Below are 129,393 nucleotides of genomic sequence, written 5' to 3'. Positions count from 1 at the left end.
GTTTATGATGCATTCTATTTTTATTAGATTTCTTGCTGAATGTTGCAAATTTTTGACCTTTTCTATGGTCAAAATTTCCAGCTATTTTTGTATTTACGCCAATTAGGTGGTAGATTTCCTCTACCAGGATAAAATATTCACAGGACTTTAGTGCATCTAGATATATATAATTAGCTATGTGATATGACCAAGACATTAATCGAACATCTCAGTTATTTTAATTCGTGTGTGTTTTATTGTAAAATATTAAGAATGTTGAATATTCATCTTTCAAAAAATGTAATTGGTGTAAAGTTATATTGAACGATTATTGAAGCCACAGCTTCACCGCATTATCCGGATGTAGTGGCATGGAGCAGATTTCCTGTAAGATAATGCAGTCAAGTGCCCAGGGGTACGTAAGTGTGCTCATCAAACCGCTGGCCCTTCCAGTTAAGATGGACACAGCCACCACTAATGATACATTGGGTATGTATAGGCGATGATACACCGGGTATGTGTACCGCTCTCTGTGCGTAGGATTGCACTATTAGCACAGGAAGGACGAGGGCGCCAAAGATTCATTATTCCGGTACGAGAGAGACACGCGTGACATGGAATAGCATAACACAGGTGAAGCAGAGACAGAATCTGAGTAACATTTTGCATCATTTCATTTTGTGCCTTTGTATACACCGGTCAAAGGTGGCTGTACTCCATATTTGAATTTGATGATAAGAACCCATCTAGTCTGTCCATTTTTCCTGATGTAAAATGCAGACCTTAATCAGTCGTTGGTCTCATCTTCAATTTAGGATAGCTTATGCCCCCCCATGCATGTTTCAATCCCCTCGCTGTATTACCCTCCAGCACTATTCCACTATTCACTATTCACTTGTCTGCCACCTTACATTCCGTCTAAACCTCTGACCCTCCAGTTTTAGATTACATCCTCTAATTCTAACAATCCTCCTCCTTTGAAATAAACTTCCCTCCTGTACTTCCCTCTCTCTTCTTCCTTCCAACCTTCCTCGGTTCCTCTTGACAATTGTTATCCTGCAAACCATTTACTGTTTCACACATATTACACATATACTTTTCTTTATACTAACCATTGTATCAATGCTACCTTCTGGAAATAGATAATGCCATATTGGTCCATATAACATAAGGATGAGGTTGTAAGGTTGAAATCAAATAGAATATGGGTTACAACTTTAATTTATATGACTTAAAAGACCCATACAAGGGGTGAAATAAACTCAAACTAAAAATAGTAATATTAGTAATAATATATATGTATATAATATATGCACTTGCACTTTATCGGTAACACAATATAAACTAATAGTCCTAATCTGGGCCCTGTAAATTTAAATGGTTAACTACCCCGTCCCAATGCGTCCTATACCCCACTGAGCAATAGAGGAATACGCATATTATATCTAAGGGTCTCACAATCAACAGATCACATTGTAATAGAGCTGCGAGGGGAATGGACTGACCAACCGGACCAGCCAAGAACTACAAAATTCCCTGCATGCGTTTCACTGGCGTACAAGCCGGCTTTCTCAGGGGGATTAAACGTTCAGCGGGATGTAGGACGCATGGAAAGGGGTAGTTAACCCTTTAGATTTACAGGGGCCAGACTAGGACTATTGTTTTATATTGTTTTAGCACTTTAGCAAGTGCACATATTATTACTATTTTTACTCATACACTATTTTTAATTTGAGTTAATTTTATCCATTCTATGGGTGGTTTTAGCCATATGCATTATATTTTAACCAGTTAGGGTTACTATTCTATTTGAGTTTTTATCTGTAGGGATACTCACTTGTTAGACTGAATAGGACATACTAAGACAAATTTTTTCAGATAGATGATCTTTTCAGCTTCCCAGTAGTACTATACCTTTTGAGGGTCCAAGTGATTCTTTATGACATTGCTAATGAAGTCTGCACACCATAAACGTTCATTAGTCAGAGTGTCTGACTGGGTGATTAAGACTGTGTCGTTCTATTGTTTACCACAGGCGATATGATAGGAAGTCAGGGTGTTTGTTTTATGGACTAGGCCAAGATAATAGAGCTCGAACACACACAGACGGGTAATACACATCTGCATAAAACATCATATTATGTAATAACTAAAACTGCTTTAAACAAGAAACCAGCACAATACTTTTGATCTATTTTTAATATGATATATATATATATCTCCTTTTATGTTTATGCTTTTATTTATCCTTTAAGACAGAAGTAAAAGCACTGCATGTGCAAAGTCCTGGAGGAAATCTAATCTGTATTCAAACTCTGCTGAATGCGGTGACAATAATACGTTGCATTTACAGATTTACATAAACCTGCGCTTGCAGGCTGTGAAATTGCAGTGGGGGGAATTGTAGCCGCATGATCCAGAACAAGACAGAAAAGGGAGCAATTTGAACTGGAGAACAGTCCTCCCACTCCTTTCCATAATAACACTTCTTTTGTAGTTAAAAATTCTAAAAAGCCATTTTGGTTACAGGGATTTATATTTGCAGTAAATTGTAGCATCCTTTATGGGATTAATATGAGAATTCTTCACAGATTAAATTGTACCTGCGTTGAGTTAAATTTACTTACGTTCTAATTTCTCCCCTTTTTATTGTAAATCACAGGAGAGTATAATTATTTAGTGATGTAGGGAGAAACACAATGGAAGATCATAAATGCTTTTCTAATGAGTAAAGCAGGTGTTTGTAGAAGAGTTGCAGTTGATTAGAATGAGCCAACCCCACGGAGCTTCACTTCTTGGCTTGGGCCTGTATACTGCAAGCTTAAATCAGTGAGATTTACTGGGCTTGGTCCTGTATAATGCATAATTCAACATGTATGGAGAATTTAAACAGATCTCACTGATGTACGTATACATCATACAGGCCCAGCCAAGCTGTTCTTGCAGCAGCAACTCACTGTGATTGTACCTTCATAATGTATAGTGAAGTCAAGGAGTTGAAACATAACTATCTCTAGTTGTAGTGAATAAACCAAAGGAAACTGCACCTCTCCTACAACCCACTTTGAATAAACCTCTTATAAGGGACTTGCACAAAATTTCTTCTCCTCTCACCATATTCATTTTAAATTGGATTGACCAATACAGGTGTGTGTTTCGCGGTGTATTTAAAAAAAACGTGATTTATATATTTTACAATTATATAAAACAACATTGGTTATTAGCAAAACGAAGATGAGCCGACTGCCATAGTCTCAATACTCACATACTGTAAACCACTACCTGCCTTATGCTCAGGGCATCTCATAATCACAACACTTAATGTGTACTTTAATGTACAGTAAGATCCCAAGACAAGTTCGTGGAGATCCATCTTCATTATTCTATACTAAAGAGCGCAGCTTTCAGGACAACCTCTCCCCATTCCTCCATTCGGGGGTGAGTGTGTGCCCTAAAGCTCCTACCTTTTGCAGAAGTGCACTGGGAGGCCTTGTTTGCTCAGAAGTGGCTGAAGAAAGAAGACATCACTAGAAGTGGATGAGCAGAGCTGCAGAAAAAGAGACAGGAAAAACCAGCAAGCACCAACTTCACCCGCTTGGGCTGCGCTCCTGGCCCCATGCTCCTCTGTCATTCAGAGTGCCTGGGCACGGTGAATATCTAAATTACCTGTGGATCATTTTAGCTGTTAGTTTCGAAAATATTTGGTGCTGATTTAGATGTTTACTGTACATATCCTATTATACAAAAAATAAAGTCTTGATAAGAAAAGAACTGAAGGGGGTGAAAGGGGAATTAAGATGATGGCTGTGCTGTTGTGTTACTATTTGTGTGATTTTTGTGTCGATGGGATGCAGACGTAAGACTGCTGATGGCTCAGTACAGCATTCCAGCACAGGCCACATCTGAAAGCAATTTCCCTCCGAGCTCAGACAGAAACAAAAGTTTATGACAGGTTTCCTTTTTCAGGAGGAGCACACAGCATTCTGTGAAATATTTTGTAGCAAACTATTCAAAATTATGTTAGCCAGGCAAATATATATATATATATATATATATATATATATATATATATATATATAACAATACATTGTACAGTTCTTCATACTAAATAAACCTGTATATTCTATAGTGTTGATGTTTACAATTTAAAAAAAAATATATATATTTATTTCTATAAATAGTACTTAACGCAGACTTTTAAAGGAGGCATGGCACACACGGAAACTATGAAGCACTATGCCACCTCTGCACAGCCCTCCATAGTGTTAATGGGCCGCTTGGGAAGATCAGGTATCTCCCAATTGAGTGGTGGTGTGGCCTGTGATATTGCAGAGGGGCGGCCACCTTCCTGGACTTGCTGCTGTAGGCCTAGCCCAAAATTCTTAAAATAGGGCCAGTCTGGCGTGGACCGACACACTCACAGAGACAGGAGCGCAGTAGGAGCATGCATCGTGCTGCTAGGAAGGAAAGTGTGATACGTGTGAGGGGTTGAGGTGTGATGGGATTGATGATAAAGTGATGATACTCTTGTTTGAGTGTGTATGCATGTGTAAGTTTGTGAGTGTGCAAGAGTGTCTTTCTTTTATGGTAAGTGTGTGTGTTCTAGAGCAGAAGGTGCTAGGCCTCCCTATCTGCAGAGACGTTCTAACCCACTTCTTGCCTCCTAGACACATTTTTTTCATATCACAGCCAAGAGTCGTTCATTGTGTCATGGCTGTTGCTGCATGGACACACTGTGTTACATACACACTATACTTAGGATGTAGTTACATGCTTTCTAGTTGTGGGTTTTTGTGGGTTTATGTAAGGGGAGGAGGAAACATTTATAGACCACGGTACCCATCCACAAACTTGATTTACAACTCTATGTCCTTGCAGTGTTTCAGATACCAAAATTAACTAAAGGAAGATTACCATGTGTTTCAGTTGTTATTGTTGTTTATCTCTTTTTTATGTGTATTATTCTTTATTATCTGTCATTGCTTACATTGGCACCCCCAAGATGTATAGCATCATTATGGGTACTAGGCAAACCCTATGACTACTGTGACTCACTAGACTCATTCCCAAAATAAGTCATCTGCTATGAGGTAAACAGTCTTACACGTTTCTTTTCGAAGTTATGAATATCAGACTTCCAGTGTATATCTCTTTAGATTTTCAATCCATTCTGCAGTATTCAAGCTGTAACCAACATTAAAATACTAATATGACAGACAGTAATGCAAATCAGATATGGCTTTGTGTTGCAAACATAGACTGGGGAGTCTTAACCTCAATAAACAGCTTACATCTTGATGCTGGTTTATTGGGTCAGAATATTTGGCCAGTCTGCACATGGGTCCAATAATGATATTGAGAAATCAATGTTGTTTTTTGATGGTTCCCAGATCACACCCAAATACCCTTCATAGTGCCCAAAAATATGGGGCCTTTATATGATGTCTACAGTAATGGTATCTACGTTAAGATGAGTGCTCGCTGAGTTCTGTGCTTAGATTGTGTGTGCAACGGGAGACCAGGGTTGTGAGAATACATGCGCTATTCAGCTGCATAGTGGCCTGCATGTTCTCCAATAGTCCTGGAGTATGATAAGGAAAAGAGAAGTATGCTCAGCTTTTGGTGGGGATATACACAGAAATTCACTTTAAACCCCAGTGCAAGAAAGCTCACGCATGGGATGTCAGACTATGTATCAACTCCTATTAAAATATATATTATAATTTTTAAGTCAGTAAATCCTAAAAACATATGCTTTTAACTTCTTGAAGAGCAATCCAATGTCACTATAAAACCAATGACATATATGGTACGTCATGGGTTAATATCTTGATAACAGTTCTTGAAATCTCCAGTATTGTATAATGAAAATAGAGTGACGAGGTGTCCCATATTTCAGGGTACAGTTTCCTATTGTCTCTCGGTGTCTCTGGGATTGTCTCCTAAAACTAAAGGTAAATTATATTTTTACAAGCATTTTTTTTTTTTGCTGTAAATGCAATAGCCAAAGGTATAAAATTGCGTACAGGCCAATTTATTTAATTTAATACAACCCAAATTAATAAAAAATACTAAAAATAACAGAATGTTGTAGGTTTCGTGTCTCTGCTGCAGATTAGGTGACAAGATGGGCATTATGTATGCATATATGCAGATATTAGTATATGGAAAGCGTGAATAGAGTTTTGTTTTACATATGATTTTTATTCAGTGGCTGGAGATTTACCCTTAAGAGAAGCCCACAAAAGATCAAAACCCAAACGGTAGTAAAGCAACGTACATCAACATGTCCAGCATTTGGTCATCCAACATAGAGCGGCCTATTCATTTACCTGCTTCATCCTCTGTGTGTAATTACAAGCTGGTCATTGGGGGAAAAAGCCTCAACTCTAAAGGGGGATAATCATCTGTAACCAGAGTCTGTTCTATTTTCATGTAATTATATGAAAAACAGAGCATACCCAGCCACAGGGTTTTTTTTTAGCATTCTTTCTTTGGCCAGAGCTACCTCATCATTAAAGAACAGATGTGACCTCCTCATTGCCTGCATGGCTGTTCCAAATGGTCATGGTATATGAGTGAAATTAACGGTGTACTGAGCCGGTTCCATAGTAACGAGACCGGCGGACTACATACAGTGCTGAGAGATTATTTCACATGCAATGTCAAGTGGTGTGTCATCGGATCTGTATGGCACGGTCCTCGAAAAGACGTAAATAGGGCGTTTATGAAAAGGCTCTCTGTTACATATGGAAAAGACGATGAACATAAGAAGCTTTATTATGTTGATCCAATATGAATTCTTGCTTGTTGAGATTTAGCTATAATTGACACGGTTAAGCTGTGATGTTGACCTCAGCACATTTCTTAATTTTTCAAACCATAGGCTTTTAGTTTAACTTTCAATTGATTCTCCAAATAAATCAACAATAGAAAATAGTTGATAGACACTTAAAGCACAGTAACACCATTCAGTGACCTGGTATTTAAATCATGGTTTATTTTTATAGATTATCGAGTGTTAGGGTTCTGGGAGCCGGGTAGGGTCACGTTGTCTCCTGGTCTCTTATCTGTCCCCTGTGTTACTCCATGTTGTATGACATGATAATATTTTAAGATAAATGCTACTAGAATGATCTTCTTGTGAAAGCCCAAATGAAAGTTTAACGAAACAAGACTACTGTGAGATCCAGTGAAAAGTATCACATTCATAATGGTGGATGTCCTTATCATTTTAATGCTTGATAATCTAGACTTGCCTTAAATTACCTTCAATCCATTATATGATATTTAGAATCCTTGGTAATATTCCAATCTTTTGTAATAAAATACTTTTATTGGCTCTACGCATATGCCAAACCAAGCTATAACTAAGCTTTGTTCTGTAAATTACCAATACATATATAAATATATGTTATAAATATATAAATAATCACATTTATGGGCCCATTGTAATAATGGTTACTGAAGTACACAAAACAAGGTCCAGCTTGGTTAAGCAACATCAGTGGACTGCTTTGGTGGAAATGACCTCATGGTCTATGCATTTTGAGGCAGAACTAAAGGTTGTTTTCCTGAGCAGAATTTACACAGTTTTTATTTCTATTAAGATGATTCTTTACAGTTAATTTTAAACCATTTTCTAGAGGTTTTCTCTTCTTCTCCGCCCTCATGTTTCTGCTGACTGCATGATCTAACTAATGGTTTCAAATAATAGTTTCTAAATATTTTCAAACTGCTCTGCACGGTTCTTTTCGACACCCACCTATTTTGATGCTGCTTACACTTCTTTAGAATCCACAGGCTTTCCGTGTTATATATACACAACACAGTTCCATCCAACCTCTTTATGTTTTAATTATTATGAACATTGTTCTTATACTCTAGAGCTAGCCCCCCCTCAAGAAATGTTCCTAGGGTAACTTTTTGTGGATAAAATGAGAACGGCTATACTATTATCATTCTAATTTTTAGAACTTTATCCATCTCTTACTACCTGTCCCAACTATTTAGCATTTTGTGGTTTTCACTACCATTCTTATCTAGAGAGCCTGGATGCAGATAAGGCTCTCATTCTGCCACATGCCAGATTTTTTTTACTTCTATTGGTAAAATTGAGGGAGGATATACTTTCTGAAATCTAGAAAGTTCGCCACTTGTTATCTAAGGTGGTTCAGCTTATCTCGAACAATATAACAACTGCACTGCAACAAAGAGTTGTGTCCTAATGTCTAATATGGTGAACACCTAGAGACACCTAGCAGAAAGTAACTTTTGGTTTAAGCTCAGTGAAAGTACATGGCTTTATAAAACTGATATTGGATGAACTTCAGGGCTTCAGTCATCCAGAACCCAGATCCAGTTACAGGAGGCAACCAGACAAGAGATGGGAACATAAAAAAATCAAAATGAGAGCGGCAGGTGGTCAAAAAAAATAAATAAAAATAAGCAGAAGTCAATACCAAAGTATAAAACACAGCAGCTGAAAAACAAAGGCGTTGATTTACAACTTGTCAAACTGCAGAAAATGTCAAAGAAAAAAGCAGAACAATAGATTTCATGACGTTTTCAGCCAAGAGTTGCCCAAAACAAGCAGTTCCAAGGACATAACTATTCTAACTAAACCCGTCCAAGCCTGACACAAGATTACTTCTCTGTCTAGTGCTCTGAGCAGATTATACAAATGTTATGGTAATGTACAGACTTACAATGTCACGTGAGTATCTGCTCGGTCTAATTCTCTGTAGGCAACCCACATTACACAGCATATGAAGACATATGTATTTCTGAATATAATTGTAGTACTCCAAACTTTATTTATGACGTTAAACGTCAGTGATCACCTCATGGATGTGTTTCACATGGTGAGCTGCTAAGTCCAGCTAATAAACGGCACCTTTGTCTCTCTTTTCTACTTTTTGATAACTGACAATACAAATACATTCACCGTGCAGAGCTCTGTATCACGTTCATTACAGAAGTGTGGAGAACTTGATAGAATGGAGAATGCGGGGAGACTGTATCTTCTGTGTCATGGCATCCCTGGCTTACAGTTGGCTTCCCGCATTTAATATGTCCTGAAAACTGGTAGACATGCGGATTGAATACAGAGCTTAACCAGTTGTACTGTTGGTCAATACCCTGGAACATAGCCTACTAAATTAGATATTTAATTCTAACCCTTTATACTAAACCTTGTACAACCATTGGCACCTCACACATGCTAACACTGTGCTGCCACTCACCTATTATATCAAAAGGATCTGTATGCAAATGAAGGGTTAACATGAAGTTATTACAAGGTACTAAATTGTAATTATTAATTAGTAACCTCACCTTTTAAGATAAACGCTGAAAATAAGGCCTGCTATTTTAGTAACATAGTGAGTGAGTTCATATATGCACAAAATGAGTAAGGCGGTCACCCAATGCAGAGCTTTAGAGCCCAAGGTGACCATGGAGTTAAGCGATGAGATGGATGAGAAGCTGTAAATGAAACTTTGCATAGGTTCCTCATCCCTACGCAGACGGTTAACATAGTTATGTGTTAGCACAACCTACATAAAAATGATTACACTTTGTTATGGATCTAGTAGTGTGTTACCAGCTTCCCTATCCGAGAACGGTTAACAGCAGCGGGCTCTTCCTTGCACAGAATGAGTTAAAATAGTGACACACTCTACGGATACAGCCAGGCTTTCCTGATGACTCTCACAGCTGCAGTGAATGGATCACAGATTTTACAGACATCTGGAGTTCCAGATTTCCAAAGCAAAATAACACATTTGCTGCTTTGCCTCTCAATCTGAACGCTAGAGGCTGAGACCAAACCCAACGCAGCGCCTACGGCTCTGGTCAATGTAAAGAGAGAATTTCTTTTGAAAATATAAACCTTCTATTTGCATGGAGATTTGGGTAGTGTATTCATAGCACCTATACGTAGAGTGTTTGCATTTGGAAGGTTACATCTGTTAATAGCACGGTAGACGCACAGTGATTTCTTGTACATGCGGTGAAATTATAATGTGATGTCTGATGTGAGGCCTGTGAGCGAAACCACCTTCTGTCATGAACCTGTTATGGGCAAAGTGTAAAATGCCGATTTTGTCAGAGATAGGACTGTATGGAGTGATCCCCACGTGTTTGGAGTAACTTTATACTCTGCCGAGTAGAGCGGCATCCACGTATGTTATGTAATAACAGATGTCTTGTAATAACCTTCTGCCCCAGGGGCCACAATATGATAGAACAGCTTAAATAGTGTAAAGTATAAAGAGGACAAATTAGAAAACACCCAAAAAACATCTGAAATACAATAAGAGTCAGTAATGTCTCCTTTTTTAAAAGACCAGCAGTGTAAAACTTTGCTTGTTCCATTGGCCCTACCTTCCAGCCAGCACCTGAGTTCATGAGTAAACCTAGCGCTATCTCATCGTGCTACTGGCACAATAATTGACAAACTGGCACAATATTTACTTTGATATTACCTTATACGTACATTTACATATATATATATATGTTGTATAGCTTTTATTCTGTTTGCTAACCCTGATATCTGTAGAAGATGTATTACATGGCGTGTGTAGTCATTTTGCTGGTTTCCCTCTCTCTCGCCGGCACCAGATCTGTAAAATGAATGTTCTCTCTCTTCGACTGGCCGCATGTGTACTTCTTTGAGTGCCAGAGAACGTCTGAAGCCAGCTTGCTTCCGTATTTCTGAATCATTTCTCAAACAGCCTGGGTCTAGCTGAATTGTGGTTTTCCTCTTAGGGAAGAGCTAAAAACACTGAAACACTAAGTCTGGTGTTCACATGCTGACAGCTGAGAAGGGAGAGCAGTTTTTAAGCACTTCGCCACCATTAAACTATCTGTAAGTATTCCAATATATAACATGTACTTTGGATATACCGTATATTTCATATATATATATATACTATACCTATATATGTATCTTAGCAATGACTATGAAAGCACATATATGTGAGTATAGGCTGGCTGAGCATCGCAGGAAAGTAGATCCACATGCCCAGGAGTGTCAAGGGCTGCCTATTTTTATGTATACGTTAAGGGCTCATTATACTCCCCAGTGATCGCTGACATGTTATTTAATGCCCTTTCCATCCGCATACATTTAAAACTGGCCAGTTATGTTAAAATGTACAGTCAACTTCCCTCTGAACTAAATATAACGAAAAATAGCATCTTATTTAAATGCTAGTTAATTATCTGTACTCCATCAGCACAAGGCGTGTCGGATTATACTTATACTTAATTATGATTAGTACTATGATTAGTAATTTATTGCGATATGTTTACTAAAAGTAACTGGAAGCATCCCTGCATTTTAACCCTTTAAGTGTTGAAGGGCAAGCAAGGGTCACTGTCAGAAATGATTATCCAGATGTTGTGGTCTTTGGATTTGGAACATTTGGCAAACATATGGTTATGTTATGTATAAACTTTACTTGTTAACAGTTTAATATATATATATATATATATATATACAGATATATATATATATATATATATATCTGTATATATATATATATATATATATTATGATATAGCCTTTCAAAGTGATAAAAATGGCGTTTTTCAAATTAGTTATTACGTATTGTTTCATTTTTGTTACTGGTATGGTTTTTGAAACCAATTTAAGGTGGTTTCACTGATTAACTAGAAATGGAAATTCCAGTAAAATATGAAAAACATCTAGCATGTTACATTGTGCAATAAATGTAACATTATTGGAGATTATGTGGTATCCAAGACATTTAAGGAAGGCAAACAATATATTTTACTAGGACTGTCATAGTATATGACATAGTATATATAGTATATAAGGTTTGAGGCTCTGTCATAAAGACGTTTCCAATGTAAACAAGCAAGAGCTTTGTAGGGATAATTATGAAATTATGGATCAAAATATGAAAACAGTATGGTGGATGATTTATCTAAAACCATGCCCACAATATTAGTATAAAGAGATACCCTACATTTTATTTCTGATCCTAAATAATTGCATTTCACACTAAAATTATAATTCAAATCGAGATATTGTACCACAATCATAGTTGCTCAAAGTATAATTTACAGTGAAAAAAAAATCCAGAAGATGTCTATATGATCTGTCGTGCACAAACATATAAAACAGAAAAAATTATACGGAGTATTATTGATCAGTTAGCAGGTATTAGTTATAGGCTTATGGATTTAACACAAATCATGATGCAACAAGTAAAACATATAACATTGCCTAAACATCCTAGATTCATCAAAATGATAGCACTTTATATAAACAACATGTTTTAATAAAGTATCAATTACTTGTATTTTACACAATTTCTAGTAGTAGTATCCAATATTTTCACCCTTGGCACCAAACCAGTTAACTTTTTCCAATCCACTCAGCAACAGCAAAACAATCTCAGCTTGGAACTGCAAACTGACAAAAGGCAGAACATTTCACAGGGTAAAATCTTATGAATTATATACATTATAAGGTGCAGTTCTCATAAGCTGTTATATGCAGAATGCTTAAAATATTTAAAAATAAAATTATATTTACCACCTCTTGTTGTTGGCGTCCAACTGGTCTCTGTTGATGGGCAATTATAAATCGAGTTTCAGTGGACAAAACCCAGTTAATTGGAAATCATTTTCTTTAAGTTAAGCAACTGTCATTATACTGTAAATATGAAGAGTACTAAAAATATGAGAGTTGAGTTAAATAATAAAATTGATAATCAGAAAAATGATCAATGATTATCATAGAGAGTGATCCTGAAAAGAAGAGAGCAATGGTACACATGGTACAAAAAGATACAATAAAAATATTCTATGTATATATAGATATATAATAGAAGTAAGGCGGTCACCCAATGCAGAGCTTTAGAGCCCAAGGTGACCACGGAGTTAAGCGGTAAGATGGATGAGAAGCTGTATATGAAAATTTGCATAGGTTCCTCACCCCTACGCAGACGGTTAACATAGTTATGTGTTAGCACAACCTACATAAAAATGATTACTCTTTGTTATGGATCTAGTAGTGTGTTACCAGCTTCCCTATCTGAGAGCGGTTAACGGCAGCGGGCTCTTCCCTGCACAGAATGAGTTCATCCCAAAAGTGTTTCATAGAGTTGAGGTCAGGGCTCTGTGCAGGACAGGAAAGTTCTCCCACACCAAACTCATCCAACCATGTCTTTATGGCCCTTGCTTGGTGCGCTGGGGCACAGTCATGCTGGAATAGAAAAGGGCCTTCCCCAAACTGTTCCCACAAAGCTGGAAGCATAGCATTGTCCAAAATGTCTTGGTATGCTGAAGGGGACATTGAGATGTTCCAATAAATGTCCTTTTTATCCAAACCTGAAGACAGACATTGTTGTCAGTCATGTGATAATGTGGTTGACCTTTTCTGCACAATAACCACTGATTCTTTATGGCAATATTAATGAAGTCTTTTCCTCCACAGTCTCTCACTAGTCAGAGTGTCCACCTAGGAGATTAACAATGAGCAATTATAGTGTCCATCACAGGCTGTGTGATAAGGCATAATGGCTAATATGCAGCTGCCTGAAAATGTTAATAATAATAATAATAATATACAAGCAGTTCTGAAAACGTATTTTAATATGATACCATTGATATCAAATGTGCAGGTTCCCCTTTCAGCACGTAACATTCCCAGATTACATTTTAACTTGTGCATTTTATGGAATTTTTTGGGTGTTCAGAAGATACAGGCAATGGCGTACTGCTAAATATTTCATTGTGCTTTGCTTGTCCCTCACTCTAATACAGTGCAATGATCCAGACAGAAAAATACATATTACATTTGAGAAAAACATATATTAACACAAAATTATTGTGAATAAACTTGCCCATTATGAAAGAAACCCCAAAACTTAAGTAATTTAGGCTCATCAGTCAATTTCATTTTTCCAACTGCCGGTTGCCTTTATGACTTACATCAGGCAAGTTCAGAGGAAATAAGATGTATATGTTTCAGCAATGTGAGTGAAAATGCTATAAATTGGATTATATTCCCTTATAGCCAAATTTATTGGAAGACAGGATCATGAACACATAATCATTTTACTTTTTAGTGTAAAGGCTGTAAAGTGCTTACAGTAATACAGCATACCTACAGTATACAGCTATGGATATAACAGTGGAACATGAAACAATATTTGCCAAGGACACACAGTGACAAGTATTTTAACCCCATAATTACCAATGACGTTCCAGACACATCATGGAAAAATGGTCAGTTAACGATCAATAACGTTAATCCCTGGCACATCATGGGATTAAACAAGTTTGGAAAGCAGTGTTGCTGTAATGCTGTTCAGCAACACCGAAGTTTACTGCAGGGCTCCGTGAGGTCCCTCCCCGTCGTGTGTACGTTCCCCATATACAATATAGCGGTGGACGCCTGATTTAAAAGAGCTTAGGAGGCAATCAACAATCACCTTCTAAGCTTAAACAGTGTCACTGAAATGCGTCGATAGCAAGGCATTCAGCGACACCAAATACCCATCTTGAAAATAAGTTAAATTGTTCAGAAAATAGGCTTGTTACTTGTGTTTTTAATGTTTGGTTTCTGTTTTTAACAGGGAATGAAGAGCTCATCCCGTACTTTGAGTACAATATCTAAACAAGGGAGCCATGGAACAGCCAAAGCCATTCCCACCACCAGCTTTGGAATGAAGACCTCCAGGTCCACCAGTTCACTTGCTTTTGAGTCCCGGCTCAGCAAGGTATGAAAAAGTCATATAGCTTTATTCACATCATTATTTAATCTGCCAGAAAAAAAAAATGCCAGAAATGACCAGGAACCTACAGTAAGAGAAAGGCCACATAAAAAATGTAAATTACAGCTACAGCATTTTCTTGCTTACTACCCGAAAGCTGTAGACACTTGATAAACACTACTATATTATAAATGCTTCCTAGAATAGATGGTGTTACTAAGCTACCAGATCCAGCTATTGTATGGCACCCCGCTGATTTATGAGGCTTCATCAACACGAGGGACAGAGATATCATGCATTAACACGGAAACCATCCCTATAATGATTTGTTTTTTAATGTTTGTATTTATAAATCTTTCTTAGTTTGTAAGCTGGAACTCTTTTTAGGGTCCTAGTAATCTAGAGATGCCTCGGCTGGAAAAAGAGTTACTGCTTCACATAACCAAATTCTCTTCTAGGGCTATATGTTGATATAATAGTGACACTTATAACTTATATAAACTGTTATCTTTCATAAACTGATTAAAAATCACCAATAGATCCTACACAGCTGTGCAACTGCACACCGATGTCATGTCATACCACACTGTATTAGAAGCAGAGTATCTACTGTGAAAAAATGCTTTGTGTCATGGAGGCAACTATTATTATTATTTATTGATTTATATAGCGCCATCATATTCTACACGATACTCCAGTGGGTAAACATGACAGAACAATTAGTTATCACTGTTTATTTATGAACACTGGGTTGTGCAAGTGGGTTGTGCAGAAAATAATATTTGGATCCACGGGCACACAGCAGGATCCACACAGCATTGTCTGTACCAGTGGCTCTCAACTCATGGGTCTCCACCCAAAAGTGGGTCGCGACCCTGTCTTAAGTGGGTCGCGGAGGGTCAGGGCCGGACTGGAGGCATACCGGGAAAATTTCACTTTCCTGGGGCTGCCTTACACATTCTAGCGGCAATCTGCGAGCATCAGGCTGTCAGGACCGCAGCCGCAACAATCAGGGCCATCAGGCAGCCTCCGGTCCGGCATGTACTTTAGTATTACCCCCCGACCGCAAAGCAAGTTGCTTGATTGGTTTGCAGTCGCTGTCTGTTCCTAGTGGGAGCTGAATAAAGTTTTTCTCTGATTGCTCCTCCCCTCTTCCTGCTGCAGCCCGCGAGCAGCCTTTCCACTCCCTCATCTTTTCTGAGGTTATTTTTGGGTCGCGACTTAATGACCAAAGACAAATGTGGTTCCTGAGGATACAAGGGTTGAGAACCACTGGTCGATACCATCTTTCTGCTTTCTAATGTAACAAACCAAGAGGTGTACTAGTTTGGCCATTGACCAGAGGCCCTAAGTTTTAGTATGTCTGAGCTAGCAGTTGAGCTTTGGCTTCAGTTAAGGGGCGGGCTCAAGAACTATTCTGTGACTCCACCCCCTTGAGCGTCACATCTTAAAAGGGGCGGGGTGAAGAGCCTCACTGAGGCACTGCCACTCGGCAGCACGGTCTGTGCAAGTCGGCCGCCTAAGACCTAAAAAAATGAAAGCGGCCGGCGTGCACACACGGCGGTCTTACCACCTCACCCCGCGGCCGTACTACGTGAACATTGGGCCGTGGGCCGGCAGACCAACGTTCACGTGGTGCGGCCAAGTGATGAGGTGCTAAGACGGCAGCTTTAATTTTATTAGGTGGCTGGCTTGCGCACACCGTGCTGCACCGTGAGCAGGGCCACACATTAAAGTCCGGCGGGCCGCATTTGGCCCGCGGGCTGCACGTTGGACATCCCTGGTGTAAGGGAGCGAGGAACAATGTAAGAAAAGGAGAAGGCAAGAGAGTTAGGGAGTGACTATATTTGTATGTGTGTATGCATATATGAATGAGTGTCTATGTGTAAGTGTGTATGTGTGTGTTAGCATGCATGTGTGTGTTAGAGGGAGTGTGTGTTAGCATGTGTGTGTGTTAGAGTATGTGTTAGTGTAAGTGTTTGTGTATGTTTGTATGAGAGTGTACGTCTGTTAGCATGTATATGTATTGTGACATTCATGTAGGATTGGTGGTGGAAGGGAGGTATGTTTCTCCTAGGTTCCTTTCCTATGTGAAGTAACACCAGAGTCTTCCACCTGCTAGGTGATTAATTTAGGTGAATGAGAGGGCGGATATAAAAGGGGAGCCAGGAGGGCAGATAGCTCTCTCTGGCTGAGGACACAGAAAGCCTGTCTGTGGGAGAGACATTTGAGTAAAGTGAGTAAAGGTTGCTGGACATATATGTTAAGTTGGCAGAGAGAAGCTCTCCAGCTGGTAGTGAGGGACATCCCTTGTATAGTAAGTGCCGGACAGGCAAGGTATTTCTTTTGTTGCTGTGTTGTTATATTTCGTTTGTCTTTGCAACCTTTCTTATAAACCTGACCCTGTGTCAGATTGCACGAATTTACTGCTGTTTGCCTGGTTTGAATGAAGACGGGCACTTGTCCCTTGACCTCAGCGAGGGGCGATCCCTGACCTATCTCGCAGTATGTATGTGTGGTAACGGGAGTGTGTGTCTAAATAGTTGTGCCAGTGTGTATGTTAGTTACTGGGTGGGGGGGCAAGGGGCCTCCCCTTAACCATACACACACTTATCTAGTGGTGTATTTATCTCTGACCTAGGGCAACACACTAGCGCCCCCATGGGCCTACCTCCACGGTCACCATCCTTCCTTCTGTTCACCAGAATATGATGCACAGCTCTGGGTGCGGTTTACTATAGTGGCTGTGCCAGCTGTTTCAACATAGTGTAAATGGGCTATCTAGGGAGATCATAGATCTCTATTAGAACTAGCCCAATGAGTAGCATCGCACCAGAAATCCTGATTATCCAGTAGAGAGATCTGTCATCAGTTTTGTGGCATGGGTCTGTATAAAGAAGAACCAAGTGTTTGGCAAAATACAATCCCAGGATCCTGGTTTTAATGAACTACCGTGTAACAGACCCAATGTGGTAAATAAAGTTATTTGCTTTATTCGTGGTTTAACATAAAAGGAAAGAGGCAAACAATGTACTCATGGAGGGCGGCGTCCCTTTAAATTTTTGATGTGAACAGACTGAGAACAGAGATGTTGGTTATGCTCATATGTTCATATAGAAAAAAAAAGAATAGAAAAATGATTTTCCCTGAAATGAAAAATACATAAACTGAACAGATGGACAAAATCAGGAAGGAAGACCCAGAGAACTGTAGGAACAGGTTCAAATATAGAAATGTATTTTCAGATCAGGAATTTAGATTAGTGTAAGGAGAATAAAGATATGATCATCAGGAGAACGCTATATTTATCTAAATAAAGACGATTATCAATTTGTTTAACGTGACCGCTTTAGGCTGTGAAGAAAGCTTTAACATATTGCATACGGTACTAGTGGAATCCAGACCACTGATAATATTATTTCCACTACCCTGTTATTAAGCACTTTGAATGAAATGCTAACCAAGCAATGATTTAACCACTTACTATATATTGAGAGAATAATCCTAGGGGTCGATTTAGGACCTGGCCAGATTTTAGCATGAAATCATAATATAATGGCATCTTTGGAGATAGTATGGCTTTAAATTGTGCATCTAAAAATTTGGAGACTCGATGTCAAGTTTAAAATATAAATAGCATATTCACAATCACATTTAGAAATACTTGTATAGAAATACAATCTTGCTTTTTCTAAGAAACACCATATAACTTCAGGACAAGTAATCAAAATCTGTTACTACCCCTGTAAAGAGATATTGTCACCATCTTAGGCTTTGCTCAGAGACGCTGTTAGTTAAACCTGTGATTTATACATTTAATCATGAAAACTGATGAGAGAACTATTAATGTCAGATCTAACCATAACTTTAAACACAATATGCTAAAAATAAATGATTAGATTATCTATGTTTAGGAAGGCGACCACGATTAGACATTCAGTTTCATGCTTACTGGTAGGTACATGAAGTGGAATGTTACGATACAGTATATTTATTTAGAAAGGGATATTTAAATTCTTTAAAAAAATTGTGTCGATATGTTTACAAAAATTAAGAAAATGATTGGCCTCTGCAAGCAATGAACAATGTCTCTGTTTCTGCACATTGGTAAGGGTTGGATCAGCTATATTTTTTTACTATATGCATTTCTGTCACAGCTGAAAAGAGCAAGCAGTGATGACATGCTCACAAAGCCAAGTGGTTGCAGTGCCGTCACCACCTCCAGGCTAAAGAAAACCATCACTACAGGAGCCATTTCTGAGCTTTCCGAGACCAGGTTAAGGAGCAGTGCAGGTAAGGATGCTATAGGCTGTGGAATGCTCAGCATGTGAATACACTTTTTTATGATGCTTTTTCACCACTATTTCTGTAATCTTTCTCGGTTGGCCCATTGGTTCCTTCTCTCTCCGTTGGTTTCCTTCACAACCCTCATGGATGACTTCACAAAGCCCAAAGTTGTAGCATTGCTTATTGTGGGTGCAGCAAGATAGTGCTTATGGATAATTACTACACGTCTCTTCCAAGTTTCCAGGATATTACCAAAGTAGTGTTCAGCAAACTAACCATAGTTTAAACAAAAAATGGACATGATTGCCTGTTTACCACATAGCAGAACGCTTTTTTAATGCCTATTGAACTGTGAGCTGTTGAGCTGTGTTAACAATTGCAAACTAAATGTTCTGGGTTTAAAACATCTATTATTTATTGCTTGCTTCTGAAAACAGGAGAAAATCAAAACAATCCTAAGGTTCCATCCAAAAGGCTTTCCATCTCTCACAGGTACTCACTTGACCTTAGCCAAAAGGCCGAGAAGCGATTGGTTAGACTAGAGATATATTTTTATCGAAGGTCTGAGATGTGGTGCATCAAGGTGCTTGAGTAAGAGCCACAGAGGTAGCAGGACCCCAAAATCTTCTGAAGAGGGACGTCCTCAAAGGCATATGTCTCCTCTTTCTTGCCTCCCAGACATTAGCCTGAGCGAGGGCGAGATTTACTTGATCCTTCTCAAGTTACTATGACGTGGACTACTGAAGTCTTCAAGGAGAGACAGGAACCACTCGGCATTACTATCTCTCCCACCAAAAACAAGCCGAATCTTTTAGGGATCTGGCTACACTGTGGCATTTTCAGTGCGTCATCTCCATGAATGTGTCCAAATCTTTGTAGCCCTTACGCTGGTGCAGTACTCATATTGTGTTTCAAAAAAGAAACTCCACACAAAAACTAAATGCAAAATTCTGATTAATCGTATGTACAAAAAAGGAAATGCTGTAGCCTAAAATATGGAGAACAATTTAGTAAGTGAATGCAGATAACATGGATCTCTATACATTGTGGGTTGAAACATGGTGATTTACCTTTCCATATTTACATGATGGTACCTTAAACACCTGTTTATGCTTTATAGTTAAGTCGATATAATGGTTTGAATCAATGTCAAACTGCTTAACTTGGTTTTTAATACCGTATTGGCTCGGATATAGGCCGCCCCCGTATATAGGCCGCACCCTAAAAGTTTGGTGCTTTTTAAAGAAAAAGTTTTTTTTCTTTAAAAAAGCACCAAAAAACATGCTGCCACTCTGTCCTCCCCCCCCCGAGATATGCTACCACTGTCCTTCCCCCGAGATATGCTGCCACTCTGCCCCCCCCAACCTATGCTGCCACTCTGTCCCCCCCCCGAGATATGCTGCCACTCTGTCCCCCCCCCCCCCCGACTTACCAGAGCAGACTCCCGGGTGTCTTGCGGAGCCGGAGGGGGACATCTATGCACATCGTGTATACAACTCCCGGTGCCAGCACTCAGCGGAAGTGCCGGCACCGGAAGTTGTATACGCGTATTGCGTAGATGTCTTCCGCCGGCCCTGCAAGACACCCGGGAGTCTGCTCTGGTAAGTCGGGGGGGGGGATGTAAAATGCATCATGCGGACGTTCACCGGCAGCGGCGCATCGCCGCTGCCGGTGAACGTCCACGCGATGCGCTTAGACAACCTCCCGTGCCGGCACTCCCCCCGTGGGAAGTGCTGGCAGGGGAGGCTGTCTGAGCGTATCAGACAGTAGGATACAGGTCCCCTGCACCGCTGCGGGGGATCTGTATCCTGACCCCGCTGCCTGCCCGGCGCCCGGGACTGCATGTCCCCGGCGTCGGGCGCTAGACCCCGAATATAGGCCGCACCCCCACTTTAAAGACTTAAAGTGGGGGAAAAAAGTGCGGCCTATATTCGGGCCAATACGGTAATAGTGCTTTATGCCAAACAGTGACCCATGGCCATTTAATTGTGACACATTTAATGAGAGCTTTCAGAAATGCATCTGTACAGCATAGAGCGCACTGTTCAATGAACTGATCATACTTATTGTCGCAATCCATTAATGCAGCAAGATTGCCATCTAGAGGTACTAAAGATCTCACCACTTGCTAAAAGGAATCCTCTACAAAGTATGTTATACAAGATGGCTGCTATGAATATGACTCTAATGAAACAAATGCAGTGTATAGTTGCCTTAAAATGCTTGCTTTTTAAAACTTTCCTGATAAAGGAGGCATCTGGTCTCCCTACAGAAGGTGAATATAACCCTCCTCCCAAAAAGTCTGCAATGATAACCCTTTAGTAAATGTATAAAAACATAATACAGTATGTTGCTTATTCTGTTTTCCTCTTTTTAACAAGCTATATTTTTTTCTTTACTATCCCTTTAAAAGTACGGTAATTACAAGTTTAGAAGTCATTACAAGTTTAGAATGGTGTCCTTGCCTAGAGGAAGACTTTATCTCTTCCGGTGAATACCAGTGTGGAATGCCTGCCCTAATCAGAACCCCTGATGTCACAAGTGTGGCCTTTGGACAGACAGCTTGCTGGTGCTAAAGGGAATGGCGCATTGTTAGATGTGGAAAATGACTTTGCGTGACAGCCTTTGGCCATTAATAACTCAGTCGGCATTATTCAACGCTGATGTAACAATTATCAAGCGAGTCAGTGTGACACTAAACAGAAAGATGACACTAAACAGATAATGTCCGCGCTGGCAGATCTCCAGCTCTGCTTGTACCACAGTTCCAATCACCCAGCCACACAGGCTCAGCCTGAAATAGTCATTGGGCTCTAGGCTACAGGGGCTCACCTGGATCTATCCAAAACTAAACGTAACGCATATTAGTTTTTTTACATATTTATCTTTGGGTTAAGCTTATCTGAAAACAGATCTTTTAAGAATTCACATTAATAATCGAACTTGTTTTGTGCTCTTGAGTAAGGATCTATACAATATATATGCATTTTGTCCAGCAGAGGGCAATGCAAAGTGACTGATGTCTACCATAGGGGGGTAATGTGTGGTTTGTTGTCTAGTGTTGCCCACTGTATCCAAAACCATTTTTCAATGCAACAACATTACATCTGCCTTATACTAATAAATCCACAGTCACATGTTACCTTTTTTGTTTTGGATGTGTTGGTTTCTGCAATTAATATTTTATACATAGAATGATGTTTTTCACATTGGCTGTTGAGAGCAAAGCTTTTTAGATTCTCAATAAATATTTATTCCTCCACTTTATGTCCACTCGTTTTCAATAAACGTTTAATTATTTCTTTCTAGACGCTTTCTGTCATGTGACCCAGCAATGTTACTCTTTGGTTGTATGTCCCATTCCCTAAATATTCGTTGCCCAGATGAACTGCCAGTTCTATCCTGCTGTCTAGAGAAGAGCTGAATAGGGCACAGAGGTATTGTTAGTGTACACATTTTATTAAGAGTCACTTTTAGGACTCGGTATTGAAGAGCTACATTGGGACCCATATACTGGACTTAGATTTATGCATCAGGGAAGAATCTACTAATGGATTTAAAAGTGCCTTTTTATATTTGTTTACTTATATTGTTTGGGGGGTATCATAGATTTCTGAAATAGTTGTTTGTTAGTTGCTACGAATGATTTCATCGTGATGTTTCTTTGAAGTTGCACATATGCAGGCGTTTGTAGTACATTTGGACCCATTGGGTTAGTCATCCAGCACAGTGCTATTTCAGTTGCTTAAAAGAAACATTATGTGTTTTATTCAACTTCAAAGTCCGTATTTTCAGTCCTGAGAGGTGAATCTGTGAAGGGTTAATTTACAAAATGCAATTAAGAAAGATAATAGCACACATAAGGAAAGCACACATAAGGAAAGTGGGGTCTCCTGCTAGTTGCTGTATAAAAAAGAATCGGACATGTTATTATGTAAATGTTGGTACAGGAGCTTAATGGTCTATGGGTGACAGACAAGGAGTGTGGGGTATGGTAAAGGAAGGATACCAGGCAGAGAGGGTGTGATTTATCACTGATGGTAATGGGAGAATGAAGTTATAGAACGAGTCCATGTTAGATCTTGAGAATGGGATGGAGGAGTAAAGGAGAGTTAAGAGTGATAAGGAGAGTAAGGGGGGCACTAGTTAGGGGTGCAGGGTTAAATCTGAATATGTGTCATTTTGTTTTAATTACTGGCTCTGGTGGTCCCGTCCCTGTAGATCTGCCTGTGGTACAGACTACTAGGTAGCTAGGTAGGCAAGTTCCCTGATCTCTAATGTACTTTAATGGAAAATTAACCTGGGCAGGTTTTCTAATGTAAATATTTTGCTAGCATACGGAATTTATGCCGTGTTATCGTTCTTGGATTAATAAACAGTAAGTCCTCGTGTTGAGCCCAACCACCACTTTAAAATAATATTAAATAGTCTATAAAAGTCTCCCCAAGTTCATGTAGGTTTCACCCTGAACACTTTAAGTATTCTTAATTGGTACAAATTAGACAAGTATGGTACTCTTAAACATGGATAAACTTGAGAGAAGCCTAGGAAAAACATGTGTGAATATGGTAAAAAACCAAAAACCCCCCAAACTTTTATAAGTAACATACATTTGTGCGCATAGATTAAAGGCAGGTAGCATTCGCACAAAACACCTGATGGGATTTCATTTGAAACATGAGATTTCTGGGGACATTGATAAATAATTTAGATAGATAAATTTAGCCGTATTATCATCGTGTAAACATTGTTTGCATTTAAAAAAATCTATATACTTTTCTCTTAAGAAACTTCCCCTGCTATTTTTATGATTAAAAACCTGCCAATGAGTCACTCTGCCCCATATTGGAAATGTAGGTATATCGTAGCACATAAATACTTTGCGTAGCCGGTCTGATTTTCTTCTAAGTAGCAGTAGGCTATAGTTCATACACAGAAAGTTCCAATAACTGACTAAATTGCTGCCATCGTGGCAGGTTACAAAGGTTTCTAGAAGAGAAGCTGTTCATATCCAAGCAAGAAGCCTTATACTCATCTGACATTGCAGGGCAATAAAAATTCCACACTGGGCTATGAACATACCAACCAACTGATTCATCCATACAAATGTGCAGAGCTCACTCCTCGCCCCGAAAAATGTCACCGGTGAGTTTTTTTTCCCCATATCATATGCACATCAAGGAGACAACCCACCGGACCTGTATTTGTATCTATATTAGCCAGATTTAATGTGTGATATTTAAAGAAGTCCTGAAGAATTGTATTTTCTTTTAAGGGATCGGTGGAGCAAGCTGTATTTTTTACAGGCTATATATACAGTATACTGTATGTTGCCAACCGATACATGTAAAGTGTCACCCTGCAGTATGTGGGATGTATAAAATTACAAGGGAGGGCCTGCCTCTTTTTGTCTCAGGTTGCAAACGCCAGTCAATATATCAGCTTACCCCCCTCCCCACTCCATGTGATAAACATTTCGTGTCTGACTTTGGTTTGAATCCTGTTTGCACACAGTGCCAGCTAGTGGTCTACTAGTTTGGGGTCAGATAATGTAGTGTTATTTGACTCTACTGAGCATCCACCTCCCGGAACGGACTGGGTCAGTGTGGTCATAATGGGCTTGCCCTGATTGACGAATTCAGGACAGCCAGGGGGCAATTAACCCACCTCAAAGTTATACGGTAATGCAGGACAGCGACGTGTGAAATGTATTTGTACCTCGGACAAGTGGCTAATGTGATGACCCCAGGAAACTTCCTCCAGAAAGATAGCTTCTGTATATGTGGACCATGCATCTACAAACATGTCTACACGTGCCCAATGGATTTAACCCACATAACTGGATTGAGAATTTGGCCCCATGATGACCTGTCTGTGCTGTTGGCTGCTAGATAAGTGAACACGCTTTCGAAAGGGGGCAGGGAGGCTGGGGCCATACATTTTTATTAGTAAGGATCATTCATATAAAAGACATTGACACGACTCATTTCAACAAATGCGTGCTTCTGCCTTTACCGCTTTTAAATGACCGTACATTCTTGGCCATAGTCCACAAATTACTTGGCCACACAATGGAGCAACATGGAAAACATGAATTGAAAGGGTCCTCTGGGATTGTACTAGCAACGTTCTGAATGTCAGAAACAACACACTCCTCATGTGTTCTGAGAGTAATCTCTGTGGGTTATTTGGTTGACATTTGCAAGATAATAAAGGCTCATTGATGGACTTGCATAGATAAGCAGCGAGTTTGTGACCTAGAATTGCTACAGTTTTGCCTTCTTAAATATGTCCCAATATAGCTTTGTTTGAACTAATAATACGAATAACATAGATTTAGTTGCATCTTATCTGCAATAGTAATAAAGAAAATTAATATATTTCCTTTATTTACAAAGTTAGCTGCATACTACATTGCCAAACAAACAAGTTTGAGATGCTCACCAAGAACAGACAGCCGTTTCATAGCCAACCCCGCAGTGAGCATCTCAAATTTTGTGCCATAACAGAGGGATAATCTCCATCAACATGTCAGTCTGATTCTGCCACAAGGGCAGTCCAGAACTAAAATTGGAGGCAAATTCCCCTGCATGAGGAAACCAACAACCCCAGATGTACGTTTCTCCGCCAGTCAGGTCCAGTTGGTAAACCCTAAGAGATCCCCAAAGGCTGAAATGCCACACAAAAGGAGTTTGAGATAGTTTTGTATGGCATTACGCAGGGCATCATAATAACTACTGGAATAACTGCTGAAATGCAAAATGCGCCACTGTTAAAAATCACAGCTTTGAAGGTCCTGAATGAACACAAACAACCTCCAGTTCATTGCTGTCTAAAGAAGAGCTCCTGTCAACCTTCCCAAATGTTTGACATATATTTGGTCTATGTAGGATTGTCAGGAGCATGCTGATGACCCATAGCTCGGAGATCTACTATTTAAAAAAAAATAAAAAAATAAACAAATGCCATTTTAAGGGATGTGAAGCTGGTTGGAGAAGCCGCCACTCGTGCTGCATTAATGGGGGCAGGTCATCGTATAGGAGATTAGATTTAATGGGCATATATGTTTTTTAATTGATGGATGAAATTGATGGGGTGTTTTAAAGTACATTAATGGGTAGCAGCTCCCAAAGTCCTCTTAATTAATTGTAACGGCCCATTTACTCTATGGAGGTATGTACCTAGTCAGCACAGCCTCTGTGGTATTTCTTCCTTTGTGTATCCTTCTGAGGTGGAACACCAGGGTATGTGTTCATGGGGGTCGACTCAGAGGACACTGCATGAGAAAGAGACCCTGCTCGAGGTATGAGGTCCTTCCCTAGGTTAGGCTTAGGGCAGTGCACCACATAACCATGCCGCTGATCACAATCAGCAACCGCAGACACATTGCTTCTCAGGGCTGTGTTCTCCACAATGCTTGCTTGTTCTACTGGGCAATATATTAGCGATTAAGGGGGTGTCTTAAAGTTAGCTCAGCAGGGTGCCGCATCAGGGATAGGTGCTGCCCTTGGTCAGACCCAAGGCAGCATCTCAAGTATATTGATCAATCACCCTGCCCCAGGCATTCATAAAACTGTGTACCATGGGGGCAACATAAAACCCTTTTCAAATATTTCCATCGCTGTACCTGATCAGCCATACAGTACATTTTAACATATCGAAACACAAATATGTTCTCTAAGCAGCATAGTAGGTTGCTAACAGACACAACGGTATAGTACAGAGACAGATCAGGACCATATGCTGCCCGGTGCAGATTTGTTTGCAGAAGAGGGGTCTCCTGGGCTAATATAGCAATATCCGTTTTTCACTTATTACGTACAATGAATGAATCTGAGTGAATGCGGTCAGAGGTATAATGTTTATGAACAGAAAGAGTTGCAGAAAAATCCAGAGACACTAGCAGACACATGAGAGATGGAGGTTTTAAAGCAACAGTGTATGGGGTCTATGAAAAAACATCAAAACAAAGTCAGAGTTAGTTTGAGTAAATGAACTGTAAGTATACCCATATGTGTTTTCCCATTAACCCAGAAAAAATGAGTTACATGAAGGAGTAGCAATTTCCATTTTCTTTTTAATTCCCTGCTCTCTAACTATAGAAAAACATTCTACTTTTTCAGAATGCTCAAGAAATCAATTTGCTCTTGCAGTTTTGTACAGTATTAGTTTGCAGAGTTGTGAAAACGCTTGCACGTGTATTTTAGCTATTTTAGAGTATTTTAGAGTGTACTTCTTTGTCATACATTATCCTATTGCCATACATTAGCTAGCTTCTCCAAGCATTGCTCAGAAAGAACTAAAAAGCACAAAAAGGATTCACTTCTCCTATTTCTCTTTAAAAAACCACAAACTAAATAAACGCCTGAAATTTCAAATATCTTTAGAGATAATGAACTTGCTGTTTCCTTGAAAGCTGAGGCAGCCACCAGGGGTCAAGCAGCCAGATTTGCTGTCAAACTTGTCAAACAATGAGCAGCAGTCTCTAACACACTTACCATGGGCATCTGCATATTTTTCAGGTAAACAGGGGGTAGTAAAACCAAGATTAACATCTTAAGATTCATGTCTTTCACTATTTGAACCAATCCTGTGCCGTATATCATTTCCTTTATTCCCTTTAATTACTTACCATCTGGTGTCTTCAAATGTCCTTGATTTCTTCCTCGTGTCTTCAGATTCTCCTGTGTGGTCATTGGCCAAATTCTGCGTGTAGGACAGCAAGTTGTGCTTATATCCAGACTGTGATGCCCACTACAACAATATTCCCCATTTTAAAAAGTTGTCTCATCTTTTCTGTACCAGTGGAACAGGAATGTTTAGAGTATTACCTCTCATTCAGATTGCCACCTACAAAAACTGTAGGTACTCTCCATCAGAACCAAAAGTAAGCCCCCAAAACATAAACACTAAATGCCACCTCCAGCAAGTCGCATTGAGCAGCTCCCTTCTCTGTGTATCCAGTTTTGGATCTAAATGGCTTTGCTATAGAACAAGTCGCTGTGCGCGTGCAAAATCAGTACTCAGTACTGTGAAATTATGCATCAAGTAAATATAGGTCATCAGTTTTGCCCAAAAACCTCCCAGTGATTGAAATCAAACACATTGTACAGGCTGTATCATTGTTGTAAGCTTCGGTGGTCCCACTTGTGTACCAAGAAGCTCAGGACATGCAGGGATCTACATTACACCCTGTCTGACCCACATATATAAATATATATATATATATATATATATAGTTAACTCACACAAATAATTCAGTAGCATTTTGTTTCATTTTTGCTATTTGGTCTGCAAAAGTTTCCCAGAAAAAACAAAAACCCCTGACACATAACAAATGTATATACTTTTATCTACAGCTGACAGATTTAATTACTGCAGACATTTTCTTTACTATTATTTTAAACTTGAATAAACAAACAGAAATCAGTCAACTGCTGTATAAACATCCGCATGGAAGGCAAGCCTATGTCAAAGTCTATGATATATATATATATATATATATATATATATAGATAGATACATATATATATATATATATATATATAGATACACACACACATATATATATATATATATATGTACAATATCAACTACAATAGTCATTTGCAACATTAACACCGTCTACACAGTATTTCTGATCCCTTTGATGCTTTTTTAATGGACAAAATTGCTTTTCTTTCAAAAACAAGGACATATATATATATACAGCCTATAACAGAAAGTTCAGTACACTAAATAAACCTATGCAATGCTGCAAGTTATTGTTGTTATTATTTATTGTTTTATATAGCACCATCAAATGCCGTAGCGCTGTACAATGGGTGTATTGACATTCTATGGTGGCAGCTATTGTCAAGGTAGAGAAACATGAAAATACGCTAGGACATTGTGGACATTCTGACACGTTTTGCTACACACCTCAGCCTCCATGAGACAGAATGTGCCTGTGACTTTGAAACCAATAATTTCCTGGACAATTGTGCAAACCTAAAGCAAGCATTGTAGTTGTATTACTTTAAAATAAATCTATATATAATGCTAACAGTGCCCCTTAAACTCAAGCTCCTGCGGCGTAGATGTCAACGTCAGTGTTATTCCCTTTAACTTCGGGATTGAGTGGAAACCATTTTTTTCCTCAAGCGTGACAGTTGTTTTCTGTGTAGGGGAAACAATTCTTCACATCTTTTATTTCCCTGTCAACTCATTGTGACAGAATCTTGGGGCAAAAGAGGCAACTATAAGCCCCTAGAGGTGATTGCGCTGTGGGCAGCTGCCCTTGTGCCCTACGCAAAAGACTCCTCTGTGTGAATCAAAATACTTGCTTTCTTCCCCACCATTTGTTGCTGAATTCACAGTCATCTATCCCCAGTTAATGGTCTTTTTGTCTCCATTTGTCAAGTAACAATTTATAGTAACATTTCCCACTGTTCTGTTTGTTATTTCTGACCCTCTCCCACATAACAGAACATTCCACCCGTCTCTTGTTAAAATACCCAAAATATCCTAGATAATCTTTGGCTTAGAAAATTTTCGTCAGTAATGTGTTGAATTAAACAAGTATTACCTAAAAAGGTAACAATATGACTATGGGCACGAAAGATCTGCTTTGGTGCATTTTTCTCATTATTGCAGTTGCCTGTGTATAGTCTGTCTGCCCCTCCAGCTGCTTGCGTGTTCTATTGCTATTGAGCGAACATGTGAAAACCATATGTGTTCTTTTTTAACCATTACAGGGTTAAATGTGTGCTGATGTTTATCATCCTCAATTATAACATAAAGGTTTTCAAGCAAAAGCAAATGATTACTTTTGCTTTCTCTAAATCACTAGGGAAGATGCAGAAAGTTTTGATAAAGCTCTTCCGGGAGCTTAATGCCTGACTTTTCTTTCTATTTTCTAAGCCAGGATAATCCTCCAACTACAACGGTATTTCTAGGATTTGAAAGACCTGAAAGTATATTCAGTGTGACCTTTCAATATTTATTATCATATTACAAATCAAAGTGATATGCACTGAGCGCTGATAAGTGGCCTAGAAGTAATTACTGCTTGAAAGTAAATTAATATCAATATTTAAAAATCATGCCCCACTTCTCTGTGAAATATGAGAACAACGTGTAGATACACTCCTGTTCATGAGGACAGTCTGAGCAGATGCCTGCTTCCACCCAGTGTGCCATTAATGGGATGAATGCAAGCCGGAGCCGGTCTGGACCCAGAACTAGCCAGAGCGCTCCTCCTGCAGTAGGTCTTTGCAGTGTTCTTCTGGATACATTAGTCTACTATTGCCAGATGGTAAACGTGAAGACGTCAAATAAAAAGCTCAAAATGTTCTATTCTATTTTAACATAGACAAAAATAAACCAGATATGCCACACGCCCTACAGAATACGGTGAATACCATTATACCTTGGTGTCTTTGATGATACTGTTGATGGAATGTTTCCTCATTTGTGAACGCAAAGAAGAGATTTCAAATATTGGAAGAGGCAGGTCATAGGTTCTCTCACCAACATTTATTATACAAGCATATTCTCTTTTATACCGGTAATAGTCGTTTAGAGGCTAATATAATCTAATTACTGTATTTGCTCGTTTATAAGACGACCCCCCAAAATGTGAATATTCATTTAGGAAAAAAGGAAAGCCTGAATATAAGACTACCCTATAGAAAAAACATTTTACTAGTAAATATTAATAAAGTAAACATTTTTTTTTTAGTTTTTAAAAACTATGATTGAGAAAAATGCATTTCTTGTTTTTATTTCCTTTTATTTACCAACCTGCCCCCCATTTATTCACATCTGTCCCTCAGATATGCCTTATACCCCCTATATGCCACTCTGCCCCAGATATGCCTTATACCCCTCTATTTGCCACTCTGCCTCCCTGATATGCTTTATACCCCCAATTTGCCACTCTGCCTCCCTGATATGCCTTATATACCCCTATTTGCCACTCTGCCTCCCTCGACTTGTCCCCTGTGTTTCAGACTCCCTGATGTCTAGTGGTGGCAGCCGGTGAATCTCTGTGCGAAACACGCAGACAACCTCTGCTTCTGCCCGGCACTTCAGTCGGGTCTTCTATGACTGAGCACCGGGGGATCTGGCTGCAGGGGATCTGGATCTTAGTATTGTAGCCCGACCTCTGTTTGTGGTCCGATTATAAGACAACCTCGAATATAAGATGAAGGGTATTTTTTCGAGCATTTGCTCTGTAAACAACCTCATCTTGTATTTGAGCAAATACAGTATTACAATAGTTATATTTAAGAGGTAGATATTTTCTCGTGCAATCTTCTAGAGGAGTTTTGGGTTCGTTTGGAGGGATTTAAATAAATTGTTCACGCAACATTACACAGGTCAGTGAGGCATATGAGTTGATAATTTTTTTCTATTTATGTAAGAGAATCTTCTGTAGACACTTAGCTCACAAGACAAATGTTTGAAACAGATGGAAATACTTAAGTATCTTTGCAAAAATATTTCTCGTGGTACGTACTGTTTTCATAAGGTTTTAAGATCCATTGGAGTCTGTTAATTAAAGTAAAATGTCTATGACCACTTTAATGTCTTTACAGATAAATAATTTAAAGAGCCACTAAACCTTAAAAATAACTTTCGTCTCTGTGATAAAAGCAAAAGTTATTTTTATTACCTGTCCAAATCACAGCTAATAGGCTAAAGATGTGCTGATGCTCCTTCACTTGCCTGTTTCGGCTCAGAAACTCCAGAGAAGGCAAGAGTGAGTCTAGACTCTAGGTTTTTGGGAGCCCTAAGTGGAAACATTTAGGGTTGCCATATCCTAAGTAAAATTAATGTAAATTGATAATTAGACATAAAGTGGCAATATTTATGATAACAAATGCGATAATGAACAAAATTCATCATATCTTAAATTTAAGAGGAATCTGCACCTCACTTCTTCACCATCCACTGAAGGGGCCTCTTAAACCAATGGGGGCATTAAGTAGCTGCTTATTCTACTTATATCTACTACCCCTAAGAAGGCATCTAAGCTAAAATCCCTCTAGATTAAAAGTGAGGTGCCCTAAAGTACAAGTTGCTGTCTCCAAATTGTGGGGACTTTTAAAGAAATCAATGCAATTGTTGCAATGGAATAGTGACACTTTAAGTGCCAGAAAAAATTTAAATGATTGATAATAAAGCCGTTTATCTATTTTATGAAGTAAATTAGTAACTTGTTGACGATGGACATTTCATGGAGTGTCTGGCAAATACTATGGCACATGACACAAATATGAGCCAACAATAATTTATTTCTTTAAATGAACCAAATATCCAGTTAGCCCTTTGACTCTAAGATGGCAAAGATAAATATCTCCTACCAACACCGACAATTAAAAATGTGCCAGGTACATCAAATATCAGGAGGTCTAAGCCTCCCCTGTACAAGACAAAAGCAAGCATGGAACCCTTGAAAGCTGTCCCATCTGACACATCTGAAAAGTATGTTTTAGAAGAAAATGTTGATTTGGCAAGTTTGTCCTACAAATTGCCCTTTTATATATTGAGATATTATCACCAGGTTGTATATGTACGTGTGTGTATACATACAATATATCTTGCCTGTTCTAGTGTTTAGAACACTAGAACGCTAGTGTTCTAGTGTTCTAAACACTAGAACAGGCAAGATATATTGTATGTTCTAGTGTTTAGACTTACTCAGCCAAGGTCACCCTCAAGACGTAAGTCCACCTACATTGCCATACAAATATTTGTTGTTGCAAATGAAAGGCAAACTTAAAGAGTCCAGTCCCATGACTTTTAATGTATATAGCTGGGGTTTTTATTTGTTCTTTCATGGTCTAATACTTAGTGATGTAAGAGAATCCTTGTATGCAGCCATTGTTTGAATTGCCATTCATTTGGAAAACAGGTATATTCTATGACATATCGTAGCTCTCAGCTCTTATCTGGATATTATATAGTTTAAAAAGTAGGTTTAATTTTTTATATAAATTTGTGCATAGCGTACACTAAGGGACTCACTAATATATGTGTATGTTTTTCTTATAGTGTTTTTATTCGTAAGTAATAAAATGCACACAGCTTCCTTCACTCACAATAATGTTATCTTAAAAATCATTCACCACAGCCTTAATGGTATTAAAGGATATTTTAGATATTTAAAAATTAATCCAATTCAACTTTTCTCTTTGTTGTGACCATCCCAGAAGAATATACATTATGATTGCTAACAACTCCAGAACTTTTTTCACCTATTTGAACACACAACAGGGGCGTCACACAAGGATCTATGCACTTAACTCCCCCCACAAGGTTTTCCACGCAGAACATGTGTTCGACCAAACATGTCTCCTGTCATGTGAAATACGTACTGACAGTCAGCTCAAGAGGTGTATCGGTGACCACTAACCCCCCTTGTGCATAAAGTACTTTAAAATACATTGTTTCATGGAGAAACTGTCAGGGATATTAAAGAATCAGAAGACGTAATAGTAGCCACGAGAGATAAGTAAGCAGCCAGGTGCTATGTGTATAGGACAAACTTAAGCTCTAAATGGATGTACCACATACCAAAGTGAAGAGTGCACAAATGCCATCGGGATTATTACCATATTTGCTCAATTATAAGAGGACCCCCTAAAATGTAAATATTAGTTTAGAAAAAAAGAAAAAGCCTGAATATAAGACTACCCTGTAGTATTAATTCATATGTAAACTATTTTTTTATTTTAAATAAAAACTATGATTGAGAAAAATGCATTTTTTGTTTTTATTTCCTTTTATTATTTCCCAACCTGCCCCCCAGTTATGCACAGCTGCCCCCAGGCTTGGCACTCTGCCCCCAGATATGCTTTATAACCCCCCTACATGCCACTCTGCCCCCAGATATGCCTTATACCCCCTTATATGCCACTCTGCCCCCAGATATGCCTTATACACCCTATATGCTACTTTGCCCCCTATATGCCACTCTGCCCCCAGATTTGCCCTATACCCCCCTATTTACCATTCTGCCCCCCAGATATGACTTATTCCCCCTATTTGCCAATCTGCCCCCCCAATATGCCTTATACCCCCCTATAGGCCCCCCGACTTACCTGCAGGGGATCTATTCATGTTCATTTATATATATATATATTTGATCACTATTCTTTTTTTATGTGATATAGTAATTTTCTTGAACAGTTATCACAGATTCATTTAGAATATGTAAAAATAATACTAATAATACCCTTTCCTCTCACAGAGGATCAGCTTTATGACAGCTCCTTCTTTGCCCAATTTTGGTTACTGAACTATAGTTTTGGAAGCTTATACTTTTGCTTTCACATGCTTCTATAACCGCTTTAGTTTTAATGGAAACTGCCATGAATGTATATATGTGACATCAGATTCTACATTTTTTGACAATGACATAAAAAAATATGTGAACATAAAAATTTACTTTAGTTACAAAAACAAAATGTGTGTCTTAACACTCAAACTGAAGTCATTTTACATTCCCTGAGGTACCGAGACCTTTCTCGTGCCAAGTTGTCTGTGTACATTACATTCCTCATACCCAGAACTGTGTCATTTGTTATACAACTAAATACTTAAGCATGTAATAGATAATTGAAACATTATAATGCTGATAGGGCCACTAATGACTTAATTATCGTCATGCACGCTCGGCATGGTTCACCAAAATATTGCTGGTTTATTTTCTGTTGGTGTTATAGATTAGTATACAGCTAGTGGCCCTGGGTGGTCTACTAAACACTACAGGGGATGTACACTATTTTGTGTGTAGTAATATTACATAGGGAGCAGTGAAAATCATCAGCAAAAGTTATCACCAGTCAAAAAACATTCATACCGATGAAGGTCCGTAGGCCAACAATGGATGAGAACCATTACGTATGAGGAGCGTTTATTGGAGGCAAGCCTGTAAAAACAGAATGTAGATAACAGTAAATATGCTTTTACGTTAACTTTCCATAATAGAGTATGCTCAAAACTAAATATAAATACATTATCCATATATATATATATATATATTCTCATTGCCCAAGAACATTGTGAAACAGTATCTTTACATGTATGACAGAAATAACATTGCTGTTATTTTTGGAAGGTTCCATGTAGACTCTACAGTGATTGGTGGCAAGCCGGTGACTCAGGGCAGGCCTAGGGTCCAGCTCTTCAAGCTAGAAGCACTCAAAGACTCAAACTCAGAAATGGTAGTGACAGTTTGGCTTTGGCTTGTACTTTTTACCTCCTAATGTGCTAGGTATAGTCAGTCCAAGACAGGTGATGCACTTTAATCTGTGTGGAATCCATGTCTACTCTTGTTCTTAATGTGAAAAGAGTGCCACAGTTGACGGTCCCATCAAAATTGCTTTTCTATGGACAAAATGGCGCTATGAGGTGAATCTAGTCAGCGTAACTCACAATTTCCCTTGTAATCTCTCACACACAGGGCCATGTGTATACTTAGCATCAGTCTGTGTTTGCCACAACAGCACAAAGCAGCCAAATGTGTTTTCTCTGACAAAATGAAATGTGTTAAAATATGAACACATATGCAAAATAACCCCCTAACTGTGTATCAGACACCAACATATGTCATAATTAACACAGGTGCACGTTTGTACATTTTGTAACTTTTATTAGGTAGACAAATTAATAAATGAGTCTTCCAGATGTATCGTCATGATATCGTATGTAACCGTGTGAATAAACATACAGTTGTATATCGTGGCCAGAGCTAGACTAATTGCATGATTGATAGTGTGGGTTCCATTGTCCAAGATATGAGCTTTATGACCTGAGCTTGTGTATCTTAATATAAACACGGGACAATAAGGAGGATGTATTTGATATATGCCGCCAGCTATTTTTAATGTATGAGGAGAGAATGTTCTAACCTGCCATTGCCAATTCAAATGCTCTGCCATGGGCACCTACATAAATCAGGTTTGGGTCTTTCCTATTTCACTAAAATACAAAATTAAAGTGAGATAAGATGTTTTGTTAGGCACTCTACTGTTAGGTAGAGGAAAGAATAGGGTTTGGGTCCTAAAGTCCTCTGACTAGGTGACTATGTTCCTGAATATTTTCTCTCTCTCTCTCTCTTTCACTCTCTCTCTCTCTCTCTCTCTCTCTCTCTCTCACTCTCCCTCTCTCTCTCTCTCTCTCTCTCTCTTTCGCTTTCTCTCTCTCTATAATTATATATATATACAGTATATATATATATTAAGTAACCCTGCGCACAACTTACACAAGTACAGTTAGATAAAACATCAAGATATAATGCACCACTGATATATTAATTTAAAAGGCAGCAATTCTTGGGAAAAATGTATTGGTATGCTTTTCTCTTTTCCTGCATATATACATATATATTTACATAATGTTATGGAATATGTTGGTGACTTGGTTAGGTTTCTAAGATAAAATGTGTGCTCTAACACGTTACATTCCAATTCTGCTGCTGTCCCAAATGCTACAATATTATAATTTATTTTGTTTAAGAGCCAAGGTATAATGCAGCCTTGTACGATGGGACAAAACATTTTCTTCTTCTGTGAAATCCCCACTAGAACTACATTTGCAGCTGACGCTAGCTGAACATTTTGTGCTATTTTACTATAAGCACCAATATTTACAAAGGCGGATATATCTTGCGGATACTCAAAGGGGCTGCTTATCTGTCGCAGGGTTTAATATTCATACATTATGCATGTCTGGGTGTTGTACAGAAACCTGTACTGGAAGAGTGCAACCCTCGAAGTAGAATAGTTAGCAGAAGTCTTGTCTGAGACATATATGTTACTGTATTTCCAGTTCTTACTAACTAAATGCGGTTACATTTAAAATCTGATTCTGATTCTGCTTATAAATTAATATAACATTATTGTTTTTTTTTCTATTTGACTTGCATTAAGTTGTAGGAACTAAATATGGGGCTAACGGCTTATAGAATAAAGTAATAATAGGAGGTGTAAGCATCTAATTGATCCTTATTCCAAGAGATCCATCCACGCAGGCACCAAATTGCATTCGTTTGGATGAGTTTAATCTTTACAGTACACACAATGCTTTGCGGTCATTGCACAGTGATCCCTACAAGCCCGGAGATCCCGAGGGTGTTTAATATTTTAGGTACCGCTGCCTCTACATCATACTTCATTAAGCAAGGCAGTCCGAAAGCATACTGTAATGCCACATATTTCAAGATTATTGCTGGGGACATTCTGACGACTACAGATGAAATCACCGATGCCTTACCCTGTGCTAGAACAACAGGACGGTTCATTTTATGCATTAACACTGTTACTGTTTGCGATCAAAGGGTTCTAATTACAATACAGTATGTATTTAAAAGGTTAAACATTAGGTCATGCCATGTGGAACACTGGGGCTATAGTGCTGCCTGCTTTAACCCTTTACTGGATTGTGCTTTGTGTGAATATGTTTTAAGAGATGTCAATGTACAATAGTTTGCACTCCCTGCACTTTTTATACCCATGGAGTTTAGGGTGACTGCATCGGCCATTTTTTCCTCAGGACACATATACAGTACATTTCACATGTATGTGACATGTATAACCTTACAGAAGAGAATCAATAACTCAGTTAATCGTTTCACAAATTACATGGCGGCAGTGTCCATGTGCTGGTTATCAATATATAAGAAAAAAAATGTTCTGGGATATGTGGCCAATGCTTCAAAGCCATTTTAATGTTCACATGTCAGGATCAGGGAATTAATTATATATAACTATAGTTTTTTTTTTATCTCTCTCATATATATATATATATATATATCATATTATGTATTATTAAGTTGAAACAAAGTAGCTATTTGTGACAAAAGTGAAATACTGTTATTTGACTATAAATGAACTCAACGGTGCAAACTCCGGCTGTGAAGGCAGATCTGCACATACGCAAGCATGCTGTACAGGTCAGTGTGCATGCTTGGTGTGTCCTGTATGTGCTTTAAGGGCGCACTTGTAGTTCCATGTCTGTTCAGCATACATGTGCAATTGACTAGCGCGCTCTCAACTGATCTCTTGGCAGTTGCATGCTGACTTTAAGTACGTGTGTCTCAGTATTCATTTTTGCAAGTTGGGAGGCAAACAGATCCTTTATGACATATATCCCCACAATTGTGTTTTGAGAGTACCAGCAGCACTAAGACAGAGGGGTAGATCTAGGGGTCATGTTGAATTATGTACCTTTACGTTCATTACGTTAATGGATCTGAGATACCTTCTATTTAATGGAGCAGCACGGCTGTGCTATTGAATGGCTGCCCCTCTGCCAGCAGTTTCTTGGTCTGCGAATGGCCGTCATTCATTAAAAATTTAGCAAATATTCTCAGTGGGTTTTATGGGCATACAGTAGGTCTTTCCATAAATCAAATAAAGTGGTTGCTGGCAAAGGTTACAGTGAATTGTAAAAAAAATAAGCAGAAGAAATGGCATCTCATGTAGATATTCTAAAAGAGATGTGAAGTTTTAAGCAATTCATTCTTAACTTAGAAGTTAAACATCTTAAAACCCTTAGGAGACTGTTACAATTCTACCCATAGCAAAGATCACAAAACTCCTTACTTTTACACAGAGACAGCTGTTCATTGTTAGAGTAACCAACAATTCCCATATTTTTTATTGAACTAAAGAGATGGATAACATTGTTTCAAATATATATATACACACTACCATTGAAAAGTGGAGTCACTTGTTTTTCCTCCTTGTTTTTGAAAGAAAAGCTAATTTTGTCCATTAAAGTAACATGAAATAATGTGTAGACTATTGTAGCTGTAAATTTTTTCATGGACTATCTTCATAGGCGTACAAAGGCCATTCATCACTCCCATCACTCCTGTGTTCCAATGGCACGTTGTGTTCCCTAATTCAAGTTTACGTTTAAAACACTCATTATTATTATTGACCATTAAAAAAAAAACCTTTTACAATCATGTTACAGCTGGAAACGTCCTTGTTTTCCGTGAAAACTGCTAAGTGACCCCAAACTTTAGAGTGTATATATCTATATAATGGAAATGGAGTTTCAAGCACGTGTCATACTTTTAGAAATAGTTATTTTCTCCCTAGATTGTGTTTCTTTATCATGATAAACTGCAATTACCCTGCAATATGTTGTGTACTGCCATCTACATGGGCTTCATGGGCAATGTGCATGTTTGAACAACCAGGTTGTACTTCACTAATTTAGGGCCTTTTGAGAACATGTAGTTTTTGATAGTTTTATTATTGTGTTGGGCATGAATGGGGAAATAATGGGGTAACATTTATATTTGTACTATTATGTCATGTCCTGTGATGCATGGTGTAGTTTAAACTAGGCATAGCTCAAAAAAAAAAACTTCCCATGTAAACTGTAACTTGTCTATAATGTTGTATGCCTAACTATACCTGTAGCAACATGTTTCCCTGGTACTCAAATGGTTAAGGTAATGGAGAAAAAAGTGACGTCAGTGGAGGAAAAGGAAGAGATTTGGGTCCCACAGAGGGGCTATCACATTCATTCTTAACAGAATCTTTGGAGATTATAATATGCTTTAGTTATTCATTCAGTCATCTGCAAGTCACTAATTCATAAAGTTTCATTAACTAATGTGATGTCTGGAAAAGGGGATTTCTGTCTCTGTAAGCAGCGATCCCCTGCAGTAAATTCCCATTCCCTGCCCTGTTACCTGCAGTACCACTGAGTCGCCTCTAGGTGGCCCACATCACATGTCGAGTCACCTCTATTCTTTCCCAATACGGAAAGCCAGCCGGCTAATTAACTGCATAGCCCAGCCTTTCTGTGCACAGTATTGTAATTAGGTAGGAGGGATGTCCACACAGCTGCCCTGACACAAGCACCAGGCTCACTTCCCAGTGTTGCAAACCAGAAAGGCTCTGACTCTTCAAGGAGTCAGTGCAGATCCAGGCACTGTCAAGCAGGGTCTTATTGGGGAGGAGTAAAGTGACTTGGATTAGTACAATGAGAAGATCTTGGAGTTACAGGTCCTAGGATTATCAGTGCTCCTGAAAGATGGGTAACCTGTCTGCCAGACCTGAGGAGCAGGAGGAAGGTCAGTGAAGCCCATTACTGACACATGTAAAGCAATTTTGATACATGAATTGGGAATTTGCATATATATATATTCATGTGTAATGCAGCAAAAAAGTGAAACGTTCTGGGTTGAGTAAAGCATTGTCCCCTCTGGTACATGAAGGGTTAAATAATGCTCTGTTCTTTTCTGCCTGTATAAAAGGTCTTGTACTCTGCACAATGGAGCTGGTATGCAGCAGGCTATCACAGTATATTCCAATACTGCAGCTGGGAAGTTGTAACCCTGCATTGCTGATGTGAAAGGGAATGAGAATGGGCTTGGAATTTCTTTTGGCTAATTAATCATTGTATTGTAAAGTAGAAAAAAACACGCACAGTGTAGCTGTATGGGCGTTCGCACAATTAGCTCAATGAAAACAAAGGCCATATGCAGAATTTTCCCCCAGGGCCTGCTCCTGCTGTTTAATTAGATATGAACTGTAGTTTCATTACCTGGCTGGTAATGAAACTGGCCCTTTGAGCACCTGTCTGTTAAGGCAATAAGTCAGGTGTTGGCTTAGAATATAACAAGATGTTTCTGTTTTGCACGCAGGCTTATGATGTTCTCTGTTAAATAGGTTCATTCTATCAGTCATGCATCTGCCAATATTTAATAACACGCAAGTTGGTGAAATGTTCATAACATTGTAATTTGATTCTGTTAATAAACTTTTTTTTGATGGTTAGATAAATCCAAAACTTTCCAGCGCTATGTGAATTGACCATTTTACTTGCATCATTTGTGAAATTGGAAGAAAAATGTTTGTATTGGATTTGCTATGACTATTGTGCAATTTGTTTTTTGATGCGCTAGTATAACTATCACTAGTCCTTATTGCCATTATTGTGGATTTAGGGCAGCAGGCAAACACTTGTGGTACACACTGCAGAGGCCATTGCTGTAGTCTGGTGGAAACTTCTGCATCAGAATGCAGAACCACTGGTTCTTGAGTCTAGGGATGACTCCACAGCGGCTCCTTGTCTAGATATTGGTCCTCACACAGTAAGCATGCAATCAATAAAGGATAAAATGGCTAACTAATCGCTTAATTATTAACAAAAACCCAAAAGTCTTCTTGACTTGGTGTCCTGTCAGACAGTCTTGCACTAAACTTCCAGACAGGGTAACTTGCTCGCTCCGGGGCCAGTAGGGCTGCACAAGTACCCTTTAAAAAGATGTGAACTTTCATCGAAGTTTGTACCTTTTAATTGGGCCTGTGTAGAGAGAGATACAAAGTCACATAAGACTTTTGTCTGTTCCGCCAGTGGATTCTTATAAAGGGACACTCCAGCCATCATATGCAGTTTAATGCATATGACAGCTGTGTGGCCCCTTTACATGGTGTCTGTTTTGGAAATGCATTGGGGGGTGTTATAGAATCACCCCATAAGCATTTGCCCTTTTCTATACACCCCAGCTAAGTGCAGGTGAAGTGTTCAGCCAAACACATATCCTTGCACGTTATATACTCCCCTCCGTTTAGCTCCAGCACTGGCTCTGTCAACACTGTAGACTGTGGTCTGTTGACACCCCGATGCACATGCATGGCTAGTGTTCACATTGGCTTCAATCAGCCAATTTGTGGCAACAAATGTGGGACCATGGAGAAGAGCTTTCAGGACCTCCAAGTCTATTCTTTAGAAAGAGGCCCTATGAGGTCCCTAAAAGTGGATATAACTTTCAGAGGTACCAACCTTTACTAAACACTCATTTTTCTTGTAGGCTAAACTATTAATGCCGATGTTTCTCATTTGAAAGACTTAGTAACACCCTCCAATTTGATTTATGAGCAATTGACTGGCTTAAAACCAGTCCTAGTCTTTTATTTTAAAACTACAGTCCTCATTTCCATGGACAGTGCCAGCTGTCCAGTACTATAAGGTCAATGGAACAATGAGTTCTATGGTACAACTGCGAAGAGCAATCCACCCAGCATTAATGGGATTACATCTGTAAACTGTACCAGAAAATACAGTTTTAAAAAAGGATTTTAAGGAAAAGTAAATGGGTTTTAAAAGATTTAACTGAAGACGTAATGAAGTCAAATTATTTTAGTGATGGAAATATATATGCTTTCTGTAACAGGGCTTAGTATTGGTTTTAGATCTGATAAAGTAATTCTCTGGAATTTGCCTGGTAAATTGTCCCTATTATGACATATACTTGTTAAACAGGTTTAAAGAGTAAAATTATGAACATAGTCATCTGGCAGAACCTTTCATATGTATACCCACTGGATGACCTGCATTAAAGAACTAGCTATTTTAGAAATTTTAAGTCACGCTCCCTAAGCTAGGTCAACAACATATCCGTTTTAAGGACACGTTGAGCCGGTCAGAAATAAACTATGGAGGCTGTTCCACTATTACTATATCAAATGACCAGAGTGTGCTGGGTTTAAACTACGTCATTGTTTCATCACCAGTAGGTTTAACTGTAAAGCGTATAAAGTCCAGTGCTTATGATGCCTTATATTAGGTGCAACTGGTTGTGAGTCATAGTTCTACATTCTCTTCGACGTCAGCAATTTGAACTCTCCTCTGCTCCAGGGGCATTTTAGTGGAATGAACTGCATAAAGTAAGAACTTTCTAGTGAACCCTGGGATTATCATCAATAACGAAAGTCATAATCAAAAAATATAATGAAGCGATGCATTTGTTAGGGATGATTTTTCACTTGGTTTGGGGACCACTTACCTGAATCTAGACAATTCCTGGTGTTCCAACCCATGTGAATTTTGTGGCCTCAGGTCTTTGGTACTGAGTAAATAGTTAAACGTGCCCTGACCAGAGCAGAGATCTGTGCTCCAGACCAGCCTGAAGGCCGGGAAACCTGCTGTTGGAGGCACAACATACCCTTTACCTCCATATGAACTTAAAACAGTCATCAATGTATGAAGTGAAGAGAATACCCATTCATCAGAAAGAAATACATTTTTCAAAGAGTCATACATGACTTTTTCCCGTTTTCTATTTTATTAAAAGATTTTTTTTTAGTGTTAGATTTTTCTTCGTTCTGACACTGGTGTAACGTATCTCTTGTAAACCAGCTTAAGTGGAGATAATTGAAAACTCCTGTTGTCATCCACTAAAGCTCTCTGTGTTGTTCCTATGAACGGATAGTTATATGCCCTCTGGCCCTAGTATGCACTCCATAACAAAGTTTCACAACTAGTGGTATGTCTACCCCAAGAGGCTACTTGTGAATCTTAATAAATGCCTCATTTTATAGTACTTGGTTTCTTAGGTATACTATGGTGGTAATGACTTTGGGAAATAAAGGGCAGGCAATGTAGCAAAGTGATGGAAAATGTATGCAGGATGCTGTGTTGTGTAACTAAAGGCATTCATAGAAGAAAGAGGGAGGTGGTATGGCCCATTATAGGGTTTTGTGAGACCTCACTTAGAGTATCGTGTACAGTTCTGGGCATCCCGTTTTTGAAAGAAAACAGATCTTCTGGAGAGAGTTTAGAAAAGCACTACTAAAATGTGAAATAGATTTAAGGATAAATTATTCGTAAAGACTAAAGGATCTCATTGTGTATAGTTTGGAGTAGAGAGAGGGAAGGATTTAAAAGAAACATTATTTAAACACTTAAAAGGATTCCACTTGAATAAGTGAAACAGCCTTCTAGAATAAGTGACAGAAGTAAGTGCAACAATGGGAATTTAAGGATGCAGTGCATAAGGCTATTCGCTATATAAGAATACATCAAGGACCGATTAAGGTTTGAGGTTTTTCGAGCAGGAACAATGAGCAGACTAGATGGGCCAAATGGCTGTTATCTGCTGTCCAATTCTTGTTTCTTTCCTGCACGAGGCAATTCAACCAGGAAGCGCCATCGATGGCCTTGTGATAGCCTATTCATAATATAGTTTCAAAATGTTTCACTCTAATTATCTTAAATGCTCCTTCAGGGTATTCTTTTCAGTATGTAATCATTGCTTCAATAATTATGGCACTATTAATGCCTTTAGATACTTTTTTTTATATCCTGCATAGTTATAGCATAAATGCACAAGGATATTAATATATTTATGAGCCTTAAAGTGGTCGACCAGGCCTTGCCATTCTGTCACTCGCAAAATAGAAGTAGAAGCGAAGGCGTTTTATCTGCTAAAGTAAATGTTGATATGCTTAAAACATGGCCATATATTTAAAGAAAAAAAATACTCACTGCTAATTGTGTTCCTGGTGTTTATATCAGTCTGGTATTGATTCTTCACATGTAGTTTTAGTATTTTTACAGTAGCATGTTATTGATACACCACAGACCATTAAATCACTTAACTCTTTACCTGTAAAACTATTCTTACACGTCGCGGGCTCCCAATGACTTATATGATTTTAAACAGTGTTTATTTTTGGTGAAATATTCCCCTTTAAGTCCAATGACATTCAGCATGATGACTGATAATGTTGCTAGAGAATTTCGTGACGAGGAACCATGTAACTTGTCACGCCACAAAGATCATGAGCATGTTCATTCTTGATCAGGTTATCAACTCCGTTTATCAGTATTCTTGGAGGGAAAGTATATTACTGTTTCTGGGTTTTTATTTGATTAAAATGAAATGTTATCCATTGATAAACATTTTCTCGGTTGTTATTCTAATACCGGTAACACTTTTTAGTCCTTTAATAAGTATCTTCCTAGAGATCTCTGTCGGCTCTCCTGCGTGTTGGAAAATGTTGGGCGTGGACATCATAACCTTTTCTACATTTTTGAATATGATGGAAAGGAAAAAGTTTACATTTCTTTCATGTTTGGCGATAAGGTTTCTGCCCTCTTTCCATCTTCATTCAACACATTTTCTTTTTGTGGTCGGAAAAGGGAAGCTCACACTTTGTCCCCTGGAAAATGTCAGGATCTTGTTTCTAACACCAAGCAACGAAAAAAAAAAGTTCAGTCAAAATAGCCATGTTTGTAATGAAACTCACCAGATCGAAAGAAAACACTTTAAAACCCCAAAGCCCCCTGTTTGCAAAAGTCTCATCACTTCCTTTCTAGTGATAAGATTGGGACATGTTTAATGTCTGTGGGTAATGTTAGTTATGAATCAGGTTTAGGAGACTCTTGGCTTTCAAAGTTGTATTAACACAGGACCTGACCTAACTGTGACTCATTACATGACTACAGAGACACCAAAGATTATGTATTTTCGTGCTAAAATCTGCTGTTCAGTCCTGTTCTTTGTAAGTTCATTTTTTGACCTGTATACGCTGGTACTTTTATGCAACTCCTATCGCAATCGGCTCTGATTCTTTAGAGATTTAAAGGGAAAATGTCATACTTAATTATTTTCATTTAATTTACTTTGCTTTCACTCTTGAAGTATTCTGCGTTCTATGCATCCTACTGTTAAAGGCTGGTTGAATCAATCAACAACAATCAGTAACTTAGCCATATGGGGAAGCCATAGGAATATGATGGGTCTACTGTTTGTTCTTCAAAGGGTATCAGTAGGACCCCACAGTCTTGTTACAGTAACAGTAGTTTTTTCCTTGGTGACAGGATTTGTTTCTATTTCTTGCAGCACAAAGTGTCTGGGCATGGGTCTTCGCAATGCCTGTCACATTTATTGATTAACTCTGTCAGACGATATACCTTGTCACCCAAAATTTGGTGACTAGACCCCACAGAAAAGCCATTGGTTTGCTGTAGCAGACCGTAAGGTTTGTGGAAAGGTTATTTGTGTAGACATTGTTGGGAAAGGTTTGGGGTTCTTAGTTATTCAGGCTTCCACCTAAACCCCTCATTGTTGGGGCTAACAAGGAAACCAGTTGGGAACCACTGATGCTCAGTAAATATAAGCTCGAATGCCTAAATTTAGGATTCAAATGTAAAATTTTGCGCCTAATGAACCCCCCCCCTACTTTTTATAGTAAAATATTGCAAATGTAGTTTTAATGTTGCTGAAGTTAAAATGCAGTAGAAACCATTGGAAAGGGAAAAACTATGGCTGAAAATCTACTCACTCTATACAGGCATACCCCACATTAACGTACATAATGAAGCGAAGCGAAGCGAGTGTACAGAAACGGGAATGATTGTGCTGCAACTACGTCCTTACTAGTGAACGTCCTTTACTTTCTTAAAGCGAGGGGGTATGCGTGTATCATGTGCTGCCTAGAGTACTAACTAGGACCCTATGAATCTAAACCAAACTGAACAAACATCAGATCAAATTGAGAGAAACGTTTTAATTTTTTTTTTCTTTCTAAAATTGAACACAAAATAAAACTGACTGACTGGTCTCCTTCATCTGACATACATACCGATTACATTACAATCACCCATAACAATTATAATTAACTTCTCAAACACACAGATCACCAGCTGTCAGGCTTTTCCTCTAGTGGTGGGGAGTGTACATGGAACAAAGATAATGTCGCTGTAATGACCGTTACAAGTTTCCATAGACTCTCTTCTATCTAGCCTCAAATGCTACAAATTTCCAAGAGTACCTCTGGATGCCTCTGAAACAAATAGTACTCTTATTGCTGTTGTGATTGATTTCATTAATGAGCTTGGAAAGGAATGAAGGTTTTACGTTTTGTCCAGCTGTAGTAACTAGAAGCCAATATGCAACTCCCGGGGTGACCGTTCTCTGTGGCGTTACCTCCTTGTACTTCCACCATATCTGGTAGAAGGGTGGGAGTGAGGAGCAGCCGGAGAACACTGGTGTCCCTGTGGAAGCTGAGCTGGGTGTGAGCGCTGCAAAGTACTCATGCCAGAATCCTCCCTCTATTTATTCAGTACTACATGTAGGAAAAGAGTCAAAAGACAAGGACTCCACATAAGCAACGCTTGGAACAAGGGAATGGCCTCGGCTGCCAAAGCTTACATCACCAGAGGCAGGCCTTTCATCTGCTTCCTGCTGGTACATCCAGGAATCAGGCCGGGTGCAGGGGTGTCGGGTAGTACTGGAAACCTCTTGTAATAAAGGTCCTTGGAAAAAAGTATGCTAAATTGATAAAGGCCAGGTTTTTGGTTGAACGGTTATCATACATTTGCCTTTCTGATATGCCAAGGATTAGAATACTACCTTAAAATCTCTGAATAGGTCTTTAAAGGGGAAATGTTGGGATCACCAACTTAAGCATAACTAAATGAATTAATTGAAACCATCTTTAGCTCGAGCTGTTTGTCGGCCAGTGCAGTTGTTTTAGAGATATTTAAATGTTAACCTCATTGCTGAGAGAGGCAGCAGCCTGTGGCAGGCCAAGTATTATCTAATTGATTTCCTATCCCTCGACGTCTCTGACAAATACCAAATTGACAATTTAACAATACCATTAAGCAAAAATGCAAAGAACCTCTTGAGCTGCAACTTCTCCTCAAGGTAAGTACATTATCCCCCCAGGTTAAAGCAGGGCTGCACATCTCTGGTTCTCAAGGGCCACAGACAGACCAGGAATTCTGAATGTCCTTGCCTGAAAAAACAAGTTATTTAATGATTCCCAAAAACTGCGGCCTGTTTGTGCCCCACAAGGACTGGAGTTGTGCAGCCCTGGGTTACAGAATGTGTATTAAAGTATTTTCAAAGTACTTTAGAATGCCCTTTTCATTAGTAGTGTTGCATAGGACCTACTGTCCCTTTATTCCAGAAATATATGAAATTCACCGTCTTCTCTTCATTTCCTACAGTGGATGAGTTGCTATCGTGTATCAGAAATAGTCTTTTTTTTCTTTTTGTAACTAAAAAGGTACCCATCAACCATTTACTACTGGACGGCAGCAATGCAATATATGTAAGAAGGTACTAGTAAATTGTATTCACTGAAACACTAATCAATTTGCCCCTGTAATTTTCCATTAATGCTGCCATCTAGATGTTGCCTAATGTTTTATACGGATACCCCATCCTTGTACCGGTGTTGGCAGCTATCATGGTTGAACAGTATCTGTAGCATTAGTCTGTTAATACAACGCAGCTTAAGGAAGAGTCTGGGGCTGATAAGAGGATTCCAGTACTATCCACTCTTAGGGTTCGTTTATAACAATATCCATTCTTCTGAGCCCCTTCCATGTACTGACTTATTCTTAACTGTTTAAGGGTTTTTTTTTATCGTGTGAAGTTTTTCTCAATGTATAGGTAAAGTTTGCTCAAATTATGTGTGCGTCAAGTAATGTTTTTCTCAAGCATATTATTTCACATGGTCATCATTTTTTAAATCATTTACTGTGTTTTACATTTAAAATTTTAAGTGCTTAGTGTTAAAAAGAGCTGGTAACTTGAAAATCTAAATGTTTTATACAGGAAAGGTTGGACCGTTAACATGTATGGCAGATAACGTGCCACGTGCAGTCTTTTTTGGATGCCATATCAGTAAATACTTTGTTAACACCCCTTTGACAAAAATCACAGTCTCCAAATGTTTCTTGTACCCAGCTAAGAAGTCTTTCGTTTCTCTCTTAAGGAATTTTTCTCTCTCTCTTATTAAGAGAATGCTTCTAGTTCAGAAATATTCTCAATCGTTGGGCACTGCATGTCTGCTTTCTTCCCACAAATTTTCAAAACGATTGCAGTCCAGAGGACTATGGTGGCTATTCCAAAAACTTAATGGGACAATCCAGCCATCATATTCACTTTAATGTATATGATAGCTGAGGGGCCCCTTTGATTTTTTTATGCATTGGAGGATTCTGTAAAGATTTGTCCCTTTCCTCACCCCCAGCTGTTGGCTGCCCAGGACATGTCTTTGGCCAAACATGTCTTCCACTATGTGATATACCGGTATGTACCGTCGGTCAGCTCAGTGACTGTTGAGGGGGGTCTTCCAACTATGTATGTAAAAGCACTCTCTTTGATTTCAATAGGATCACTATCCCCAAACTGATCGTCAACTTCAAGCTGCAGTTTTAAGTGACTTACTTTTATACAAGTTTCTAATGTTAGTGAATGAATATTAAGGTACTTACAAAGTACTTTGAAATGCATTCTTTGGTGAGGATCATGTCTGTGAGGAAGTGTCCAGTAGTGTGTGTGTGTGTGTGTATCTTACACAGTATGTGAATTTCAGTGTGACCAAGAGGTTAATCACTGTACATACATCTTATGATCTCGCTTTGATGCAGGGGATTCAGAGGAATCCCATTGCCATATCACCACTTTTGGAAGGTCAAAAAGTAGGAGGACATCCGGCACCAGCCCTCCATCTGGCTTCCTTCATATGCATGCGTAGTATGGCCTGTTCCCTAATAATGTCCTTATGGGTAGAGATGTTTGTGTGTGTGGATATAAATGAATAGGAGGAACAAAAACCATATACCGTATTTACTCAATTATATGACGACCCTGATTATAAGACAACCCCCCAAAATTTGAATATTTAAAAGATTTTTTTGGTCTTAATTCCTTTTATTTGCCAACCTTCCCCCCAGTTATGCACATCTGCCCCCCAGAAATCCCTTATACCCCCAGATATGACACTCTGCCTCCCGGATATGCCTTATACACCCCTATATGCCACTCTTCCTCCAGAAAACCTCCAAAAAATGCCACTCTTAACCTCCCCCCGACTCACCTGTCCCCTGTGCTTCAGACTCCCTGGTGTCCAGGGGGGCAGCCGGTGGAGGTCTGTGCGATACACTCAGAAAACCTCTGCTGCTGCTGGCCGGTACTTCCATGACTATGCACCAGAGGGTCACGTCACGCCGGTGCTCTGTCATAGAAGCCCCGGCGGAACTGCTGACAGCAATGGAGGTTGTCTGCGCGCATTGCCCAGAACTCCACCGGCTGCCAGAGAAGAGGATCCGGATTCCCTGCAGTGCTGCGGGGGATCTGGATCTTAGTCTTGTAGTCAGACCTCTGTTTGAGGTCTGATTATAAGACGAGGGATATTTTTCAGCGCATTTATTCTAAAAAACAAACAAACAAACAAACCTTGTCTTATAATCGAGCAAATACGGTATATATCTTTAGTGGCAATATTTTATTAACCTCTTCACTGCTAGTGTGGTCTAACATGGGTGGGGGTTGGCTGCATGGAGTTTTCTGGTCTAAACAGCATACAGATGGTACATCTGGAGTCTCCTAGCCTTACAGAAGTTCCTGGTTTTAATGCTTGTCCTGGAATATTTATCCCCCCCCCCCAGTGTGCCATACGTACTTTTCTTATCTCAAATTTCATTTTGTGTCTCACCTTACATCCCATCAGCTGACACAGCACATTATTTACTTTTTTATTAAAACATTGCTTCGACCCCCTTGTGGCCAAGTGTTTATTTTTTAAGTGTTTATTCTCTTTTACTGGCAGTCAAAGGTGTCGCTCAAAGGCATGACAGCATGTTTGTTACACAATGATCTCTTTCCTCCAGTCATTTACAGCCTGACAGCACATAAGCAGGAATGCTCCCCGTCCAAAGTTGAACAGGATATACAGCATCATAAAACAGTAATGTATCCAGGATCTCATCATATACCAAAGGACTTCAGAAAATACATTTGCATTCTATTTTAAAGAGACACTCTAATGTCCCAGGGAGCACACTAAACAGACAATGTTTATGAAAGTAATTTGTATGCACTGGACTTATTTTAGGGAGAAGCTGCAGCCCCCCCCTTCTGAGGATTCTCACCTGTAAAAGCTGTTAGACTTGGGTATTGCCTGTTTCTTATCATGCTATGCAACTAGTGTTGAAACATAGTGTGTATATATTATTTATATATACTTTTTGTGTGCTGGCATCAAAGGACTGATGATCGAATACTTTTATTATAATGAATGCTTATGTTAGACTTTTTTTTTTTTTGCGTTCCATGCTTGCCAATATAAAAAGTGATCACTCACTAACTGCATAAATCCTGCGCAAACATATCCTGGCCAGGGCATGTATCATTCACTATCCAACTAATTGGTACGTCGACATAATCCTCATCTGGCAATAATGTATATAATGCAAATTAAATTGTGTCTTAGAAAACAAAGCACTAATTAAAAACAGCATTTTGGACCTAAGGCTTTCGAATACCATTTTGAAGAGGTAATGAAATATTAGACTTTTCTGTGGTGAAGGTTTAGTCAGTATCTTGGTGGACCTACCCGCTCGTACTGTGCAGACAAGTCTCCCATCTCTCAGCCTTTATTCTATGTATTAAAGGGCCATAGGTAGCGCCCAATTCCCATGTACAAATGTTTTATTCATGAAAAAATGAGAGGTCGGGCAGCACCACCAAGTGTTCTGCATGCTCGGGCACCTGACAGTACCAAAGCTTTTCAGTCCTGATGAAGCACCATGAGCATCTGCCCGTAGGCCATCAAGCTAGAGATGACTGAGATAAGTGGCTCTTCATAGTGTCATAAATAGAAACACTGAAGACCAAGGTTTGTGAGACATCATTTAAGAAAAATGTGAGAAATTACATGAATGTTGCTTTAAAGAGGGAGTGCCATGGTAATGCAGGTAAGCATTTGGAAAAAAAAATGTGATTTAAGCTATTTTTGTTCCATTAAACTTTCTTCATCTGCAAACTTGGAGGCTGCCATTTTTGTCATATAACTGACTTGAGGTCATGGCAGTGCAAGTGGCACAAATCTGCTCTGCAGTAGTCTTTTACTGAACATCCAGATTGTATGAATATCCTTACATGATTTTAAAGACTGTTCAACTCAGAAGCCCTTTGATTGTTCCAAGAAGGACTTGTCTGCTCTGAGCATGGAAAATTAGGCTCCAAGATTCCTTGGATTAGCCGGACCTCTAGCCTCTGGGGTTCATTAAAAGGCCAAATATTTGGTAAATGACAAAGCAAATGAATGAACCACTGACTGACATCTTTGTACAAAATGTTATTTCTCAAATTTTGGCCTTCTGCTATCTCTGGAGGACCAAAACTGCTCAGTCCAGGTCTACCAGATACATTATGGATACAAATCCAAGTTTTATGTGCACAAATGTGTGACAACAGAATACTCTCAGCTATGAAAACAGTGTATATATTTATTTTGTTTCCCTCAAAGGGATGTTTTACACACTATACAAGTCTTTTCCTCATTAACACACACGCTGTTCGAGTTCTATACTCGGTCCTTTGTTGTTGGTTGAATATATTGATCATAGCTCTGTTCACCTGTTGTGGATAAACAAACTATCGAGTGGGAAGACTCTCCGTAATGCATGGTGTATCCATCAAGTCTTAGTATTAATTCCTAAGCAGGAAAAAGATTAAGAATAAATGAGACAGAGAAGGCTGGTTTCCAATTCATTTTGCAAATGATGCATGATAAGTTTATATGGAGGTGCCGGGTATGATTCAGTGTTATCAAATTTAACGGCAGCTTCTTGAGATAGTTTGGAAACGTGTCGGGCATTGTGAGCTTCAGTCTACACACATGACACCGTGAACTTTCTGAACTTCCTTTTTAGTTATCTACTTTTGGAATATGTTCCCGGTGCTGTAAAAATCAGTGTGTCGATGAGTTGCATTGAAGTCCATTACTGGGAAGTATCGGTAATTTTGCAAACACCATTGCTGCTCCTGGCGCTTGTCTCTGCCCAGCGTGTAAACGTGAGGGAGGGTGTTGCCTGCATTACTAATGGTCTGTAAACAGCAGCGATTGTCCCTTCCGCTGGGAACCTCTGCTATACGATGAGGTGGTGAAGTAAAGTTTGCCAAAGTCCACATGATAGCTAATGTTTTTCCCCTTAATGTGTCTGAGTGGCCTGTAATAAACACGTCTGGGAATACTGCAGGCGCGTTGACGCATGGAAGTGTTATATAGGAGACCGCGGTAAGCTAGCGTTGGACTGCAATGATAAACACTGGCCATAAATCTTACCTATGACACAATTCAACTATAATATTGGTGTCGCAACAGCCATCAGACTCTATTCGTTAAAATCTGTAGCTAGCACATAAATTGCACATAAATATAAAGAGGAATTGTCACAGCTTTTAGTAAAACTACATACGTTTTTACCATGAGCTTCCTAAAGCTATTACATAAGGCCCATTTAAATGCTGAATTATACTGCCATGCAATAAAAATGATTTTTGTTTGTGCAGATGTAATTTTCCTTTTTTAAAGGGACCACCATGGTTGTAGATTGATTTTAAGGTGTGTTTTAAATTTGGCTTTGTTTTATAATGATAATTTCCTATGTTAAAACTCCAGAGGCTAAAAAGACCACACAATGATTTTACTTCTAGAATAGCGCTCCCTTTAACCATTTAATTAATGGCACTCAAAAGGTGATTTATTGTAGTTTTGTACTATTCAAGAATATATCAACATCGTATATTTATGTACACAGACCAAATATTCCATGCACACATTATTTGGTGGACTTTTTAGCTATTCTCACACTGGATAGCAATTTTTATGCTATCTATATGTACGTATAAGTGTACAATTTTTGAGTCTACGCAGTTACCCCCAGGCAATTACGTTGTACAGATGTAAGACTTTTACTTTAGATGTGATAGTCTTTGAAAAGCTTAATGCTTTTCAGATGTACTAGTCATGTTGGGTCACTGCGCAGAGACCCAAACTAACAAGTGCCGGGAATCACAAGACTTAATAGATTAGGATCTTCTGTCGAGGGGCACTGTTCGGAATGTTAAATGGAGGTAAGGGTATGATATGTCATGGGATATATCCCCACTAATGCCTTAAAGGTTTGGTCTGCAAAATGGCTGCGCATGTTTTTTGTTTCTTTCTCTCTATCTCTTCTTATTTATTTTTCTGTGTTTAAGAATGTTACAAAAAAGTTTATATTTTAATTATATGTAGGTTTAACCTTATGTGAAACATTGGTCACTTTGTTTAATGAAGACTCAAGATATGTCCCATCAAACAGTAATGTCAATTAATCATTACTATTACTTTAGGTAACTATTCTATTTTTATAATCTCCAGAGCATATTGGTGTGAAACACTCTGCCCCTTCTGGCCTGATGGCATGTTATGTCGCCTTCAGTGAAAACAAAACATTATTGTCCCTTTTTAAACCCTGGTTTATTCACGTATCTCTGCCTCAAATATCCCAGCGCTTCTGTTTGCCCTTAATCTGTCTCGATTTTGCAATCTATCCGAAATGCTGCAGGTAGGCTTAACTTCCTTACACAACCCTCCTCTTCTGCGCCCCCACTCTGTGATGACCTCCACTAGCTCCCTATTACCTTGGACTAACGTATAAAGCCCTCCATAATACTTCCCATTGTACACTTCTGCCCTGGTAAGGAAATTCTCCTTTACTGGATATTTACGTTCTTTCCGCAGGGATTAAGATTTACCTCCTCGCTTATCACCTCTTCCTCTTCCTGCCTTATAAGACTTCACTCACGCTGCCCCTGAAACTGACTTTCACCAAACCTCCGGCATTCAAGAAAAAATCTCCAAGCCCACTGCTTTAGGGAGTGGGTTTCTATATACCCCGTTCTCTCTACATTGTAAGCTTGTGAGCAGGGCCCTCTTTACCTAATGTATCGGTTTGTCTTAGTCTGTCTATTCTTGTCTCACCATACCCCTTGGATATATGTATCGTAAGAAGCGCTGCTTAAAAGTAATATAAATATATATAAATAAAACAAGAAATAACTAAATGAACAAATAATGCAGAGGCATACTGGAGTATTTAGCTGCTGTCACTCTTTGTTTTCCAGACTATATGTAACCCATGACTCTTGTGAAAACTGCGCCTATACAAAGTCTTACGTATACTAGAAACAGATGTGATCTTCTGGAGGCAGTTTAGAAACCTTGACAGCTTTCCCCCTGCTGCAGTGAGTGGGATGGAAGCTGTCATTTCCTGCCATATCAGTCAAACATATCATTAGATCTTTGTTTCTCTGTGTTATTACTGTATGACATCATAGCGATATTGTAATGCTGACTTCCAAACTAAAAAATGGACAATTAAAAGATTGATACCAGACACTTTCTTTTTGTTTATCTTTTTCTTCTGCAATACATATACTTAATGTGCTGAGTATAGGTTTATGGGGGGTTACAAACACTTTGTTTCTGTCTACAACAAAGTATTAAAGGTGCTGGTGAAAGATTAAAAAGAAACAAAATGTGTTTAACATAGTGAGTACTTGTTACTTGTTGAAAAGAAATGTTATTTTCACAGCCTTGGGAAAAGTGATAAAAGAAGAGGTATTTTTTATACATAAAAGAACAAATCTTTTTCAAATTGATAAAGTAGAACTTTAGAGCTTATTTCCTGGGGGGGGAAAAAGAAAACCCCAAGTGCCATATCTTTTTATTTTTTTGCAGTATATAAACCACAGCCATTGACACGTAGATTCCTATTTGCTGCTGACGTCAATGTCGGGTCACCACAGCCCGTAGTAAATGACACTGTGCAGCACCCTGTAACGTACAAACTTGTGTTCTTTTAAGTAATACCTTCTGCATTCTGTCGGGAGAATCTAATGTATATCACGGATTTCTTTTAAAAGTACGCTCCAGTCATATTTTTATTTAATATTTATTATTTTCGTGAAAGAATACTTACTTTGCTCTGCCGCACCTTCCCTGACTATTACACCTTGGAGGAGATGCATTCCATCATGTGCGTTCCCCGCTAAGCAGTGCGCATGCACGGATACTCCGCCAGCCACCTCCAGGACTGGATCGCACTCTAGAAGCTTTAATGAGACATCCCGCGCACATGAACAAAAAAGCGCTTTAGTGTTGTCTTATCTATTTTGCTGAATTTAATTCTTTTGTAACCACAAGCTGCATTAGAAACATCATTTCTAGGAATATTTTTTAACTTGTGTCATAATTTTTGCCGCGTGAAAGTAGACACTGAGGTTGCCATAAAAACACCTTAACGTTTTGTGGTTTTGAGGTGATTAAACCGTTAACAAGCAAATGAGATATCTGCTCCAATGTATTTGCTTAGCATACTAGATAGTGTAGGTAATATATTTTCTAAGTGGAACAGCATCTTCAAGAAACAGTGATTTGCAAAGCAACTTATTATTAAGTCTAGAACTTTCTGTAATGAAGAAGTGAGGGATTTAAATGAATATACTGCAATTCTTTTTATTCAGTTAACTCAATAAGCCTTACCACTGCATTTATTTAGTAATGCCAGTGTCGTGATTATAGTTTGTGGTTACCGTATGTTGTGATATAAAAAAAAAAGATGGATATTGTTGTGTTACCCCAAGAGAAGATGTTGACCCTTTTATTGAGTCAACATAGGAAAAGATACAGTCGATGTAGAGCGTTCCATAAGCTTTTGTGACCTCAGAAGTCTTATCTTCAGGCTGGTATATTGTCTTGTGATTCTGTTCTATTATGCAGCTATGCTTAACCATAAATTAAAAAAGAAATAACCTGTTGACTATTGTTTATGAACTAGGCCTTTGTGAAATGGTTCAAGGGACATTTTACTGTCCCAGATGCCCCAACTAAAGAAGACTGCATAACAATGCACTTTAAAATGCATTCTTCAAAAACAAACAAAAAAAATTACCTGAGGTAGAAGCTGCAGTCCTTCATCTGTCCTCTTCTACCATGGTCCACCATTTCTTGCCACTGATTGGCTGCTTGAAGCAGCAAATCAGAGGTAGGAAAACACATTGAAAAAATGGGTGCTTTACATGCATGCGTCGTTGGTCTAAATAGACCCCCACTCTCAGCTGACCAGCGGTTAGTATATCTTATGTTCGTCTGGACACCTCTCCTACACAGCATAAAGCTGGGCGAGTGGGGAAAGGGGCAAATGCATATGGGGTATTCTGCAGAATCTGCCCCTGGATATGATGGCGGGAGTTTCTCTTTAAGGAATGGACTTTAACCGATGTACTTGTTACGTAGAATTGAATAGAAGGTTGTGCTGAGTCATACATTGTGTTTGATTCCTGTCCCAGTGCAGGGTTTGTGGTCTGGGCTGTAGAATATTTGCAGTCTCCATAGCTACCCTTGTAGAAAATGAATAATTGCTGAGTTGACAGGGTAACTCTGTTCCATTCAGTCTTTGTATTATCGGGAGACCAAGATTCTTAAAGTCAGGTCAGGAGAGAAACTGCAGCAAGACTCGTATAACAAAGAAGACTGTGCTCTGAATACAAAGCACAGCAACAGCTGAGCTCCGAGGGAAATTAAGTTATTCAGCACCGTCAGATTCCTCTTTTTCTGGCCGTCGCATTGTATCCAGGTATTGGCTAAACATTCCTTGACAAAACGCACCCAGGGATCTCCGTTTTTGTTTTAATTGTTTTCACAATCCTTCCATCCCGGGCTGTGCTTCCCAGTTGCATGTGGCCTGCCAAATTCCCAAAGTTGGGCAACACATTTCTTGCATATTCTCAATTTCAGCTTACTTGTCCTGTCATTTTAGTCCTTTTTTTAACTGCTAAATCAGGTTAGTGCCTAAACTTTGGGGATATTGCTTGGGTTCTTTAAAAAAAAAAAAAAAAAAAGAAAGTAAAAACGTGCCTGATCTTCCAGATCTGTTGAAGCAGAATATTGGGATATTCCAACCTTCAGTTGGTTGTGAGGTGGGTCTGCGGGGCTGTAATTGCAGCACAGACCTCAATTCCACCGCCCAGTGGGCCAGTCGGGGGAGATTCTGTGATCTTCCCAACCGGCCTGTTATTCACTACCTTCCACAAAAGTGTGATTGTCCGGAAACTAGTGCTATCCCAAGGAAAATGGGACACTTTGGAGGTATGATGCCGCCATTTCAAATGTCTAAAGAGCATTTTGGGCCCGTGGTTAGATATGTGGCTAGTGGCAGGGCCTGTGTCCTGTTTGTCATTAAACTGTATATTTACGGGGAACTGTGCGGTAAAACAAGTTCTAGAGCTTTGGTTATCATGAACAGCATTGTCTGTCCTGGATCTGTTAACCACTTCCTACTTGGGCTGCCCATGAGATTTCAATTCAATCTTCATTGGGGTGTTAGGAAATGAAGTACCTGTGAGGCCCTAACTATGCTTTTGCCAAAGCTGGCAAGTATAAATGTGAATACAAGGTAGCGCAGTTCCTGGGGTACCTTGAATATCCTTTTGGATCATGTGCCTATAAAACAGTAAGGTGGTATAAATCCCTTCTAAGCCAAAAAAAGGCAGCAGTTCTTTTCTGTGAGCCAACTATCGTTTGTGTATTTCTTTGGATACCGTTTCAATTTGTATGCCGTTGAAACTTAATATCAAGCAGAAAACATTCTGTATAAGAAGGCACACTTGAGTTGTCTTATTACCAAAACCTCCTTTGTTAGATTGTTGAAAGCCGCTTACATTATAATTCTGGGATTGATAAAGATCCAGGATAAAGTAGCCCATGTCCTTAACATTTTTCCATAGGTATATTTCAATGAAATTCAAGCTTGTTAACATGCACAGGTGCTTGAAGGGAGTATAGGCAGGTGTATTTTTTCTTGCATAGAAGCCAATTCTATATATTATGTATTATATATGTTTTATATAGAATTCAAAAAAATTCCCATTTAAGTTTTAAAAGACATATAAAAGAAAAGTCATTGGTTGCTTTGCTATGAACACCAGTGTTAAGTGTGGATGCAACATTGACAGAGTGAATGCGGATCAAAGAGTAAAGGCAGCCATGATGCTGCTCTAATATGCTCTCATATAAAAGTGTTATATTTAGTAAGGTGGTTGGATCAGCGATTCTAAATCTTTAAACTGATTAATGTTAGTTTTAATGTGTGTGTATATGGTCAAACCCAACGAATGATGGAGCAAGGCACTGTACTATCATTAAAAGCATTGTCTGGGATGATCGCTGCTGATAATTGTTGACCATTTGTCCTTTAGACCTCCTGATATAATGAAAAGGCTGACTGTGCTATATTTTATGCACCCCCTCTTCTTTTTTTTTTTTTTAGCTTGGATGTCTCCAGCTGGGGTTGTCTAACGCTGTGACCTATCTGAGTGGGCACAGGCTCCATAGTCACAATGTCCTTGCTATCTCTTTTCATTCAAACACTACATGCTTTGTTTTTAAAGCACTGGGGCTTTAACTCGGCACAGAACATTCACTGTGTGCTTTATTGGATACAAACTCTCCTACTTAACATAGTGGTGTTTGCTCAGCAGATGCCTTCTTATTACTTTTATTTATAAAGATAATGTGGCAATAAAATACAGTCTTTAACATTCACAATATACATAATCGGTGATACACGTAAAGACGTCCTGGAGAAGAAGAGGGTCCTGCTCTTAGGAGCCTACAATCTATTGGATTGAGACACATGGAGACATTGTCTGGGTGAGGGTGATGTGGAGATCTCGAAGTTGGGGTAGGATGGATGGTTTCTTCAGGATGCAAGTAGAGGTTTTTAGGATGAAAGGTTGTATACTTTAAATAAATGATCAGTGCTGCATCAGTGAAATAATTTATCTATTTTTGTAGTGACGATAACCTGGCTTGTATTTCAAACAAAATGTTGCTGTTTAAAGGCTCCACCAATATTTTTTCCCTAGTCAAAATGAAGGTAACACATGTTGCTTGGATCTTGTTACATAAAAAGTAAAACATAATATCGTCAAAAACCATATGTAACTAATATCACCTGTCTTGCTAGAAGTGGGTCTGTTGATGTAATTCTCTACATGTTTGTAGAAATAGAGCTCCCTTGGCTCTTTTATTAATGCAGACTAGCTATGAATAATTGATGGTTGTATATTTGTAACAGTTGGGCTGCTTTTTTTTTGTCTTGTTTTGTCTTAATTTGACCATTTTAATACTCATTGTAGTTTCTGTTCTTTTTTAGGAGCAGCATCAGCAGCAAGGCGCACGGGTATACCAGCGCCTCGGGAACTCTCCACCCCTACATCAAGAGAGCGTGCTGCCGTGAGAGGTACTCCCCAATCTAAAAAAACACTACCAAGCCCTACCCAACCAAACACTGCTACCCCTTCAAAGAGTATTCGCGCCCCTGCAAGACCTAAGCAAGAAAATGATTCTGTCAATAAGAATGTCTTGGAGTCACAAGTTAAGGAGTTACTGGCTGAAGCAAAAACAAAAGATTTTGAAATTAGCAAACTTCGTAGTGAACTCCAGAGATGCAAAGGCCTGGATTCTCCTAGTCCTGAAGCTCTGAACTTACAGGAACCTTTAGCTGAAACACTTATGCAATTTGATAATTCTGAATCATTGGTAAGGACACTGCAGGAGAAAAACCTACATTTTCAACATGAGCTCACCGTACTCAGGAAAGAAAACCAAGACTTAAAGCAGAAACTATACTCCTTAGAACACTCTCCAGTCTCAGAGACCTTATCTAGCAATGGTACAGATAGCAGCCTGTTGTCTCCATCTACTCAAGGAACTTGTCGTAAAAACAGGTTAACAGGTGAATCTCAAGAATGTAGGTTACCGGGAACTGAAAGTGTTTTGCGCATATCAGGTTCTTCAAGTAGCGATGTCACCAAGGCATCCCTGTCTCCCGATGCATCGGATTTTGAGCACATTCCTGAAGTGCCATCGAGGCCAGCTTCCTCGGGTAGTATCCCATGCCATGGCTCAAAATGTTCTACAAGTGGTAGCTCTCCAAATAATATCAGCGATCTTTCTGTAGCTTCATTGACCGAAAGGATACATAAGATGGAAGAAAACCATCACAGCACAGCAGAAGAGCTTCAGGCAACACTACAAGAACTATCAGATCAAAATCTTATGGTGCAGGAGTTGACTTTAGAAAGTGAGAAGTTAGTGGAAGAGAAGGCCTTTTTGCAGACATCCTTAGAGCAGCAAAAGCAAAGGGTGGAGCAGCTTAGTCAGGAGAATGATAAATTAACGTCTCTCTTGCAAGAAAGAGCACAGACAGAAGAAAAAGAGGTACTCTGCAAACTTGCAGAGGTGGAGAAGAAATATGCTGAACTTGTGGAGAAATCACAGTTTGAAAGGGAGAAACTCCTCGGTATTCAACAGCAATTGACCAGCAGCCTGAGAAGCTTAGAGAAAGAACATAATGAGGCACAGATGATGGTGAAAAAGCTAAAAGAGAACTCTGATAAGTTACAGAGTCTACTGGATGCAGAAAGGAAAGATAAAGGCGTCATGGCCAAGAGCTTGGAGGAGCAGAAAGTCGCAGTTGAAGGTTTGAAAATAGAGAACAGCTGCTTGAAATCTCAGTTGGATGGTGAAAGGCAGAAAGCTGCAGAGATAAATGCAGCGGGAAACAGTAGCGGGAACTCTGAAGTCCAGGAGATGCTTAAATCTGCCCATGCGGAGAAGGAACATCTAGAGTTAGCGTGTTCAGAACTTCGACAAGAGCTTCTTAGAGCCAACAGTGAAGTCAAGCAACTGCAGTGTCTTCTGGCTAAGGTTAGTTAAAGGAATCCTTTGTTTTTATCAAATATTACTACCATCATTCACGGTCAAGCCCAAATGATTACAAGTAACAACAATGGAAATGATACCGTGTGCATTTAGGCAGGTAAAATGTTCATTTCTGTCCAATGGAAACGTTTTGGTGCTGTATGCTGCCATACACACTCATGCCAATGTCATGCTGTAACATACACAACACCATACATGATAACACCACACTCATACACATGCGCACACACACACACACTGGCTAACACTATACATACATAAAATTATATACTCTAACACTATGGACACATACACACTGATTCTGGAACTACAACAAAGTAGGCGTACTGACTCTATACACCTATATATTTACACACTGACTCTGACACCACAGTATACACATACATACACTGACTCCAGCACTATACATATACACACACTGACTATGACACTACAATATACGCGCACACACACACACACTGACTCCAGCACTATACACACATACATACACACTGACTCTGAAATTATAGTATACGCTCATACTCTCTCCCCCTCTCACCTCGTGGAGACCAGACACACCGCTGCCTATCTTCTGCCACTGTTCCAAAGTGCATTACATGACCCCACTAGGAGCCTCATGCCTCCGCAGGGAAGCATAAGGTGTCAGATTCATGGTGACAACCCTGCAAAATCCCGGGGTTTGCCGAGCCCTCTGGTAAGGTTTGTCTTTTTGCTGATGACACAAAGATTTGCTACATGGTTGATGTTCCTGGAGTAATAAGTCGAATGATTTAGGTAAACTGGAAAAATGGTCAGAGATGTGGCAACTGACGTTTAGTATGGGTAAATGCAAAGTTATGCATCTAGGGCATAAAAACCCAGGGGCAGGGTATAGAATATTTAAAATTGTCCTAACCTCAACGTGTGAGGAAAGGGATTTATGGGTAAGCTTTTCTGAGGATTTAAAGGTAGGCAGACAATGCAGTAGAGCAGCAGGTAATGCTAGCAGAATGCTTGGTTGTATAGAGAGAGGTATTAGCAGTAAAAAGAGGGAAGTGCTCATGCCGTTGTACAGATCACTGGTGAGACCTCACTTGGAGTATTGTGTAGAGTACTGGAGACCGCATCTCCAGAAGGATATAGACACTTTGGAGAAAGTTCAGAGAAGGGCTACTAAAATGGTTCATAGATTACAAGATAAAACTTACCAGGACAGGTTAAAGGATCTTAACCTATATAGCCTGGAAAAAAGATGTGACGGGGGGGGGGGGTAATGATATTAAAATACTTAAAGGTAATTAACATGATAAGGGAAGAGCGTATATTTAAAAGAAGAAACACTTTCAGAACAAGAGGACAGTCTTATCCTAGAGGAACAAAGGTTTAAAAGTAATATCAGGGAATATTAATTTAGTGAAAGAGTAGTTAGAAGTGGTAGATGTTAATACAGTGAAGTTGTTTAATCAAACATGGCCGAGGCATAAGGCTAAGCTTTATATAAGATAAAGCCAGGGACTAAGGAAAGGTTGGGCAGACAAGAACCATTTGGCCCATCTAATCTCCCGTCACTTTCTATGTTTCTATATTAGCTGTAGCTTTATTTTTAAAGTGTGTCTGTTACATCTGTACCGGTTTGCTGTTGTGTAGGTCCATATGTTATCATTTACTGTTTCCCTGTGTGCGTAACTTTTAGAATGGATCTTGGCACTAAAACTTCGAGCATAGACCTCGGAGAAATCCACATTATTGCTAAAAGTTTTATTTTGCCTTCGTTAGAAATCACTTCACTTTTCCAGTCCAGGTGTGCAGGATGCTGCTGTTTGAAAATGAAGATACAGTGCGAGGCAGGGCTGTTTTATTTATTTTTTAATTACACAATTCCTTGGGTTTACTGTGTTGGAGCTGATGTAGGAAGTGGTGGAAAGATGGGTCAATTGCCTAGTATTTGGGTTCCAAAAGCACCCCCTCATGTGCAAGGGTTAGGAAGTTCCAGATGTGCATGAAAGTTTATGAGGTGAGGGGAATACGGTAGAATAATTTGCTTGCTGTAGTTTGCTGTCGTGGGAAATGGTAAGTTGGTTAGTATGAAGATTTAATAGGAACCTGCTGTTTTGCTTTCTGTAGTAAACATTTTTCTTAATTTGTTCCAAATTTCCACTTCTTTGTTTACAATTATACTGCGGGTTCTACAAGAAGCGTATTTTAAAACTCACATTTTGGCCATTTTTTTTACCCCCCCCCCAAGAAGCATCAGATTTATATGGCATACTAATAAACACACTGCAACATATTTTAGTTGCAAAAAAAAAACCTTAAATGAGAGAAAAAAAAACATTTTCTCCTTGAGCATAAAATCGAGGTGTTGTATACAGTAATGTAGGTTAGCACTGCCAAAAACCTGGTTGCATCGCCTTTTGTTCCAACAAACATCCTTTTTTCTGCAGGCCTGGTGGCTGCCATTGTTGTCAGTCATGGCTAACATGCAGTTGCCTGAAAACATATTATAGAAAACACTGTTTGGAACGACATTGGTAAAAAAAAAATCGTTCCCTTTTAATTAAAATACAGAATTGGGCTGGGGACTGGTCATCTCCTAGTGTTTCTGAACTGGACTGTCCTGTATTTGAGCATTTGGGTAAAGACCATGACATGTACCGGTATTTTGCTTTAAACTGGACTGTGCAAGGAAGGAAAACGAGGGCGCGTTCGCTGCAGGCTGTATCCCTAAGCCTTTGGTATTATTGGTATCCAGTATTTTAGTAAAAGCCATCTCGCAGCCCTCTGAAGATTAAATTGAAATTGTTAATTGATCCCAAAACTGACTGCCATTCAGTGTCATACCTAAAATATCCCCCCCTGACTTTACAATGTAAAAACACTCACTCTTACTTATGCTCTCACACTCTCTCTCACCTACTCTTTCACAATGTCTCACGTTCCCTATCTACTTTCTCCACCGATTCCTTCCATGTCCTTTTCTTCTTTTGCCTCTTCTTCTATCTTTTTTCTTTTCCTCGTGTCTTCTTTCTTCCCCCCACTTCTCTGTGAACCAGGCTTCCCGGTGCACTTCTGCAAAAGACGGATTCACGAGAAGTGTTTCTCCGCCTCTCTGCCTCATAAAATCTTTTGGCATTACTCTGGCCTCTCGGAGCACTTCCGCAAAAGGGCAGAGCCACGCGGACAGCATGGAGGATTGGGGAGAGTGTTTGCCCGGATGCCTCACCCTATTGTGGAAGTGCTCCGGGAGGTCTGGTTCATGGTGAAGCAGATGAAAAAAGAAGACACTGGAAAAAGAACAAAAAGAGATGTGAGAAGTGGAGATGTAAGAAAGGAGATAGGGACAGGGAAGTGGTGGACGGTGACTGTAAAGAGAATTTCTGGGAGACTTTGGGACATCAGTGTAGCACCCCCCTGATGAGCGGCACCCGAAGAGGACTGCCCCCCTCCCCCTAATTACACCGCTGTTCTTATGCACCCTGAGGCATGACAATGGTTTGGTTTAGATTTCAGAAATAGGGAGAAGAAACATAAGCACCCTTCTGATCATTTATAGAGTTTGCACTAAAAATTATCAATAAATCCATTTGTGTAGACATTGTGTTTGTGTTCTGGAAATGTTTGCCTTTTGATGTTTTTCCTCTTTGTAACATATAGTGGGATTACTGAAACATAAGTCAGAGAATCGGAGGACATTATATCAGCCGGCTGGGGAATGAGGATAGACCTTGCCCGTATAAACGGTTTCTTATGTGAGCGTCTTTGTTTCATCTGGTACTCATTGTATCATCTAACACTGGATGATGTAATACTTAATGGGATATAGCAGGGCACAAGCCAAAGGCTACATATTTCAGTATATGAGTGTGTCTTCAGTGACACACCTCTGAACCTTCCGCGCCTAAGGCCGTCTTAATCCTCAAATAATAACTTGCATACACCCTGCTTTGTAATTACTCAATGTTGCCAACATTTATTAACCAAATGTTTGATGGATTTAAATAATTTCCTCTGATTGCCTGTACATCCCATGTGGTACTTCCTACAGCCAGAGGGGGCCTTGTGTTATTGGAGTGTGGCTGGAATGGCAGATAGAAACACAGAATTAGATGCAGCAAAGGACCATTTGGCTCATCCAGTCTGCCTATTTCTCCTGATGTAGAGACTCAGACCTTAATCAATACTTGGTCTTCTCTTAGATTCGGGATAGCTTTATGCCTATCCCATGTATGTTTAAATTTCCTTGCTTTATAAGCTTCTACCACCTCTGCCGGGAGGCTGTTCTATTCATCTACTTTGTTAAATCCCTTTAAGTATTTAAATATTTGTGTCGCATCTCCTCTCTCATCTATCCTCTAAGCCATACATATTGAGATTGAGAAAAACATTTGCCCTTTTAGTAGCCCTTCTCTGAACTCTCTCCAATATGTCAATCATGTTTGCTAAAAATGTTGTGGCTATTGATTAACTATGTGCATTTACTTAAACAAATATATAAACCCCTTTTTATTAAGGAAACAGTTTGTTTTATTGCTGGGGAACACCGATACCCTGCAACCTCCAGAGCATGACTCGTGTCCAAAGAGTATCCTTCCACGTGAAAGGTATGCCAGATCAGAGTGGTGATTATTATCACATAAAACATTAAAACATATGTTCCAATAATCTAGAAACGATAATCAGCAGAGATTTCAGCCACTCGCCTGCGGATATCAGCCAATTCTGTTTTTAACAGTCCTTGAGGATCTATGTGACAATCTTTCTTTGGACCCTCTCAGCGTCACGGGAGTAAGGAAATCATTGCATGCTGCTGTGGCGGTGAAAAAGTTAATAGCTCTTCCGTCCTTATGTCATCACTCCAGTAGAACACACATGCACATCAAGATTTGGCCCGTTACCATAGCATTACTGAGGAGGATTGGTAATCTGCCAGTAATGTCCTCCAACTTTTCCTAAAGCAAAAGTCAACAAAAGCCACTTATATATGTCAAAAAAACAATCTAAATAAAAAAACATAGCCATAGACAAAATAGAAAGAAATTGGAAGGTTCAAGGCTGTTGAGCCAAATTAAGTACCATATATTACCTTTTTCATATGTATTATTCTGTTGTGTTTTTTTGTTTGCTTGTGTGTTTATGTATATATATAATATATACTGCAGAAAAAGATAAAAGTAATGCTTAATCTTAAATGTAATTTAAATTTACATTTCTAAATATCAAATCTATAGCTAAATAATTATAAAACCTTCTAGATTTTGTAAATTGTTGGTGCTGTATAAATAAACAATAAAAATACTAACTATTATTAATTAAGCCAAGGAGGTTAGTCATAGCCACTTGCGTGGTGGATTGTACCATGTTTGAACCACAGGCAAGAGTACCCTCTGAATGCTTTTTTTTTTTTTCTTCTTCTTCTTTTACAATGAAACAATTATCCCCTAAAGATGACTATTATATGCATTTAAGCGAGTATGATGGTGAGGGTGTCCCTTTAATGCATCTGGTGTTGTATCATACGTCAGTTCAGCAATTGGTGGGCTGCAGTGAGTTGAAATGTTATTAACTATGCATCGTAAAGGGGAAACCACAGCAAATTGTTTGTGCAGTGGGGTTTATGTGGCCGTACTTGATATATCATTAATGGGGTAACAAGTTTTGAACTTTCTCACTACGTTAACAGTTATGCAGTGCCTGCTTAGCTCATTTGTATTAAAAAACACACTAGGGTTGATCATTAATTTATATATATAATTATGGTTTATTACGATGGAATGCCTATGGTCTCCTCAAATGTCCTTGTGAATATACATCAGTGAGTTGAAGGTTTGTTGTGGTGAGTTACTCCCAATACTGCCTATATCTGGCTGTTTAGTGAATAAAGTATTTGTGTAAGTTGCAGTTCTGTTGTCAGATATCTTGTTTCCGGTAGCTGTGGATACTATAGGAATTTACAGATGAACCAAAAAAAGCAGAAATAAACTGGAAGGTAGTTTTTCATTGTTGCATGGAAAAAAACAGGTTTGCATTTGTTGCAAGAACATAAAAATATCAACATGAGGCAGTTTTTTATGTTTCTATAACACTTTTGCACTTATATTACTTCTCCAGAATAAGAAGCAGCTGGTCTCTTGTTCCTATTTGGCTGTTTATTATTTATGGATGAATACAGTTGTGTGAAAAGTAAAGTACACCCTCTCTGAATTCTATGGTTTTACATGTTCTTAGCAGATCTAAGAATTAGGTAAATACAACCTCAGTTGAACAACACTTGCCATACTATATCACACTATGTCATGATTTATTATATTATTATAAGCACACTTTTTGATTCAGTAGCTTGTAGAACCACCTTTAGCAGCAATAACATGAAGTAATCATTTTCTGTACGACTATCAGTTTATCCCATTGACTCTTGAATACTTTGGTATACAGAGGAGTTCATGACTGCAAGGTTCCCGGGTCCTGTGGCTGCAAAATAAGCTAAAATCATCACCCCTCCGCCACCGTGCTTGACAGTTGGTATGAGGTGTTTGTGCTGATATGCTGTGTTTGGATTTTGCCAAACGTGGCGCTGTGCGTTATGGTCAAACATTTCCATTTTGGTCTCATCTGTCCAAAGGACATTGTTCCATACGTCTTGTGGTTTGTTCAAAAGCAACTTTGCAAACCTAAGCCGTGCTGCCATGTTCTTCTAAGAGAGAAGAGGCTTTCTCCTAGCAAACCATACTTGTTCTGTCTTTTTCTAACTGTACTGCCGTAAACTTTAACATGCTAACTAAGGCCTGTGGAGTCTCAGATGTAACACTTGGGTTTTTTTGCAATTTCTCTGAGCATTGCACGTCGGGGTGAATTTGCTGGGACGTCCACTCCTGGGAAGATTGTCAATTGTCTTGAATGTTTTTCTTTTTTGAATAATCGTTCTCAAATAAAGGAATAAAGGACTCTAAAATGGCCTAATAATCCATCCTAGGTTGATGGGCAGCAAGAATTGCTTCTTTAAGATCATTGCTGATGTCTTTTCTCCTTGGTATTGTGTTAACACACTCCTGAATGCTCTTTTATAGAGGTGGTCACACTTGCTGATGATCAATTAATAAAGGGCATTTGATTAGTAGCACCTGTATGCTACTTAGCACCTTAATTCCTGTAAAGCAGTAAGTGTGTACTTAGTTTTACACACATGGCTTTTCCATTTTGGCTTTATTTTTGTTGAAGAAATCATGACACTGTAATATGTCATGTGTTTTTTATCTGTTCCTGCTGAAGAACAGATGATTGTTGTTTTGTCCTGATATGTAAAACCATAGAATTCCAGATGGTGTACCTTCTTTTTCACACCACTGTATATATTTTTTGTTTTATTTTGTGACTTACATTCTAGCTATCATCTTTGATTTCTTATCATTCCCTTTTAACTAAGCTTCATGCCGCTTGTCATAAATTTGCTTTACCACCTAAAAGGTAAAGTGAAAGAATTTTACATGTGGATGCTTTCAAATGTATTAAAGGAGTCTTGACAATCTTTGTCCCGTAGGTGGAGACAGAGTGCCATGTACTAAAAGATTTAGGAGACCAGAGAGATGAACAACTCAAACAGGCAACTTTGAAACTACAGGAGAAGAGTGCTGAAAGAGAAAGTGAGATTAAGGACATGAAGGACACCATCTATGAGCTGGAAGATCAGGTGGAGCAACACCGGGCGATTAAACTACACAATAACCAGCTCATTACAGATTTGGAAAGTAAGTACATGTAGGGTCCCGTGTTCCAAATCAATGCAGATTTTAAATGTATTAACAGATCCAAAACTATTATATAAAAGCAGCTTCTTACACATGTACTATAGTGAAGCTACAGAAGCTGCTAATTTATAATCTGTGGGCTATAAATTACAGGCCGCTCACATACGATTCTATCAAGTGAGGACAAGGTTGGCTCTCGATAATGAAGAATTCTTATTAGAAAGTCTAGTTCTTCACAGGCGGGAAAACAATTTAGGCCAACTTGTGTATGAAAAACTGTCATATTTTGCTGGTGTGTATACATCACATGTTTTACTGTGTTGGCCTGTTACCTATAGCTAACAAAAGATGCACTAATAAAGTCAGACTTGATAGTGTATGATAAATACACATGTGACTGATTTGAGGGTCACATCTAATTCACTGGATTAGTTGGAAATGTGAAAACAGGATTGGATTTCAGAATAATACAGAATAACAGATAAAAAATAAAAGTGAAATGTAACAAGTGCATGAATTTTGCCGCTTACCAGCTTATTTTGTGTGACCTCGCTGATAGGATGGGGACACACAAGGAAATAGCTCCAGAACACATAGTCAAAATAAGAGAATTATGGAAAACTAAAGTTACTGGTTACTGATAAGACTGATCATGTTTCGTTTATGTAGCTCTTGCTGCCTTACATTACTTTATAATCTGAATGGAAATAGTGCCACCGCCTGGCCACAACTTGGACTGCAGGGAGCAATCTGAAAGTGACCTGTAAATTATGTTTTTTTTTCTTCTTTCATCATCCATCAGACAAAACTGTTAAACTGGAGGAACAAAAGCAAGACCTGGAAAAACAATTGAGGCTTCTCTCAAAACAAATGAAGGTGACCCTCTATTTAGTCTTTACCTTGAATCAAAGGACAGAATTGAGTGCACTCTGGATTGGGTTATACATTAGGCTTAGTCATTAAAAAGCAGATTTCTATGAATTCTTGTGTATTGCCGTGCAATAGTATGTAGAATTTATATGCAGATATAACTAAATTCACAGAGTTGTTTATTTGCTTATTTGTATAGCGCCATCATATTCCCAATGTTAACAAGTGTAATTAAAGGTAGTTCTTCTATTGGATCCAGAAATAAACCATAAATGATATAATATGTGCACACTTGTGTCATTTTTAGATGTATAACGGTATGTAACTTCATTTTTTGTCCAGTGATAAAATAAGCGAACCACAATTCTGCCTGGAGATGAGTCGATAATCTTATTTTGTTCATTGGCTTCTGGCAGGAAGATGCAGAGGAGTGGAAGCGGTTTCAGGCCGACCTGCAGACAGCAGTGGTGGTGGCCAATGATATAAAGTGTGAGTCCCAGCAGGAGTTACGTGCTGTGAAGAGAAGGCTGCAGGATGAAGAGGAGAGAAGTGCCCGACTACTAAGAGAGCTGGAGGATACGCAAAGCAGCAGGTAAGCCAAAACAACCTTTATTATTGTCTCACTTGTGTCTACAAGCATGGAAATGGACAGGTGGCATTTACCATTGGCTTAGTAACAGCCCATATATGTGGTGTATAGACCGCACAAGGCTAAGTAGCTAACATGTTTGTCTCTCCCAACCACTGATGTATAGTAGCCTTCACTACCTCTGAGACCTTTTGATGTTTGATGAGACCTTTATGTTCTTTTCCGATATTGAGTCTTGTTTATTGCAAGTTTTCTATTGTGTTTTGGATTGCATATACTTTCCCTTAAAATGACCTTAAAAGGTCATTCCCTTAAAAGTCCAGTTCCCAAAATTGTTCCGTGGACTCCAATGTATTTTACGGCATGCAAAAAAATAAAGACAATAAAGACTATTTGTAAACGGTAAACTACTTTGGAATCCATGCAAAATACTCTTTAATAATGGATGAAAATATGAGCTAGAGTATTCCTTTAAGAGTGTGTGAATCAGTTGGGTTGGTACCCAGCTGCTGCCCAACGTAAAATATGTTTATTATGTTATTGTTAAGTGTTTTACAGTCTCACTCAGAATTGGCATTGTGCTGAAAGCTTACCCGTGCGCTTCTTATTCATGTACTGTACGTCCTCCGAGCTCATGACGTTGTCATTCATGCCTGTGTCCTGTACGTGTCGCAAAAACATGAGTTGTGTCAATTCACACTGGTTTCTTGTAACAATGCCACTGGAATAATGACCTGAAATGCAACTTTTCTGTGTGGTTGTGAAATATTTGCTTTTCTGATGTGAGAGATTGTCAGACATTAACAGATGAGAACATTGCTTTGTATACATGTAGTAAGAGTCGGAGGACACGGAAGGAATAATGCTTAAAAAGAAAAAAGGGTGTTTTCATGCAGAGAAAACATTCCATCCCATAGGATGACAAATCAAATGGAGGAGAAGCTTAGCAAAGCATCTCAAAAAGACCTTAAAATGGGGAGAAAATACATTTACCCTCACATTAAAATAATTATGCAAACAGGAACTGACACCCCATGTTTCTGCTGTTCAGTTACAACTCCTAGTACTCCCGAACATCCTTCGCCATTTAAAGTAATAGCCATTTTTTTTTTTACCATCAATACTTATTTGTGCCTTAATAAGCAAACACATATTGGATGTTACAGCTAATCTCGTTATTACACTGAACAGCATATTGCAGTAATACAGTTTGCACCACAGTGGGAAAGATTGCCTTTCTATGAATATATTGTATCAGGAGACTGACACGGTAATCGGTATGCTGTGTACACCAACACAGGAGGCTCTGTATTAGTGCTTTGAATGCTATCTTGTATATAATTGTAAGGATATCTGTTGTGGCGTTTCAGTGTAGGGCTGCAACTAACGATTATTTTAATAATCGATTAATCGGCCGATTATTTTTTCGATTAATCGATTAATCGGATAAAAAAAACAATATGCAAATTTTTCGTTTATTTAAAAGAATTTAATGAACTGGATGTTAAAAAACAACTTAAAATTTACATTAACATTCTTATTTTGTTATGATGTAATAAAAAACAATATTTTCAAAGTACAAGAACCCAAACACAATATTTATGAAACAAAATAACCCCAAACATTCTGAAAAGAGGTGGACTATTACTGTTCAAGAAACTTTGCCCCAGCACTTTGCACTTTGCACCCAGCACTTTGCACCCAGCACTTTGCACCCAGCCCTGGCACTTTGCACCCAGCACTTTGCACCCAGCACTTTGCCCCAGCCCTGGCACTTTGCATCCAGCACTTTGCACCCAGCATTCAGCACTTTGCACCAGCACTTTGCACTTTGCACCCAGCCCTGGCACTTTGCACCCAGCACTGGCACTTTGCACCCAGCACTTTGCACTGTGCCCCTGCACCCAGTCTCTAACTCTGCCCTGCACCCAGCCCTGCCCCCACATTCTGCCCTGCCCCCACACTCACACTCTGCCCTGCACCCACTCTGCCCTGCACCCACACTCACACCCTGCCCTGCATCCCCACCCCCACTCTGCCCTGCACCCAGTCTCCCACTCTGCTCTGCACCCACACTCACACCCTGCATCCCCACCCCCACTCTGCCCTGCACCCAGTCTCCTGCCCTGCACCCCCCACCCCCACTCTGCCCTGCACCCCCACCCCCACTCTGCCCTGCACCCACACTCACGAACCGCTCTGTGCGAATGGAGCCACTCGCACAGAGCGAACCGCTCTGTGCGAATGGAGCCACTCGCACAGAGCGAACCGCTCTGTGCGAATGGAGCCACTCGCACAGAGCGAACCGCTCTGTGCGAATGGAGCCACTCGCACAGAGCGAACCGCTCTGTGCGAATGGAGCCACTCGCACAGAGCGAACCGCTCTGTGCGAATGGAGCCACTCGCACAGAGCGAATCGCTCTGTGCGAATGGAGCCACTCGCCCAGAGCGAACCGCTCTGTGCGAATCGCTCTGTGCGAGTGGCTCCATTCGCACAGAGCGATTCGCTCTGTGCGATCTGTGCAGAATACTTACCTCCGGAACGCGTCACATCCGTCACGTAGCTAGAAGGCGGAGACGGCAGAGCATGTAGCAGAAGCGGGGAACGCTCGCGGAGGTAAGTAAAAGGAGCCGAGTGCTCCAACAACGAATTGATCACTCGATTAATCGATAACGGAAATCGTTATCGATGATTTCCGTTATCGATTATTATCGATTTTATCGATTCGTTGTTTCAGCTCTATTTCAGTGTTTGCATTTGTCTCGTCGGTAGTCATAAACAAAGTACTTTGTCTAGCCAAGTACCTAAATAACTAGATGTTATGAGAATGTTTACCGGGATTGGGATCCTGTTTTTAGTTAGCAGATTTTTATGATTTTTATGGAAAGGATGTTCACCTGTATAAAACATGATAGCGAGAGAAGAAAGCACAGTCCGTTTCTAGTATGTGTATTCTGTGCCAATGAGACACGGTAGGGAAGCGATGACGACTCCTCTTCTTCTGCTGCGATGAGCCCGTGTTACCTCTCTAAAAGCCCATCATAGAAACAGCCGCTGCCCCTAAGCATAGGGCAGTTATAAAACGTGCCTCCGGTAGGTCTCTATGGAACACGTACCATATTCACTAGTAGTATTCATTCACCGTTTATATGAAGTTGGAAATCTCACCCCTCTAACCTTCATTTGGGGATAGAATGGATAATTTTTTTATTTTATACCCATTAATTGGTTAGGGTGCTGAAAGAAATCAATCTAAATACATTAAGTTTGTGTATGAATAGCTGCTCCGATTGAAAAAGAAGCAATCAAAAGTAATATTGGCGTCGGTGGTGATTTCTCCATTGTTATTACTTTATATAGAGGGCAAAGAAGAACTTCACAGAATTTTACACGCCAGTGCCTTTTTAGAATTAGTTCATATACTAAAAAAAATAAAATATCCAGCTTAAAGTTTGCGTCTAGGAAAAACCGTTTGATACCTGTGGTTCTCTTTTCTGGTTTACTTCACCCCAAAAAATAAAAAGAAATTGTTTAATGGTCGGTTAGGAGACAATGCTATTCCACCATCCGCACGTCTAGTTGGTGGATTAGAATTCTCTATTCCGTCATCGGCACGTAGACCTCCTGTTTAGGACACGCGTTCCTGGCTGGCAATGAATCTGATGTTCAACTTCTGCTGTTAAGGGAGAAAAAGATGCTCTCTATCCAGGATCAATTGAGAAATGACAGATTAAATCCTGGTGTGAACAAGATGCAACTAAAGCAGAGGTAAGAGCATTTGGAAAATTCTGTAGAAATAAGACATACACTTCATACGCTACTTTGACAGCGGTATGATGCCTGTTCCCATATTAGCACTAGTGACACATTTATACGCAATGGGCTCTAGGCTTGTAATAATTACGTTAGAATATTCAAATATCTAGTTACAGCAGGTATTTTTCCCCTACTCTAAAGTACACTCAGAACATGTTGGCCCCTTAAACCCTAGTTAACATGTTTGTGTACTGTTACTATAAACTAGGACTAGATTGTGTTTTGAAGGGTTATTCCATGTCTACATGTGCATTCTGCCTTTATGTGCTCTTTATTGTCCACGTCAAGCTCTTTTTGTGCCTCTGCTGTACCATCACATACGCAACCGAAGCTGGGGTACTCGATCAGACTGTTATCATCACAGTTGGGAGCCTCTGATGCTTCCCCACCATAATATAAAACCCTATATTATGGTGGGCTAGAAGACCTTAAACAATTAGATCTCGTTTGCCATTTTATCTGGTCTACAGCTTTTGCAAATCGATTGGCGTTTAACTTAACTGGACCTGCTCTCATTGCCCACCCACGCCATACAGTATCGCTGCCAAGTCGCCCGTGGGTTCCTGTTACATATCTCTTTCTGTCTCTGCAGTTATTCTATCTACACAAGCTAGCTGAAAGAAGATCATGTTTATTGAGTGTAGAGATCCTTCGGAACCATAATGAACAACTGCTGCAGTACATATTGTTCCATTGCGAAGCTGCAATGTATGAAGAAGCCAAATCCATGGGAGCCATATTTGTGTATTGTTTATTTTTGTATGTATGATTATTATTGTACTGGAGAGTAATATAAATGTTTTATAAAATGTGTTATAAAACATCACAGCGCACACACACTTTTCTAATGATATCACAAAATTATATTGTGTTTTTGTCAATTCTAGCATTCAAGGTATTTGAAGTGTAGCCTTTTTTTGTTTGTAGCATGCTAATTATTGATGCCCATGAGTAGATGTAGTACATTTCTGTTGCGTTTTCAACAACGCCTTGATGTCAGTGTTACTTTTTTTTGTATATATATTGATATCTTTAGTTATTTTCTGGCACGTAACTCAATTGGTGGTGTATCGGTTTTTGTTACTTTTTATTTTTTAACTTACGATGCAAAAAAAGAAAACAAGTCTAAGTCAATAAATAGACACAAACGATGAAATGCTGGTTTATCAGACAGCCACTAGGTGTCACTCTCTGATTTATAATCACTTACTAACGTACTTCCATTACGCTCACATTAAGGACATATCGTTGTGATAAATATGTTAACGGGATTTTTGTAAAAAAGGCTTTTACAGCATAATAATTCTTAGTAAGCCCCGTATTTACAAGGGTTTACTTTGTCTATATTCCTTTTCACGGTTTTTCATTCACTCATGGGTCTAAAGTTTAACTATTTGTATTCCTCATTTGGGTTGGAAGCATTGCTTTGCATGGAGCGGGTTAGGACTTCGCTTATGTATAAAGGCACTTTGTATATTGTTTCATTCTGTTGAACTGCACATTGTATCACTTTGTATTATTACTCGTTTACTTTGTGTATTAGGATTACTATATGAACCTCACTTGAACAGTATTTTGGTATACATAATAGAATATTCTCACAAGAGTAGAGTCGAAGCTCAGTGTAGATCTCAGGTTTACATGCTCGCTGGAAAAGTAAGAGGTGAACCTCTGGCAGCTTAAATCTTTTCATCCAGAATTACTGTGGATTCATCACTTACAAAAGAAAAGTTAACCAATACCATGTAAAAAGCATATGTATATTTCGTTAGACTTGCCATAATTTTTTAAGGGTATTCATTGTGGTCCTTTCCATATGTATGTTTTTGTAGTCCTTCCTATGACTATGAATACATTTCGTTTTTGTAGGAGGAGGGTAAATCATTTCTGTGGCATATGTATGCCAAGCTTATTGAAGTCAAGAAATGTTAGTTGCCTACAAGTAATATATGTATAGGGATGTATTTATGCTAATAATAATAATAATAACAATATATATAGCATAGAGTAAAGAGAGTTCTGTCGCAGAAAGATAATTTTTGAGCTTGACAGCCTAACAAACCAATTATGGTAGTGTTCCTCTTCGACATGCGTCCTAGAACTCATTGGTATCAAGGTGATGAATAAAACGAATTGCAAAAGAGGCATTCCAATAGTTCTTCACTCCTGGATCTCCCAGTTTCTTCATTCATTCATTCATTCATTACATATGTGCAAATTAAAACAGCAACAACACAATCCATTGTTACTTTCAAGTTAAATCAAGACCAGCGTTTGACTTGATGATATGGCCTTTGTTGAAGAGGCTTCTCACAGACCTTGATAAGCTGCAAATGCTCCTTTCTGAACATACAAAGAACTTCTTTAGATTGCTAGAGACCGACCAGGCGAGGAAAATGTATAGCATTCAGTGCATTTCAAATCTCCAGTAAACTGAGAGTTCTAATTAAATCTATAACTTTGTTAATACAAAACCCATCCATTGGTATTTAGAGGGAATGTAGAACAGCACACGCTTACAATCAACTTGCTATATCTTGATTTTTTTTTTTAGATACATTCATGGCATTCATTTGTGGGGATGAAAAAATGAAATTAAATAATTGAAATAAATGCCAAAGATCTCATTATTTTGCAGAATTTAACTTCCAATTACCAGATGCCAAATTTTCCTCAGATTAACCATGAAATGATCATTCCGGAGATCAACATCTGTTTTTTATACCATTTGGCTGAAAGGATTCTGGAGAAATTCGTCTGAGTAAAGCGGCTAGGGGCAGCTTCTCTGGCAATTTTTATCTCTCTGCGATCCAACTTTGAGGGTGTTTTTCCATGAATTTGGACAAATAGGCTTTTTAGTGAAGCTCTGTATGATTCTCTGGAGAATTAGAGAATAAACTTTTTTGAAATAAATATATTTGTTTCACTTTCTTGCCAAATTCACCTTAATCTGGGTGGTGAAATGATACAGGTATTAAAAAAAACAATCCTAGTTTATTATTTGGGTGGGGGATTTTACAAGGCACGTTTCCCCATGTTTTTCTTTGCTAACTGGAAGAATTGTAACATTTTTGGAATAAAAAAAAATCCATCTTTTGCATGTTGCCTCTCTGCTAGTATGTATCTGTACCCATTATGTGTAGCCAAATAATCACCAAAGCATGTCTGCTTTGCAAAAAAAGTATTTTCATACATAAAATAAATTTTTATGCTGTTTACCAATGTGTATCCCGTGTGTTTTATTTTGTGGCTATTATCCTTGTGTGTTTTTCAGTGTGGAAGACATTGGGGTATATTTAATAAAAGAAGAATTTCACCTCCCCCCGCTTCACTTTTCATTCTGAAGGGCCGATACTAGCATTTCCACCTGCAAGAAAGGCTGAGCCAAACCTGCGTTATCTATAATCTAATATGTAAGAAGACTTTGAAGAAACAGTTCTGATTGAACTATACAGAGTCAGGCCAGCCCTTCCTGTTGGAGAAACTCACTGGGATTGAACCATCATAATGTATAGTGAAGTCGGGGGGTTGCATCCTCAACGCTCTCATCGCTACACTAAGATGACTGTTTATTCCAATGCAAATTAAGTCCTGATTGCCCAATGAAGTATTTTCCTTCATAGGAAAGAGTGGGTGATTAGGACTGAGCCATTCTGTTGTTTACTGCAAAGTAGTCTATTTGTCTACTAGATAATAGAGCCAGAACATTTACAAATTATTAATATCATGCGGTCTGAAAACATCATATTACGCAAGAAAAAAAAAACAACAACCCCAACAGCACAATATTTGTATGTGATGCTAGAAATAATGTTGGTGGGAATTCTCATTTGAAAGTGCATTGTTTTAGAAGTCCCCAGGGGGTGCTTTGGCCCGGGTTTATGCACAATGCGAGGCTGGGGTTGGCCTTTCATAATGGACAGCAAAGACTGTTATAGGCAGTTTTAAGTTACCTGGTATGTAAACTAAACAAATGGTGTATACCTTCCAGGTAGCCTATTCTGGTTTTCATGGAACAGCCATGGTTTCTGGGCACGTTTCAGATGTCACCCTGCCTTGCTTTTGAGAGCAGAGGGCATCATGGGCCAGTTAAGGAGATCCTCAGACCTCCCGTGACCAGGGAGCTGTAAAATCAGTGGAGGTCTGCTGGTATTCCTCTATTGCAATTTCCACAAAGCCACCTTATGACGTTCTACAGCCGAGCTGCCCATTTCTGATCACACGTTCCAGCCCAGGTGTCCTGATACTTATTTATTATTATTGAAATGGACTCCTAAGCCTGTTTACTATGATTTTCATTTATCTATTACAGGCCTGGACTGTCCATGTGGCCCAACCTGTGGGCTGTTGGCCCACAGCACCCCATACTGCCACTACAGTGGCTTTAAACATGAAGACAACAAGGTTAATGTCTTCAAATGCTTCAAAAAGTATTTCACACTTTTGACTTTTTATGCTCCACATTTTACTAGTTTGGTGCTAGATGGAAGTTAAACAAACCTTAACTTTGGAACTTTTGTGTTTGAGAAGATGGGCGATGCGGCTGATGCCAAACGAAGTGCTTTCTCTCCTTTATTGATCAGTGCAAGTGACTAACAGGAAAGTATTAATCACTTGAGAAACCCAAAGTGCTTTGATGCCCTGTAACCTCCATAAACATAAAGTACTTGGAAAATATGACAGGAGGAGAGAAAAACATATTTACTCATAATAAACTCCTGCCTTTTTCTTCCCAGTATCCGCCATTTTTTTCATCTTGTACCATTGCTTTTCTGTTCTTTATGCGTGAAGGTTTAGTATTAATGGTTGTTTAGTAGCAGTTAATGTTTTGTAGAGGTGAGAAAGAAATGAGATGTGTGCATTATGATAGTTGGGGCTTTTTGGGGCAAAAAAGTAATCCAAAAAAATAATTGGGAGTAACCTGATTGCCACTATGGAATCAAGAAGGATTTTGTTTCCCCTGTTGTGGCATAATTAGTAATTGACCCAAGTAGGTTTTTTTTGCCTTCTTGGTATGTGTGAAATGTTGAACTTGCCTAAAAAATTATGTTTTCAACCTACTATATTATACTTGTACTACAGCATCTATCTGCCATGAAGTGTCGGGTGTAGTAAAGGTATTGACAACAGTTCCTTATGCAGTTTAATTGGCTGTATAGCACACATTTGCTGTGTTTTTCCTTTAAAAAAAGAAAAACAGGTCCGTTAATAAGCTTTCCATTGTGTGGGGCCACTGTTTAGTAAATGTGGCATTATCTTAGTGACAGTATCTGTTATTCTTCTCCAATCCATACAGTTTGTGCCAGTGTTCAATACCATACTTTCTTTTCATTGTACATGCAGATCTATAATTGCACTGTATTCAGATCAACAAATTGGATGGTGGATCCCTCTGGATGCAGTTTGCATGATCCTCCTTGCAATAATTGTCTTTTGCGCATTCTTTCAGTATCTTGGTGTGTGCAAAATAAGTAATACATTTGTTTCCTAACTGTGCATTGTATTTACCATTTATATACTTGGCATAATGAAAGCATCTATGATGCGATGATAGTTGTTTGCCTGTTGTAATTAAGAATTGGCATCTCTCAAGCTGGTCCATTCGTATGATTCCTAGTGCTGAATTAAGTATGTTTAATTTGAGGTTGTTGGCTCCTCATCAGTCTGGTTGCAGCTTGCTGTCCAGGGGTTAATAGGGAGGAGGTTTAATTGCACCTCCCCCAACACATTAATAAGGTTTTGGTAGCAGTATAAACTGCTTTGTGTGCCCACTATGTAGGAGGTGAGAGTAGGTTCTCACCCTATTGAGAGTGTGCCTTGACGTGGCGGGTGAGCTTAATTATGCTTTGGCCAATTCATATAACCAAAACCTCTCATTTATATTATGTTTATATATTTGTTGCCAACTTTATTAGGGTAAGAAGCGCAGACAGTTTTTGTTTCTTTTGTTTCTTGCAGCATGCTTACACCTGTTTGGTAGGCCTCGTATTACACATTTGTATTATCTGAGCCTGTGACTAGCTTAGCGCACCGACATTTTTTCTTTTCCCTAAGTATGTTTAATGTTTACTACACTGGATTTATAAATATTGTTTGTGTGTGTGTATATATATATATAAATATAAATTAAATCTAGTTTTAATATTCTATTCTTGCCCTTTCCTCTTATATTCCAAATTCTTGCATTAAGGAAATGGTTGTTATGACCGACATACTACTTGACTAGAGTGGGGGAGCAGGCTGGGACCAAGCTGGTTCAACCTCATTTTGTTTTTAGAAACCCTGGTCATCACTAGTGTCTTCATGAAAGACTTTCCTTACATGCGATTCCAGCTTTGCTCACTCGAGGCTAAACAGGCAAGGGCGACATATTATGTGGCCCCAGCTCAACTTGTGATACACGACTGGTCTGCTTGTCAACTTCTGGTCATTTCTTACCTATCAAGGACAGCATTAACCAAACATTGTATCCGCCAGATTATAATTACTATGTAGTCACATAAGCCTTCACAAATTCCTTACTGGTCTTCATAAGTAGGAGAAAAAAGGAGAAAGTTCCACGAAATAAGTGTAATTTCTATTATCCAGGCATTGCCTTCTGGCTGTTCGTCAGTGCTACACCGGAGGATCTGCCCAGGGGCTAAAAATGTTTAGAAATAATGTATTATGTGAGGGAGAATTTTGGTCTTCCAAAACGACTGAACTCACCCACTAATGTAAAATCTCTCTTGTTGCGCAGGAAGCCGGTGAGTGAAGAAGTCACGGTAGATGGGGATAGTGGTGCTCGATGGCAGGGTATGAGCCACAACCCAGTCCCAAGCTCCAACGAGCTACCAGCTACTGTCAAGTCCCTAATAAAATCATTTGATGTGGGTCAAGGTAAGATGTTATACGGATTTATCAGACTTATAATCGTTTTAATGACATCCACATTTAGTCGTATCTATCTAACATCCTCTACCAAACGTGTCTGCTATAATGCGATGGTATAGATGAAATATACAGTGCACTGGCCTCTTCCATATTTACACTGCCTAATGTGTAAATTAATATGTGTACACAAACACACAGATACACACATATGTATATGTGGACTGTGCTTACTATCATTTGCTTACATGTTCCCAAGACGATTATGTTGGTCTCTTGCAGGTGGCGTTAGTCAGAATATGCCGGTACATTCAGTTCCTCGAAGTCTATTGAGCGGTATTCCGGTTAGAACTGCCCCAGCAGCAGCCGTATCACCAATCCAGGTACAACATGCGTTATTGAATGAACTAAAAGGACAAAAATGAAGACGAACATCCATATTCCACAAACGATTTATTTACAGAATTCTAAAAGAGAGCATGTAGAAGAGCCATAATAAATAGTCGACTTTCAGACCCGCAGAATCTCATATTTCTTGTAGACCAAATTGTGTATTGCTTTGTGCGTTCCAGTAGCATCTCATATAATTAGATTGCCTCCCTTTCTGTTTCTGGTATTTTGTTCTATGGAACTTCACATTTGCAGATATAAGATCGGTACAGAATTACCCACAGATACAAAATTTTAGATACCACTATGTGATATTCTCAAACCCACGTACTCCAACTCGTGTTATATCTGCGTAGAGGATGCTTGTCTGCGTGTATTGTTTATTAGCCTTTAACCTTTTCATTTGCTCTCTTAACTCAAAATGAGCGGGGACTGTTTACAGCTGTGTAAGGAAAGTTCTGTTTATAAAGTTTTATGTCATGAAGATTTCAACTGAAAATAAGTGATTTTTTTTGGATCCTCGGAAACATAACACGGAGAACAAGGACATCCAGAACTCCACAATTGAAAGGGAAAGATTTAGTTTGTGTGATGGCAGTGAATGGCCAGTAGATCACAACGGTGTTTGCCATTGTATGCAGGTTATAGTACATTTGAGTTGTATACTCAACCTTACCAAGCCCACATTTCGGGGTGACGTGCTGGATAGTATGCTCTGAGTGTTCACTCATTCATTGTTCAGATTCCTCAGTTAACTTTAGGATATTCTTTATCCGATCTGGATGCTAATAAATAAACCCATATGGGACGATGTGATGGAACATTTACTAAACTCGTGTTACTTTCATGTAGTATCAGATATCGCAAAGTGATGGCAGGGACATGCTTCAGGTTCTAATATACACCCTGAAATGTTTAAATTAACCCAGTTAATGCAAACATGGATCATGTGATGGAGTAGAGAAAGATTGAAGGAGCTGTGGCTCTTGTTCATGCTGAGGGTAATGTGAATAGTCCAGCGCTATAATGATAATTGACCCAGGAAAGGCAAAGAATGATAGGAGTTGTATACTTGGTCCCCCCGTCAGTTTCTAAAAGCGCTGTGTCTGTTGCTTGCCGTAGTTGTACAAATCTTCCCGCGGGTATGCGGTAATTCTAAAGCCTTGTGTAGCCCAAGATTAGGCTGTTGATATACACGTTTGCTTTGCCAAGGCTGAGAGGAAGCTAAGCTGACAATATTCACAGCTATTAAAGAATAGCTCTCCTGATCTCATTAAGCAGAGACATAAAAAATGGGATTTTGGCACCAAAAGCTATTGAGTGTGCTTCGTGTTGGGAATTAACCGAGGTGATGTAATGTTTTTGAAGGCCTTTGTGACAAGTTCTGCTTTGTGGTAGAAGAACGGAAAGAGAATGTAAACCTCGTGGGTATGCAGAAGTATTTGCATATTTTAAGAGTCCATTTGGTTGGGAGCCAAGTAAGCAGAGTAGTAAGTATAATAGATAATGAGATGAGGAGATCCAGTTGTGGTGTGAACAATCATTTCGCTTCTTACTCACTTTTAGCTGTAGGGAGTTTGCGGTGAGATGAAAATTTTCCTTTCAAAAGTCTAACATATACATTATAAAGGGGCAGCCTGTTCACTTCCGTTATTGGATTTTATATCCGATTCCTCAATAATACAGAAACATTGTGGTTAAAGGGATAGGCTAGTAACATGGCATCATTTAAACTCATGAGCTATGAATGTATAAATGGGTTTGTGAGGTTTTACAATGAAAATGCACACAGTCGTGCCATAAAATGACGTGCATCCAATGTATACGTATTTGTTGTGATTTTGTGCCGAAAAAGTAATAAGATTAACCGCAGCTAAAGTGGCAATATTGCAATCACAACAGACAAATGTGCTAATCATGTTTATACCTGCTGTTAGTACGATTTTATGAATTGCTATTTTCATCTGGATTTTATCCATAATTCCCTATGTGTTTTCTGGCATCTATTTGATAAAACTCGTATTGCATCGTATTCTCATGTTTACTGAACTTGCGTACTTTCTTTACAGCGGCTTTCAGTATCCAGCCATGCAAAAGTGTCGGGAAAAGACAGAGAGATAACGTTAGACTTTCCAGGTAATCTATGGCTCTCCGATCATGTTTAGTATTCAGACTGTGGAAATCACGGCATCTCCGCTGAATCTGGTCCAAATGCTGCCGTTTTTTCTGACTTGTTAAGAAGTGCGTGCCTGGGACCCTGTCCAGATTCTATTTTTAAAACTGGCTCAAACATAGCAGAAAGGGTTTTGTTTAGTCCGGATGCAGCTATTTTCAGACAGCATTCATGGATCTGAATAGGAATTATTCTCTGATGACAGTTTTGGTTTATGACCATGTCCATGTATATATTTCCAGCAGGCTTCCTCTGGTGTGCAATAACTGTAATTGGAAGTGTACTTTCAAAATATATGTATGCTTCAAATATTTCGGATACAATATTATATTTCCTGCTATCAAGAGTGTATCTGTTCTCACGTTCTATTATAGACACCAGTCCGGAATTAAGACTCCTAGGCACTTGTTGCTGTCCCTTGCAGGGACCTAAAGATGTTGAACGCCAGAATATGATGTCATATTCCTGCTGTCGTCTTCACTAAACCTAGGTGATGAGGTACACATCACGGCTCCCTGGCTGAAAACAGACATAATATATGCAGGAATCTTGGTTCCACTTCTCCTCTTAGATCAGAGGTACATGATCTGGCGGCAGACCTGTGGCCCAACATTTTGTACATATTAGCCACTGGACTACAGGGTCCATAGGTGTATAATCAATGAGCCATATAGGTAATCTAGTACAGCCAGGCACTATTAACTAATTTATAATTTGAGGAATCGTAGTATATGGTGTATAAATGTACCTCAAAGGAAAATACGAATGTGATATGCTGACTTCTTTATTAGTCCTGTAGATTTTTGTACCTAAATGTTACTTTTAGTAATCCGTAGCAGAGATTTTTACATTTCTGCTATCTCTCACGCGTGTTTAAGATTCAGATAATTTAATGTCTGTTGCGGACTTCCAACTGGACAACAGAAAGCTGTTAAAATAATGGCAATCACCAGAGACCTAATAATGTTTAGCTCAGAATACAAGGGGAGCTTTGTGCTCGGCACATTAAAACAACAGTGATGTAATGTCCCTGACAGAGGCTGAAACGTTCACACAGGACTGAAGGATGGGAAAACTGTTCTGGAGCTTCCATGAAGTGGCTCGGTCACAGCTGTACAATGTGAACTATTCCGTTCTACGAGCACATATCTCTTCCCTATCTTAAATTCCATCAGTGGCGGTTCCTGTTATGGGAAGAGTCTATTTGGCGAAACGATACACAATGAACCCAAAGTCCACTGCTTTTTTTTAGGTTTCTTGTATGACACCTTATGTATGTGAAGTAGCTTGGTCCTCTCCCTCCACCTTTTAATTTTTTCCCAATGGACCATGCGATTAGAATATACCGTAATTTTTCTGTTTTTCATTACAGAAAGAGTACGGTCTGTGCCCTTCGGTTTTATTTTGTTCATAGGATACTATATAAATAAAAACTGCTGTGGTTCCTTTAGTGGACCAGTGTTCATAGACTAAGCAGAATATTCATATAAACCCAAAAGTCCCTTCTTCTGTAAAGGTATATAAATGTGCCATGTTACCAGTGGAAAGAAAAAGCAAATTTGGAATGGTGATACGTTCATTAACTAACTGAATTAGAATAGATTGTTAGCTTTTCATGTTATCTAGATCATAATATGCCTGAAGAAGAGACCTAGGCAGCCTCCAAAGATTACAATCATCTTAATTTGCTCCTTTTTAGATGTAATCATATGAATCTACATCATGTTCATATAACCATGTCTCTTTTAAAGGAGAGCTCCAGCTAATATTTTAATATTCTGTTGCTTTCTTTTTAGAACAGTTCTAGTTTATACATAAAACAGTGCATATATAGCATACGCATGTCCTCAAGCTCTCTTATCTTAGCCCAATCCACTAGGCAAACAACCTGATCTTTATCATATGGCCTTGTGGTATACAATAGAATATCTCAGTCTTAGTCACCAAGGCTGCCACTGGCTAATGAATGAAGTGAAAGTGTTTCACTGGAGATACAGAGCTTCACTAGCATTGCCATAAAGAATTGGCTAACTATGGTGAATGAGCAGGAACGTCACCAAAAATATAAAATAACTGACAACAATGGCTGCCTTCATGTTTTCCCAGTCAATAATAATGCTAATATTAAAAAGTCAGTTTTTCTGCAGACAAATTAAAACCTCAAAGAGAAGACTTCGCTCCAGATCGATTTCCTCGCAAGAGCCCCTCATTGGAATCCCTTAATACCCACACCTCTCTTGGTTTTGGATCAAGAACTTCTTCCCTTTCCCTGGACACGAGGACCCCTCAAACAAAAATCAGGTAAGACTCCATCATGCGCACGGCAGAAGCGCTCATTGAACGAATAGTATGTGTGTTACAGCCGCTAATAATGGTTAAGGACGTGGATGTTTAGTAAAGAAGAGTCACCATCACAACTTTTAATAAAACTACTGGCAAGTGGTGTCTTTTATTGAGTTAAAGTTATGGCAATATTGTCAGTGTTTCCCCATGTCTTTTCTAATGTGTCTGTGCGTCAGTGCACACGCGCCTCACGTGTCATTCCTCAGCAACTATATAACTCACCCATAGTGAGTCTTTCTGAGCCATTGAGCTTTGCGTGTGCTTTATTGTCATTTGATTTATCTGGTACTTAGACCTTTGTCATTTCAATGCTGCTTTTGCTCCTCCCGTCCCTACCGTCTAGACTGTTCATTGACGTTGAGTTAAGCTTGCTGTTGGGTTTTCATTTTCAGAAATTATCAGCTACATGCTGCCGGTGATGGTAGCCAGAGGCTCAACCAAAGGGGAAAGAGGATGTCCTAGACCTTCCCTAATCTAAGTCTGAAATCAAAGGTCTAATCCTTGGCATAGTAATCCTGTAAAATATTTAATTTAAAATCTTCCCTCGTGGAAGCTGAGACATGTTTCATAGTGTGACACAACTAATGAATCAATAACTAAACTATTCGGGAGCGGTAACTTAATGGGGAGAAATAATCATACAGTAACGATTACTGTTCCTCTGACGTACATACACTGTGTATCTTCTAACACATGTCACATGTGTGTATGTATATATATGATATATGATGGGAAACCTATATATACACACACATCTACACAACATGAGGCACACAAGGGTTTAGCACTCTTTCCAAAAAGTCCCTTCCTCAAGCAAGAAATTAGGGAATGTTTTATTTGGGGGAGTAGCTTGTAAATCTTTAATCATGGGAGTTTAAAATATTTTTAGTAGGATATACTTATTTCTTATTGCATAATTTTCTCCCCCAGTGAGTACCGATAATTACTTATATATTAGCTGACTGATTTATTTATGGGGGGCATTGCTATGCATGCAGTCTTCCTTTGGGGATATTGGCATTCTTTTAATGACTTCTTGTTTGTAGTGTTTCCAAGACATGACCATGAGCTTCATCACTCAAAGTTTTATACTCAGACTAAGCTGTTTTCTCTTCCATTTGACCGCATCCTTTCTGATATCCTGCCCGTTCCAAAAGACAATCATTCCATTTATCTGGACATGGTCCTCAAACACACTGGAGATTTAAAAGAATTTCAGAATGCCAACAAAATACTTCCTTCTATTCTACTTGAAGCCCAGGTGCTGCTGGTTAAGGTCTTGGAAGGAGGGGCTTATTTGTGTTTCAGCATAAACCCCTGACCTCGTCTAATAAATACTAGCGTTTTTTTTTTTTTGTGTGCTTTGTGGACATTTCCTCCCAGGAGAACAGTAAAAAAAAAATCATCTTTTATCATGACGAGGTGCGCCTCGGCCATTCACTTCCCACAGCATGGTGACATAAAGAAAACTTCACACTGAGCACGTTCTACATATGATCATGGGTATGTCTCTTTTACAGAGATCGTCTGTCCGTTGTATTACAGAGCCGTAAGAATCAATGAAAAAATCATGTTTATGCCACTAATTGCATGTGTTTAGGACCCAATACCCAATATTAAGGTTAGGAGTAACAAGAACAAACTCTGCTAGCCATTATGTGTGCCGGATTATCATGACCCGCTTTGTGAACATCTCCAAAACCTGGGGTTTATTCACTTAAGCATAAATGATAGGAAACCTAGATTTTTATAGACTCTCCTGCTTCAACAGCGGAGCCGGCCCCAAATAATGCAAAGTAACTCTGAGGAAGAAGCCGATGGTTGGCCCATCTTTAAAAACTACAACCCTGCTGCAGACTCACCTGCCAACTCCTGTTGTAATGAATAAACTATTTGTCGCTAGTGTCATAATATTGTGTAACAGTAGCTTAATAAGGATTTCCCATTCCTTAATTGAACTGCCGTGTTACTGAATGGTAAATCTGAATGTCTCTTACGCACATATGAACGCACATTGTGGTAGGAAGTCTTTTTTGACCCCACTGCATGAGTATCAAATTATTATCTATGGTGGGGGCGTCCACGTTTTTCTGCAGACATGTATGTGTGTGAGGGCAGCATTCATTTTTCATTGAGAGGGTCCGACCTGCCCAAAATGTTGGGATTATTGGGATATCATTGTTTTCCTAATGGGATTCCATATTCAGCTAAACACGTCCCTCTTATGAAGTGGTGAGGCTGGTCTATTACTTTATTTTCTATGTATTGGCCATTTTTTCTATTCATATTGCTTTCAATAATACGAGTAATAATAAAATTAATAATAACATGTACATGCTCTGCCAACTCTGTGGAATGGGGACGATGTTGGGCTGCAATGTCTTTAGGTCTTGAAAAGCCCCAGAGGACCATGTTTAATAAAGCTCTTTTCTCAGATTTATGTGACCATCCTAAAGGATATAATGTTCTTTTATTAAATGTAATGTATACATCTGCATCATCAGGTACAGTGATGTTTATAGACTATTATCATTAAAGATGCATATGGATATTTTATGGGCTGTTATTTTCTATGTGGTATATTGCCAGCTATGTCCTCTTGTGTGCTTCTGTTTCCTGCAGCATGGCGAGCTGTGTTATATTTCCCTTGTGTGTCAAAACAATCCGTAGCCTCTTTAATAAGTCAAGTAGCAGGTCTGTTCTTTTATTCATTGGTAACTGCTCTTTTGTCACGTGACAATGAAGCATCCCCTAAAAAAGTATAAACAATGTTTTAAGAATTTTACATGATCAAAGAATTATTTCTAGGAAGGCTTTAGGCATTCAGCAGTACTGGGAATGATGATCCTAATGCTTAATGTAGCCATAAAAGTATTACATTCCAAGGAGAAAGAAGGGAGCTAAAGTTCTTTCAAGCATCTTTCGAGCCCTTTACCCCCCTAAACGTAATGTTCATCCTACTCATATGAAAGAAAATAATCAAATAAATTAATAATAAATATATATATATAAAACAGCAATTGCTTTCATTTTCTTTTCATCTTAGATTTTTTTCTGTATTGTTCTTGTGGACCGATCATCCTGTGCCTGCTTACGCATCTCTTCCTAAACCCGTAACTTTTCTATAAAGTACGTGTAGCATTTAGCACGTATTTTAATAGTGATAGTATATAATTTTTTCTCCTTTGTCTGTCTAGCTTTTCCATTCCACGTTGGTAACATATATTTCAGATGAACGAATGCCTTGTGAAAAGTTAATTTTACCGATGTCCACTTCTAATTAGATCAGTCAGTGTCTCATTCAGGGTAATATCTAATCAAACCTTTATTAACGCCAGGCCAGGACGAAGGCTACTGTATTTCTGTGCGCTGACAAAATGAAAATTATTTACATTCATTAGGACATTAGATGAGTTTGTGCTGCGCTATTAACACCTCCGGGTGAAGGAAGATGTTACCCTTCGAGTTCTAGAGAGCTATGTAATATTTCATTCTGATCATTCATAGCGACTGGCAGCTAAAACATGATTACCAGCATTTCATTTTGTAAACAGTGTAGGACAACAGCGCAATACATTCAAAAAAAACAATGTTTTTTCCCCAAGTCAAAGTCATGGAAAGGTGACAAAGGCCCAGGTTCAGTAGCTATTTCTGTTATCTCAGATTATGCCAGCAAGAAATTATTGTCAAGTGATTGTGATTCTGCCATACATAGATGCAGAAACAAAGCTATTGTGTACATATTTTGGATCTATGCGTTTGCATGATGTTTAGTATTTGTATGCCAATTTTTATTACAAAGTCTGAGAATAATAAATTGTAGTAAAAAGGTGTATATTTGTCAGACTGAATTAGCACTGCTTAGTGGAGTGTATGATAACATACATCTGCCTTGCAGATCTATCTATAATATCTATCTATCGTTTCTTTTTATTTGTTCTTTCCTCCTTTCTTCCTTTCCTTTCTTCCCTTCATTTCTGTCCTCTCCTTCCCTTCCTTTCTTTCCTTCCTTTCTTTCCTTCCTTTCTTTCCTTCCTTTCTTTTCTTCCTTTCTTTTCTTTCATTTTTCCTTTCCCAGTAGGATCTCTTTTTACAAAAGAGACAAACTCTATATTTTGGTAGTGCTCCCTGATGAAAACAATGAATGTTTTTGCTATTAAAGTTGTGCATGTTGGATTATTTAACATACTTCCTTTCTGTCTTGCTGTAGCGTGGAAAGAAAAGATCCATTAGCAGCCTTAGCCCGAGAGTATGGTGGCTCCAAAAGGAATGCATTGCTGAAATGGTGCCAGAAGAAGACTGAGGGGTACTCTGTGAGTATACACCCCTGACATTGCACTTGGGGATGGGGTATCAAAGGGATAATGTAACAATGTCATCAAAATAAACGGAATTGAACGTTTGTGCTACGACAGAGGCAAAAGAGTTAAAGCACCAGAAGCTAACATCCTGCTTTTTGTCACCAGACCTCTTTCATGTTCCACGTAAAACCGATTTACATTTGTTTTATTAAACATGCATAAAATGGGTTTGGGTTAATCGACGGTGCGTTAGGAAATTTAATGTTACCCCAGAAAGCAGAACAGTTTAGTCTGAGCGTAGAGCCCCCACACCGTGAAATCGGGCAGGCACTGTGTCGGATTCACACTCAAGCACTCTCTTTTTCTGCATGTTTTGCATGCATAGTGGATAACAGGCTGTCGGCCACCCAAGAGCTTCTCAGCGAATGCTTTCTAGTTGTATAATAGAGGGCTACAGGGTTTGGAATTGAGGAACATAAATACAATCATTGTGTTAAATACAACTGTTGCATTTTTCTATAACTTTTGTTTGGCTGTAGAACCCATTTATTTGTATTATTTCTATGATTTGTTATCTTTCAAAATCCTCTGAAACGTGTGTTGTGCATAAGAATGAGGAATCGTGAAATAATTTATGTAGCCCGATTCTGTGTCACGTTATGCGGCCCCTAGAAGCCAGGGACAATAATCCATAAAACAGCGTCTTATGTGTCTCGTGGAAGCACACATCAGTCTCAGATTTAGCATCAGAAAGACCTCTTTTTACATACAGTCTCCAGTTTATGGGTTATGATCCTGTTGACAGTTTAGATTCTAAACAGTGAGCTACCTACAAGTTTCCCTTTCAAGATGAACAGTGTTGACCCAACATAACGCAAAGTTAAATTGGTGAGAAGTCTATAGTGTTTTACTTTTACTATACATTATGCAGACCCAATGTGGTCTGTCATCCCACCATCCAGCAGGGCCAACAAAATATAAGCCGTTTCTGTATAAAGCCGGTGTAGAACTGGTTTGTGTGCCCAGCAGGTAAAACCAAAGCCTTAGTCTACAGGATGCAGTTCCTGGTCAACATGATGACTTGGCTCAGTCTGGCGTGCTGGTCCTCCAAGGGTTGTTACATATCTTATTTAACGAATTGTTATGTTATATACCGGTATTGTAACCTTGCGAGCAGGTAAATTGTTGGCGCTATATAAATAAAAGATAATAATAATACTTGTTATGTCCTGTCTGCCCATTGTACGGTGCTGCGGAATGTGATAGCCCTATATAAAACAATAAATAATAAGTAAGATGTTATTTCTTAAGTATTTCTTAAATCTTTAATAGTTCTGGAGTTCTGATCCTGATAGAAATATTATGAAGTTATCCCAGTATTACAGCGCATCAATAATCCTATATAAAGAATTAAGCGTTTGTAAAGACCAGATCACATTGAAAAAAAGATACATTTATTTAAAAAATTATCTAAAATACCTATTCTAAAATGTGTTATAAATTCAAGAATCTTAGTGGTGGATCGAATGAACTGTAACATTTTCAAGTAAACTAGCGTTGAACATGGATCTAAATACAGGTATATTTGTGTCATATTTACTCTGCTTACTCAAGTAAAAGATATGAAAAATAATATTATCATCAGGGCTCACATTGTATTCATTTGCACTGCTTATGATAACTGAAATGATTAGGCAGTATTGATTAAAAAAGCAATACTGTGGCCATTATTACTGTATATAATTGAACCTGTTCTGGATATTTATAGTTTCTATTAAATCTAATATCTGTATTGATCTAAAATCATTTTACTATGATGAAAGCTGGCATTAAATGGGATAATTAAAAGCACCGTGTTTGTGTTCCCTTAACTCCATTATAGAATCAATAATTACTTGTATGATTATACAATCGCTAGTCTAAATATGAACAGGATGTGCATTTTCTTACTATTAAGCCAAAGGACCTTTTGGTGCGTGCTTAGAGAAGGAAACACTTTTCTTATTTCTGATATGCTGTTAAAAACACAAAATGAAAAAAAAAAAACCCCAAAGATTACTTTTTTATATATATATCCTGATATCAACAGCAAATTTTTTTTATACATTCATCATGACAAATATTATGTTTGTCTTGTAGGGCCCTTCTCACGATTTGTTCCTTTAGGGACTAAAAATCATGACAATTTGTTCTTTTATATTATATTTCGACAGATCATACATCATATAGTGATCCATTCAGGGTCGGTTCCGGACCAAATAGTGCTTTTGGCAAGAAGCCCCTTCGTCTCCCCACATGAAAGACATTCCATGTTTTTTATACTTTTAGAATTATGTTATTATGCCGTATGCATAGATAGATCTCTTCTGCCTGTCCTCCATAGAGCATTTCACACGGACTTCTGCACATCGAGGCAGTTTCTGGCATGACTGTCGGCGCCCGTTCCTGTTCTAATCACCCCAGACAGCTGCCTGACTACCTGGCAGAACCGACCCTGAATCCATTTAAACCATTTAGATTGTACAAGAGGTTTTGAAGGGTTAAAGCATTTCCTTAGCAGCTGTTCCGCTTTGTAGATTCCTTTTATCCATCAGCTCGATAATCTGTTTTGCACTAAAATATTTCATCTCATAAAGGGCACTGATAACATGTAGATCAGATTTTCCCGTGGTATGTTTTTAAGACATAAGTATATATATATATATATATATATATATATATATATATATATACATATACATATACATACATACATATATACATACATACATACATACATAGCTAGAAGATTCCGGATTTACTACTTTTATAACTGAGGATGATAACGAGATTGCAGTATAAGATACAAATAGAAACAAAGTAGCCCTCTCTTAGTTAATACACCTTGCCAGCTCTCCCTCCTTTAGAATATTAACACACTGGAGTTTATTCACTAAAGGGAGAGCTGTCAAGAGACTGGTGGTTTTAACTCTCCCACCTCGCTATTTATTATACAGGGTCAACACTGGTTAGTTTCTCCAGCGAGGTGGACTGAGCTGGCCCTGTATAGTGCATAATTTAATGAGCTGAAGCACAAATCTTCGGGTTGGCAAAAGTCTTACTACTATTCGATAATGAGTGAAAAACATAAACATGTCCAAATCCTTTTGTCTTTCTTGTAAAATAAAATTTGAATTGTTCCATAGCAAATCGTAATGTGTTTCAATAAGTGCCGCGTTGAAGCATCACCCTGAGGAAGGCTTCAAATAATTCTAGTGAATAATTAGGGTTTACATTTAGTTTTTTATTTTATTGCCATCTGTTGTAGAACTCATAGGAGAAATAAACATCCCTTTTAAATCAGTCTTAATGAAGATTAATGTTTAAACTGCCAGTCCCTTCGATTCATTAGCCCATGATTTGTATAAGTCATGCTTAATTTTGTGCATACTCTGTTTAACTGAGAAGACCCTTTGATAAAATTATTATACCATGGGAATAAGTATTCTTAAGTATATTATTATTTCTCCCATCATATGTCTCGCCTATTGTTAATGTACTGATTTTATATTTTAATTATTTTTCTGTGCTGTTCCAATAAATCTTCCCAGTCTGCAGACTATCGGTATTGTAGGCAGTTAGTGAACATTCTTCCCCAATTGCTAAAGGTAAATGCCAGCCATTATATGCACCAAGGTACTTACCTCTGTCCATGGGGTGTAACTAGAAATCCCCCCCGCCCCCCAACTTCAACAGCTAGTCTGTGACATCATTGCTCCCCCTTCCAACATACAAAATATGTAAACACACAAATTACACAAATTACACACACTTACTCATACTCGCTAACACACAAACTCCATCTCACCCCACTTACACATCCATGCTCGCACACACACAAAAGTACACATCCATGCTCACACAAACACACACACAAAAGTACACTTCTATGCTCACACACACACAAAAGTACACGTCCATGCTCATATTTTCAAGCCATTTTCGTCCACTCATCTGCCGCTAACTGGATATTTTCTCTTTTCCCTGCTTAACTCTCACGTTTCCTGCAGCTTTCCCGCTGGCTTCTCGTGCTCAGTTTGCGAGCAGCATCGGTTTCACCACCACGTGACCCCTGATGCGCTCCAGTCTCCCCATGCCGGTAGTAGAGAAAGGGCCCTTCTGATCTGGATCAGTGCGGTCCAGGTTGGAAGGACCCGTTCTAAACAATTTCGAACAGTTAATTACCTGCCCAATAGTCAGACTGTTTGATTTTATCACTTTGATGGTTGCCTTCATTTCCGCTTCCTCCTGGATGCACACCCGCTTGTTTGCTCGTTGGAATTCAATGTTTGGACTGGAAGTGAGTCCTATTTTGTTGTAGCACCCGGTGGAACGCCATATTATTGGTGTTTGAGACCACTGGAGCGAAGCCAAGTTTAGTGTGAGTCCAAAAAATTGTGAAGTGTTATATTCACTAAACTGTGAGTTTGCAGATGAGTTGAACATTTAACTCACTGACTTCACTATGGACTAGTGAACACCACTCCTCTTCTCCTGCAAGTAGGGCCATGTAATTAGTTGGCATTAGAGAATCCTCACATTACCGATGCGTTATTTAGGGATAAGTCCACTTCCAGCAGTACAAGCTTGTTGAGCCTGCAAACTCACAGTATCGTGAATACACTTTTACTTTGAAAATTGAATCAGGACTACCCAAACAGTCATGGGCAACTGGGAGGAATAAATGATTCCTGAACAATGCCAAACTGTACAGAGCTTCATATGTGAGACAGGATGAGCTGCGTGTGGCTACCTAAACGTGTTTAAACATCTAGGGTGAAACCACTGGGCAACCAACAGTAAATGTGTATTCAGTGGGAACATTCCACTGGTGTCTATTGGAATTGCCTGATTTGTGACACTTTGGCCCTACTTTTCTCTTAAGAAGTAGGGTGGATTATGTCAGATATTTTAATCTACAGAGAAGACACCATATGATCCACAATTTAAATGACATCTCTCACTTTACCCTCATTCCGATTCCGTCATGCACATAAACAGCTTTTGCTAGGGACCCCGTTGATTATACAAAGCAGTGTAAATAATGAACACAGTTCACATTGATGGGCATGGTAATCTAGGCAACTATTCATCAACTGATATGCAGAAAGCATAGCCATGCTTCCACGGGGAAGCAAACATTTCCAGTTCATTTGTTCCCACCAGACAATATTTATGTTTGTTATATCCATGTATCTTATAGACATGTCCTGCTCTCAAGGGAAACCAAAAGTCCTTATGTTTAATGTTAAAGTAGAGAACCCTTAAAATGTACAGTCCGTGTTCTTTTAGAGAATGCAAATACATTGTTGGTACATTCAGGTTAATTCTCCAATGTTATGGCTTGCGTTGCCTGCCAGTGGCTTGTTATTGGATTCCAATGGTGTTTAAGAGAGAGAGAGATGCCGATGCAAGTTTATCTTTATCCACAGAAGGATGATGCACACTATTATGTATTTGTTTACATTACGAACTAAGCCATCTGTCAATTGGTCACAATTACTTAAATATTTATATATTTAACATACAACAGAAGTCGATATGGTTCTCATAATTGAATTTATTTCTAATATTTATTTGCAAAACCAAATGGATTGATGTAGCCATCCGGTCCAGTAGCTGCAACTCTGCTGATGAGATGTTTCTCAGCTAGACCCACTAGTTTTGTGTTTGAGTTGTTTGCTAGCCAATATATCATTATTGTTTCATAGCAACAAAAGAGTTAATCATCAGACAGTAGGTTGTAGAAAACAATAAAATGCATTGGTGCTTAAAAAAAAGAAACCGTAGGTTATGTAAATCTCTGAAAATAGCTAATTTCTTCAACTAGAACATACAAAAAAAACACGCTTCTTTTTTCCTTAACTATGTTATGTACGTTTCTTAGAAGCAGGAAATGTTGTCGAACGTATGAAAGAGGATATGCCTGCGTGAGATGAATGGACATAACCCACGTCTAGGATTTGATATGAAGCAAACAGGACATTTGGGATGTTTTTGTTGTAGCAGCTTTGCATCAGAGGGTGCTTGTGAAGAGCAGAAAATAGTTGTCCTTTCTTGACACGCGGTCTTATGTCTTCTCCCAGAGGAAGGCCAAGAGGTTACCAACGTGTAGAACAGCAGGGAGAGCTTGCGTGTCTATTTAGAATGTGTGGTAGGGAGAAGATGCTGTTTGTGTGACCCACTGAACTTTTAATATAGAGCCATACGGAAGCGTAGAAGAATATGGCATTTAAGAGCAACTAGTTTATTAACAGTTGGTTGCTATTGATTGGAAAAGTTATGGAAACCATGCTAGAGATTGTTAAATATCTAGAAGTAAATGATTTGCAAGCTCAGAAACAGCATGTGTTTACTACAGGGAGATCTTGTAACTAGACTTGGGCTCCGGACGACTCTAAACAAAGACGAAGATACTTCTTGTGGGTCTGTGGTATCCGGGCTGAACAACGAAAATGCACCCTTCGTGTTCATTTTCATTTTTGCCCAAATTTGAACATACTACTTGTAACACTAACCTTATTTTTGTTTTTTAACCAGGTCACTAAATAATAGACCAACCAGGGAGGAGCAGTAGGTTTGATTTCAGTGAGGCATTTGACACTGTCTGTCAAGACCCATAAATAAATGGCAGTGTTTGGTTTTGGATGTTAAACTACTGGAATGGATAAGGCAATGGTAGAGTGACAGGAGACAGAAGGTTGTAGTTATTGGTGTACATCCGTGAATAGTTTTGGGACTCATACTTTTTGTTTTTACAAATGATCTTAATGTCTTTTTGCTGATAATACAAAGGTCTGCAACGGGGTCGGATATTTCTAGTAGAACGAGCCAAATGGCAACTGGTTTCAGTAAATTAGAAGAGTGGTCGGGAATGTGGCAGCTGCAGTTTGATGTAAATAAATGTAAAATTATGCACTTGGCACGTAAATCTCCAAAGGCAGAATATAGCGTTGGGGCGCTGTCAATGAGAACAGAAGAAAGGGACTTAATGTAAGGAAGTTTTAATTTACCAAGTATTTAAACATGGATGGGATAGGCATAAAGCTATCAATTAAAAACAAGTAATTACAGTCTGAGTCTTGACATCAGGAAAAATGGGCAGATTTCAGGAAGCGCTTCAGGAAGCCTAGTTAACGGAACTAACACTGGGGAAAAAACGGACGAAGAAAGAAAACAGAAAAAAAAGAAGAGGCAAAAGAAGAAGCAGAGCTGCGGAAGTAAAAATTACTTGATTCCTCGTTTCAGGTCTGTGTTTTCACAGAGGTCAGTCGTTACGGATAGTCTTGGGGGCGTCTGGGAGGTGGTAGAAACAATTGCATTTCCCTGAGACTCCGAGAGTATAGCAAACAACAAAAACGTCTAGCTCGACCACTACCTTGGTTGAGTAGACCACTTTAGCACAAATCCTATATATCCCCCTTGATGCAGAATCCACTTTTAGGTGGATCGTTATAAACCTCTTTCCTTGCAGTGCCTTACATTTTGTTATATCGCTAAAAGTTTTTTCCCCAATATATTTAATGAGAGCACTGTGAGAGGCAGCCACAAGAGGGCGCGCTAGTGTTATTGTGTAACTAATAATAATTCATTCGCATGAATGACTCAGGCTGGGTTCCCTGTAAAACTCTAACTGTAACATTTTACAGCGTGTGTGCCTCTTATAGCAGACAACTGATCCGCATTCCCACAGCTAGACTAAGAACTGATTTGGTAGAAAGAACTGTATTTTGCTGAAACATGGTAATGTCTGCCTTCAGGAGTCTGGCGTCTCTCCCGATAGAATCCATGCATTAGTCTAAAATGGGACGTAGAGAGTTAAGGTAAAGAGATCGAAAATGGAAGGAAGATAATTTTTAAGAGAACAGATATTGTTTTAGAGAGGAGGAGAAAACGTTTATGGAGGCCAAAAAATAGATCAGGTAGACCAAGAAATTGTGAAGATGAGAAATCCAGAGGCGTTTCAGAACATAGTAAGAGGAAAAGGCATTGGGAGAGAAATTGTAATTTCATTCCTTGTTGAGTATTGGGAACGCACTCTCTGGTGCTAATACTTATTTTTCTCTCTATTCTATCGTTTTTTACTGCTGCAGACCGGTGGAGACTTAATCTAAGTACCCAAATTAGGAGCGAGATTTACTGTTAATACAAAAGTGGGCATATGTACCAGGGCAGAACATCTCACTTACACATATCGTCACTAAAAAAAATACAATTATAGCACTATTCCAGTTTATATCACGATTAATCTAGCTGGAGATTACAGGGTTAATCCTCACATTGACTGTGTATGTAGGGGTAAATCTCAGGTGCTAGTGAAGCTGACACTAATGATACCTGCCGATAATGACTTCTTTAATTATTCATTATTAGACAAAGGGAATTTTGGTGATTATATCACTAACATGATTATTTACTTCAAAATACATGTAATTTATAGCCAATTTAACACATGCACATTGACCTGCTCTAAGTCAGGGCTCACAGTATATTGTGTTCTGTCACTTAATGTATACGACATTGATAACCCTGGTTCCATGTCAGCATGTAACCTGGCGACATATTTGCTTAATCAGACAAGCCACAGGGGTTTTATTTCTTAATTGTATAATATTTAACATGTGTAGTGTAATCAGATTTTTCAGTTTCACAGAACATAATTATTTTTGCAAAGTAAGTTCCGTAGGGCAGATTGTGGGGTGACCGCTTGCTATTGAGGACACAGATAATATTCGTGTTGCATATAGTAAGACTGATTGGAGATGTCACATTAGTGAAATTGTGTGAATACAGAATAGACTAGAAAAAAAATGAAAAAGCGAAAATGAGGCAAGTAGAATGAACAATTATTGCTTTAATAATCGAATCACACCTTAGCCTGGATCCACTGGGCTGTGATTACTGGGAAGAATCCATGCCCCTGGTCTGGTCTTTTAACACAAAATCGCTAATTCAACCTCAAACGTATAAAGCAAATTCCTTTCTCCTCGGGAAGCCCTTTTACAGCCAATTCAGCAATGAAAACATTATGTGTACCATTATTTTCATAATTCGCATTAAATTCTTGTCTTGAGCATGTTACAGGCCTCAACAACATTATAAGAATAATACCTTTCACTTTCTCATAAAAGAAGTGCTTTGTATGTGGGGAATGTAACCGCTGTAGGGCGTAACAAATGGAAAACCGGTACTCATCACCTTCTGTCTTCTTAATACCACTAACGTTAAAACCATTTAATACCACAAAAAAATACCACTGACTCATTCCATTAATCTGACCAAACAGCACAATAGAAATATTGCATATAGAGTATGGTTCTATGGGAATAAGAATTTTACTTCCAAAGCACACCCCTTTACAATAAATTGGGACTTCTAATTAGAAACATGGGAATAAAAAGTCACCATTTCTGCACTATGTGATTTAAAAAATCATAATTGTATTTTGTGATTGTGATGTGTGATCATTGTCCTTTTAAGTGGAATACTTCAGCCATCATATGGATTTTAACGCATGATGAGAGGTCCCATTTAATTTACATGGTGTCGCTTTTGCAAATGCATGGGGGGGGGGTGTAAAATGCATTATTCCTTAGTGGGGCTGTCCGGGACAGTAAACGGCTCCTTTAAGGTTCTCCTAGTCGCGCTTTACTTTGCAGGCATACTGAAAGTCGAGGTGTATCACAGGACCATGGCTTAGTGTTCTGTGGGGTAAATCTTGGCTATGAAGTTGTCTGAAGGCTATGAAGAGAGGCTGCGCCATCTGGAGAGACTATATAAATAATGCCTCCAGCAGCTTCAGCTGCGATCATGACAAAACAAATCGCGAGCTTTGCTATGAGCAGATAATGTATTTAGACAGTTAATTGTGTGCCTTGAACTTGGGCATGTTTATTTCCAGTGTAATTAGCCGTATAACACATGAACCCCTTTTATCTATTCTCATTTTATGGGTTAAAGCTCTCAAAAGTAACTCGGCACAAAACAACAACAATAATTCAAGCCTAAAGTATGTTTACAGCAAGGGAAGTAGAAAGAGAGTCACAAACCAGATGCTATAAATCAGCAGAATGCTGTAGAAAACGTTTTCCTTGAAGTCATTAGTAATATTCTGGCCGTCTTCACTTGGTGATAAATCCTTAGAGCTTTCTCAAGCATTTTCTTGAGTAAAAGTTAGATATTCTAAGAGCAAATCAAAATAAGAGGAAAATATTCATTTCAGATCTTTTTTTTCTTCTTCCTATAAAGAAGCTACATTTGTGTTTTGTAACAGCCTGGGAGCTCCAGGGTAAACTCACCCAAATACCCTAATAATATAATTTACATGGTTACTAGAAACTCATCTACAACCAAGATAAAATTGCAGTCAGGCAGTCTTATCGAGCTAGTGCTGAATAGGAAGCTCATAAAAGACGGATAAAATATCCCGCATGGGAATACGGATACTATACACTAAGAATATATGTAACAATATAAAATACATGATAGTATAAATTGGTTGATTTTGTAGTGAACTAAACAGTCTTTCCTTTCTCGCGCAGACCAGGGCTTCATTTCAGGCCATGCATTCATGCGCACAACCCTTCCTCTGGCAGAACCTAGCTCTGGATTTTTTTGCAGAAAATATACATGAATATAGTTGGCTTGTCTGTGGTTGACATACTTTCCCTATACTGCGGAAATACTGCTAGACCATTTTGGGGTATATTCACTAAAGGCAGAGGTATGAGTAGACTTGTGGTTTACACTCTCTCGCTTCGATGTACATTATGAAGACGGTATGAGGCAGGTCACTACCAAGACTTTTACGTGTCATTGTCACCTGTCTGATTACAAGGCGTCTTTAAGAGGAACAATGTAACGTATACAATTTAAAATATAAACACCTTTTCTCTTGTTTACATATTCTTGTGAGTTTTAGTGGTGTAGACAGCGACGTGGCCCACCCTCATCTCCACTGCACCATATTAGAAGGTGCGCCGTTATTTTAGATATGGAGCACTGGGATATGTCATTAGTGGAGGAATGAGGGGTTTGAGTCCGAAATATGGACTGTCCCAATTAAAGAAGGGTGCAAGTGAGAGTTACTAAAAAATAACCCTAGTACTAATCGAATTCTACACTGGGGTGTCAAACAGATTTCTTTTTCTCTTTATACCTGGTAGAAGAGGAGAAGATCTGCAGTGTTGTTCTTCTTACACCCAATGGTTGTTTTTTGTTTTTTTGTTTTTGAGCTCTCTGGAGAGTAAAGTAGAAACTTGTTATTTGACTGTTTCAGGTTTGAATGAGAACCGATTATATAACTGCATGTTTTTACTGCAGGAAGGATAAGCAGCACTTTACTGAAATATGCCAATCATCCATATGAAAAATTCCCAAAGAGCAAGTAAAAAAAATATTTTACAAATCTCACATGGAACTGCTTAAACGGAATCGGAAACCCGCATTCACAAAACTTCATAGGATCTATGAAGCTTTTTTCTTGCAATATTTTATGAAATTGGAACTCTTTGGAGGAAGTGAATATGTGTCCCATTTTCAATGGTCTTGGTAACCCTTTGAGTACGGGGAATGTGTAGCCACATAGGAGCTTAGTAAATGGGGGTCGCTTGCTTCTGTATTGAATTTGGGCATGTCATTAATCTTTAACACCTTGCATAGTCATTCATCTTGAACGCTTTGCATGCCACAGGTACGTTCACTCATAAAGAACAGATTCAAGGTAATGAAGTTTTACTTTACTGATAGGGCAGTACATACGTGTAACAGCCTCCCCAATGAAGTGGTTGAGGCTAATATTGTAGGGCGATTTAAACATGCATGGGGAAGGGCATATGGGTATCCTGAATCGAAGATACGACGTGGGACTGATTAATGTCTTTACAGGAGGAATACTGGGCACACTAGATGGACCAACTTGGTTTTATCTCGTCAAATTCTATGTTTCAAACCGTATGTTACTACAACTCCATTACAGTTACTAGCTAAGGTTATATGGAAAGAAAAATAATGATCTTTGTGTGAAGCAGTTCTCTGGAGCAGAAGCGAGGATGTCTGAACTTTATAGTGATTACGAAGAGTCCCAGAGAGCCTGTCGAACCCAAGGAAGATATTTGGGGGCAGTTAGTATTGGCAGGGCTTAGGAGCTGAGGAATGTACAGACTGTGCTCATTCTCTCTCAAACCCACGACAAATAACCCAAGAGAGGGCCAGCTTCCCGCTTTGCATTATCACAAGTGGAAAGGAATGTGAATTGATATTGCACAGGGCCAGAACGGAAATTATTTTCATGTTATTCAATGCCTCTCAGTACTTCTCCTCTTCATAGTCACAACATCCTGTATTTAAAGTAATGTGTCCCCTTATTGTCTTTCATTGTTTATATATATATATATATATAAATATATATATATATATATATATATATATATATATATATACACACACATATATATATGATATGCCTATCTCTCACATTCCCGTTCTGCCACCCATGTTTTGGCATATCTGAGCAATTACAAATAATAATCAAATGAGGCTAAATAAAATAATTATTCTGAACATTTAGACCAGAACTAAAAGCTCAACGATTACAAATTACTTGATCAGCATTTAATTCATATGTAGTTCTCCTTTATTTGGTTTACTATGCTGATACCTTCATTTTGAAGCTGGGCGGTAGAATGCCAATCTCTATCTTTAAAGGTCCAATTCAGCCCTAGTTTCATGTAAAATGCATTTTGTGGCCCATTTTTACTATGATCCGTTACGTTAGAGTTACAAAATTAGACTTATGTCTTGTTTGACTCCTTCCCTTGGCTGCTTTGACTGAAAGCAGGAAGCCTACTTAAGTAAGTAGAAGAAATCTTATGATATTTCATGATAAATCAGGGACAGCACAATGATGTATGGTTGATGGCCAACACATTTTGCAATATTCAAAATATTATATACTGCAATTATGCATGACATTACGTAACACCTCATAACCCTTAGTTGTGAGTCATATAATTCATTCCGAAGTAAGTCAGTTGGCTTCATAACACTTCTAGATGTTTGGAGAATGTATTATGCTCGGCAGCGTTGTGAAAATTGATGACTGATACAATAGTGCTACCCGTATGACTGAGAATGAGTTGTCATTCAAAATAGATGATGTTCCATAAATTCCCACGTCATTCTCTATGTGATGGTTGACCAAACCGTTTAAGGACTAGAATAAAGCAGTATGTGATAAACCAATTGATAAATACTGAAAATCAAGTTTCAATTATTACATTTATATTATATTTATATACATTTATAGGATGATGGCACTGTATATAAACACTTGGAACTATCTCAGTAGTTCCATGAGTATCACCAGAATTTTAAACAGCGAAGAGTTGGAGATCGAAGCCCCAAAAGCAGTCTTTTGTCCATGCGTAGTATATATTTTTGATGATTAGTCTTTTCTTGGCTGGTCTTACAATAAAGTTCATTTAGGTAGTAGTTTGGGGTATCCAGCTGGTGGGGGGCACTCAAAGTGTGTCTCTTCAATGTTAGTACGAGCGAATCTCTGGAGACATAATTGCCAAGAATATTAAAAACCCTAGGCCCGGTTCAGTCTCCTTTTATTTCAACAATACTAATTTGTTGAACTTCATTTAACAGTTTAATGGCCCTTAACTGCATGAATGCCTTGATTTCATTTAGCCCTATGATGTCAAAATCTGAGGTGGATTAGGTGTCCCCAGCTTTAAGTCATATATAATTCCATAATTGATGAGAGGCTATCCATTTTTTTTTTAGTTGAAATGAATCTGTTCACTGCTGACCTATCTGTATCTCATACATCACCCTGTGTAAGAGTCTCACATCTAGAGATCACTTCCAGAAGCATTAGCAGAACCATGAAAAACCCAAAGTCGTTAAACCATCTTATGACTTCTTTTCCATCCATTTCCTGCCGGGGAAATCACTAGTTGTCTAGAAGAGGAGAACAGGTACATTTTTGCACCTACACATGGTTCTATGGGGTAGGGACTGAAGGGAATCTTATAGGATGGCTCCTTGAGTAACTATAAGATCCTTATGACAGCAGAGGAATGCTTGCAGGTAAAAATCTCCTTTCCGTAAGATTATCAGCTGTTGCCCTTCAAGCCTGTTGGAAGATTTCACTCTTGAGATGCAAATTTCACATGCCTCAGACATCATTCCTGTGATTTTCTAAAATAATGTGAAACAAAACTTTTCATAGGGACACCTATCCAAATCGAATGGGTATTGTCAAAGCTGCTGGGGATTTAGTGGGCAATGTTCAACTCATGCCATCGTTCAAAAGCTGATTTAGTTCAGAAATCGTTCTGGCTCAAAAACAAGCATCTTGGGAATTCATTTCATTTAAATTGGATCAGATGAAAATTATAAAAAAATCCTTACCAGGGAATATATTGGCAGAAGCCCAGGGCAATTGCTTTTTGTGTGTTTTTCATTGTGTTTATTTACTTGAAGGTAGCACGGTCTTCGCTCTTTCCACCAGCAATAAAACCACTTCACTGGATTTCATACTGAAACTGGACAGCAAGTTGTATAATTAAAGGCCTTAATTGCTAGGTTTGCAGCTGCTAGTTGTGCCTTTGGTTAATTCTAACTCTTTATGGAAAAAAAACTTGTGTTGAGATTAAAGGAAACTCTAGGAATCCTTAATCTCCATCTCGGTCTACTTCAGTAAAATGTAATTTCCTGGCATTGGAGTCTTACACAAAACATCAAAACATAAACCAAGCCACCAACTTTGAACCTGGCTTTACTTAAGTAACAACCAATTACGTGGACGTACTTTATATGAAACAAACAGGATTTTGCAGGAACTGAACATTGGAACTCACTGAATTCACTTTCATTGGCAAATATGAAGGAATGTTGCCTTTATGTAAAGATGCAAGTAATAGGTGGACAGATAAATTCTTGGACATTGATAATATATATGACTGACAAGAAACAAAAAGGAATATCAAGGGGTAGATTGGGTAGATTGATTTTTTGATACACAAATATATATCTATAGTGATGGTAACCTACTCTGTTTCCTTCCTGCAGAATATTGACATCACAAACTTCAGCAGCAGTTGGAGCGATGGTTTGGCTTTCTGTGCCCTGCTTCACACGTATCTACCTGCCCATATACCCTACCGAGAGCTCAACAGCCAAGATAAGGTACTGTGCTGTGAACAGCTATTGCTTTTGTTATTGCTTAGTGTGTGCACAAAGGTATTCTCTAAGGATGCAAGGGGTCCAGCATAAAAGGCTAAATGTAAATGTGGAGGTGTTAGTGTTTAACTACTGCCTTTTTAAATGCTCACTTGCTTTCTTGTTCCTGTCTGTATTAAATTCTACCTTGGTTAAAGTTCTTATTCTGTTCCAATGTTGCTGTTATAGCCCCAAGTTGTTGCCTGTGTCCTGACCCTTGGCTTGCATCTGACTATGAGCTCGGAAACTCAGCTTCTACAATTATTTTTGATTCACTTGATGAAAGCTTCTGACAATTCCCTAACCTGATCAGCAATATTTTTTCCTCTGTACCTAGAGTTTGACAGGTCACACAAAGCATTTAATGTAAGTGTACAATCATGTGAATAAGAAAGTACACCCTTTTGTGTATGGTTGTATATATGGGGATATAATAACAATCATCTGTTCCTTAGCAGGTCTAAAAATTTGGTAAATACAACCTCCGATGAACAACAGCATGTGACGTATTACACCGTGTCAAGATTTATTCAACTGAAATAAAGCCAAAATGGAGAAGCTATGTGTGAAAAACTAAGCATACCCTTACAGCTTTCAGGAGTTAAGATGCTGACAGGTGCTGCTAATCAAATGCCCTTGATTAATTAATCATCATCAAGTGCAACCACCTCTACAAATGTCAACGTTTTAGCAACTTGCTGGTCTGCAGCTTTCAGGTGTGTGTTAACACAATGCCGAGGAGGAAATACATCAATAATGATCTTAGAAAAAGCAATTGTTGCTGCCCAATCATTCTGGGAAGGGTTATAAGACAATTTCCAAACAATTTGAAGTCCATCATTCTACAGTAAGATTATTTAAAAGGTGAAAACATTCAACGCAGTTGCCAATCTTCCCAGGAGTGTACGTCCCAGTAAATCCACCCCAAAGTCAGTTCATGCAATGCTCAGAGCAATTGCAAAAAACCCAAGCATTACATTTCAGACTCTACAGGCCTCAGTATGTTAAAGATCATGAGAGTACAATTAGAAAAAGATTGAACAAGTATTGTTTATTTGGAAGTTTTCTCTAAAAAGAACATGGCAGCATGGCTTAGATTTGGAAAATTGCATCTGAACAAACCACAAGTATTCTGGAACAATGTCCTTTGGACAGACGAGACCAAAGTGGAGATCTTTGGCCATAATCCACAGTGCCACATTTGGCAAAACCCAAACACAGCATATCAGCATGAACACATCATACCAACAGTCAAGCACGGCGGTGGAGGGGTGATGATTTGGGCTGGTTTTGCAGCCACATGACTGGGGAACATTGCTGTCATTTAGTCGACCATTAACTCCTCTAGTATTCTAGAGTCAATAATGTGAGGCCATCTGTTCGGCAGCCAACTCTTAGCCGTCATGCAACAGGACAATGATCCCAAGCACACCACCAAATCTACAAAAATTGCTGCACAACGATGTGAGAGATTGATACAGAAAACAATTACTTCCAGTAATTGCTTCCAAAGGTGGTTCTACAAGCTATTGAATCATAAGGTGTGCTTAGTCTTTCACACATGGCTTTATTTTTGTTGAATAAATCATGACACAGTGTAACATCTCATGTGTTGTTGTTATTCATATGAGGTTGTATTTACCTTATTTTTAGACCTGCTAAGGAACAAATGATTGTTATTATGTCCTGATGTGTAAAACCATAAAATTCTAAGAGAGTGTACTTTCTTTTTCAAACAACTGTAAGTCTCACGTGTTCAATGAAACCTTACTAGACCATTTAATGACATACATGGTTAGAACTTAGTCCTTACCTACCATTTACCTATCGAGAAAGTGGGAAAATATGGCGATATATACGGTTGATACTTGGCCTTGAGAATGCATCGAGGGTCTCCACCTAGCACATAAAGATATTTTCTCTCACGTGAGTGGCATGATTTTTGGGGTTCCAGTGCCCATACTCTTTTGGGACCAACCCCATATCCAATACATGGTAGCACTATGAGCTCCTTGTCTGGAATAATTTTTTTTCTGTGTAGTAGAGACCTTCTCCCTTAGCCTACCATAAGCATGCCTTTTATCATCATGACACAGAGAGGCCTGTGACAGCTTCTCTTAAGAGAAAAAGTAAAACCAAGATCTGATCCATGCCTGTAAAGATTTATAAGTGTAACAGGAAACATAACACTGCTACCATCGAAAGTAATCCTGGAAGTTTAATCGAGGATTGTGTTATAAGTAGGCAGGACAATTGTCTGATCCCTAAGATGCAGAGATCCAAGATCGTGACCTAACAAGCCCCCCCCCCAAAAAAAAAAAAAAAAAAAATGGACAATAAGACACACACACATGTATATAAAGTACAACTCAATTACCCTCAGGCAGAATGGAAATTATAATCCACAGAGGCTGCCTCACCAGAGATACCCAAAGGGGGTCATATTTGTGCAAAATGTGAATACTTATCACGCTGCATGTTATCTACGGTCTTCCATGTAGGCTTTCTGTACACTACACTGTACAGTGTACATTTATATGCAGTTGTATTTATTGGATACATTCACTAAAGGGATTGTGACTTACATCATTTAGTTTTATTTGATTGTTTAATTGGGGATTTACAGTAGAATAGGGAAATATTTCCTTTTTCTATAGATTTGTATCATTGTGTGCGATAAGTACTTTGCGATACGATGCAGAGTTCGTCAGCAAACAATTTTCCTAGCTTTTCAAGAGGAATAAAAAAGCGCCTGGATCTTTGGTACTCAAGGTTTTAAACTATATATTTGTAGGAAAACTGAGAGGGAATTTGGCAATTATCTTGTGGCTTGGGCAGGCCCCGGGTGGGGATACTCTCTATCGCTCACAGGCAGTTAGTGATTAATTAGTGATAGTTGCCTATGGTACCTTTCCCTTTAAATGACATTTAAAGGTGCATTCCAAAGCAGTTATGTTAATAATGCACTTCAGTTCTGGGTTATAAAGCCCTGACTGTGCTTTACTCTTTGAAACCAGCAACTCTCCTCCCATGCCTTCTATGTTTGTTTGGTTTTAACTTTTAATTTTTACCTTTAATTACATAATGCAAATTATTGGATTTCCCCTGCCTGTTCGGTCTTAGGAAAAAAGATAAGACAAGTTGTGAAGAATGTTTTGTGAAGGTTGCAAATAATGACCTTTGGAAGAGTTATGGGATTTTTTTCAATTATATCAGATTGTGCTTTTTTCTTCTTCTAATACAAAAACAGTTCTCTTCATTAACTTTAGATTCTAGTATAAATGTGCTAACAGGACTACTGTATTATGAGACAACCCCTCAAAAAAAAAAGCCCTAGCGCTAGCTGCACCCAGGCCTAACTTATAGTGATAGCTGTTGATTATATGTTAAGTAGGAGGATACTAAACCTCTCACTAGGGCCCAGAGAACCTTTCCCTTTAGATGTTGCTGAAGACTCTGAATTTGGTGCCTCCTAATGTCATATATTGTCTAATGCACTTTCCCTGGGTCTCTGGTTTCTAGCCCTTGTCTACGTTAGTGCCCTATCATTAAAGGGGCAGTCTAATGCCCCATACAGCCCCATCTGTTCTCTGTAGCTCTTGCCAAGTTTGGCTGCTCAATGCATCAATTTCAATGTTACAATTTCAAAGTAACAAATTGTCATTTGTGAAGAGGGGTCTTGTTAGACCCTGTGAAAATCTTCCCAAAGACAGTGGATGGAGGTGAGTAACTTGCACAGTCCTGAGCATGAGATATGTTAAGTTAAACACATTTCCTACAAAGGAAGAGACTGGGGATGATTAAACATATCAGTTGCATAGAAAGGGTTCTGATAAATCATTCTATGCCTATGCATATCAAGAAGAGTCAATAACAAGCTAGCACTGAGCTGTCATATGCATTACAGTGCATACAGAGGGGAGCCTACATTTAAAGCCTAAATTCTGCATTGTTCTCTACTAACTGCTATCAGTATGTAAATGTTTTATGAAAACATCCAAAGTGTAAATAATTTTTGAAATGTGCTCTGCAGAGGATGTTTTCTTATATTTGTAGGTCTCTCTCTCGGTTACAGTCAGGATATCTGAATGATTAAACCAAATAAAATGCATAGAAACTGTTCTGTAATTAAATCGGAAACGGAGGGATTTTTCATTATTGTTTGTGACCAAATAGCAAGACACCTTTTATTTTTTAATAAAGTGGTGCCCGCGGGCTTGTACCGGTGTAACTAAGCACTTAATGGAAATGGAACACAATATCTGCCCTCAAGGGCATAGGCTTCAGAGCTAATATTTCCACTAACTGGACGGGTGCCATCCACATCACAAACATCTATCTAAAATTATTTATAGGGTCCTCTGTGCTCCAGACAAGCTAAAAAAAAAAAAACATGTAAGAAGGCTTTGTGGAAAAATGTGCATAGTGTGAATGTATATGTGACAAATAATTCTTTAATGAGTAACAATGCTTTTTGTTGTTTTATTTGTATTATTATTATTATTATCTTTTATTTATATAGCGCCAACAATTTACGCAGCGCTTCTTACAATACATATGTTCAAGGGGTATGACAAGACAAGAATTGACAGACTAAGACAAACCGATACATTAGGTGGAGAGAGCCCGGCTCGCAAGCTTACAATCTTGAGGGAATGGGGTGAGAGGTAGTGTGGTGGTCGTTTCAATGACAGGGAGGTTATGGTGCGGCTTCTCTGAAGAAGTGGGTTTTTAGATGTTTCTTGAATGTCGGGAGGGAGGGTGAATGCTGAAGGTTCCTTAGGAGTAGATTCCAGAGATATGGGGCAGCTCGAGTGAAATCTTGTAGATGGGAAAAGGAAGAGGTAATAAGCGAGGAGGAGAGCCTTAGCCCATGGGAAAAATGTAAGGATCGAGTAGGGCAGTATTTGTTTATGAGTGCAGAAATGTATGGAGAAACAATGTTATGGAGTAGCTAATAAGTGCCTGTCATTATATTCTTAAATTAGAATGAATTAAACCTACCCTGCATGAAAAGCAGAAGGAAAAAAAAAACCAAAACATTACAAAACCAAGACTAAATTCTGGAAATGATTAGAAACAAAGCATTGCAATATATACAATAAATTATTTAAATTGAAACAAAAAATTAATGGACACAAAAGTCTCTCCCCTTTAGTATAACATACACTACTGTTCAAACGTTTGGGGATACTTATAGTGGATCAATTGACCTTTTTAACTTAAACTTGTATTAGATGACACAATATACCATTGGAACACAGGAGTGATGGAAGTGATAAAGAGCCTCTTGAACATATTCCATTAAAAATCACCCGTTTCCAGCTACAATAGTAATTTACAACATTAACAACGTCTGCACTGTATTTCAGATCCATTTCATGTCATTTCAATGGACAAAATTTGCTTTTCTTTCAAAAACAAGGACATTTCTAAGTGACTCTAAACTTTTGAAGAGTAGTGTATATCTCATCATCACAGAAGGGACTCTATTGTATTAAACAGCAAATGTTGAAATAGGCAAATGATGAATGATGAATGTTTTCTTTTTTATAATGGTATCAGATATGGTTCCTATGAACTCAGTCTAAGCCTTTTGCTCTTGCGTAGTATACAAAGACCTATTATTCTAATAAAAAGTGAATTAATCCAGATCGTGTAGTTTATAAATAAGATGAAAACTATCCAATACTGTCCAAAACTGAATCAGTAACAAAAGCAAGTCTGTTTACCAAACTTCTACCCAGCTTAATTCTTCCACCAGAGTCTTAGCTGCAGACGCAAGCAGACAGACATGGTTCGATTGTAGACTTACTCATTATTGGACATTGTATTCTGTATTTATTTTTATTCTTGCTTGAGTATTTCCCCATCTATATTTTTGTGCAAAGGAGTATATAGCTAACAATTGCTAATTGACATTTAAACTCACATTTCCTTTTCACATTTCGCACTTAAGTCAGTGTAGAATATTACAAGTGAACTAGATGGTAAAAGAAGCCTTTTATTAATAGGTAAACACTAAAAGTGTGTTTGGAATGTGAATTATTTAAGCCTTTTTTTTTAAGCCTCAGGTGGGTGCTTCACTTTCCACAATTAAAGAAAGTTCCTTGAAGTAACATTTTCTTTTTCCGGAAAACAAAGTGTACTTTAAAGTTGTACTTTGTTTTCATCCTGAGCCAGTCCAGACTGCTTAAAACTGAAAACATAGTCCAGTTGGAGGCAGTTTCTAAAAACCTATTCAGTAAGATTGCTTTTATGTATTGTATGAAATGTTTAGTAGACGTCCTAAATGAAGTTGATGTGAAACTAAGTCAGAGAACCAGCATTTCTGGCAGATGATCTCACTGCTGATCCACGTGGATGGCTCGTTAGAGGCGTGTAATCATTAAATTGGGAGGATGTAACAGAGTTGAGCGTTTAAAGTCCAGTGTTTCATATAGCCCCACCGACGTTTAATTTGTAATAAGTACTTGCACATCCATGTTACTGTTTTGTCCTTGAAGCCGCCAATTAGAGGTAGAGAACTGCATCTGTGATGATCAATGGTAGCGATTTAAACACATGCTTGCAGGAAGGTCCCTTTAGACCCCCTGGAACTCTGACGGGAGTCGGTGCTAGAATTTGTAAAACCCCTCCTTGCATTTGCAACTGTAATTAAAGGAGACACTCACAAAGTGCATATAATGGCAGGAGCGTTCCTTTTAACTCCCTGATATCACAATGCAATATAGAAGGTCAAGCAGTATGCTTCTCACGCTGTGCTGGCCCTATATAACGCATAGTTAATGAGGAGAGATTTCAGCTTCCAGACTCTTCATGGAATACATCTTCTAATGTCAGTGCTACAGTATTGTACCCCATCTTTTTCTTGCTAGTTCAAAGCAGTTTTGCTACTTTGGTTTTTATATCCGAGCATTTTTATAGACATAGCTATCATGGAAATTATATCTCGGAAGACTGGCTATGAGTAGTTTGCCATTTTAAGCACAGTAATCGTTTAATACAGAACTATTTCTACAAAAAACAAAATACTGTCTGCGCTTCTCACCCTAATAAAGTTGCCAACAAATATATAAACATAATATAAATGAGAGGTTTTGGTTATATGAATTGGCCAAAGCATAATTAAGCTCACCCGCCACGTCAAGGCACACTCTCAATAGGGTGAGAACCTACTCTCACCTCCTACATAGTGGGCACACAAAGCAGTTTATACTGCTACCAAAACCTTATTAATGTGTTGGGGGAGGTGCAATTAAACCTCCTCCCCATTAACCCCTGGACAGCAAGCTGCAACCAGACTGATGAGGAGCCAACAACCTCAAATATGTGCAAACAGGGAAAAGAAAAAATGTCGGTGCGCTAAGCTAGTCTCAGGCTCAAAAAATACAAAAAATACCTCTCATTTATATTATGTTTATATATTTGTTGCCAACTTTATTAGGGTGAGAAGCGCAGACAGTATTTTGTTTTTTGTATACATTGTACAGCCAACACACTGTATTTGCAGCATGCTCACACTGTTTGGTAGGCCTCATATTATAAATTTGTATTTTTTGAGCCTGAGACTAGCTTAGCGCACAGAACTATTTCTATTGATCTATATATTGCTATCGTTACGACATTGCCGTACCATGGACTGTTCTCTTATAGATTTTGCCTTTTTTACTTCCATAATGAAAAATGTCTTTATTCATCAGTTGTGCATTTCTCCATATGGGAGATCTCGTAAAACTGGGGACTGAAGTCACTACTTTCCCCCTTTTGTATATTAACTCCCATGGGGTCTCCCTCCTCTAAAATAGATTTGTAAGATGCAGCTTTCAAACATTGTTTATTGAATGGATGATGCCAAAACAAGATTTTTTTTATGATAGTGCCCATTTTGGCCTACAGAATGCTGAGTAATGCATATTTTCTGGTTAACCTGTCTTTGCAAGTTGCTTCTGTACTTTTAGGTTAAATATTTAATTTGGGCAAATTGAAAACAGGTTAAGTGCTTTCGTAATAAAATATTGAACAAGTACCGTCTGGTTTTAATGATTGGTATTGTCCTCAGCAAAGTTTTGCGGTCCACGCATTTGTCCACTTGAGATGAGAAAAGATATTGGTGTTGACCTACCTGGCTTCATTAATATACAGTACACCTTCAGATGCCATTTAAGATCATACCTTTGTTTAAATATTTCATGTCTCTGAGCGAAAGAGCGTGAGTAAAAGGCTAGAGGGGAAGATCGATTTCTAAAGTAGGGAGGCAAATTAGGATGGTGGTAAAGCAAGAGAGAGAAAAGGGCAATTGAGAGAAAGGGGAAAGAAAATTATATAGCAGATAAATAATAAGTAGACGTTTGGGAAATATACGTGAAAAAATGGCTTGATTGAGTAGTGAAGATTCTCTTGTGGTGACTGAGAAGAAAAGGGCTGGAGAATGATGTAGGAAGAAGGCATTTATAGTTATGCCCTGGTGGTCTAACATGGTAGCAGGTATAGTATGTAAAGACTAAGGATGCCAAGTTATGATGTCATATCTTTAGTCTGGCATGGAAGCAGACAGGTAATTGGGTAACAGAAAACATATTTATGCTGTCAAATCACTACTATACCTCCATGCCTAACTAGAAAACATATTACAGGGGTCAATGGTGTTGCATCTCTGCCAGACCTCTTAAAGTCTATATTTTTAACGATTAGATGATTGGAAATGGATAAATAACATGGTGATAGTTATAGTAGCAAATGACATATGAAAAAACAAGTTTTACGTTAACGAGTTATAAGCGGCGAACCACTTAGTGTTGTTAAAAAGTTTATAAACTGTATAAAAAAGAAAGTTTGGAGAAGCAAGCACATTTTGGTTTTGTCAAAAACAGTCCTGGAACTCCACATTGCTATGTCAGGACATGTTTAGAAGAATAAGCAGAGTGTGAAAAGAAATAAGAAACGGATGGATCTCTGAGAAAGGTAAGGGCAAAACCAAGCTGATGGCTTTTTGACCAGGCCAGCAAAACAGCGACGTTACAGCAGAATTGATTGACCCACTGTCTCAAATACAGTCAGGGTTTGACAGTCAATGTAATTGTTGTGAATGTGTTTTACCTAATGTTACCCTCAAGCAGGCTGAGACTGTCAGCTGGCAGAACAATCCGTATCTAATGAATCTCCTGTCCTAAAGGTCTTTCTCTTGTACTCATCCACCTGGAACGGGCTGGGCAGGGGGGAAATTGCCACCCAGACATAAACCTGGACCAGCCCGCTCTCGCAATAGGTGGGAGTGCAATAGGGTAGCGGAAAGGTAAAAGTGTGCTAATTAGTTAATTAAGGGGGAAGGGCAAGGTGCTGGCAACTCATCTGTGCCTGTCCCCTGGGCCAGAAACTGCCTGCCCTCTTCTGTCACCGACCATTTCAAAGGCTGTCTGAACCAATAAACAACAATCAGCAGCTTAATAACAGGTAAGAGATAAGGTAATGGGAAAGAATAATAATACAGATTATGAGAAATCGAAGATTAATTTCCCTGTGCTATACATATTGCTTATTTTACCTGTAACCTGTAAACACATTTACATAAGTTTGTTTATTAGACAGCGCTGTATTATGTAGGAATTGGGGGAAACGGCAGGTTTTCCTTAGGTGAAACTGTTGTAAGTAGCTCCATCTCCAACACAAGGAATTGATCTAATCTACAACTACAGACACAACAGAAAATACATTGTTGGGCAATATTCCTGTAACTTTGGGCTTGACCCAAGCAGCTGCTTAACTTGCTCATGTGTTTCTCATGAATTAAACCTAATCTGGAATGATGTGGCTAAATGAAGTCAGTCATATACCTAGTGATCTGGAGAGTGTAACTGTACAGATGTATGGCACCCAGTAATTTATCTCCATCTTTTTTGCTTTGAGTAATATATAGTTTAAAGTTTAGCATCTGTTATTTTCCATTTACATCTAATGGTGAGTTTATATTTTGGTCATTTGTCACCACTATTTCAAGTCTGCTTGTAGTAATTAGTAGATGTCTCCAAACACCTTCTGAATTCGAACACATACATTTTGATCCGAAGAGATATCATTTGCACCACCGGACTCATAGGTGATCCCTCATTTACACCTTTAAATGGTGGAATCCAGTGAGGCAGACATAATATTCCCACTTGTGCTAATTCCATCGTTAACATATGTCAATATCTCTGATATACTCCGTAGGGAAGTAATCTCCATGGGCTTATTCACATGGCCGGTAAAAAAAAATCATGTTGACATTATATTCATATATAGTTTTTGGACCTATCGAGTATGTGTGTGTGTGTGTGTGTATAGATATATCTATATAGATATATCTATAGATATATATATATATATATATATATATAGTGCAAGCCAATAAAATGCATGAGTGTATGAGTTTGTGAGGTGATAATGACCGGTAAATATAGAAGAGCTTCGCACTCAAAATGTAAAATGTATTATATTAGCAAAGAGTAATGTTTTTATCAAGGTACTTGATGATTAAAGAAACAATTGTATGATTATATTTCTATTCTATTAAGCTACTATTGGATATAGTATTGTTGATATTAGGGAATTGTCATGAGTAGGGCTGCAACTAACGATTATTTTAATAATCGATTAATCGGCCGATTATTTTTTCGATTAATCGATTAATCGGATAAAAAAAAACAATATGCAAATTTTTCGTTTATTTAAAAGAATTTAATGAACTGGATGTTAAAAAACAACTTAAAATTTACATTAACATTCTTATTTTGTTATGATGTAATAAAAAACAATATTTTCAAAGTACAAGAACCCAAACACAATATTTATGAAACAAAATAACCCCAAACATTCTGAAAAGAGGTGGACTATTACTGTTCAAGAAACTTTGCCCCAGCACTTTGCACTTTGCACCCAGCACTTTGCACCCAGCACTTTGCACCCAGCCCTGGCACTTTGCACCCAGCACTTTGCACCCAGCACTTTGCCCCAGCCCTGGCACTTTGCATCCAGCACTTTGCACCCAGCATTCAGCACTTTGCACCAGCACTTTGCACTTTGCACCCAGCCCTGGCACTTTGCACCCAGCACTTTGCACCCAGCCCTGGCACTTTGCACCCAGCACTGGCACTTTGCACCCAGCACTTTGCACTGTGCCCCTGCACCCAGTCTCTAACTCTGCCCTGCACCCAGCCCTGCCCCCACATTCTGCCCTGCCCCCACACTCACACTCTGCCCTGCACCCACTCTGCCCTGCACCCACACTCACACCCTGCCCTGCATCCCCACCCCCACTCTGCCCTGCACCCAGTCTCCCACTCTGCTCTGCACCCACACTCACACCCTGCATCCCCACCCCCACTCTGCCCTGCACCCAGTCTCCTGCCCTGCACCCCCCACCCCCACTCTGCCCTGCACCCCCACCCCCACTCTGCCCTGCACCCCCACCCCCACTCTGCCCTGCACCCACACTCACGAACCGCTCTGTGCGAATGGAGCCACTCGCACAGAGCGGTTCGCTCTGTGCGAATGGAGCCACTCGCACAGAGCGGTTCGCTCTGTGCGAATGGAGCCACTCGCACAGAGCGAACCGCTCTGTGCGAATGGAGCCACTCGCACAGAGCGAACCGCTCTGTGCGAATGGAGCCACTCGCACAGAGCGAACCGCTCTGTGCGAATGGAGCCACTCGCACAGAGCGAACCGCTCTGTGCGAATGGAGCCACTCGCACAGAGCGAACCGCTCTGTGCGAGTGGAGCCACTCGCACAGAGCGAACCGCTCTGTGCGAGTGGAGCCACTCGCACAGAGCGAACCGCTCTGTGCGAGTGGCTCCATTCGCACAGAGCGATTCGCTCTGTGCGAGTGGCTCTGTGCGATCCGTGCACATAGACATGAAGAATACTTACCTCCGGAACGCGTCACATCCGTCACGTAGCTAAAAGAAGGCGGAGACTGCAGAGCGTGTAGCAGAAGCGGGGAACGCTCGCGGAGGTAAGTAAAAGGAGCCTAGTGCTCCAACAACGAATCGATCACTCGATTAATCGATAACGGAAATCGTTATCGATGATTTCCGTTATCGATTATTATCGATTTTATCGATTCGTTGTTTCAGCTCTAGTCATGAGTGACTTGACATATATCTAGGAATACTTTCGGGCCTATTCACTGAAAGCCATGTTTCCTTATTTTGAAGACGCATTTTCAATTTCTATGGCAACAACCTATCAGAGACCGCTTGTGTCACGTAGCAAGTGTTCATGGCAAAAAGGATGAAAGCAGCAAAATTGTATATGGCTATAGAATGATATCGGGGAAAGGGGTAGATGTTCACATGAAGTAGGAATGATGAATTGGAGCTCTGAATTCAGTTATAAATGCTTTACATTCTTCGGAGCGCCTTTAAAACAGATTTTGCCGCATTTTAGGTAATGTCGACACTTCCTCTATAACTTGCTGTAAAGGAACTTTGGGCATAAACAGTATTAACTGATGAAGTAAACATATTATTGCAAATATAATAAAAGTTGCTGAACCATTAAAAAATACATTTTCCAGATGACCCAAAAAGGGCAAATTTCAATTTACCATATGTTTTATTAATACTATACGAGTCGCAAGTGGTTCATATGCATAAATGGTTCTTCCAGAGAAGCCAAAGTTATTTTTGACCGAGCAATCCATTAAAAAGGAGCTAATGAAAATATTACACCTTGTTTAATGATAGAGACCCATGCCAGCTCACTCCCGCACTCGGGGATAGATGATATATATATATAGGTAACGGCAAGTTCATTGTTTAGCAAGCGTTAACATGCCACAGCCCCACCGGGCTTCCATCTACTGACAGTGTGATAATTTTACTGGCCAGGGAATAGAACAATTCACATCGCCACGTCTTTCTCACAATTCTCACTCATTATGAAAAGTATAAAATAAACAAAAGGATTATCCTCGTGTTTTTTAATCTCCTTGATTGTGTCTATAGACTTATTTTTAAAATTCGTTCTAAAGGGCATTTTTCAGTCTCGTGATCTTTGATCCTTTTCGGGTGCAAATTATGTTTTTACAATATGTAACACTAGATGGACTTGTAATATGTTCCTTCTGTCTCTTATATGTTTCTGGCTCCTATAGGAGCAAATGTGGTGAAAAGCTGTAAATGTGGAGCAGTCAGTAAGAACATTCCTTTGATGATTTCTCTAGTTTTGCTTTCATAAATATGGCCCCAAATAATTGAGATATTCCCAGGTCTTCTTAAATATCACAACAATCCATCTCTATCATCTTGTCTATACATCCTGATCTATTGCCGTGCATGCAGGGACAGCGTATTTAAGCTGTTGGCTTTGGTAGAAGTAGCCAGGGAGATTTGACTAAGACTAAGCCTGGCCTGATGGTTGCAGCGCAAACCATTTTAAGCAGTTATGCAGTGATGGTCTCTTGGTGGTGGAGTTTAATTTTACCTCCTACATAGGGTAGGAAACCCTACAGCCCTCTTGCATTGCCAGACTACAGTTTCCATCAGCCCAAGGCAGCTAGAGACTGAAGGCAGTTGCACAGGCGGAGTTTTTGATCAGTTCGATAACAGCTCTGTCTGATGACTTTTACTCATTTTACGCAGAAGTTAATTTGCATTATTACAGATAACTTCACAGTGATCATTTGTCTAAAAAGATAGGAAACAATGACTCAGATATCTGGAATTTCAGCATTTAAGGCTGAAATTCTTACTGTAAGCTGAAGACAAGCAGTCCAGCAGTTCTAGTTGTGGCATGCCTACCGTAATCTGCAGGAACGCTATTTATTTATCATGTATTGTTTATTGGTGAACAGCCTGATTCACTGTTTTCAGTTTTTCATCCACCTCATACCCGTCCTGTTCCCATAGTCATTACGTTTACCTGTCGCTCTCCCACTCTTTGTCCAGTATTGAATTGCTTTTAATATTATTAATAATACATATTATTCAGAGGAAGCCAGAAGACTCCATGGTGATATTACAGAGAATGTAGAAATGGGAAGGGAAGAAGGTAACATTAAACATTAACATAAATACACAAAATTAACAATGACAGTAACAAATAATAAAAGACATACAGGTACAGAAGGATCCTGATCCTGCAAGCTTACAGTTTGTTATGAGGTTGCGACAGAATGTGAGGAGCTGCTTGGGCGAGGATTCAGAAGACAGTGGCATTGAGATCTCAAAGACAAGGGAAACAGATGGGTTAATTTGCAAATGTAAGTTGTAGGGTGTTAAGATGACACATTGGTTGCTTCAGGTAGGTTTTTTCGTGAGTGTTAGAATAAGTAAGAGAGTCTGACAGAACAAGGTAAGGAACTCCAGACAATGGGTAAAGCACGAGAAAAAGTGATAATGGAAAAACACAAGGTGTGCAAGGTTAGGAGAGTATTTGGAGATAAGGGCAGAGGTGTAGAGCACTACAGAATTGTCATGGTTCAGGTTCAGATTTAATTTTGGGGGGTATGGGAAGCCAGCAGAGAGACTGACACGGTGAGTCAACAAGTGAAGAACAATGGGATAAGACAATTACTTTGACAGGTGTTGAGAATGGATTGTAGAGGTGAAAGGCAGGAGAGCGGGATGTACGTTAATAGAGTGTTCTTGAATTCTAGTTGAATCTTGTGTTGTGAATAAACAACGTGAAGTGATATTTCACATGTTAAAGCAGCAGTATTTGGTGATTGACTGTATGTGAGGTGTAAAGGAGAGTGTGGGGTCAGGTATAATGCCAAGTCAGCATACTTTGTGTATTGGATAGATTTTCATCCTTGATTCTGGTTTTCAATCCCCCTGCCTATCCCTCTCTTACTTACTCTCTTTTTCCCCAGTGCTGCCCACTTAAACTTTCTCCAGATATTTGTGCTTCATAATGGCTCTTTGCTCGGTAGTGTGTTTGCACAAGAAAATGTGGCATGGCTTGTTGTGGAGGTCATTGGTGGCTATGGGCACTTTAAAAACATGTCTTTTCACGCAGACTTTTTTCTTTTCTTAACCATGTCATTTCTTCTGATCTTACACCCTTTCATTACCCCCTTACTTTCACCCAACCTCTTCTCAGTCCTGACCCCTTTCTGTGATGTTCAGATGGAGTTGCCTCTCCTTGCACGTTCCTTGCGTCTGTACTGCCATGCTTGGTTGTCACCATTGGCTGACAATGGAGTCATAGGGGGAATTACCTTCTGAGCTGCTCTAAATTAAAGACTCGCTGTACTAGATGCTTTATGTGATTACCTGCAGTTACACAAACAGCCTCTTCTTGTCTTGTAACAAGGCAGCATTGCAACCATGATCTATCTGTGTGTGTTCTATTGTCTTTCAGAGGGTCTATCTTCTGATGAATGTGTGTTGGCCAGGAATGGATAGTGTGCATTGTGCAATCAAATACAAATGTGTTCTGGACAGCTTTGTTTGGCTGGACTGGAGGTCTGGGCTGCAATTTCCCAGCTGTCCACAGCCTACAGACCTTCATTTGTCACCACATCATCTTGGTTTTGAGCCTCTGTGCATAACACTGCCCGTTTGCAGCATATAATCAGGATAGTGCGTCATACCCTTCCATGGAACTGACACACTGATATTAGTGTTTAAGATATGTGGAGATAATACAGTTTACATGAACTGGCAAGACCCTGGCACAGAGATAACAATTTTATTCCTGTATCAGAATTTGGTTTAATGAGCTTTTCCATCCTCATTTTAAAAGAGCAAGCTTAAACCTGTGTATTAGATATGCAAAATGTTTTTTTTTATTTCTTTATGAAGAATACATCATATTTACTTTTCTTCTAAATACGCAATGCCATGAAAATAAACCAATCATGTTAGAGGACTATTTGAACTTATAATTCGGTTTCAGAATTGGACGTTTGCTGACCCATTAGGTTGCAAGATCTGTACAGCTGTTTGAGTTACTATTAAACATTTATGTTTACGTGAATGTTTACTAAATGATATCTAATGCTTGTAACTGCCAACCATTTATTTTTATCCACACTTTTTATTTTGTTTTTCAGAAGCGAAATCTAATGTTGGCATTTCAAGCTGCTGAAAGTATAGGAATCAAACCCAGCTTGGTGAGTGTGGTTTGTGTCACTCCATTTTCTGCATACATTTGAACAGCGCCACTGAATGTGAGAAGTGTATATTTTCGACGTACACACGTAATTCTTAGCATTAAAATGATTGAGACGCATACGCTTTTCCACATGTTCAAAGTGTTATCAGAATTTCCTCATTCAGCTGTTTCAATTAAATGTGACTGCTTTTTTATGTAGCAATTGTGTTAAATAATTATTTATCAATAAATGCCTATAAATATTTTTTACCCCATTTACCCCTCACCAGAGTTCTGAATCTTTATGCTTTCTTCTGATGATACAGGTAAAAAAAAAAAAAACAGTGCACACCATTTCGACATGTAATTTATGCTCCTGGCCCCTGAGGATTAGTCATTTTAAATATGTATCTAATGTATCTAGTTTGAGCGTTGGACATCCTGAACCTGGTCCAAGTAATACCATGTAGGGGGGCTGTATTTGTGTTCATTAATGCATGCCATGGTAAAGGTGTATCCAAAGGTACAGGTCCTTCAGCGGCTTAGGTATTGGAATAAACAAACAGGAATATGCAGTGCTAATGGATATCCCCATCCACCCTCTACTCCAGTTTGCCAAGACCAACACATTCAATTCAGAATGGGCTTAATAAATCCATTCAGGTATAGTAATTCAATTTACCTGTTAACGGGAAGCAAAGAGCTCAGCAACTGTATAGATAGGAGGATCATATTCATCATGCACATAAAACACAGCTACAAATTAATGGGTCATTTGTAAACCAATGAAATCTATTAGGAATTACACTGTCTGAGCATAATGAGGATTGTAGTCTACAGCAGTTGGGGCTTCTATGGCTGTTTATCCCTTGATGCACATGTATTAGTGTTATGCAGATCCATGAGGGGCACATGTACTAAGATAATATTTTTGTTTATTGGTTGTCGCTGAATATGAAGTGCATTGAAGTGTGATCATTGAATCCACCAGACTATTGCGGTTTTATTTTAGTGGGCATTTGATTGCATCTAAGTGGTTTCATCATTCCCTTAGTGCAGACTGTTTCTTCTCTAATTTGTGGAATTCCAGGCATTGCACACTTCCAGGACCACTTAACTTGAGTGTTTTCTGTGTATGCCCAGATGGGGACATTGATAAAGAGGATTATTTTTTGCCTTTGATTCATTGAGCAATCATGATAAGTCTTCAGGAGTCCAGCTACAAAAACAGGCTGATGGTGGTCTTAATTTCTATCATGAAGACAAAGAGGTCTCCTGGAGACCCAATAATGATCTTAGCACAAGTGAAGCCACTCATTGCCTGGCAATTTAATAACAAACACCAGTATAATAAAGAGGTCATGTTACACAAATCTAGAAATGAATTTCCTTAAAGAGGATGTGTCATGTTTTCCAAATACCCAGTGAAACTGTTCAGCACATCTAGATACCTAGATAATAGTGCAGATACACTATATGACCAAAAGTATGCGGGCGCCTAACCATCGCACATATATGAGCTTGTTAGACATTCCATTCCAAAACCATAGGCATTAATATAGAGTTGGGCCACCCACTCCTCTTCACAGCCCCCACTCTTCAGGGAAGGCTTTCTACAAAATCTTGGAGTGTGTCTGTGAAAATTTGTTTCCATTCAACCAAAAGAGAATTTGTGAGGTTTGGCACTGATTTTAGAGGAAAAGGTCTGGTTCACAATCAATGTTCCAGTTGATTCCAAAGGTGTTCATTGAGGTTAAGGTCAGAGCTCTGTGCAGGCCACTAAGGTTCCTTCACACCAAACTCGTCAAACCAAACCAGTGCCACAAAGTTGGAAACATGTAATTGTATAAAATGTCTTAGTATGCTGTAGCATTAGCATTACTCTTTACTGGAACTTAGGGCCCAAACCCTGAAATACAGCCCCAGACCATTATTTGTCCTCTACCAGGCCCTATGTATTCTGGTAGGTAGCATTCTCTTTGCATCTGCCAAACCCAGATTTGTCCATCCGACTTCTAGATAGTGAGTGTGACCCCTTTACACTTGACACCACTCCAGCCAATGCTTGGCATCGCGCATGGCGATCTTCAGCTTGAGTGCAGCCATGGAAACCTATTTCATGAGGTTCCTGACGCACGGTGCGTGTGCTGATGTTGATTCCAGGGGCAGTTTGTAGTGAGTGATGCTACAGCAATTTTTACATGTTTGAGATTGCTTTGTAGCCCATTCCACATTTATGCAACTTAACACTTCTTGGTTGTAGGTCTTCTGAGATTTATTTTTGTGAGGCACAGTTCACAGCAGCAGATGCTTTCTGAGAACAGCAAACTCAAAATGATGATTGGACTCCAGTTTTGCTAACTCCTGACTCCAATCAGCTTTTGTTGAACTGATTAGCATATGGGTTCACATACTTTTTCCAACTCACACTATGAATGTTTGAATGATCTATTTAATATGGACAAAAACAAAACAATAATGTGTATTATTCGTTAAAACAGAATGTGTTCATGATTGTAACTTAGCTAAAGATCATGTCATATTTTAAGACAGATTTATACATAAATGCTGGTGATTCCAACCGGTTCAACTATATCGTGACTGAGACCAATGCAAAAACTATGCATGAATGTCTAAGCTACCTATGAGTAAGAAGTAATGTAGCACAAAACACATTAGCTATGGTCTATTCATGTTTGGTGTGCGCTGTATACTCCAGAATTAAAATTTCACCTTGGTTGCATAACTTTCGATGAGTATTATATTTACTGTGGATCTGTCTAAGGTACCTTCCTGTTCTTGTTCTCTTACCAGGAGTTGAATGAGCTGATGTTCACGGATCGCCCAGACTGGCAGAGCGTCATGCATTATGTAGCACAGATCTACAAGTATTTTGAGACCTAGAAGAGAATTAGGATATGACAACACTACCAAGGAAGCACAGATTCACTTTATTGTTCAGGTCTTTATCATTATGTGCATGACCAGAAGCTTCCCATTACAAGATGTGCCAAAGTTCAGGTTCTAGTACACCAAGAGGGGAATGCTGTTTTGGACAAAAATCTGGATTTACCATGAAAAAAGTGGATTCTTAGCAAACTTCCCTTGCAGTTACTCATTCTACCAGCCATTAACTGTTCTGCCTAGAAGCTGAGAGTATGCAGTGTACAACGCAGCTCTTTTGGGTTTTCTATTGCTGCCCTTTTGTTATAACATGGCATGTAGAGCACAGGCATTTCTAATTCCACAGAAAAGAGCAGTTATTTACCCATGTCATATTTATACTTTTATTTGAAATATGTTTCTGAAATTTAGAAAACCAGAGTTTTAAGTCAAAACGTTAGAAACATCAGCAAAAACATATGTATGATTGTAATTTTCTGTGTCTCACATTAAACAAAATTGACCCCCACATTTTTATGTTGTCCTTCCATCTGTTTTGAGGTTTTAAATGTGTATGGAAGTTCCACAACTGTGAATATTTAGCCATGGCTGAGGTGTCGATGTGCAATCATGAAATACTCTTGTTGCCATGCTCATACTTGAAAATGTATAAATGAATCCACTTTTCAAGTTGCAAGCTGGTCACGGATTCCATTTACCAGGGTGTGTAGTAAATGGGGGTACTGTGGCTCTAGAAATAATAATTTATGCAACGCATTAATTGCACTCTATAGCATATTAGCTAAATACATGTTAATAGATCTGTGATTAATCTTTTCTCTGAAATGAAAGAAAAACACAGAAAAAAATCCAATTTCTATGGCAACAACCTATCAGTGCCTTTGAAATTAAAAGCTAATTCTGGTGCAAGGTTTTAACATCTGTTAGTAACAACATGGTCCACATGATCACGGAAAATATGTATATTTGTTCCTTTTTATATTGATTACTTACAATTAATTTATTAATGGCACAGTATATTGTTGTTAACTTTATAGCACTTACCATTTTTGTTCTCAAATTGTGGGCTGATCATTGCAGTTCAAGAAACCATTTGCATTCAGTAGAAGTGCCAAATGAGCTTCAGTGCTGTGGATCTCATTACACTACTAGTAGATCGGCTGAACGCATCTCCTGCAAGGGAACAGGGAATGGACAAGAATGTATAGAGACCATTTGGAGGAATTCCTTTGTGCATTTGCTCCAAAAAAAAACAAACAACAAAAAGAAACACAGCGTGTATCCTTAATTGGTAGAGAATAACTACATCCAATGTGATAATAATCTAATATATAAAACCAAATACATTTTATTTAATTATTTGTAAAATATTGCCCGTTTAACCTCAAAAATCATCTTAAACTAGCAGGATATTTGAACAAATATCTTCTAGCAAATGTTCCATTATTACATGTGATTTGTAATTGCATTAAGGGATATTTAATCACCTTATTAAAAAGGTGATAGTTATAATCATCATAAAGAATTTTAAAATTTAACAAAATAACCTGATATGGAAATTAGATATAGCTGTGTTAAATAATAATAATAAAAAAGGGTTTAGGTGAAGGTGATACCTTTTATTGGACCAATGTGGGTAAACAATGTAAAGTTATCAGTGTATTATTGATCTGGCTACTAAGAACTGCGCTAAGGGCCCACATGTTGAAAAAAAACCCAAATGTACATTGTGGTTTCCCACTGCTCGAGGACCTGTGTTTGCATTATTGCGCAGTGAAGCACATGCTGTGAGATGGAGTTTCAGAAAAGCAATTTCCTCATCACGTTTTTATTTAAAAGCCCTTGCTCTGAGAAGAGGACACCTGTTATATACGTAGAACATGGTCCCCAATGCAAATGAATTTCCCATGAAATAAGATGCAGCTTGTAGAAACCATGTTCACACTTCTTGTAAATCAGAAGTAACATACCGCTGTGTGTGTGACTGGCAGGAAGCCACAATACAGCAGAAATATGATTAAACTTAAAAAAAAAAAAAAAACAGTGAAAAGACGGACCAGATGCGAAAACAATTGTGCAGAATATTTAACGTTCCCAATGCCAGCTGAAAAAATATTTACTTACAGTTTTAAATCAAAGGCATTCTACATGCAGCCTATTAAGTAAATGTTTTTTCAGCTTCTTGTGCTCCTATATGCATTTCTTCATTAATTTTTGAAGAAGTAAATCTCAAGAGATATGCTGTTCAGAATCTAGCCCCTTATTATAATAGAGTTTATTCACCAAAGCAGGCATTTACTGGAGAGCTGTGGTTTTAACGGTCTTTGCTATGCATTATGAAGGGGGTTAAAAGGCATATTATGGGGCAGAGTGGCATATAGGGAGGTATAAGGCACTTCAGGAGGCAGAGTGGCGTATAGAGGGTTAAAGGCATTTCTGGAGGCAGAGTGGCATTTAAGGGGGTTAAAAGGCATTTCATAGAGCACTCTGACTACAGAAATGCCTTATGCCCCTCAATTAACACCCTCCTCCCAACTTACCGGTGCTTCTGAGTCCCCAGTGTGTAGCCGGGGCAGCGTGTAGAGCTCTACGCGATTCGTGTAAACAACTCCCGCTGCAGCCGGAAGGAGGTGCGGTTAGCAGCGGGGGTTGTCTGCGTCCATCTCGCAGACCTTCCCTGGCTGTCAGAGATCAGAGTTCGCCGGTACTATTGGGTGGCATCTCTGTTTTGGCAATATTTATCCTGACATGCAAACATACATGAGCACATCCAAATTACAAACATTGACCATTATAACAAATCATTTTCAAATTTTCCCCAAGGAAAATAACTTTAAAATTCCACCTAAAATACAGCGGTTAGAGAAATACCAACAATCTAAAGTACAGTTTACCATTCCTAAGTGCAATTATAAAAATCCTACAAACAAAGTAATAAGAAGGAAACGTGTACGTGTACGAGATAATCTCTCGTTGACATCTTGTTTCCCTTGAGAGCTGCTACCTCTGGCTCACATCTAAACACAGAACTGGTTTGAAATATCATATGATATACGTGTTTTTTTTGCAATAAACAAGTCAATTCTTGTCAAGAAACTTCCTAACTGAAAAGAATAAGAGTCGCTGTGAAATTCAGGTTTTTACATCTGGTAAGTGGGTTTTACGGCCATACAAGAGCCACATTGACCATGGCTACCAGCTGTGAAGTTTCTTGATATGAACATCTTCTGGGAAGCACAATGGGTTGTTTTGTAGCAGGATGTAGTATAATGTATACCATAGGTGAATAAAGAGAGCATGTTTATCTATTGTGTACTTAAAACTTACTTAAAAATTTTAAACTTTAGTGCTTCTGTAACCATTTAGATGCTGCCACACACTCTCAGCACAGAATGGATTAAGTAAGAAAATCACCATAGCAACGGCTGTGTATTCTAATGCCTAGACCATCCATTCCCCTTAAGTAGCAGTCTTTGGTTGTCAGAAAACTATAAAGTTTGTATCCATGTAATAAATTTTGCTAACAAACAAATGGCTGTAACGACTTGGATTCATGTTCCTTCTGAATGTTCAGCTGTAGATTCTGGAGGTCAGGAAGTGAAGGACACTAATCCCTGTTCTGGCCTTCCCCTCCCGCAATCTGATCTCTTAGTTTTGTTTGCTGTTCGCTAGGGTTTATTTTCACTGTCTAGTGTTTTTAGCCTTTCATATTCTAAGTCTTTAGGAAAACAAACAATTGCGTGATTGCCACACTGAATATCCTAGTACAATATGATTTAATTGACTTTTCAGCACATAGGACCACCAAGATAAATGAAATTTAAGGCTTCCCATTGGGGGGGGTCTTTATCATATTTCTGCACGATTAAGGAAACAATTTGTAAAACAGCCTTTTCTGGCGTCTTATATTCTGTAATTGTTATAAACAACAATATGTGCATCAGTGTCTTAAAACAAATTAACTGCAACCCACCTAGTAAAGCAGCTCGTGTTTATTAGTAGATTTGCCTCTATTCATCACCATAGTACCCAGAGCTGGGTAACTATCATTGGGTTCTTAGTGTAGTAATAAATTAAAATGAACTGTCATCTCTGTTTTCTTTAGCATAATTAAATTACTTTATTATGATAGCTTAATGCTTATTGACAACATTGATGGACCAAATGAACCATCTATTCTGCCCTTTTTTATTTTAGCTTACTTATTCTTTATGATATGTTTATGCATGTCCAACCCTTTCCTGAATTCCTATTATGATTATTATCATTGTGTTTGCCTGTGCTACTTTCACTTGAAGTCAATTTAATGTATGAACTACCCTTTCTGTAAAGTAAAATTTTCTCACATTACCCTAATTCTTCCTAAATTAAGAAAGCTGCTCTCAAATGAGGTTAGTTTCTAAAACAAATATATAACCGATTTCAATCAATAACCATCATTACATATTTTCTAAGTATATTGACGTATAAAATGTAAGGCTGAGGCCTTCTCTACTGATCCAATCCAAGATTGCCTTGCAACAGGTTTTTCATCCCTGACCAGCAGCTGCTGGGCAGAAGACCTCTGATGTTTTCTTGCCTAGTCAGGTACATAAAGAAGACACTATGCAGAGAACATGTGCTATTTGATTCTATTCCTCTTTTTTTCTTCCTCTGTGTGAGGTTTA

The 129,393-nt window shown here is 38.8% G+C and overlaps 1 protein-coding gene across 4 annotated transcripts; it reads left to right on the top strand.

Moving 5' to 3' along the window:
- The first annotated feature begins 10,748 nt into the window (after positions 1–10,748).
- On the top strand, positions 10,749–125,435 carry SPECC1 (sperm antigen with calponin homology and coiled-coil domains 1). Of its 4 annotated transcripts, XM_053457014.1 has the most exons (15): positions 10,749–10,849; positions 14,595–14,738; positions 18,890–19,025; positions 59,829–61,384; positions 68,913–69,120; positions 69,923–69,996; positions 70,407–70,582; positions 81,136–81,275; positions 81,549–81,649; positions 83,726–83,792; positions 85,977–86,130; positions 90,383–90,485; positions 105,594–105,710; positions 121,782–121,841; positions 124,637–125,435. In XM_053457014.1, the coding sequence occupies exons 2-15, from the start codon at positions 14,598–14,600 to the stop codon at positions 124,724–124,726; spliced, it is 3,123 nt and encodes a 1,040-aa protein (XP_053312989.1). In that variant the 5' UTR covers positions 10,749–10,849; positions 14,595–14,597; the 3' UTR covers positions 124,727–125,435. The 4 variants fall into 4 exon arrangements, with proteins under 4 accessions (XP_053312989.1, XP_053312991.1, XP_053312988.1 ...); XM_053457013.1 differs by lacking the exon at positions 10,749–10,849 and having other exon boundaries at positions 14,537–14,738; XM_053457015.1 differs by lacking the exons at positions 10,749–10,849; positions 14,595–14,738; positions 18,890–19,025 and adding an exon at positions 39,877–40,104 and having other exon boundaries at positions 124,637–125,432.
- The last annotated feature ends 3,958 nt before the right edge of the window (positions 125,436–129,393 follow it).

Source organism: Spea bombifrons, chromosome 2, assembly GCF_027358695.1.
Source record: "Spea bombifrons isolate aSpeBom1 chromosome 2, aSpeBom1.2.pri, whole genome shotgun sequence".
NCBI lineage: Eukaryota > Metazoa > Chordata > Amphibia > Anura > Pelobatidae > Spea > Spea bombifrons.
The sequence above is the reverse complement of the archived record's forward strand: the minus strand, read 5'-3'. Positions and strand labels throughout refer to the sequence as shown.

Coding starts and splice junctions, on each gene's coding strand:
- SPECC1 (XM_053457014.1), top strand. CDS start 14,598: ATGAAGAGCTCATCCCGTACTTTGAGTACAATATCTAAACAAGGGAGC. Junction 69,121..69,922: donor GCTCATTACAGATTTGGAAA/GTAAGTACATGT, acceptor ATCATCCATCAG/ACAAAACTGTTAAACTGGAG. Junction 70,583..81,135: donor GAGGATACGCAAAGCAGCAG/GTAAGCCAAAAC, acceptor CTTGTTGCGCAG/GAAGCCGGTGAGTGAAGAAG.